Source organism: Eulemur rufifrons, chromosome 29 (assembly GCF_041146395.1).
Source record: "Eulemur rufifrons isolate Redbay chromosome 29, OSU_ERuf_1, whole genome shotgun sequence".
NCBI lineage: Eukaryota > Metazoa > Chordata > Mammalia > Primates > Lemuridae > Eulemur > Eulemur rufifrons.
Genome location: NC_091011.1, coordinates 56,806,096 through 56,950,274, shown reverse-complemented (window position 1 = coordinate 56,950,274; position 144,179 = coordinate 56,806,096). Strand labels below are relative to the sequence as shown.

Below are 144,179 nucleotides of genomic sequence, written 5' to 3'. Positions count from 1 at the left end.
TGGGTAGAGAATATTTATCTAGGGGTGGGGGCTTTTCCAACTACCTATGTCCCCTCCCCACTTGGAAAGTCTGATCCATTGCATATCAAATGACACATCATCCCATACAAGTAAATGAAAATCATTGTAACAGAAAGCAACTGCCATTGAAAGAGGACATGTTGCATCCTTCAAATAAGAACTACTGTTAGAAAGCTTCAAATAAAGCAACCAAAATTCAGTTACCTCTCTCACCTCTCCACTCCTATAGACTCTTACATATACCTCTCTCATGTCATAGGAAGAATAAAATTGTATTTTAAAATACTATCTCTCTCCCTGGACTGTGAGTTCCTTGAGCGTATCTTAGCTTGTGGCCCAGTGACTGGTACGTGGCAGGTACATTAAAATCAACTTCAAAAGTGAAAATTGACTTCAATAGACATATCTACTAAAAGTTTTGTCAAAACTAATTGAAATTATAATAAATCCTGGTATAATAAATTCTAAAAGATATTTCTGAATTTTCACTAAATCATCATTTCATTTTAGTGCACATTCCTACAATCATAATCAAGATCTCCAGGGAATAGAAATAAAGAGAGCTGCTCCTCACATTTCTAGACTTTTGCAGATAAAAATAACAACTGCATGAAACAGACAAAAAGGAGAGCTTGTTAAATTCGTGACACAAATAAGTTCTTGTTTCCCTTGTAAAAACTGTGTTTATCCTGTGGGCCTCCTTCAAGAAGAAGCCTGTGCAGTTGAAGGAAGATCATTCCTCTGCAGTTTACCATTGACCAACAAACTGCATTTGTCACAGGTCAAAGGATGCCCTGTGCTCAGGGTGGCACTGCTTCACTGCCAGGCAGGAGGCTTCCAATGGCAGGGGTCAAGAGTAAGACCCTCCTCTGCAGAAATTGTGCCTCCATTCCCAGAAGGAAAGTCGAAGCCCAGAACTAGTCATGCCCTCATGAGATCTCCTGCGCTCACAGCCTGGTTACCGACCTCTGCCTTGCAAACATTAGGATTAAATTCATAAATCCTCTTATACCAGTTAATGCAATCACCAGAAGAAACCCAAGATTCCTAGAATATCTGGGTCATAGTGCTGCCTAGTGCCTCTTCCGACCCTTATCTCACTCTTCCCATCCCCTCTCACTGTGACCACTGAAACTCATGGTAGGTCATCACAAAATTCTTCTATAGCCTCAGCCTCTTCTATGAACCTTTGCTGTACCTTGTCGCTTTGAAGAAAACCTGGGTTTCGCCTGAGGACCTTCCTTATTTATAGTCTTTTAAAATGATGGCTGATTTCTTTTCCACTTTCTTCTTGTTTTTCCAGTTTAGTGCATACAGCTTTTATTTCTCTAGTTTAGAAGTAACATATGTCTTCAGAGTCCTTAAGTCCGTGACCAAAAATTCTGTATCCCAACATTCCACTTTCTTCTTGCAAGTGGGCCAAAGAAGCACTAGGTATCCTTCCTCTTCTTTGCTATTTCCAGCCCATTCTCCTTTCATCTTTCCTAGAAGTCTCCAGCTTTCAAATTTGTGTCATCAGTTTATATCTCCTATTGTCCCCCCTGGCTGCAGTCATCTATAACTCCCAAAGTCAGGTCCTCCACCCTACCCCTTGAATAAGGATTACTGGGTCTTTGGATCATTATCATGCTCTCCAACATTACTCCCATCAAATATTTTGCTGACTGCAATATCCATCTACATGATCCTCTCAGTTCCATTGGTTTTTAATTACTGAACTTCCTCTCTGCCAAGGGTCTCCTCTTGCACCCTCCACAGCCACTCACTAACATGACCCTGTCCATGCCAATAACTACAACTTCTTTATAGTTTTTATCATTTTCTCTAATACCACCGCCAATTTTTCCTTTTCTTTATACCTAAAAATTATTTGCTCCCACCAGTATCTATAATGCATTGAGCATGCCAAGCTCTCAACTCTCTCTCTTCTATCACGCCCATGTCTTTTCTTCTCTTTTTACGTCCGTCCCTTAAATCTTAGGATCAAATCATTGTAATTACTTCTTTGTCTATAGCCTCAATTCCCTATCCATTTACCATTTGTCTTACTTGCTTGGTTAATCCATAACCCTCATTAAAACCAGTTATCTGCCTACTCCTTGCATGTACTTCCACGGCTGAGCATAGCTAGAGAAAAAACATATAGCCATACTCACTTGTCTCAGTCACTTCAAGTTCGTGATCACTAACCCAAGTCATCTTTGATGCTGCTGATTACTGTATTATAAATCCACACTCTATTGACTCTTTTACTCACCTAGACATTATTTCTTCCTTCATGATCTATTCTCAACCTTTCAACAATTGTTTTCCCATCCTTACTCTTAGCCAATGATTTGACTTCCTATTTTATTTTTTAAAAAAAATGAAGCAATCAGAAAAGTTTGGGCATGGACTCACAACACTAAAGTACACATCTATCTGAATCTTTGTATTCTTTCCTGTTACTATGGGTGAACTGTCCATTATGCTATTAAGGGCCAGTTTTCAATTGTTCACTAGATGCCGTCTCCTCTCACATCCTCAAGTTTATTTCTCCAGCAGTTCCATCTCCTCCTCTCTCTTGAATCAGCCATTTTTTTCTTTCTCTTCTGGATCACTCCGTTTAACATACAACATTATTATTCTTTTGGAAAACATCTTTGAAAAAAACTCTCCAATAATCTCATTGCTTCTTCCTGCTTATATCTCATTTCTTTCTTTTCCTCTATGCCAAAGTTCCTTGAATGAGTTGTCCATACACCCACTTTTTCTTCTCCTGTACTTTCTTGAACCTTCTAATCAACTTTTTACCCCCTCTACTCCACAAAATATGCTCCTATTAAATTCACCTTTATACTTCACACTGTATTATACAGTCTGCATTTTCAGTATTCTCAGCCCCCATTTTCTTTCTTTCTTCTTTTATTTTTTTAACTGACCTGTCAACATCACAGAACCCATTAGCTAACTTTCTCTCCCTTGAAACATTCTTTTTTCTCTTTATATCCAAAACATCACACTCTCTGGGTTTTTGCCCTACCTCTCTGGACACTTTCTCCACCTCTTTGCTGTTCCATCTTAATTTCCTGGTCTCTAAAGTGGAGATCTTTTAGGGCTTCATCCTTTGGGACCTTCTCCCTATGTCAACATTCAGTCCTTAGAGAATCTCATCCAATCTCATGGCAGGATATCCCATCTATATGCTGAGGGTCCCCACATTTTTATCTCTATGCTGAACTTCTCTTCCAAAATCCAGACTCGTATAACCAACTGCCTTCTTTATATCTCTACTTGGAGTTACCTCAAGTTTAAATGTCTGGAACTGAACTCCTAATATCTCTCTACCACCACCACCAAAACAAAACTGTTCTTCACAGTCTTCCTATTTCAAAAAATGGCAACTCTAGAAGGTATATTAGAAGAAAGTAGAGGCTGCAATGTAGATGTAGTTATATATTAAAACTATTGCTATTCCATTTCACTATTAAGGATTTTATATTTTTATAGATTCCATTAGTGGTATATAATTTTTCTCAGAGAATCCCTGTCTTAATTTGGGTTCTTTAAGGAGAAAAAAAACCCTATATGTTAACATGCTAATTAATTGGAAGTACAATCCCAGGTCACCAAGAATGACAGAAAAAGAAAGTCAGGTAATGAAGATGGAAAGGAAATGCCAGGTGATGTGTTACTATGCTGACTATTACTATTTGGTAAGTAGCATGTTCAAAACTTATGTAATGGGGCAGCTCATTGGGAGGAAGAATAGAGAGGAAATTTATCTACTGTCTCTTATCAACCATTGGTCAAACTTTATCTCAGGAGAAGAATTTTCCATGTATTTTTGTGTTGTATCACCTGGTCCCTATGGCAGCCTCTGGGGCAACCAGATCCCACATTCTTCAGTGGTAGTCTGTCGTGGGGAAAACAGCACGAGATCTGAAAGCTAGGTAAGGCTGGGAAGCTTTGAGGAGACACGTGAACACTGTTTTGACAAGCCCCCAAACAACTATATTAGGAGATTTGAGGTTAATGTTTTCTAAATACCAATGGAATTTGTGTCTTCTCTCAGAGAGAAGTGCCATCCATGTATATTTTATTTTAGAGTATTTTTTAATTAGAAGAAGAAAATAGTCATTTAGAAGTATTTTCTGTTAGTTTTTATTTTAAAAATGAATATCAACTTAGTATGTGGCTGACAATTGTGGAATAGCCTGAAAATACCTAGGCATTCCAGACTGTCAGCTCATCATTTTATGAATATTTACAGCTAGAGTTTCTGAATCATTTCCTAAATTATTTCCCAAATTAGAAACTGCATGATGCTATATTTTATCCTCATTGTACTTTTCAATTTGTTTTATGTTTAGCATGTTGATGACTAAAGTGAACTACATGACTTTTAATATCTAATCATAAAGCGATGTTTTTCAGTTTGACCTCCGGCAATAAGGATTCTTTTCTATTTCTGTTTCTACTGTTTTTGGAGCCAACTGAATAGAATGATATTTTTGATGTGACTTAGTTGTGAGATCTACAAAGGTTTACAAATAAAATGCCACTATTAGAAAATTTACTTCAGCATTAAATTTTATGCAGGCTACTAGTGAGTGGTAATGTTATTTGTCCTAAAGTTACCTCAAGAATAAATAAAGCTGAGCACGGTGGCACGTGCCTGTAATCCCAGCTATTTGGGAGGCTGAGGCAGGAAGATTGTGTGAGACCAAGAGTTTAAGACTATCCTGAGCAACATAGCAAGACTTCATCTCAAAATAAAAATCAAAATAAATAAATGAGTCTACCTAAGATATTTAAAATCCCAAACTTTGGTTACAATCTGGCATTAACTAAATGAGTATAATTCTAAATTCTGGGACAGAGACATGTTAAAGGTCTACAATTTATTTTACATACAAATAATTGAGTTCTTCTCTATAAGGAAAATAAAAAATAAATGTTAATATCTACTGAAATTATAGTGATAGGGAAAATTTGATATTAATTTTTAAAAGGGAATGTAATAATTATTTCAATAATAAGTAACATCCATTAGGCCTGAGGTTTCAAATAGTGGTTACAATATCAAGAATTTCCCCCCCAAATTTTCTTTTCCTCTTTTTTTGGTTTTTTGAGATAGAGTCTCGCTGTGTTCCCCAGGCTAGAGTGCCATGGCATTAGCCTAGCTCACAGCAACCTCAAACTCCTGGGCTCAAGCAATCCTCCTGCCTCAGCCCCCTGAGTAGCTGGGACTACAGGTGCATGCCACCATGCCCACCTAATTTTTGCAATTTTTAGTGGAGACAGGGTCTCACTCTTGCTCAGGCTGGTCTTGAACTCCTGACCTCAAGCAATCCTCCTGCCTTGGCCTCCCAGAGTGCTAGGATTACAAGTGTGAGCCACCACACCTGATCTCAAAAGTTTCAATGTAAATTTGTTTAATGTAAATTGTATTTACATATAATAAATATGTTATGCATAATATACATATAAAAATTATAGTATAACCAGTCTCCATATCAAGAAAGAGAATATTGTAGAATCTCTCATTGTTGTAGAGTATGCAGTAAATGTAGAACTAAGGATGAACATGGATTTGCTTAAATTAATAATTGCCATCCAACACACTTCTGAGTTCATTTCCATCAGAATTATTTAAAATAATATTTACAGGACAGTGATGATAGTGAGATCTGAGTTTCACATGTAATGTTCGTGAGTGAACAGAATGTTCTCAAACACAAATTAAATCCCTGTATTTGAAAGCAATCTCACATTGTCTAATATTGGCTAGATCATGTAGATAAATCTTTATAAAAATATCACTTTGATTAATATATATTCAATTATTACTAATTTATTTATCTATAAAAGACAATACCTTATTTGCTTTTCCTAAACCAAACTGTTCACACCATACTTGGTCATAATAAATAAAAAAAAAAGATAATGTTAACATCTTTCTTCTAATGTGTGGTATTTTAAAAAGTTCAAAACATGAATATATTATGGTCAAGTTTACAGACTATTAGGCAATAAGCTTAAAGAATGTTCATATACTATTAATACCAAGTGGAGATAAAATAGCTGTTATGCTATAGAAACAAAAAGGCAAATTTTATTACTTCAAAATGTGACTCCCTTTTTACAGCCCTTTGTTCTAAGATAGTCTTTTGTTTGATGTCTCAAAAGTAATTTGCCTATTTTAGTAGCAGTAACTCATTAGCACTATCTACATACAAAGATCTATATTGGAATATCTTTAAAATAGAAGGAGAATGGCACTGTGGACATTAGGCTAAGTACACAACTGAAAAATAAAAGATCAAATTAATACTGCAAAAATTTGAATCTGTGAAAATATCCTAGTAAACCTAACCAGCAGTTGAACTAGCTATAGGCAACTAATGCCAGATTCAAACTGAAGAACGAAGATAAATTAGAAACAGTTGGGAGGATGATTTTTATAGACCACTAGGTGCCACTGTTTTGTGAAAAACTCATTAAATGATATATTTGATCTCCATAATTTATATTTCTTTCTTTTCTTAAATTTACATGTTGAATTGGGATGTTGCCATATTATAATTCTAAAGTGAGTATATTTCTTTGCCTGAGATTAGTTAAACCCACACCAAAATGAAAGTAATGCAATATTTGAAAGAAGTGATAAAGCCCCAAATTTATCATTCTCTCATGTAAATTTTTGACTTTTAAAGCTGAGCCATCATTGATCAATAATCAAGGCATTTATGAACTGAGAACTTAAGTAGTTTGACTATATGTAATAAGATGGCTGCATATGCATGTTTAAACTGTAGCATATTGCTTGAGTCCAAAATATTATCTTTTCCTACATGATTGCTCACAGAAAGTTAGGAATGAGACCACATATAAGGTAGTGTAAGAAAATTTCTTGAAAGCAACTCTCACTAATCTGTCAGTTGGCATTAACCTCAAATTGGATATAAATGGGTCTACACCAAAACTACAGAGAATGAGATTATCTTCAGAAGTAACCGATCCATTGACATCCAAATATGAAAGACCCTTTTTAAATAAATATACTGAGTTTTAAGAGCTAATTCTATTTTTTGCCCTAAATGAACCTAAACAAAATCATAAAACAATCCTGTAATGTCAGGCAAAGTTGATGCCCTTTGCTCTAGAATATAATGTTTTTTTCATTGCCTATGGAAGTTTGGTAGAAAGTTTTCAGCAGATGAGTTTTTATACTTTCAAATAACACTAATGTCTAAATATTTATAAAGTATTCCTTTGAATAGACTAATGACTTTCTAAATCTAACCAAGATAATTCAAACAACTATGGTTGATTGATAAGTCTCATCTTCTTATTAGACAAATGGTACCCAATAAGCTGTCATCTGGTTAATTTGTTAAATGTTAATACTCAAAGTAATGTACTGTCACAGCACAAGGTACTCTATTGGTTACCTATTACTACATAACATATAATCTCAAAATTTAGCAGCATAAAAATTAAAAATATTTATAATTATCTCACAGTTTCTGAGAGTCAGGAATCCAGGAGTGGCTTAGCTGGATGGTTCTGGCTCAGATTTTTTTCCACACTATACCAAGTATCCCCCTCCTCAAGCTGTGACTTGGATTGAAAGAGATGATATTTCCAGAAAGTGCCAATTAATACTTTCATATTTTATTTTATTAGTCTCTAGCGATTCATATGAAATAATTTCCTAAAATCCTAATAATCTTTGAGTAACTTGAAAAAATTATGACTGTGGCATATAAAATTGATTCACAATAATTCTGTGGAATGACTGAACATGCAAACCTGAGGAGCAATTTGGCCACACATACTGTTCCCTATCCTTTCTTTTAAAGGTCCTTTAATGTCCTTTCAAAACCATCCTCTGTGCTTTTTCTTTGTTTGATAATTACTCTAGTTTTAGAGCATATCTTACTGTAAGTATTTGGATATCCCAACAGCCTCGCAGCACAGAGTATGAATATGGTGGAGCTTCTGTGGCCTCCTGGGGAAGGGTATGGGCTGGAAGGGCTGCAGTTTGACCCTGTTGGATGTCATAGGTATTGCCTGGTAGTTATAGAATAAACGTTACAGAAACTAAACTGGGCAAGAGCAAGGACAGATCAGCACTGCTCCTCTGGAACAAGCCTCCCTTGTCTAAACTAGTTATGACAAGTTTGTACCCAAAGTTAGCAAAGTCTAGCCAGGTTCAGACTAGAGTTAGGATGGCAGAATCAGACTAGTGAGGTAAAACACCAGGGAGGAGAGAGGATTTTCAAAAGCAGGGGAAAAAAGAAAAGAAAAAAGAGGGAAAATGTGAATGGAACTGTGGTAATTATACAAGCGAAAAAAACCACCACATAAGGAGGGCTGCCATTGTTTTGAGAAGAAGGCAGAACCTTTGGGTCCTTTCATAGCCACTTCAAGATCTGACAGATGTTCATGCTCCTTCCCTGGCTATCCTGAAATTGCCTCCCCTTCTAGGAAACACCTAGAAAAAGATAGGGCAGAATTCACTGTAGATAAAGACTCTGAAAAGCAAAATTATTTTACTTTGACTGGATCCAAGATGGTAAACTAACAACATTAGCTTAAAAAAAAAAAAAAAAAAAAGTGGGGGGGGGAGAGAAGAAGCCACTGACAAACCTGATATAATTATTTTTTGAAATTAGAAAAAAATCAGTTATCAGTATCAAGGATCAAGGTGATCCTTGATAACACACACCCCCAACATACACATGCACAATTTTTGTTTTGTTTTGTTTTGTTTTGTTTCATAATCTGAACTCAGGGAATACACATGCACAATTTTTAATTATGACTTTGCTAACTGTAGGAATATAAACAAGTTATGTAACCAATTTTAAAGCTTCTGTTTCTTCCTCTACAAAGAAAGAACACCTACTTCACAAAGTTAGCCTACACATTGTATGAAAGAATTTTTTTGTATTTCAGTGGAAAACTACACATCTTCTAGAGTATACCCTTCTGAGTTACCAGATTCTAGCCCTGTTCCTTTTCTTCGAGTTATTTTGCAACTCTTTGTAAGTTATAGGTAACTGATAGATGAGGAAATTCTGCCCTGTCTGGTAGTGATTTAATTGACTTCCTCCCCTCTGTGGAAAACTAGTTTTATCTCCATTTGCAATTCATGTCAACATTTCTTTATTCCATAATAACTTGTGCTGTTTTCACTCTTCCTTTGAACCAGTTATAACATCTACCTGGTAACTTCATATCATATAAGGAAAATAAATTCTTTAACTTGCATTCACTTTATATCTGTATGAGTCATGATTTTATCTTTTTCTGAAATTTATCTTTTAACAAATGGGTGATAATGCTGGGCACAGTGGCACATATTAGAAGTTCTAGAATGTAAATTCTATTTCTGTTCTTTACTGTTTTTTATTTTTATGTACTCTTATTATATTTTGAATTGTTAAAATTCAATTTATTCCTCCTAAAAATAATTTATGGATATATTTAAAAAAAATAGTGCCAAGGTTCACAATGTACATCAGTGGTGAACTGCAATGTTCTATCCATCTCTCAGGCCTTGACCTCACAAATCATGAACCACAACATTTATATCTATTTTCTTTGGTATTTATCTCTACATACATAAATAATATACTTACACAGCTATTTAATAACCTAACAATCTTAGAAACTTCCTATTGATTTCACACCATTTCTTTCATACCACGAACCTCCATTTCTCCTATCAACATGATTAACATAGATATATCATAAATTTTACTTAAATTGAGTGTCAGTGTTTATTCACATAATATGCTATATGAATGGTGCCCCAGAGGCTTGACAAAGTAGGGATAGAGATTAAATAATTATGTTCATGTAAATAGTGCACTTCGATTTTTCTTTCTTTCTAATGCTATTGTATTTATTATCTATTGCTGCTTAACAAATGACCCCAAAACTTAGCTACTTAGAACAACAATAAACACTTATTATCTTATAGTTTCTTTGCTTCATGAATTCAGTGGCAGCTTAGCTTGGTGGTTCTGGCTTGGAATCTTTCATGAGGTGCTAGTCAAGATGTTGGCTATGGTTGCAGGCATCTGAAAGCTTGACAGGGGCTAGAGGATAGTTTCCCAAATTGCCTCATTCATGTGGGGCTGGTTGTTGGCTGGTGACCTTAATTCTGACCCACACGGGCTCCATGGTCTACTTGAGCATGTTCATATTATGGCGGCTGGCTTCCCTGAAAGCAAGTGATCCGAGAGAGAGCAAGACAGAAGCAAGGTATCTTTTATGATGTAGGCTCAGAAATCACATACCTTCATTTCTTTCTGCCAAAAAAAAAAAAAAAAAAAAAAGATTTCTTGAGATATACTTCACATACTGTACAATTTATCCATTTAAAATGGAAATGTACAGTTTATTGGTATTTAATATATTCACTGATATGTCTAACCATCACCATAGTCAATTTTAAAGCATTTTGTCATCTCTGAAAGAAACCCCATATCCTTTATCTATTACCACTATAAACCCCAATAATTTGGCACCTCAACCTTAAGCAACCACTGTGCTACTTTCTGTCTCCATTGATTTCCCTATCGTGGACTTTCACATAAATAGAATATGTTTATATGTGGACTTTTGTGACCAGTTTCTTTCACTTACTTAGCATGTTTTCAAGGTTAATCCAAGTTGTGGAATGTCATACTTCATTACTTTTTATGGCCAAATAATATTTCATTTCAAGCTCTTCTCTTGGGTTGCAGTGAAAACACATGTCTAGAAGTGGAATTGCTGATAAGTTTAATTATTAGAGGAAATGCCAGACAGTTTTCCAAAGTGGACGTACGATTTTACATTCTTACCAGCAATTTATAAGTTACAATTTCCACACACCCTCACCGACATTTGTTATTATATGACTTCCATCCTATTGGGTATGATGTGATATCTCACTATGGTGTTGATTTACATTTCCTGATGACTAATAAGGTTAACCATCTTTTCATTGCTCATTGGCTGTTTGTATGTCTTCCTTGGAGAAATGTGTATTCAGACACTTTGCTGAGTTTTTTAAATTGGGTTATTTGTCTTTTATTATTGTTTTTAAAATATTCTAGATTCAAGTCCCTTATCACAAATATGATTTACAGATATTTTCTCCTATTCTGTTAGTTGATCTTTTTACTTTCTTGATAGTGTTCTTTGAAGAACAAAATTTATGAAGCTCAATTTATCTACTTTTTCTTTTGTTGCTCAAACTTTTGGTGTCATTTTTAAAAATCCTTTGCCAAATCCAAGGTCATGATATTTCCCTTTTGTTTTCTTCCAAGACTTTAACTCTTACATTTAAGTTTTTGATATGTTTTGAGTTAATTTTTACATGTGGTGTGAAGTAAGGGTTGAACATCATCCTTTTGCCTATGGCTATCCATTTGTACCAGCACCATTTGTTGAAAAGAATATTCTTTCCCTATTGGGTAGTCTTGGTTACTCTTGTCAAAAATTAATTGACTGTATATATATTGGTTTATTTCTAGAGTCTTGATTCTATTCCATTAATCTATATATGTCCATCCTTGTGCCAGTAGCACACAGTTTTAATTACTGTTGCTTTGTAGTGAGTTTTGAATTCTAAAGTGTGAATCCTCTTTCTTTGTTCTTCATTTTCTGAATTGTTTTGGCTATTCTGGGTCTCTTACAATTTCATATGAACTTTAAAATCAGCGTGTCAATTTCTGCAAAAAGTTAGTTGGTATTCTAGTAGGAATTGCATTGAATCTGTAGATCAGTTTGGAGACTATTGCTGTCTTAACAATGATAAATCTTCCAATCCATGAATTAAGGTCTACTTTAATTTCTTTCAACGTTTCATAGTTTTCAGAGTATAAGTTTAGTTACTTCTTTTGTTTATTTCTAAGAATTTTATTCTTTTTGATACTAAAGTAAGTGGAGTTATTTTCTTAATTTTTAGGTTGTTCATTGCTAGTATATAGAAATAAAATTAGTTTTTGTATATTGATCTTGTATTTGTGCTTAACTTGTTTATTAGCTTTTATAAACTTGTAATGGCTTTTAGTGGATTCTTTAGGATTTTATATATATACAAAATTATTCATATATATATATACTCAAACAAGATCATGTTATCTGCAAAGAAAAATAGTTTTACTTCTTTCTTTCTAATCTGGGTGCTATTTATTTATTTATTATTGTTCTTGTCTAATTGCTATGGCTAGAATCTCCAGGACAGTATTGAATAAAAGTAGAGAGAGCAGGCATCCTTTCTTGTTTCTGATCTTAAGGAAAGCATCCAGGCTTTCACCACTGTGCATGACGTTAGCTTTGTGTTTTTTGTAGATTCCTTTTATTAGGTTGAAGAAATTGCCTCTATCAAGAACCCTTGGGGCCAGGCGTAGTGGCTAATGCCTTAACTTTGGGAGGATGATATTCTGTCTCTTGTAGGTGACCTTTGTTATTTTCTCTGGAAGTGTTTTCTTCTTTATACCTATTATTTTGAAATGTCATATTTTGTGTGTTTTGTAAGATGTTCTTTCACTTTTTTCTATGGGCCACTTGTGTTGGACACCTTCAATTTGGAAATTTATATCTTTCAAGTCTAAAAATTGTTTTCTATATTTCTTGATAGTTTATTCTCTTTTCTCTCTACAATTTGTATTAAATAGTTGCAGAATCTCATTAATTTATCTTCTTTTTTTCTATATTTTGTATTTTCATATATTTGTACATGTGTATTGTAACTTTTGGTCCTTGGCTTTATTTTTCAATCCTTTTATAATGTTATTTATTTTTAGCATATTTTTGTTCTCTGTTTTTTTCCTTTTCATAGCATTGTATTCTTGTAATATCTATTTGAGGATATTACTTTTACATTTTAAAAAACATTTCCTGTACTGTCAGTTTCCAATGGGTATTTTTTTTTTATTTGCTATTGTATCTCTTTTTTATTACTTTATTCCTTTATTAGTATTTCTGCGAGTTTTGAAGAAGAAAAATGAAGTAATATATGATGAGTCATTTTTTCAAAAAAAAATCCCTTTTCCCTTTTAATGTTCCAAAATATTTGTTTTAGATTTTTTTCCATTTGTACTAGGTTAAATAGTGTCCCCCTGTAATGCATGTCTTCTCAGAATCTGTGAATGTGGCCTTATTAGGAAATAGGGTCTTTGCAGATGTAATCAATTTAAGATGATACCTGATTAGGATGGGCTGTAAATCTACTGTGACTAGTGACCTTATAAGAAGAGGAAAATTTGGACACAGAGGTAAACACACAAGGGAAAAGAGATGTGAAGACAGAGGCAGAGATTAAGGTAATATATCTGTAAACCAAGGGACACCAAGGATTGCCAGCAACCACCAGAAGCTAGAAGAGATAAGAAAAGATTCTTCCCTAGAGCCTCAGAGGGAGCATGGCCCTGCTGACACCTTGATTCCAGATGTCCATCCTCTAGAACTGCGATCCCCAAACCCTGGGCCATGGATATGTACCTGTCTGTGGCCTGTTAGTTCCGGGCCACACAGCAGGAGGGTGAGCAGCAGGCAAGACAGAGACGCTTCATTTGTTATTTACAGCTGTTCCCCATCCCTGGCATCACCACCTGAGCTCCACCTCCTGTCAGATCAACTGCGACATTGGATTCTCATAGGAGCACGAACCCTCCTGTAAACTGCGCATGCGAGGGATCTAGGTTGCACGCTCCTTCTGAGAATCTAATGTCTGATGATCTGAGGTGGAGCTGAGGCAGTGATGCAAGAGCTGGAGAAGCAGCTGCAAATACAGATTATCATTAGCAGGGAGACCATAATATCTGCACAGAGACCATAATAAATCAATTGCTTGCAGACATTTTTTGTGTACTTTATTTCTATTATTACATTGTAATATACAATGCACAATAAATGTAATTCCCTTGAATCATCCCCAAACCATCCCTCCCCCCACGACCCCACACCCTGTCCATGGAAAAATTGTCTTCCATGAAACCAGTCCCTGGTGCCAAAAAGGTTGGCTATAGAACCATGAGAGAATAAATTTCTATTGTTGCGAGTCACCTAGTTTTTGGTACTTTGTTAAGGCAGTCCTAGGAAACAAATATACTCTCTCTCATTAAGATGAATATAGTATTTAGCAGAAACAGAAAGATTAATTTGCTTTTGAAAAAGTTGTCTCAGGTTAGTACCTTTTTAAACCTTCCTTTTTTTGAGAAACAGAAAACTAAGACAGTTCAGCATCTAGCACTCCTTCCCTATCATCATACCAGTGTTGAAAACGTTAATCCCGCCCCTGCTGGCTCAGTGGTTTCTCCTGGCCCGGTCAGTTCAAGCAACGCTAGCAATATTTTCCACCCAGTGATATGTGGGCAGAACAAAACAGTTTTTCCTATGGTGATAACTGAAGATAAAATTATAGTTTTATATATTTAACTAATTAGAAGTAGAGATAATGACTGCTTTTCATATATAATTTTGGGGTCTGGGCAGTTTAATGCCTTTTTCTCTACAATCAGATTGGTATTCATTTTCTTTTATTACTAACAATTTGTTCAGCTCTGTTTATAATTTTACTTAAATATTTTTGTTTCAAGACTATTGAAATAAATGTATCATAGAAAACAAAAAAAAAAAGGCAAGCCGAGGGAGTGACGAGTTCAAGGAAGGAAATACTCCACTTTATCAAATGCCACAAACTCCAAATACAGTCTGGAAGCTGTTTTATGTGGAGGCAATTAATGATGTCTTTGGTGTCTTAAGGAGTGTTATGAGAGACCAAACTGCAGTAGGCTCATGATTGCAGTAGAGGAGAAGAAATAGCTATATAGGTATGGAGTGTTCTACTCTTTGAAGAAGTTTGGTTTTGAAAGGAAGAAAAGAGAGGGGCAGTTATATTATATTATTTTTAGAACAAAAGAGACTAGCAGTGTTTACATTCAGAAGAGTCTGAGGCCAAGTGGGTGCAGTGGCTCATGCTTCTAATCCCTGCACTTTGGGAGTCCAAGGCGGAAGGGTCATTTGAGGTCAGGAGTTCAAGATCAGCCTGGACATAGCAAGACCCTGTCTGTATAAAAATGTTAAAAAAAGAAAAGAGTCTGCAAGGAAAGTGCTAGTGAAGCTGAAGAAGTTGAAAATATAGGAGACAGGGAAAGATAGAGATGAGATAGGAATGAAGAGATAGTGATAGAGGTAGAGAGAGAGAGAGATGATAGAAAGAGAGGAGAGAGCAAAAGAGAAAGGTAGAGAGATTTTCTTGAGCAGGAGGGTGTACCAATATCCAGACAAGAACATATATTAGCATTAGCTCTGGACACAAGCATAGTCCCTGAGACTAGAAATAAAAATAACTGATTTGGCTGCAACTTTAAGAGAGTTAAGTGAAGAGAGACAGGAAATTGACAACTCTTGACTTTCTGTGAAATTACAAGGCAAAATCATGTGCTGAGTGCATTTATGGAAAGAAACTAAATTTAATAAGCTAAAATTATTATATTATTTTACCTCAAAGCCAAATAGGAATAAAATGACAAAATAAGCAGGTGCTTTAAGAGCTCTCTTTAAAACAACATGGAGAGAGAATCATTGAGTAACTTCAAGTGTCCTAAACACATGGCTTCTTAGTAAGCCATTAACAGAACTTATGGATTTCACACAGACCATCAATCTTTTATTTTTAGTTCATTTACAAAACAATAAATGACAGGTACAGACTGTGGTTTCGGATGCTAAGAGACTGGTTGGTAGGTTCTGCTATTTTATCTCTGAAGGCTCTAAGTATCCTGTTTTGGTTGAAAAAAAAAAATAGTGCTTCCTCTAAAAGACATCCATTGAGGATGTGGCTTTATGAGGTACACTTTTACTGTATTTGCTTAAGTGCTTGCTCTTCAGAGTGTAAGTAAAAGCTGCATGGAAATTATATTTGACTTCATCTAGTAATACTGTCTTATTTCAGAAAAACACTGGTTAAGGAAGTATGTAGCTCCTGCAGATAACGTGAAAGTTCCTGACATAAATTTCAAAAATCAGTAAAATATAGATAAGTTATTTACTGAAGTATTTTATGTCAAACTGCTTATTTAGAAAAGAAAGTGCTTTCATCAGCTAAGCATATAATTTATTCAACCCTCTCAATTATATGAACACTTTCATAATTGAACATGGCACAAACGTTTGCTAGAATGCCAAGAGACACACAGAATAAAACTCTTCTTTACAAAAAAAAAAATTGTATAAAGATATTTGTAAAACACAAAAATTCAAGAAAGAATTTTAAAAGTATTTTAGAAAGTATTGCAGTTTACATTTGTGACTCTTCTTGCTTTTACTGTCTAAAAGAGTACTCTCGACAAAAGGGAGAGGAACTGCACCAGTACAATTTTTGTATTCAGCTTAGGCACGTAGATACTTGTAGCTAGTTTCATTTCCAAGTCAAATAACACAGTAATTGGTGTAAGCCAATCCAAACTTGGATGAAAACTATGTCTATTTCTAGCAAATTAATCAATCCTACCATTATGATGAACTACTTTGTAATGCTTTTCTTCCTGTCCATTGGGTTAATGATGAAAGAGCAAAGTTGCATTAAATGTGATGTCTGTCTTCTTGGATTTTACTTTTTCTACCAAAGATTATTTCTGAATGGATTTTAGTCTTGCAAATTATAGCACAATGTCAGGTTCAAGAATACTAAGGAAAGATCAAAAATATAGAATTATGGAAATGATCCTAGCCACACTTAAAAACATTTATTGTAGTTATGCAAATGAGACTGCTTTAACTAAAAAATCAGATAGAATTTGAGGGTTCTGATTACCATAGAAATAGAAGAACTGAGTTTTTAAAGTGCCTGTTTTCTTAACATAGTAGAGTAATGTCCAGGCATTTCAAGGTTTATTCAGAAGTAGAAGCAGCAGTATGTGGGCTGAAAGATCATGTATATTTCATTTAACATATAATTAATTGGTAATAAAACATTGTATTCATGATATTTTATATTTTGCACTTTTATAGAGGATTTGTTATTTTTCTTTAAAAAGAGAAAATATAACAGTTTTTAAAAAAACATTTATGTTACAAATTAGAAATTTTCTTTTAAATATATAATAATTAAACTAAGGGGAAAGTAACAAATATTTAGAGTAATACATTAGTTTATAACAGACCAAAAACACATACAAATAGGACATCAATAATGCTATTATTCTTGAATTCTTGACTGCTTTCCATGTTTAAAAATATTTTCACAGGCCAACTAAAATATATATAGAAAAAAATAGCCGGGCATGGTGGTGCATGCCTGTAGTCCCAGCTACTCGGGAGGCTGAGGCGGTAGGATCGCTTAAGCCCAGGAGTTTGAGGTTGCTGTGAGCTAGGCTGACGCCAAGGCACTCACTCTAGCCTGAGCAACAAAGCGAGACGCTGTCTCAAAAAAAAATAAATAAATAAAATAAAAATAAAAATATTTTCACAAACAGTATGTAGACCGACTTTTGTGTTTGCAGTGAAAGAAACCTACATAAGCTATAAATTGATCATTTATCCTGATTATCACAGTTGTACCTACCTAAATGTCTGATACTACTACTATATATAAAATGATTAACTTCCTAGTTTGTAGTAATTTTGGTAAATTCTCAGTTTTTAAAATAGAAAGCTCATTTTTATCGCTCTGCAGCCTTAGACAATGTTGGGCCTACTACTTAGCCCCTAAAAACTCATCAACATATGTTAATGTTACCAAGACTATTTATGGAAATTAGTATATGTTTTTATTTTTCAGAGTTCCCTTTATAAAGAATTCCAAATTATTAGTATTTTGGTTTGTCTAGGGCCTTGTCACTCAAATGGGGCTCCTGGATCAGCAGAATCCACATCTCCTGGGAGATTGTCAGAAATGCAGACTCTCAGGCCCCACCTGGGACCTGCTGAGTTGTAATTTACCTTTTAACAAGATCTCCAGGTGATTTGTGTGCACATTAGAGTTTAAGCAGAGATATTCATGGGATTATAAACTCTCAGGTGGTGTGAAAGAAATTCCAAAGAAATGTAGCCCAAATCATATTTAACTTTACTTTTTCTCATCTTGGATTCTCTTTAGAATCTATATATTGCAAGTAGGTCACTGAGTGAGTCAGTTAAACAAATAGGCCTAGTTCAGAATTTTATAGAAATAAGAGATTTTATTATCTAGGACTGTAGATTGGAAAATTATTTTTAAGATAGAAAAATATCAAGTGATTATTAGTGATAGTTTTTCTGGTTAATTTCTTCATTATTTTAAATCATAATTTTAATAATATCCAATATGTCACTGAATCAAATGCAAAAATCCTTAAACAATGAAGTGACTGACCATGCCATTCACTTTCTTTGCATGACTTGAGTAGATTTCTAAATCTGAAGAAACTCTTAATAGAATGGAAAGTACACAGGACTTGGTCCTATTTCCACAATGCATTGAATGTATGTGCCAGAAGTTTTCCTGCCGTCACATACTGAGTCCTCTATAAACATTTATTGAATGAATGAATTAGTGAGAAATCAGAGACAAAGACTATTCTTTCTAGAATATATTATAACAGAAAAAGATACAGGACAATATTCAAAAGAAGCTACATTCAAAATGTTTTTGTTTGACTGTTTATAAAACCAGAAAGCCAATTTATTATTTTCAAATAAGAATTACATTGTCAAGAAGAAAGGATACTCATGTTTGCTGATCTGTACATTCTCTTCCTGGAGAAAATATGTATCAGAAGCAATGTTATAATCAGAAAGTTACTGTGAGCCAAAGACATTAGATGGATGATTATAATGGCTAGTGCCAACAAGCCTGAAAAACTGATAGATCTGATACATAGCTTTTTACCATAAGAATATATTGTGGGTTCAGGGTACTTCATCTGATCATTGATAGGGTTTATAGAGTATTTTATTACTATTTGCCCTTCTGATTCTTTTTTTTTTTTTTTCCTCCTTTTGAAAAAATGCTTAGAATGGAAACAAGAATGGACTGAAGGAGGCGAGTTAGGAGCCAGTTGCTCTAGTGTGTGTGTATTTGTGAATCTGTGTGCCCATGTGACCTCAAGTACCAATTTGCCTGAAGTAGGCCTCATTTAGACCTATTTAGTATTTTCCAGGATTTTTCATTTTAATCAAAATATTAGTACTAATGTTTGCATTAAAATAATCAGGGGTGAGTTTGTTAGATCTATTATTTGTATTTCCAGCTTCTGTCATAGTCTGTCAGGCACATGGTTATATGTCAAAAAAACAACCTTCCATAACTATCTACCTTTTCTAGAGCCTTTCCAAATTTAGTATAACTAACTTCTCCCTTTCAAGGACAACATACAGTATGCTGACTGATAAAACCAAGTACACTTAGAAGTGAGTGGCTAGGGACAGGCAACTCTGCAGCTTCGGGTGGTAATGGGAGAAGTTTTGAAGCTGCAGCCTCTGCCAGACACTTGGTAAACTAGCCACTCTGTTGTGGCATATAAGATGCATGAAGCTACCAGGAGGGTCAACAGGAAATGTGGTAAATGAAAGGTTAGATATACATGATCCTTCTGCTGTAAGATGTATAGAGTACTTTAAAATCCCTTGCAAGAATAGTTTTGTCACTCATTGAATCATGTAGATCTACAAATAGTTATTTTATTATTTGGTAAAGCTTTTTTAGTTTTCAATAGACTCTTTTGGCAGCAATGAATTCAAAATATAAAAAGCATGTTTAATGAAAATTTTGGTATTGAATATCCTTTTTTAAAAAGTAAATAATATAAACTTGCATAAAAATGTTTATCAATGCTTATTCTCCATAGGAGCTATAGTAAAGTTAATATTAATAGTCACTAGAAGGCCAGAAAACACAAATCTCTGAAAAAACATCAACATCTACTTCAAAAGTTAATAACTATTTTAAGAGGAATATTTCCACACAACAATTTAATACCTGCAGCTGCTACATTCCATTCTGAAAATCATGAGTTTTCATTTAGATCAAATGAGTATTATTCTAAATAATTTATTTTCAATCCCAATTTTTTCTTGTGCATATATGAAAAGTGAAGCAAATAGCACTTATGTCAGTTTTATGTAAGTGCCACTAGATGCTTCAAATAAGAAATCATATAAGTTGATTCCAATAATACTTAAGATTTTTTCCCACCAAATTCATGGAATCAAAGTGAAACCAAAGTAAAAATTTTGGAGAAGGTGAATATCTGTCATTTACAACATGATATAAAATCAGTTTAAAAGTTCAACATTTAAGATACAATTATTTATTTTTAGAGTAATAATATGAATACAAATTTTGGTGGAGCAAGGACTGTGGTAAAAACAATGTTGCAGGCCGGTCACAGTGGGTCACACATGTAATCCTAGCATTTTGAAATAGAAAAATTAGCCAGGTGTGGTGGTGTGTGCCTCTAGTCCCAGCTACTTGGGAGGCTGAGGCAGGAGGATCTCTTAAGCCCAGGAGTTTGACATTGCAATGAGCTGTGATGACACCACTGCACTCTAGTTGGGGCAATGGTGAGAGACCCTGTCTCAAAATGAAAACAAACAGACAAAAATGTTGCAGCTAATTTAAGAAATCTAGGCCGGGCGTGGTGGCTCACGCCTGTAATCCTAGCACTCTGGGAGGCCGAGGCGGGTGGATCGCTCGAGCTCAGGAGTTCAAGACCAGCCTGAGCAAGAGTGAGACCCCGTCTCTACTAAAAATAGAAAGAAATTATATGGACAACTAAAAATATATATATACAAAAAATTAGCCAGGCATGGTGGCGCATGCCTGTAGTCCCAGCTACTCGGGAGGCTGAGGCAGTAGGATCGCTTAAGCCCAGGAGTTTGAGGTTGCTGTGAGCTAGACTGACGCCACGGCACTCACTCTAGCCCGGGCAACAGAGTGAGACTCTGTCTCAAAAAAAAAAAAAAAGAAAAGAAATCTATTGTATCAATTGGCCATGCCACATTAATGCTCCATTATAAATCACCCAACAAATTCAGTGATTTAAAACATTTATTTTCACGGGTATGTGGTTAGCTGTCAACTGTAAGACCAGCTAATAGATGAATGCAATAACCAAGAGTGAGACGATGGTGGCTCAGATGAGGATAGGCATGAGGGCTTGGATGGTAGTGAGAAGTGACTTAATTTAAACATATGGGTTGGCTTTGCTTCAGACTGTGGCAGCGCACAGTCAACTGACCTGAGCTACATTCAGCTGACACCTTATTCCATGTGTTTATCATCCTTTTCATAAGACTTGTAGGATAGACAAGGACCTGTTCTTACGGTGATGGCAAAGGCTCAGGAGAGCAAGCAGAATTGACAAAGACCTCTTAAAGCCAAGGCTCAGAACTAGCACACTGTCAAATCCATCCATACGCCACTGGCCAAAATAAACCAAGGGATGGGGAAGAACATTCTGCTCAGGATGACGAGGGCATGGATACAAAGAAGGATACAAAGACTTAGGCCAATTGTTCAATCTACAAACACTTCTGGTAGCAATGAGCTCAAAAACAGACATATATTGTACTTGGAAGTGTCTATGGTGCACATATAATTAATTGCATTCTGAAAAGTACAGTGTTTTTTAAACAAAATAGAGGAGGATATATACGTCAAAATCGACACATTTTATATATTCACAGAGTAGGTGAACTACAAAATTTTTGTGATACAGAGTATGTTAAATAAACTAAAACATACTTCAGCCTGGGGGTACATGCTTTCTGTCTTTGCTGCTCATCATGAGTAGGATTTTAAGAAATATTTGAGACTTGGAAAAATTTTTGTAAAACAACCTAAAAGGCCAACAGTGGAACTAAAATTGTTTTTATTAAAAAAAAAAAAAAAAAAACTTCTCAATTTTGTTCAAAATTAAATTTGAAAATCTTTACTCAAAATATTCTGCAAATGGAGCAATAAGACAATGCGGCTGTTCAGGCTTTTGGAAAAGTAAAATTATTGAAAACAATCCTTAAACCAGGAAGACATTAAAAATATATCTATATTAACAAGGTAGGAACTGAATATATTAAAGGATGAGAGCTCAAATGGTGTACATGATTTAATTTTGGAATCCTATAATTGTCCTTTGGAATATTTAAATTTGTGAGATGAACCTTTTGATAGAGGTCTTCTTTTTAAGGGATAAATGTATAACTTCTACTAAAATTGAATAAAAGACGTATTATTTTAAATATGGTAAAACATCCAAACATATAAAAAGGGATAATTTATTTGGCAAGGTTTTTTTTAAATAAAATATACATCAAAGAAAGTCTTTCAATGGAGATGACAAAATAAAGCCTGTCAAAATATTTAGGTTGAAATGTTTGCACATTTGAATGCAAAAAAAAAATTGACAATATCCTCTAATTAACAGAATTTGCTCAGCTCTTACCAGACATCTTAGCATCTGTAAAGATAATATTTGTTTCACTAAAAATATAATGGCCCACAGAGAAAAATCAATCTAAATTGTCAACCATTTCAAATTTATTAGCCATAAGATGTGACTTTGAAGAAAGTTGCAGGTAATTTTACAAAAACTGAAAATAATTCAGACAATATTAAAAAAAATATATGCTTAACAAAAATATCAGTGGCATTATATATAGAAATATCTAACTAATTAAAGAGCATGGACAGTATTCAAGAATAATTATTCTGTTTATATTTTTAATATTAATACAAACAAAATCAATGTTAAAATATTTGCTTTATGAACATGGATATATATTTTTTATTTTCAGAAATTACAGTTTCAGCATTATAATAAATTTTTTAGTAAAGGGAGAAAGATTAAAAAAATACGTAATTTAAGGAGGGACCCTCTTTCCTTCTCAAAAGTATCCCCTATTGAGATTTAAATTAAATGGTTGAACCTGTATTTCAGTAGCCTAGGCATGATGTGATTGTAGCCACAACTAGGTAGATGATAATTGTCATAGGGAAAGGTGGATAGAATTTAATTATATTTAAGAAGTAAAATCAATAGGATATGAAACAGACATTCTAGGTTTTATATGATGATTTCTGGAACTAGTTAGTTAGTGGAACTAGTTGTTCAGTAGAGGGTGTTGGCCCTCATGGGATTTAAAAAACAGGTAGAAAGAGGTACAGTTTGGCAGAAAACCAATTTTCAAGGGGGGAAGTTCAAGAGACATTGACATACAAGTCTGAAGGTAGGAGAAGTAGTCTTGGCTATTGATATAAATTGAAGGGACAGCTTCTTTCCTAAATAACCATATAGTAACCATATCAAATACATTTCTCTTACCAAATATACAATGTTTGATTCATTTGAAATTTCTGAATGTAGTTATTTTAGGTGTTTTGAAAGAATATTAGGAAAAGGATAACATTTTCTGTATTTATTTTAGAATGAAAGACTAGTAACAGGTCAGAAAAGAAGAAGGAAAAAATACTCATTACATATTAATTTTCTGTAATACCTAGGGAAATCAATGAAGAGTCCAGTAAGATAATATAGAGAAAGGTAATTTTATAATTCCATTTACCCAGCTAACATAATGTACAATTCAACTATACGATAAATCTACTGGAATTTATTGCACTGAGGAAATTAAAAATTAATATATTTGCATTCTATATTGATTTATTACTCATGAAAAAACATTTTTTGTCATCTACAAACATACACATATTACATATACTGAAATCACAGCCAGTATAATACCGCAGTATTGAAAAGGTACAGATACAACATATAAACTAGGGCAATATGGCATTTTTTAAGAGTTTAAAAAATAAACTATTTCATATTTTAACCTGGTTATTTTTTAGTCATCTGATATATTTAGTAAAACAGTAGATATGGCTTTAGTAAAAATTACGTTCTTCATTTGTATAATCTTATGATTACTAAAATCCATGTTTTTTTGTTTTTCACTTTTTAAGATCTTAAATTATTTTACAGGCTAACTTATCTTATTAATTTATTTGGATATCTTGAAAAGATACTTTTGCCTGTGTGCCTATGTGTATATTTTGAAAAATCTTTGTGGAAAATATGATGTAGAATCCTGCAGTAATATAACATATGAATTTATAGGCCAAGAATTGGTAGGTCTGAGACTTCTCTTTATATCTGAGAAACTCTAAATGCCGCTCTTTATTGAAGGCATTTAGGTATTTAGCCTGGATAGGGGTCAGTAAGTGTAGATAATCAAGTGCTTCACAGATAACTACAAACGGAATAGAAAATAAATGAGCTAAATGGAAACAGAATCAACTGGATTTTTACAATTATTAAAAAGCTAATTCTAAAGCTAATTCTAAAGCTAATTCTACCTAATTCTAAAGTTAACATGAGGCCTTATTTTCCTGAACCTTTAAAAATATGTCAGTCATATTTCTTGATACATTCATCTTTCATGCCTTGAAAAGAAACTCATTCATTATGACATTAGAATATAACAGAAATATCCCTTCCCTGCTCCTGGTGAGAATATGCCTTCCCCACCCCAACCCCAGTTAACTGTTACCCAGGTTTTTCTCTTACCTTATACTTGTCTCCCCTTCTCCCCAGCCTTTAACTCTTAGCTGATACATACTCCACCTCATTGTTCACTGAGAAAAGTTACTACGGGGAACTCCCCCACATTCCCAGCAGCAAATTTGTTCATTTCCTCTGCCACCCCTACTAGTACAAAGGAACTAATTGTCCCATCAAATTTATTTTCATCAGCATACAGATATTCTTTACTGTCTCCATTTTTAAAATCCCTCCCCTAAACCCATATTTTTTTCCAGTTACTCCCTTGCTTTTTCACTCCTCTTCTCCACAGAAATTCTCTGTTTAGTTGCCTTACTTACTCTCTGTAACTTCATTTCTCCAGTTCATCATCAAACTACACATATTTGACTTTAAACTCCCTTCCACTGACTTTATTCTTTCCAAGGGCACTAACTACCTCAGAGTTGCCAATTTCAGTTGGAATTTCGGTATGTTTAACCTACTTGGCAATGCTGCTCTTCCAGAAACCTTCCCTCCTGGATTCCTCAACCTAACAGTTCTGGGCCTTTCCTCCTGCCTCACTATCTCCTCAAACTCAGTCTCTGATGTATGTCCTCCTGCTACTTCTGATCTCAAGATTTAGTCTTCCCCCTTTATCTTTGTTACCTACATCTTCTTCCTAGATTATTCCTTTCTTTCCTGTAGCTTTAGATAACATTCCTACACTCCCATGTCCCAAATCTTTCTGAGGTCAGACCTATCCTCTCAGTATGAATTAAAGACCCATGTGTTCAATTGCTTATCTGACATCTTCACTTATATACCCATTTGGGTTGAAATGTTCAAAAGTTAGCTGGTGGTTCTCTCCACTAACCCCGTCCTCTCCCTGTTTTTCCATTTTACAAAATGGCCTTGCCAGGTACACCATCAAAAAAAAAAAAAAAAAAAGTAAAAATCATGCTTCATTCCTTTGCTCCACACCATCATACCTGAAACCCAATTGATCATCAGGTGTTGCTGTCTAACTCTGCACTGCCATTGCCATATCTGAAGTTATCATCTTATCTTTCCTAATAGACTGCAAGAACTTCTTAATTACAACCTCTTTCATTACCAATTCATCTATTCTCCAAATTGTGGCAAGAATGATCTTTCAAAATGAGTCAGATCGTATCTCTTTTCTATTTATTCTCCTTTAATTGTTCCCATTGAATTTTTCTATGATCAAGTTCCTATTTACCTCTGCAAACACAGGGCCTCCACATCAAATCTTGCTCACACTCCATGCTTCAGCCCCCTGGCTTCCATTCTCTTCCTCCAGTACCTGCCTTACCTTTTTCTGCTTGAAGTGCTCTTCCTCCCACCCCTACCTAGCTTATTCTTACCTTCAGATTTTAGCTCAAACATCTCCTTCTGGGAGAGTTCTCCCCTTCCCAATACCATTAAAAGTGGCCGCTGCCTACTACTTATAAAAAAAAGTAGGCCTTACCCTGTTTATTTACCACCTGAAAACATCTTACTTGTTTTCTTGTTTAGTATCTATCCATATGAATGTCCATCTGGAAGGAAACTCTAGAAGAACAGGGACATTGTCTCTTTGGATCAGTTTTGTATTTTCCTAGACATGGACCAGTGCTAGCTCTGGATAGCACTTGATAGGCAATTATTTAATAGGTATACAGCTAAATGAAGAGATTATTTATACAGTATATTTGTTATACAAAAGAGGTCAAGGATTGTGAAACTGGATTATTTCACAATCTAATGCAAACTAATTGGTCCAACACTTTCAATAGTCTAGAAAATTCAGAAAATATAAATAATCCAAAGAAACATGGAGCAACAGCACAACTGAAGAAAATAAAAAATAAGTATTTTAAGTTTGGAGGGACAGATTTTTTCCTTTTCTGAGAAGTTATATAGAAATGTATATATATCTACAGACATCTTAGAATATATATATGTAAGGAAGAATAAACTAAGAGCATGTGAAATCCCCTCATCTGGTTAGAAACTTTCTATGGTTTGATATGGTTTGTGTAGCCCTACCAAGTCTCACACTGAACTCTGATCCCCAGTGTTGCAGGTGGGGCCTGAAGGGAGGTGTTCAGATTGTGGGGGTTGGATCCTTCATGAATGGCTTGGCGCTATTCTCACAGGAGTGTATGAGTTTTCACTCTTAGTGCCCAAGGGGAATGATTGTTGAAAAAAGCCTGGCACTTTCTTTCTCACTTCTTCTCTTACCATGTGAGCTCTACACACCAGCTCCCCTTCACCATAAGAGAAAGCAGTCTGAGGCCCTCACCAGAAGCAAATGCTGGCACCATGCTTCTTGTACAGCCTGCAGAACCATGAGCCAAATAAATTCCTTTTCATTATAAATTACCCAACCTAACCTAAGGTATTTCTTTATTGCAACACAAAAAAATTAAGACAAACCTCAATTAATATTTTATTATATAATTTTCAGATTTTTTTCCCTGGGGAACCTATATATAGTAACTGATCACTTGAAATGTGGATTACACTGTGTAAATGAGGAACTGAATTTTTATTTTATTTAGTTTTTAAAAAACTAAAAACTGAAGCAATCTAAAATATTTTTTCTAATAAACACCAGTTTATTGTTTAGTATGACTACATTTCATTTTAGTTATTGCAAATATAATGTCTGAATTGAAATATGCTATAAATGTAATATGCCAGATTTTAAAGACATAATATAAAAAAGAATACAAAGTTTTTAATTATAATTTTTTATGGATAACATGTTAAAATGATAATATTAATATTTTAGATATAATGAATTAAATAAAATATATTTTAAAAATAAATTTAACCTATTTATTTTTATTTTTTCTAATGTGGCTACCAGAAAATTTAAATTATGTTCTATGGCAGACATTGTATTTTTGTGAATAGCATTTTTATACATATACATATACATGTACATAGACATATATGTTTTTTATAAAACATTTTTATAAACTACCTCCTTGACTTAGTAATATAATAAAATCATCCTTTGTAGTCAATAAATACAGAACTATATTTAGCCTCATTGAATGATTGTTTAAAATTTCACTATGTGGAATGTTAGAGATATTCTTTATTAATGAGCATTTAGATGGGTTCTAAATTTTCTCTTGTACATACAATTTTAGGAGAAACACATTAAAGGAAACTTTTATTGGGGAGTAATGGTTATAAAGGCCAAGTACCTCCTATGTTAAATTTTAAAAGAATTGGAGAAGGCCTTGGGAAAGTTTTAGAAAATGATTTTTATAAAGTATATAAACTTATATACTATATATTTTGCATACAGTTGTCCCTCGGTATCCTCGGGGATTGATTCCAGGAAACCCCTAAGGAAACCAAAATCTAAGGATGCTCAGGTCCCTGATAGAAAATGGTATAGTATTTGCATCTAACCTACATATATCCTCCTGTACACTTTAAATCATCTATAGATTACTTATAATACTTAATACTAACACAATGACTATACATCACTTTATTTGTGTGGATATAACATACTACTCAGTGCCTGAAAAATCAAAGTTGTGCTTTTTTGAACTATGTGGGAATTTTTTCTTCTAAATATTTTTGATTCTCAGTTGGTTGAATCCTTGGATGTGGAACCCATGGATACAGAGGGGATGACTGTAGTTTATAAAGTATATAAATCATTATACAAAGCACATAACATATAATGTAAAGATTTCTATCAACAAAAATTAAATTTTTTAAATGCTAAGACATTTCTAATTTTCTGAAAAAATACATATTAATATGATGATGATTTCACCCCTCTGAGAACACTTTACAATTTTTTTTTTTTTTTTTTTTGAGACAGAGTCTCACTCTGTTGCCCAGGCTAGAGTGAGTGCCGTGGCGTCAGCCTAGCTCACAGCAACCTCAAACTCCTGAGCTCAAGCGATCCTCCTGTCTCAGCCTCCCGAGTAGCTGGGACTACAGGCATGTGCCACCATGCCCGGCTAATTTTTTCTATATATATTTTTAGCTGTCCATATAATTTCTTTCTATTTTTAGTAGAGGTGGGGTCTCGCTCTTGCTCAGGCTGGTCTCGAACTCCTGAGCTCAAACGATCCGCCCACCTCGGCCTCCCAGAGTGCTAGGATTACAGGCGTGAGCCACCGCGCCCGGCCTACAATTTTTGATAAATGAAATACTGCTGTTTTAAAAAATAGAATATAACCCCTTGGGACTGAAAGCTCTAGCCTGTTAGTCATTTTTGCCTGTCTCTGAGACGATGCCTTGAATATAACCTCAGAAGGCAAGGAGCTTATATACAGGTACCCTGGAGCAGCCCTGCTCAGAAAATGCATGTTGTTTCTATGCTGTTGTCACCCATCTAGGCTCTGTGAAGGGTTTGCAAAGAAGTGGAATGGAATTGTTTTTAGGCCAATGTAGAGAGGCCCTTACCCCCTGAGAGCCAACCTGTTAGACCTACTCCATGTGGCCAGAATCTATAACAATGTTATCTCCAGAGAATCATAATACACTTCACATTAGAGGAAATAAACAGAGTAGGACTGTCTTGATTTTCCAAATGTTTTGAGTACTTGACCTGAGTATTGACCTTACGCTTAATATTTCAGTATTGTATGAATTACACATTCCCAGTGTTCCCCAGCCACTATTAGGTTCCTAGACAGTAAAAAATTCAAGTTTAATATAGAAAAAATTACAGATACAGAAAAGGAAATATTTTATAGTATTTTATCAAAATAAAAAATAAATACCATATTGAGGAATGCTAGAAAAAGTCTTTTAGAACTTGAACCAGTTATGCTACTTACCTGAACAATGAAATCATATGACTTTCTTGTATGAGCGGTACACTTCAGTCTTTTTCATTTCTTTGTCTGTTGGTTTCATCTTTAAGGGTTTTGCCTTCTATGTACTGCATTGGAATTTTACTACAATTTCACTCAATTTAAATGGATAATAAGTGGTATCCAAACATTGCTCAGTTTCTAAGTTATGCCTTTTATACAATTAAGTTGGAAATTCAGTTAGAAGACATTCCTTCCTACATCATTGTTATAGTGTCACAGGAGCACTCAGAAGCTCTGTCCTCTTTTTCTAGCTTTGCCAGTTACTGATTATATAACAAAGGGCATGTCAGCTAATCTCTCTGAAAGTCAATTTCCTCATCCATAATATGAGGACAATAAATCCTATGCTACCTACTTCACATGATTGTCATGAGAATCAAATGAGGTAAAATATATACATATATTTTGGAAAAAAGAGAGAGAGAGAGGTATCATTCCTGGAAGCCTAGAACAATTTCAGTAGTAATAACAATAACAAGCCCTCATTTTACAACTATTTAGTATATGAGGAATCTTTTGATTGCAATCAGTAGAAATCAACTCCAACTATATTAAGGGGCACAAAAGGTGGAGAGAGGATTGTACTGTAAGGATACAAAAGCATCTTCTGGTAGCTGAAACCAGAAGTACATCAAGGTCTAAGGAAAGAACTGGAACCAGTTAATTCTTCTCCCTTCTCTTCTATTTGTACTTTCTTTGTCTGAAGCATTATTTTTAATATCTCAAGATAGATTTCTTCTGCTTATCCTTGAATCAAAATGTCACTGCCTGCAGACCCAGGTATATTTTACAGATCCAGCCACCTAAAGATACCAGTCTCTGTTTAATTTTCAACTACAAATTCAGAGGGAATCTGGTTATGCTTGGATTATGTACTCACCTATACTCCTATAAATTGTGATGAATTAGCAAGAATAAGATAAATAAAATGGCTGTTAGGTGAACACTGCTATTCTCCAATATACTGGAAAGAGACCATTTTTTTCCTCCAGAAAAGGGGTTGTTGAATATAAAATTCCTTAGGTATCCACTCTTCTCTTTAACATTCCAAAGCACTTTCACATGTGAATAAAATGAGAAAATGTATTAGCTTAACAGATAGAAACAGAATTTCTCTGAGGGATGGAACTATTTTTGTTAAGAGGGAAAAAAAAGACACTTTGGTAAGCCATTTGAAAGAAAAGTGAGATCTTGAGGGCACTGAGGCCAGCTGAGTCCCAAGAACAAAAGAGTGCTTAGGGTGCTTCACTTTAGAAAATGAAAGGCATTGAATTTTGTTCCTAAGAGGACCGGGGAGGAAAAAGACAGGAAGGAGGAGACTAGGAGGCAAAGAGTGCAAGAAATGCTGTGCATCAAAGCTGCATGGAGCAAAGAGCTTGTAAAAATCTCCCTGTGGTACAGTGCCCCACCTCTCCCACACCTTCACCTTCTCCCACAAAAACGCTTAAGAAGAAAAATATCCAATATGTGATTTTTGGTTGTTTTTTGTATAATTTGAATTATATGCCCACTCTGTGGACATCACCTGAATGATGTGAGTGTGTGTGTCCAACTTAAGTATGTCTGGACTGCATCAGTATGGACCGGAGGGAATGCGTGTTACGGCAGAGGCAGAGCATACACCACCCAGGATGTCAGGGGCAGGGAGGCACCGTGGACTCTGGGTTACAAATGCATTATTTCCTATGATCCACCCAACAGCTTGTCAAGTAATTAAAACAGATATCATTACCGTTTGGCAGAAACTGAGCAATCATTTTACCCAATGTCTTAAAGCAAATTAGTCTCAGAGCAGAACTAAGGTCTGTATGTCTCTTCACTCCTGGACTCGTGTTACTGCATTGAACTTTCTTCCTTCAAGTGTTATGACAGTGGCAGAACAGTGGCAGCACACCTTAGTGACAAGAATCAAAAAGACATGTCTTTAAATGAAATGCTTTTAATGGAGCTACTACACTTACCTGTTATTCATTCTTCCATTCATTTAATATATTTGTTGAATTTCTGCTCTGTAACCAGCACTATAATAGGTGACAGCCTTTTGCTTATAAGTAAGAAGCAATTGACAAAAACGATTCTTAAAATTATGAAAGAAAAAAAAAACTAGGTCGAACATTCAATTCACAGCATCCTTCTTGTCGGTTGCTTTTTGTACTTTTTGAAATTTCAGTGACACACAAAGTCTGATCTGGTTTCAGTAGCAGAAGTGACTGAGAATTCAAAACTAACCACATCAAGCCTCATACACTGATGGTGAGAATGGAATAGTGCACCCACTTTGGAAAACAGGTTGGCAGTTTTTCAAAAAGTTAAACATAGAGTTGCCGTAGAATCCAGGATAATTAATTTAAATTTTCCTCTCTAGGATCAAGAAATGCTTAGTGCACTGCCAGTCTAAATGCTCTTCCTCATCCAGGAGTTCCCAAGGAGCATACTATGGTCTGAATGTTTGTATCTCCCCAAAATTCATACATTGAAACTTAATCCCCAATTCAATGGTACTAAGAGGTGAAGCCCTCATGAATGGGATTAGTTTCTTATGGGAGGAAGGTTGTTTGCCTCTTCTGCCATGTTAGGACACGTAGGAGGTACCATCCATGAGGAACAGGTCCTCACCAGGCACCGACTGGTTGGTACCTTGATCTTAGACTTTCCAGCCTCCAAAACTGTAAGCAACAAATTTCTGTTGTTTATAAATTACCCAATCGAAGTTATTTTGTTATAGCAGCCTGTGTGGGCTAAGACAGAGCTGTTTAGAAAAGGGACAGGAGCACTTTGTGAATCAAAGCACCACTCTGTCAATAGCTGTGCAACCCAGGTATCCTAAGTAGACCCCTGGTAAAAGGATGAGGTTGAATCTGTGGCTGAAGCTTGAGGGCTAGGCATTACCTCCTAGTCAAAACAAATTAAAAATGTGTGGGCCAATGGACTCAGGCTTGCTTGTGAAAAACAGTGTAACAGAACCCACTGGACTACCAGGTGCACCAAATGGAAGACAGAGGCTCCTACAGAGGAGCTTAGAAACAGGACACGCGAGCACATCATGGAGTCTGGAAGCCTGCTTTTAAGAGGAAGTCAATGTTCTGGGACCCATTCCATGTCCAGGGCTTTGGCCTACTGAATTATCTAATGTATTAATATCTTCCTGGGTGTTAGGTGTTAGTGAGCTGGGAATAAAGGAGGCAGGGATAGGTCAGGCCCAGGAGAGGCTAACAAAGATTTTCTTTCAATACATATATTTTGCACAAGTCACTTTTCTCACAGGAGATTTAGGATCTGATTTTCAGCATTTGCACGCAGATGTGGTTGAGTATATAGAAGATCTGGATAATTTCAGGTCTTAAAGCCTCACACACGATTTTCCTCCCATTCAATGACCCTGAACTCTTACAAAGAGATTATTTCTTAAAAATTTAAAACACATTGTCCCTTTTAGCCCCCTAATCCGTGCACAGCCTAATAAGGTATTGATATTCAATAAATGTTTGTTAAATTCCTTAATACTGTTATTTGGAATAATATTGCCACTGACAATAATTAGGACAGAAAAGCTCTCAGTGCTTCCCTGAATCCCTTTGGCCCAGCTCCTACTCCCAGCCTTCTATCAACCCTTCTGTCACAGTTCCTGCTGAGCTGAACAAGAGACACACATGTCAGCTTCACAGCTTAAACAAAGAGCTACAGTGAAAGAAAAACAGCTGAGCCAGCAGGAAGCATAAACAGAGGGGGAGGTGTCAAGATAGCTAATTTTTTAATCCAATGTAGTAAATAAACACACAAGCTTTAATAAAGCCAGGTAGCTCTATCCTTGAGAAGCTAGTCTATGCTTCTAGCTTGGCCAGAGGTTTGCTTGATCCCTTATTAGAACAGTATTTTTGAAATTTTGGTCAAGACAATCAAACACTGGGGCAAAGAAGACATGACCTCATTCTTAGGCTTATTCTCAAAAAGAAAAGTAGAAAGTGTGAGAACTAGGAAAACACAAGGCAGATAAAAATCACAAAAAAATTGTACAGAATTTTATTGCCCATAAAGACACAAATTGATATTGGATCATGACTTTGACTATAAAGTAATCTCTCCTCTTTGGATCTGACCCACACCTCTTATCTTAATCCTCAGAGCCCTCAACTGTCCCCACCACCTTAATCTCTTTCTCTCTACTTTGCTCTTACACTTGGATTTTATTTTCCTTTATATTATTATTATTTTTTTTTTGAGACAGTATGTTGCCCATGAAGGCTGGAACTTGAGATCCTCCTGCCTCAACCTTCTGAGTACCTGGGACTACAGGTACATGCACCAACCCCTGCTGTGAAGCAGAAAGAAAAATGTACTATAATGATAAGCACATGATTCACCAGGAACTGTGTCATGCATTATGTTACTTAATCCTCACAACAATTCTGATACCTACAGTTTTGAAGAAGAAACTGAAGCTTATAAATTTCAATTTTAAATGAACTTAGAATAAATTCCCAACACCTTAGAATGGCCTGCACAGCTTCTACAGGATATCTGGCCCCTGCCTACCTTGCAGCCCTCACCTCTCTGATCTCCCACCTCTCTCATCTCCACTAGCACACTTCAGTCTGATCAGCCTTTGGGTTCCTCAATCAGGCCAACCTCTGTTCTACCCTAGGGGCTTTGCACTTGCCCTTGCCAATGAGAGAGACTGAAATTCTCTTCCCCCAACTATGGTGCCTTCTTGTCACCTGGTTCTCAGCTCAAAAGTGTCACCTCATTAAGGTAATCGCCCAGAACACTCAGTTGAAAGTACCTAATTCCTCCCTCAGAATAACTCCCTGTTGTGGCCACAGGGATGCATCATTCAGGGGACCTTTTAAGGGAGCGTAGTTGGTGGACAGCCTCCAGCTGCCCATCTTCAGATCCAGTGCAGTGTTCACACCCAGGCCTGAGGCCTCATTCTTCCGAGGCTGCCCCAGCCCATGACTTAGCAATGTAGGGGCACCACACCCAGGCCATTGTGCCATTACTGCCAAAAGTGGGACTGCTAGAATGAGTAATATTTACTTGGGATGGGGCTGGGGGCAGAGGTCTTGCCACCATGCCAAGACTTTCTTAGAGCTGCACCATAGGCTGAGGCTCTTCCTACCCCAAACTCCTTCCTTCCTTCTCTCTTCCCCCAAGTGTGAGAGCTGCATCCCGTTTAGAGGCTCTCCCCAACAACTCTTGCTCCTTTGCTCCTTTAGCATTCACAGGCACTTCCTCCAATAAACCTCTTGCATGTTTAATTCTGTCTTGACATCTGCTACTCAGAAAATCTGAAGTGGTGTAATCTGAAGTGGTGTACTCTCCTGTAAAACAATCTGTTTTGTATCTTCATAGCACTTACTACTATTTTTATTATATGCCATTGAATTGGTCTACTTACATATTTATTTAGTGTCTCTCTTGTACCACTGCTGCCATCTCCACATCAGTGTGATCTGTCTTATTCACTACCTTACTCCCCCTCCAGTGCTAAGAACAGTATACCTGGCTCATAATAGGTTTTCAGTTAATATTATTGAATGAATTGATTAATAGATTTAGAAGACTAGATTTATACTCTAAGTCATTTTATTCATTTACTATGGATGCTATTCTTCTAGGTATTGGGCACAAAACAGTAAACAAAAGAGACAAAAGTCTCTTCTCTTTTGAACTTATAATCAAAAGACGACAGGTAATATACAAATAATCACAAAAAATATATATGCTACATGGTAAGAGTTGCAAAGAAATTATAGTGCATAGTAAGGGAATAAAGGGTGATTGTTGGGTGCTTAGGGAATGTATCTCTCTGATAAGGTGACATTTGAACAGAGATTTGAAGGAAATAAGGGAGTGAGTCAAGCAGATATCTGGCTTGAGAGTGTTCCAGGCAGGGGAAACATAAATGCAGAGGCTCAATGACAGAGTGTGTTTGGCAAGGTCAAGGAACAGCCTGAAGGTCAGTAAGGCTGAATCATAGGGAGCAAGGAGAATGGCAGAAAACACCATGGGGAGTGAAGAATGGACCTGATAAATCAGGTAAGTCCTTGTATGTCATCACAAGAACTTTCGATGGGATTTTTCTCTAAGTGAGGTAGAAAGTGAATAGATAGTTCTGACTGACATTTTAAAAGGATGACACTGGCTACTAGGTAGAAAATTGTACGGGATAAAGTGGAAACAGGTGGACCAAAAAGAACGCAACTTAATATCTTAGATATCTCAAACTAGTGTATATCAGTAGAGATGGTGATATTTGGCCAAATTCTAGATATATTTGAAGGCAGAGTTAACAGGATTTCCTAACAGATTGAATACATGAGGTTTGAGGGAAAGGAAGGAATCCAGGATGACTCAAAGTTTTTGGCCCGAGCAAATGGAAAGGTAGAGTTGTTCATCACTGTGTTTTCCTCTGGTCAAGCCCAGCTGTACAGATACAGACACAGATAGGCAAAGAGTAGATTAAACCAGATTTGAGTTTATTCTTCTTGAATACAATGGTGACGTATATTCAAAGGAATAATTAGCCTGATGAAAGATGGGACATAAGTTGCATAAAGAGAGAAATTAGCACATGACAGGGCAAGAGGGAGAGGGAGAAGATATGTGGTCAATAGACAGAAGGTCTCTGTGGGAGTGAAGAATTGATGGTAATGCGGAAACAGAGAAAGTGAGATGTAAAAATCACAGGGGGAGGTCAGAAAGTGGGGTAACCTGGGTTTTTCCTTTGTACTGTAACAGTCTCCTTTTCTCCCCCTGAATAATACTTGAGAAGAAGAGTCACATGTAAAATAAAACAAGTTCCAAACCCACCCCTCCATCTACCGTCCATGTGTCTACTAATCTCTACGATTAAAATTCTTGAGTCTCTTCATTCAGCTTCTGCATTCTCAGAGTTCACTTACTCCTTAATTTCATATCGTAAGGCTTCCACTCTTGACAGCACATCAAAGTGCTTTGGTATATTTGCCAATCATTTCTTCCTGTTGAAATGATAGACTCAGGGAAATTCAAAATAATTAGGACTTTGTAGATAATCTAATTCAACACGTTCATTTTTATAGACAGGGATACTGGAATTTAAAGAGGTCAGGGGACTTTCAAAGACAGATATGCAGTTGCAGTCAGAATTTTTTATTGCTCTAAGGTTATCTGATTACTGGCCTAGAGCTTCTTCCACCATATCACTATTGCCAATCCTCTTCTTCTTTATATTTGACCCTGACCATTGTTTTTGGATGCGTTTGGAATTATACAGTGCCCTTTTTTCTTAAACATCTCCTTCTTTACTTGTTAGTCTTCAATGCTCCCTGGGCTCATCAATATGACTTCCATCTTTAGCAGAAAGTTAAGTCCCCTAAAAGTGTTCCCCAAATATTTCTGAAAGTCCACAATGGTGGCATCATATTTACATGCATTCCCAAACCAGTCTGTTGGTTCAATTCACTGCCTAATATCTTCCATGTTTTCCCTCTTCTTTTTCAGTTCTCTTTTGTCACGGTGACTGTCTATGCAGCTACTCAAGGGAGACTAAATATTGCTAATGGTGAAGTGCTCATCAAGAGATGACAATGTCCAAACCCAAAGTGCTGCCTTTAGACATTTTTAGTCTATTAGTGCCCTGGTGCCCTAGTGGAGGTATATTCCATGCAGAGACAATGGCCACTGCATTATCTCTGTGCCACAATGTTGTAACCTGCATACTCAAAGAATGCTGCTTGTCTCCTAATTTTCTCAGTAACAATTCAATGGGCTTTTGGTTTTTTAACCTTTGCCCAGAATCTCACAAAATGTCTAATGAAAACAGTCTTGGTTTGGGTCCTTTTTATCTCTAACTATGGAAGAGCACAGATGCCATGCTAACCCCTCTATCTTCTTCAATATTCCTAGCCTCTACCCAAACTCACTCTTTCCATCTTATTTAGAAAGCAAAAATAATGCAAACAATGGAGAGGCGTCCACCTGCCATATCTGTTCCCAACTTAGCCAGCCAATGATATACATATTACCCTTCCAATATCTCTCTTCTCTCTCTCTTCTGTCTCTCTTTCTCTCTCTTTACACACACACACATACATGTAAGGTTGTCCTTACTCTGTCTTCTATGGTTCCTCCTTTACACTAATCCATCAACACACCAAAACAACATATCTCAGAAAAATTCTCCCACTTTTTCTTGTTTGTCTGATGACAGGATGGGTAGGGAAAGTGCTGGAGGCAAGAAGGAGATCCAAGTTTTAATCTTAGTTCTGATACTAATCCCATTTGACTTCTGAAAAATGTAGTTTCTCAAAGTGTCTTAGTCTGTTTTGTGGTGTTACACCAGAATACCTCAGACTGGGTAATTTATAAAGAACATAGGTGTATTTCTTATAGTTCTAAAGGCTGGGAAGTCCAGGGTCCAGGGGTTGGCATCCGGAGAGGGCCTTCCTGCTGCATCATCCAAGGTAGAAGGTGGAAGGCAGGAGGAGGGTGGGGGAAGGGAGCTGAACTCATCCCTTTATCAGTAACTTATTCCCCACCCAAGATAAGGGCATTATTCTATTCATGAGAGCAAAGCCCTCATAATCAGCTCATAAGTCTCCTACCTCTCAATTCTGTTACTTTGAGGATTAAGTTTCCAACACATAAACTTGAGGGACACATTCAAACCATAGAAGAAGGGCTCCTAAAAGTTCATCTAGCTCTAGATTGTGCCCAATATGAGATCATCCAGTCTATATTTTTACATCTTAGACATGAATGAGTTTCTGAGGTTGCCTGTTTCCTTTTGTGGGAATTGTGCACCATTCTTTTTCAAATTAAGGTAAAATTTTGTTTGCTATGTCTTGCTTTCAGTAGCACCTTGAAGCCAAACAGAAAAGGTCTATTCCCTTTGATTTATGATATCTCTTTACTCCTTTGGAAAAAGCTATCGTGTCATTTTGTATTTTCTCATTCCTACATTAAATATCCCCAGTTTCTTCAATTATTCCTTATGACATAGTTTGGAGCTACTTTAAAACCTGACATTCTCAGCTGAATGTGTTCTAATTTATCTCTTAACATATGTTTCTAACTCTCTTAACATATAATGCTCAGTATGATTCAGCAATAAGAAGAAGTACTGGTACATGCTACAATATGGATGAATCTTGAAAACTTTATGTTAAGTGAAAGAAGCTAGTCACAAAAGACTACATACTATATGGCTACTTCTATATGAAATGTCTAGAATAGGCAAATCTAAAGATACAGAAATTACATTAGTGGTTGTCTAGGACCTAGGAGGGGAGATGAAGGATTGGGAAGGATGGCTAAGGAATGCAGGGTTTCTTTCTGGGGAAATGCAAATGTTCTACAGTTGATTGTGGTCATGGTTTCACAACTTGGTGAATACACTATATACTTTAAGTAGGTAAATTTGATAGTATGTGATTTTATCTCAATAAAGTTGTTAAAACAAACCAAAAAACAAACGTATGATGTTGAGAAAAGAAAACAGTACTCTGAAATAGAGTGCTTTAACAAACTGTAATTTCAATTTCACTCTCTATAAAACAGATGAGTTAATAATATCTGCTCCACCTCCTTGACAAGGTTGTTGAATCATATTTTGCAACATCATAATTATGTAAGTTATTAGTTTGTGTGACTCTTACCACCTCATATCAGGATTACTAACACAATCCACTTACTGGTAACTCAATTGTTTTACATATGGTGGTAAGAGATTTTTTTTTTAACATCTATTACCCAACTCAGGAGAATGAAAAGGAAACTTTGTACCCATTGTATCAAGTCCAACTCTTCACCTTAACCTTTAAAGCTTTAAAGCTGAAGATTTAAGTTTTCCAACTTTGTCCCACACAGCCTATCATTCATCACAGCCAAACTACATTTCAATTATAAAATAATTGCTTTCTATACACCCTATATATAAAATATATATATATATAAAAAATACATATTATGGCCTGAACGTTTGTGTGTCCCCAAAATCCATATGTTGAAGCCCTAACCCCTAATATGATAATATTTGGAGGTACAGCTTTTGGGAGGTAATTAGGTTTAGATGAGGTTTTGAGAGTAGTACCTTATGATGGGATTAGTGACCTAGTAAGGAGAGGAAAAAAGACCAGAGTGCTTTCTCTCTCTCTCTCTCTCCCTCTCTCTCTCTCTGCCACATAAGGACACAACAAAAAGGTGGCCATCAGTAAAGCCAGGGAGGGAGCCCTCACTGGGGAACTGAATCAGTTGGCACCTTATTCTTAGACTTAACAGCCTCCAGAACTGTGAGAAATATATTCCTGCTGTTTAAGCCACTCAGTTTGTGGTATTTTGTTATGGCAGCCTGACCTAACTTAACACATACTCCTTGAAACTCTCCACCAATATCATGTCATCACTTCCTTCAAACATTTTGTCAAAACTTTCTTCTGTTAGAATTTCCCCCATATTGATCACTTCATTACTCTGCATCCCCTTAGAAGTTTTGCCTCATGCAAAGCTAATTTGTAGGTCTTATTTTTTGTATGTATTACATTTTAACTCTTCATCTACTTGACAAACCTTTCAAATCAGAGAGGTAATGTGTATAATTCCGTTACACCTTCACTTTGCCAAAACACAAGTTTTGTAGTCATTTCCAGCAGTACTCAGCTATGATCGCTTCCTTTTTTGCTCAAGCTGTGGGTCCCACACTCTATCTGGTCTGAACTTAATAGGAAATACTCACAAGAACAGATAATCCAAAATGGCTAAGACACAAACACTGTGTTGAAATTTGATTTTGTTAATTCCAGAGTTCCTGATATGCATTAACATTTAGAGGGCCAAGAATTACAAAGAGGGTAGAAGGTGATTAAGTGCATTAAGATCGTTTCTTTTTGTTGTCGTAGTACAAAAGGTTATAGGAAAAGTTGAGTCGGGTCTTGAAATTGCATCTCTTGAGTCCTGCAAGTTTGACTCTTGTAGAACAGGAAAGGGCGTGTTACATAAGGAGGAAATTGCCAATCTCTGCTAGCTCACAGGCCTGGTCTAAGTAACCTACTCTAAAGCATTTCTGCCTGTATCATCAGCTAGCATCACCTTAAAAAACTCAAACTCAGTTAAATAAGACTTCCAGATGGAAACTAAAGAGCAACCCTGAACTATAATCATCAAGGAAGATGTTTTCTGTGGTACTAGCCCCATCCCATCTTCTAATCAGTCAACATTTCCTGCGGTGTCTGTAGGGGAAAGGTGTAGTGCAACTGACATGGAGACACCAGAGTCTTCACATAACAAATCCCTTTATTAAAAGGATCTGCTGTGTAAAATTTGGATCCAATCAAAAGGCTGCACTCAAGGCTGCAGGTTCCCCAACCCTGGACCAGATCTTAAGCCCTTGCTCATTCATTCGGTGAGGGGTGAAATGCCTCTGCAGGCCCTGGGAATTCATTTCCCTCAGACCAGTTAGAGCTGGAAGGATAGAGCCATAGCTCCATTGATCAACTCATCTTTATGAACAAAGCAGATAAGGCCTGCAAAAAGGAATGACATGCTCAGTGGCACAGAAGTTACTAACATGATCATAAATATTGGCTCAAAACTTGGCATGAAAGCTAACATGCAGAGGAGATCTGTTATAGTGTGGAGATTTGTTTGTGTGGGTGTGTTTTATTGCTCTTGTCATTTTAAAATATACCCCTTGATTCTCTGTCTTACGTATTTTTTCAGGTTATTAGGAAATCCTTCAAAATGTGTTCTGCTTGTGAAAAGAAGCGTGAAAATGGATGCGAAGGAGGGAAGGCTTGATAGTAAGGAAAGGGAAAGAGAAGGAAGGAAGAAAATTGACCTTGGTATCCCCTCCTAGCCCCCTCTCCTGACTTTTCCGTTCTCCACTGTCCCGGTCTCTGGTTTCACCAGTTCCATTCCCTTCCCAGCTCCCTCTGTTTCCCAGGGCCCTGAACGCCAGCCTACAGGGGTTTACATTTTGAAAACCCTTGCGTGGCTGCCGGCGCGCTGGGCATGCTCAAACGCCCAGGACCGGCTTTTTTCGGCTTCCAACTTTGGCAGCTCTCCCACCCCCACCCGAAGGGGCAGGTACGCACAGATCCCTGGGTGTGAGTAAACGGAAAGAAATTACCCCGCTCCCTCGCAGGGAGCTGGGTACGGGAGCGCCAGGGGCGGGTGGCCACATCCCCGCAGGGCAGTTCCGCGCTCCGGGGGCGCTGCCAGGGGGCGCGCCGGGCCCTCGGTGATTGCGCGGCGCCGGGGTCGGGGTAGCCGCGGGCGCGCGCGCCCCTCCGAGGGGGCGCTGTCCGAGGGCACGTGCGCGGGCGCGCGCTCTGGGAGTGGTCGCGGGGTGGCGGGAGGGGCGGGCAGGGGCGGGGCCGCGGCGGCGCGCGGAGGCCGAGCTGGGCTTCGCGAGGCTGCGGCGCGGCCACGGGCTGGAGGGTGGTAGCCGCGGTACCCGGAGCTTCCAAGCCCCAAACCCGAGAGTCGGGGGCGCTGAGCGGCGCCCGGTTGTGGGGAACAGCCGCGCGGTGCTGCTCGCTCCTTTGCAGACCGCGTTCCTCTCACTCCGTTTAGGAAGTGGTGGGGGTGGTGTGGCCGACGGCGGGAGGTAGTCGAGCGCCCGCCTGGAGAAAGCAGCAGTTCACCTGTGCTTCGAGACAGCACTCCGGCGCGCAGGGAGCGGCGGCGAGCTCTCGCTCTAGGCACCATGGGCTGCACGCTGAGCGCCGAGGACAAGGCGGCGGTGGAGCGGAGTAAGATGATCGACCGGAACCTCCGCGAGGATGGCGAGAAGGCGGCGCGCGAGGTCAAGCTGCTGCTGCTCGGTAAGGGCGGCCGGCCGGACGCCGGGCGGGCGGGGGTCGGGGTGGGGGACTGGGCGCGGCGCTCCGCCGTGGCGGCTGCGCGGCCCTCGGCCTTTTGAAAGCCGGAGGGAACGTGTGGACGCGGCGAGAGCTTGGCTTGTGCGGTGCAGAGCCGAGGCGGGTCCTCCTCTGCCGGGTCCCCTTCCTCCCTCCGCCCTGGCGGGTGAGAGCTCCCTGCTGTGGGGCAGCGCTTCACTTCACTCTCACGCCTTAGTGTGACCCTGCGAGGAGCCGGGGAGCAATTTTAAGGTGGCGGATCGCGTGTAAACCCTTTTCTGTGAAGTTTAGTTCAGCCTTATAAGGATGTAGGGGGCATTCGCAACAAGAAAATACCCCCGTCCCCTCCTCCCCCGGAAAACCCGTCCTACCAGGTGGTGTATTTCGGATGGGCCACGTTTGGTGAAACCAGTGCACCTTTTTTGGGCCTGTGTGGGGTTGAAGTGTTTTTCCTGTTAACTTCCTATGGCGACTCACGAAGTGTTAAAAGCAGCACTAATTATATTTACCTTGCACAAGGAAATGGGCTGCTCCGGATGCTTGAATTTTATTATTGTGGGGGCATGTAAATCACCCAAGTTGGGTGGAAAGGTTTGCTCCAGTAGTAGGTAAGGCAGATACTCGAGTGGTGAAAACCGCTGTGAAAGGAGCGAAAGGGTCATGCCAAACAACAGGATTCTCTCTCTCCTGCCACGGTTTCTGATGAATGAGATTTGCTAGGTACACGCTAGGCTTTTATTTGTTCTTAGTACTGTTCTCGTGAAACGCTGTGGTGGAGGTCTTTTCCAGTTGTTTGCAGGGGAAGGAAATAAAAAGAGTAAACCAGGATTTTGACTGAGGGAAACATTAGGAAAACATTCACAGTTTAGGGTTTTTAGATCCCTGAGTTAGGGCTTTCTTTTGTTTGTATGTTTTTTCTCCCACAGTCTATAGGTATTTAGGTAGATGAAAGATTTCTCAGAATCTTCATTGGTATTTGCAGCGATCGCTTTTATTTTTATAGCAGTTATAATAAAAGAGATATATTGCACAAACCTGTTTTCAGTAAGCTTCTGTTTCATTGGCTTAATGACTGCAGAAAAAATGGTGGGTTTTTTTTTCTCCATTACTAGTAGGCTTAGAAGCAGCAAACTTTGCATGACTAAAAGTAATAATGATCTGAGTCATTTTGCAAGTAAACTGTGAAATAACTTTGCATTTTAAAGACCTGGGTGGCTTTCTTCACCCTTCTGTCCCCAACATAAATCTTTCTCAGTTAATACTGTTTGCCTTAGTTTTTACATTAATAAGAAATACTGTATTTTGAGAAGCTCAGTGTATTTTTAGCATATCACGCATAGAAGAAACACACAACTTGATGTCAAACCATGTAGACACCACTCCTTTTGTGAATTGAATGTGCCTGAGATGAGTATGAGATAAAAGGAGGATTAAAAACTTCTTTTCCTGCAGTTTTTGCACTCCTGTTCTGATACGTTTTTTCCATGTGTTTCTGCCTGACTCTTAGTTTGAGCCAGCCATCCACCATGTTTAAAGCAACTGAAAAATGAATCTTCTTGTGGTGGTGTTTTATCCTTTAATTAGATAGCTATTAGAGAGAGATGGAATGGGGTAAAAGGTCCCCAGAACAGGCTTTTGTTTATATCTAGAAGAGATCAGTGTTTCTTAACCTTAGCACAGTTGGCATTTTGGGCTGGATAATTCTTTGTTATGCAGCCTGTCTTGTACATGGTAGTAGGTCCAGCAGTGCCTTTGGCCTCCACCCATTAGATACTAGTTACAGCCCCCCAACCTGTGACCCTCAAAAATGTCTCTAGATATTGCCCAATGTCCTCTGGGTGCAAAATTTAACCTTGGTTGAGAACCACTGTTCTAGATTAACAATTAAATATAGTCAAATGGGTAATATAGAACCAAAAGTTGAATCTCTACAGCCATCTATAGTAAGTTATAAGAAAGGTATAACAGAGTCCTGATTTTCAGAAGAAATTATGGAATTCTTAGAAAGATTTCAAAATGATTTTTAAAAATCTTTAGGTAACTAAATTCCTTGAGCTGTCTTTTCTAGCTGTGGTCTTTGGCTTATCCCTACTTCTTTTCCCTTTGTGGGAATACTGTCCCATCTCTGTCTTGTTGGCCCAGCACACTTCATTTGTCTTCCTCCCCATGTTACCCTTTTGCCCAGACTTCCATAGGACCCTAGCTCCTATAAACAGAATGCTGGCTTATTTCATAAATCTTAATTCTTGGAATGTTTGAAAACATTTTTTTCCCCTAATGTGACTTTAGCAGTGAATTGTGACCTTTGGTTCCTTTTTTGGATGTTTAAAACATATGTGTAAACAGCTCAATGAAGTGATTCCATCTAAAACATGGCAACTGAATCAACTAGAAATGCAAGATGGTTTCTAGGTAACCTATAATGAGTGTCATGGCCATTTACATCAGGTCTTCTTCCTCATTAACTATTTTGTTTTTCTCATCTAATGATTTTTTTCCATTTAAGACATAAAGTCTCTAAAGTACATTTAGGACAGTCTATTAAATAGTTTTAATTGTATTGCATTTGTTTTTTCTTATGACATATATTTTTAGACATCTGGGCTGAGAGATTCAGGTATAACACTTGCACATTATTAGTAAAGGTTTTGGTACTGAGTGTCTACATGATTTAAATCAGAGGTATTTCAGTATCCTTATTAGGAGTAGTGAATTAGGCCTTAAAAGGGCCTAGTCTAATCATTGACCAGAAGAAAATTAGATGAGGGTTTGGGTGTTTTAAGTCTTTTAGGTTTAGTTTTCAGGCTTTAATATTAGAATAATAATCCTATATGGTGCCGGACATGGTGTCTCACACCTGTAATTCTAGCACTCTGGGAGGCTGAGGTGGGAGGATTGCTTGAGCTCAAGAGTTCGAGACCAGCCTGAGCAAGAGCGAGACCCCATCTCTACTTTAAAAATGGAAAGAAATTAGCTGGACAACTAAAAATATATATAGAAAAAATTAGCTATGCGTGGTAGCGCATGCCTGTAGTGCGAGCTACTCTGGAGGCTGAGGCAGGAGGATTGCTTGAGCCCAGGAGTTTGAGGTTGCTGTGAGCTAGGCTGATGCCACGGCACTCTAGCCCGGGCAACAGAGTGAGACTCTTTCAAAAAAAAAAAAATAATAATAATGATCCTAAATGGAGAAATTTATTTTAATGAAATAAGTATTAATGAAAGTTCTCTTTCTATTATATATGTTTAATTGTTGCAGGGGGAAATATCTCTTATTGTTTTATCTTTGAGAATATTTTAATTTATCACCCTTTTAAGGGCAGTATCATTAGGCCTAGGTTATATTTTAGTAAGACTATAGTGTACTACTTGTATTTGCTCAATATTATTTTATTATGTATTTTGAAGATATAAGGGGTTAGATTATATAAAAGTGAAGTTTTCATGAAATGTTCCTAAATTATTTCACTCCAAAGCTTTGAGTTTTATTCTCCTTTACTCCACCACACTATTCTTCCTTCCATTCCACGCATCCCCACAAACAAAAGTCCACACCTTAATCTCCTTTTTTTAGCTTGGTTTAAATATTACAGATTTGGGTAAAAATGAAGTGAGAGATTGAATCTCTTCTGTTTGGTGGATATTTTTCTATTGCTGCCACCAACCAGCCAGCTATTTGGGATGTTACTTATTAATCTTCTTTATTCCATTTGAACTTGCCCAGTGACTTCCCTAGTTGAGAAATTTTGGAACTGCAGGACTTTTGATTTTAAATTGCTTTAGCTATTTCCATAGAATTGGCTCAGGATCTTAGAAGTCAAAAAGCTCATTTCCTTGGATAAATGGCCCTAATATTTCAACATGGATTATGGTGCTTCTCCCTTGCTCGTCTACCTTGTATTAGCAGTTACCTTAATAGAAGCCACAGGTGGTATAAAAGTATGCTTTGAATAGTTCAAGTCCTTCTCTGCGTCTGGCAGTTTAGTTCCAGTAGCCTTTCCTCCTCTTCCCCTGTAGTCTATACTTTCTACCATAGGTATTATGCTGTCTCCTTGCTCAAAAACCTTTGTTGACTTTTCCATTTCCTACAGAATAAAATGTTTCTTTTAGACCTGGCTTCCCTCTAACCTTATATACTCTTTTCTTAGGACACCCTTCTCTTCCAAACAGAAACAGCATATGTTAAAGCATATGTGTACTTGGTTTCTATTGTTGTTAAGACTTATGTCCTGCCTGTTTTCCTATTGCTGTGAGCACTTTAGGGGCAGAATCTTTGTAAGTTATCTTTGTATTCCTAACAGCCCTTCTGCTTTGTCATGTGTAAAATTACTGTCTTGGGAGAATATAAACCTTACACTCTGCCATTGTCAGTGTCAAAGGGAGTAAATAACATCCAAACAGAGTAAACAACAATAACAAAAATAATAGTAAAAGTGTGTGATGACCAAAATAGATACATGGCATCTAAAATCAAATTGTTTGGTTTAAGAAATTTTTTCATATTTATAAGAGCTTTTCATAGTCCTTATATTATTTGGTAAGTTAGAGTTGAGAAAATGACAATGGATAATTGTTGGATGAGAGTTTGCTGTGTTATAGTTATGGTATTATTTCTTAAAAACATTTTTTTGTAAAGGTAGATCTCATTTTCCTATCTTTATTTCTGGCCTCTTTTTATCATAAATAAAGAGTATGAGTGTTGTTAAATTTATCAATGATAGGAAATATAATGCCTGTCTTATAGAATTTAGCAGATGTTATTTATACCTGAAAAAGATTGCTATAATTAAACAAAAATTAAGTATCCAGCCACAATCTTATTTTTTGTTTTGTTATGCATTTCTCACTGCCTTGGAAAATTTTAGATACAGCACATTTATGTGGGAAGACCTGAGTGTATTGGTTACATTTCTAGGTCACATATTTCTTGGTTACATGTTCTGGTATGCGGTTACCCAATGTGTGACTACTCAGAGTATGAGAGTGGTGAAGTTCACATCCCAGATGGCATTTGAGCATTATGAACTAAGGTCAGCTTATGGTGCTTAGGCTGCTTTCTGTCATAACTTGTTAAATGCTAATTAAAAATCTTAACATAAATAGGGCAAAAATAATTTTAAAATGAATGCTTATTACCATAAACTTAGTGGCTTAAAATAGTGCATAATTTATTGTCATATAGTTCTGGAGGTCAGAAGTCCATAAAAGGTTTCCACTGGGCTAAAGTCAGGGAAGGTTCTCAAGGAGAATCCATTCCTTTGCCTTTTTCACCTTTGTGTGGAGGCCACCTGCTTTCATTGGTTCATGCTACCTTGTCCATCTTCAAAGCCAGCAATGGCTGATGGTGTCATTTTCCTGCCTCCCTTTTTAACTTACAAGGACTCTCTGATTACATTGGGCCCACTCACATAATCCACATAACAGCCCCATCTCAAGATTCTTAACTTAATTACATTTGCAAAGCTCCTTTTTGCCATGTAAGGTTATATATTTGCAGGTTCCAGGGGTTGGGACATATATGTTAGGGAGGGGCTTTTATTTTGCCTATAACAGTGTGCCTTTTGGCTCCCAAAGATTCATGTCTGTCCTGCATGCACAAGGCATTCACCCCTTCTTAAAATCTCCAAAAGTCTCAACCCATTACAGCAACAACTCAAATTCCAAAATCTCATCCAAATCTGACTCAGGAGTTTGTAATATTCTGAGTATAATCTATACCGGGACAAAATTCCTCTCTATTTGTGGACCTGTGAGACTACAAAACAAATTATCTGCTCCCAGAATATAATGGCCAGACAGGCATAGGTTATCATTAAATGGGAAGGAATAAAGGAGTCATTAGTCTCCAGCACTTTCGAAACTCCATTAAGTTTCAAGGCCTGGGAATAGTCCTCTGTGACTCCTTGCTCTACCTTTTGGGCACTAGCCTCCACCCTTGGAGTCATCCTTCTTTTCTAATGAAAGGTAGCACACATTTGCAACTGTGTGGTTTCATCAGCCTGTTTCTTGCCTGTAGAATTACAGTGATCTGAAAGCATTATTTCATTTTGTATTCTCTTAACATACCTTTTTCCTCTCCCATTTTACTGTAACCAGCAAGAAAGAAACAGACCACCTTTAACACTTTGCTTGAAAATTTTCTCATCTAAATATTCAAGTTCATAGCTTAGAAGGTCTACTTTCCACCTCACTGCTGGACATAATTCAGCTAGAAGCTTTCTGCTTCTATACAAGGATCCCCCTGCCTCTAGTTTCTATTAACATGTTCCGCCTTTGCATCCAAGTCCTCACCAGCAGCACATTTAAAGTCCATGTGTCTATCAGTAGTCTGTTCATGATAATTTAGGTGTTTTCTAAGCTGCTACATGTTTTCTCTGCCATGCTCCTTACTTCCTTCTTAGCCCTCACTAGCAGAGATGTTAACATATTTCTTCTAACAGTGTGTCAAGGCAATCTAAGCCTTTTCTATCATGCTCTTCAGAATTCTTTCAGTCTGTGCCTATTGCCCAATGCCAAAGCCATTTCTACATTTTTAGGCATTTGTTACAACAGCACCCCACTTCTAGGTGCCTTCATTGATATTTCATGTATGATTTTAGGGAATGCATAATGATTGTAATTTTATATTCTCCAGTCCTTCATGATCTATGTAACTACCATGGTAACAATAAAATCACCAGTTTCTGGCCCTTCGTATTGAATCCATGGTATTTTATTGGTCATAATGTGAAAGAATAAGACTTTCCTTTGTCTCCTCTTCATTGATGATTTTCCTGATCATCCAGTCTAAATTTAGTCTTCCTTCCTCTCCCTTCTTAATTACACCATATTGAAATCATCTTGTGTATTTACCTTTTTATTGTCTGTTGCCTCTCTATGGGGTTGGCTGTGTCTGAGCATGAATCTTGTCTGACTTGTTTCTCACTTGATGGGGTGGCACGTGCATGGGTAGCCCTTTCACAGACGGTGATTAAATGAATGGATAAATTATTGAACATTTGACTAGTACTCCTTTAATGGGAAAAATTGATACCTTTTCCTTGTTTCTTGGGTAATTTGAGTGAATTCTTGCTCAATTTTTCCCCATTTACCTTTTTTTATATCTTACTGGTTAGAGTAACTAAAACCTACTATATTATTTCTAACATAATTTTAAAAGTTAAATTAATTTGGGGGACCAAATTCTTGTATGATCAGAAAAATATTGTGACTTTTGGTAAATTAAGTGGTAGAGTGAAATGTGATTTTTATATTTGTATATTCTGGGTGCCTTGTTTTTAACAGCATTGTTGTATTGCTACTGCACATGTTATTTTACTGCTTTCTTAAAATGCAACTAGGCCTTTAATATATTTGCACAACTATATATTGTCACACAGGATGATGTGATTTTATGGGTAACCTTGGCTTTTAGGAGCCAGCAGAGTGCCCAGAAGCTCTTCAGCAGTCTGTTCTTTATTGTCTTGCCTGTCCTTATGTGGTGAGGGTTATCACTGGTGAAGTTTGTGAAGTGAGTTCTGTGCTTTTGGTGTCAAGTTATGCTTTAGCCTTACCAAATTGTTAAGATAATTTACAATCTTCTTAGGGAAATAAAATATATACATAAAAATAATCCCTTATAATGGCAAATGGGGAAGAAAAAGAATAATAATAGATACTAGATAGGGGAGGTGAGCATCAATATTGGGGACTTCAGTGTTGATCTTGTGGGGGTGGAGGTGGAGGTATCATGCCTCTCAGAAATTACTGTGGCTATAAGTCTTTCATTTCCTTCATATATTTCTGAGCTTACTGTTTAATCCTGATTGGCTATAAGCTCTGTGTTGTTTAGAAACATAATTTAGAAGAGATTTTGCTATATGTGCAAAGTCTTCTTACATTCATTTTCTCACATTTTCCATGTATAAGGAATTTTATCTCTTCAAGATTTGTTTAGCTTTGTGGGAGCACTCTCCAGATAGGAAAAGGCAGTTGACCTAGAACTCTGGAGGTAAAATATTTCCCATGAGACCTTGGACAAGTTGTCCAAATTCTATAACCTTTAGTTTTCTTTTTTATAAATGCCATATAATTATCTATTTTACAGGGATAGGGACAAAGTAAGTTAAGGCATCTGAAGTACTTAGAATAGTACATGGTACGTAGGTTCTTAATAAATATAAGCTATTGTAAATACTTTAGAGACTCTCTGGGATCAGCCTTCCTTGCAGTTTTATCCATTTATGGTCATAGACATTAAATCCTTTCGTTGATTTTTCTTAGCAAGGGTGTATATGTAGCGAAGACTTCAAGAAGTATAAAATCAATTTTAATTACTAGTTTCTGATCCCACCATAATTTCCTTATGGGACTTGGATTTCTGTTAACAGTCTTTTCAGTGGGATTAGACGAGGTAAAGATCTGTGCTGTTTTAAGAATTCTATAGAGAATGACTTTTAAGTAATTGGAAGATTTGTAAATCTTTATTAATCTCATCATTTTATTATGCATTTTTAGAATAAATGGAATGTTTCTTGCAAACTTTCTTTTTATTTTTCTTGAAAATAAAACAAAGCTGTTAGTGTACATTATGAAACATTATTTGAGTTGATACGAAAGACTGTTGTCCATTTCTCAGGGGAGTTTATGGTTACTTCCAACAAAATTTAAAATCTTTGTAAAACTTTCTGTTCTGTTGACTCCAAGAGATTTCTGATACAATGCCAGGATTACCATGAATTTACTTTTAGGAGAAACATCTCTTGAAAAGTGGTAGTAACCTTGATATAGAAACAGTGAAGCATTGAAAATGTTTGTGCCTTTTAATAAATGGTGAAAGGAATTCCTTAAGACTTAGCCTTGAATTGTCTGGAACTACTCCTGTTTACCTTGCCTTTCTAAGGTACAGTCCAGAATTTTTTCCTAATAATTTATCTAGTCTATAATACGTATGTTTCCTATTTGGGCATATGCCTCTTATTTGACAGCCTTTTCTTAAAGCTTACTGATTTTGTTCTTCAGGATATTTAAGATGTATGGAACTTGTAAGTAAACCTGCAATTAAGACCAATATAACATAGTGGGAGTTAGAAGAAAACTGCCTTCTTATATGAGTCGATATGGTTCTAAAGTTAATCTGCTTTCAAGAATTACGTTTATTTCTGTACAGTTTAAAATTGGTCCATGGTATGGTAGCTAACTGAGTTTTCACAAACTGAGCACATCAGTCAGCAATCAGATCAAGAAATGTATGCAAGGGGTGTGTTGTGATTGTAAAAAGTTGTAATCCTAGTCAGTAAAGTTGCTGGAACTGATGTGATGAGGTGGTGCTTCCCTAATTTGGGGCTAGTATTCTGCACCTGTTCCCACTCATTTATTCTCTCTTGCCTCCAGCACTTTTTTCCATCCACCTGATTCTCTCTAGCATTTTCACACTGGTTTATAGACTCTTGTGTCCTGGTCTCCAAACATTCTTAATTCATGCCTAGCATTAGAAGTAATAAAATCCAAGCAAAACTGTCTGTACACCCCTTAAATAATTTTTAATTTTATTTCTACATATTTGAATTTTTCAGGATATTAGGCAGCATTCCTATTTTTACTTTTTCACTTTCCAGTCACTCTTTAAATTGTTTTTACATTAAATTATGGACTTTTTCATTGATAGAGAAGTATTTTAAATTGTGGAGCTTTTCATTGATATAGAAGTACTTTAAATTCTGGACTTTTCCATTGATATACAAGTATTGAGAAATACAACAGACAATCATGTAACCACACCTGTCTGTTTTTTTTTTTTTAAAGAGGTAATGTCTTGTGTCTTTCCTTTCCTTTCCTTTTGGAGTTCCTTTTTTTATGTGTAGGTTGGGCTTCTCATTCTAACTTCTATTTAACCTCTTTCTGGTTTTTAATCTCTTTATCTTGTATACACTTACGTATCTTCTAAGTTCATTTTATCTAGTGAGTAATAACCTCTGCCCTTTAATATATTGAATTTTTAATTTTAATGGTAACATTTTTATTTCTGAGAAATATTTCTAATCTTTCTTTTAAAAATTGTTTATTATTCAATTCCTTTATTTTCTAGCTTTTTAAAAGTCACTTTTGTTGTATCATACCTATTTCAGTCTGGAAAATTCATTATTTGAAGTTCCTAGGGTTGAGGTATAGATTGTATCCTCTTGTAATTTTTCATTTTGAGCATATGTTAAGCAGTATATTATCTGTGTGAGTCCTATGCACCCTGAGTTGTCTGTAGTTTTCCTTTCCATCTCTCTCAGGGATGCTGGGGCCTCCCACTCTGTTTTTCCCAGGCATCCCTTTGCTGTAGAGCCAGTGCGTGGTAGCTAGGCTCTTAGCTATCTTGAGTGCTCTGCCTTTTCTGGTCATCTCAAGCATGAGGAAAATTATATGTTGTATCCATTCCACAGAGGTGCCACTGTGCTGGGGAGAGGCAGCTCAGGCGTTCCCTCTGCTTAGCCACACTTCTTTACCAGGCTGCTTGAATGCATTGCTGCCTAGGAGACTTTCTTATCCCAAATAAGCCCCTCTGCTTTTAGCAATCTCATCATCTCAGACATAAAATTCACCTGGAACTTTGGCCCAGAGGTGAGCTCAAGATAAAGGTCTGATTCTCTACCTCCCTTAGACCCATCTGCCTTCTGCAGTTGCTACTCACTGATTGCTCTATGCCACCCCAGCTTGCAGGCTCTGCCTGGGATACCTGGGAAAGTAAGTCACTGTGGTCTTTCACTTCTGGCTGGATGACACCAATGTCTGCCCCTTCTCCCATTCATGTAAATGCAAAATAGAAAAAAGCACATTAATAATTTTAAAAATATTTCTCATATTACATTCTCTGTTGTCTTGCTCTGAAATTAGGGTTTTTTCCCTCCCCACAATCCTTTCTCTTGTATGTCCTTGTTGTACCACATGTGCTGACCTTATTTTTCTGAAGATGGTATTCTTAAACTGGAACTTTAATATGCATTGAAGTTATTTGGGATCTTTAAAATGCAGATTCTCATTCACTGGGTCTGGGGTGGGGCCTGAGATTCTGCATTTTTCACAAGCTCCCAGCGAGAAGCCTGTGCTGCTGATCCACATTCCAGTCCATACTTTGAGAAGCAAAGCCCTAGAAGAGGGGATCTTCCTGGCTCTTTTCCATTTATCCATTTCATAAGCATTTTTCAAGTCTTATCCTGTCTTTGCCACATTCATGAAACCTCCCATTGCTTTATCAGTACCTTGCAGAGTAAGCACACATTATGTTTTATACATTCACATATATTTACACATATATAATGCCTATCATATTTACTATTATTGTTGTTCTATAATCAATTTTCTAATGTTAGCTTGGAACCCTGTTTTAGTAATGGTTTTGAGAAAAATCATTTGGTATTATCTCTCATGGAAATACGCACTTCCTGAGGAGTGACCAAAAACTATAATTAGTGATAATGAATCTTCTATGTGTTTGGCAAGAGTTTTTAAAGTAGAGTTCTTTTGATGATATGATTATTCAGGTCATGTTGCAAGTGAACCCATAATAATGTTTTTCTGACTGTTTCCATCTGGAAGTGTTTATGATGAAATTCATTTGTCAGAAGTAAATCAAGGATAGTTGCTGCTGTGGACTAAGTGTTTGTGTTTCCCCAAAATTCGTACGTTGAAACCGTAATCCCCAATGTGATAGTATTCAGAGATGGAGCTTCTTGGAGGTAATTAGGGTTAGATTAGGTCATGAGGGTTGGGCCTTCATGACAGGATTAGAGTCCATATTTAAAAAAACAAAAAAAAGGAGGTATGGGAGCTCTTTGTGTGTGTGCACCAAGGAATGGCCATGTGGGGACATAACTTGATAAGGGCCCTCACCAAGAACCAGACCAGACTGGCACGCTGATCTTTGATTTCTAGCCTCCAGAACTGTGAGAAATAAATGTTTGTTGTTGAAGCTACTCAGTTTGTAGTATTCTGTTATAACCGAGACAGTTGCAAACTCTGATAAAGTTTATAGTCATTGGACTTGAAATAATTGATCATGCTATTTTTATATAACTTCAGCTCTCGTAACTATAGGTGCATCCAACATGATTTCCATTGCTTTTAAAAGGAAATTCTTATCTTAGAAAACTATCCTTCACATTAGTATTTAGTGATATATAATTAGAAAATATGAAATAATTTGTGATTAAACAGTGTGTGTGAGTGTTTTATAACTTCTCCTTTCATTATGGTGTCATTTGCTGGTTGAGCTTAGTTGAAGTTAGATATGACATCTGGTTCTTATGAAGCATGCACGTGCATATTCATTCAACAGATATAATATTTATAGAATGACAACTCTATGGCCTGCATTTTCTGGATATCTAGGAATGGAACAATTTTGGGGAAGCTGGTATTAAAGTAGAGAAAACACTCTTTAAACATTTTACCATTAGGTAAAATAAAATAATAGGTTATTTTTGTTTGTATAGCTGTAAGTTTAAGTACAAAAAATGGGTTGTGGATTCGTTTCTACATTTGTCTTAGTATACTTTTGTAGTAGATCATCTTAACTTTGTTTTGGATGATTGTGCTTTATAGGACAGGTTAAACTATTCCAAAACTTTCAGAGCTAAGACTAAGGACTGAACTCCATGGTAATTTACACTGTGCACATGGTGATGCTTAAAATTTTAGAACTAATTTCCTGAAAAGTTATCAAATGACAGATGTAGTCTATTGTAGACTTAGCAGTCACATCTGAAATAACTTAAGCTCTAATTTAAAAAGTAACTAGTATACAAAGAGTGATTCTGAAAAATATAAAACTCTTAATAAGATCTTATTAGTGGCTCCCTTTGGAAAATCAGCAGGACTTAGGCTTTACAATTCATAGACTTGTGTAGATTTTCAGTTGTATTTGGGTGTATATGGATGTTTGTGTCCATCAGTGAGCAAATGTTATTTTAAAATTAAAAAACAAACAAAAAGAACATAGGAAATTTGAGCATCTGAACAAGTCTATAAGATAAGGAACTTAATTTTTTCTGAATAGAAGTAAAAAAAAAAAACCTTGAGGAATTTTTAGAATGGGGAAATAAGTTGAGAACTTAGTTTTAATATTTTAGAATTGTAGAGATGTATTCCAGAAATGGTTTACTATAAAGATTTATCTGTATTTCTGAAAGTAGGATTAGGTATTTAGATGTATGATAGTTTTAATAATTAAATATTATGTGAATAGGTTTACAACCAATATAGCCAGCTTATTTGATAGAACCTTTGAAGTAAAAATATGGAGGCACAACTTTCTTATATTTCTCATATGCATAGTCTGTGACTGGATAAGGGTTGGTTTTTGATAATGTATATACTTTCTACATTTGTGGCATCTTCAAGGTTTAGTTTAAGTTTCGGAAACTTGATATGTGAATGCCTTCAATTGAAACATTCAGAAAGAGCACTTTTGTTATTGTAGTTATCTTCTGAGTACATTTCTTCTACTAGTAATGAAGTATATAATATAGATCCAAGATTGATTCGTACTTTAATACAACCACTGTTAGAATTTCAGATTAGAAACTTTATAAAAGAGATATTCTGCAACTTTCTTGGGCATGAAGTATTTACGAAGTGTTTTTCTTCCTTTTCTAGCTATCTCTGTTTCACTAATTTTATGTTTAATGTTTATATGTCATTCTCTTATAAGAATTAAATTGGCATCTATGCTGGTAGATATGGCAGATACTTGGCACGATGTGAGAAGAACACTTCTGATTTTAGGTTGGGCTCTTTATGCACTAGGTAGAGATACTCCTCAAGCAAGTTCTAGCAAGGGGGCATAATTACACAGAAGACTCAGAGGAAATCCAAGGCTGAAACTCTCTCAAGCTGGTTGGTCAGGCACCAGCACTGTTGCCAGTGGCTCTGGAGCTGCATGGCATTGCCAAGGTCATTTCCATCCAGCCTTCAGATTTCCTCACCTTATGATCTCTAAGCTCAGTTCACCGCACTGACTGCCTCAAACTTTTAATTAGTTTCCCCCAAATAGAGAAGTCTGATTTGACTGTCTCTGCTTTTGTCCCAGGCTGTGGAGTCCTAATTAAGATTGGGCAGCCTTCTGGTGAAGTGTTCATCTCAGGTCCAGACAGTTGTAGGTTGGGGGCTACAGTACTGTGCCATGGTGCCCACTTCTCAGCAAAGCCAAGGAAAGAAAGGGCTGTCAGACTGATAAAGAAAAAGTTACGGTACTGCTTCCAAATCCTGTACATCTCCAGGTTCAGAAAATCATTTATTTATTTATTGTCTTTTAAACAACAGAGAAATAGCTTTTTATTAAGCTCTTCTACCTATGATGACATATATGTTAATTGTCTCTCATGTTTTGGGGTGTTTAGTCTTGAGATTGATAAGACATAATACTAACTAATATCTCAATGTAATTTGAATATCTTGAGTTAGATGTAGCACCAGTATATTATTGTAGGAAGAAAATATGGGCATTATTCTCTTTTGTTCTAGTATGTAATTATTTTCAAATGCTCTTTCTCTAATTATATGTAAATTATTATGTGTATACTGTGGATATGTAGGAAAATATTAATAAACATTTGAGTAAGTTTCTTTTATCTATTTTTGAATGGCTCATGTTGTACTGTATATGTGATTGCACTTTTTTTGGCTTAAATTTTTACCCATCATTAAACATTTTCTGTAAATCTCAAGTTTAGTGGCTATGCAGCAATCTATTTTATAGATCTGCCATAATTTATTGAATCACACTAACATTGAACATTGAGGTCTTCTAATTTTACATTAATGTTTTATGCTGTGATGACCCTATTTTATGCATCTATCATTGTCTGTTTTCCTGATTATGCCCTTAAATTTCTGGATTAAGAGTTTTGTACTGTTTTAAGGCTCATGATATGTAGAGGTAGATTACTTTCCCCAGATGTTCCAGTTTCTATCCCTCCAGGAGGTATATGAGACTGCTGTGTTGCACCTCACCCTCATCAGCATCCAGTGTTCTTGTAATTATCTGCACTAAGCTGATTTCTAAAAATGGCTTCACATTGTTACTTTAATCTGAAATTTTGGATTTGCTGAGGAGTAATAGAAAGGACTTTCTCTTCTAAAGAAATTAATGCGGTCCATCTTGAGATTCACTGGAACCTGTCCTATAATACTTTGCATATATTTGTGTCTTTCCTCACTTGTGTACTTCTTGATTTTGTTACTTTTGGATGTAGATAGCTTATTTTACTTCATGTTAAATGAGAAGATTTAGAATTGTTTAAGTTGTTGGCCTATATAACTATGCCTTGAGTAGTTTTAACAAGGCATTTTTAAATTCACTCAGTTTTATATACCTTCTGAAGTTTTTTTATCAGAAGTAGAGAAGAATTTCTTAAACACAAAGGAAAAAATGTAAAGTATAGTAGACAAGATTGATTAGTTAATTCATGTTAACGTTGAAGACATATGTACCATAAACAAAATGTGGCAAAGAGCATACCATATACCACCTATTATGAAAGTACAAATTGACACACTATAAAATGCTATTTTACACCTATCAGAATCAGACAATACCAAATGTTGACTTGGACAACTTTAAAATACAGTTGGTTGGAACATCAGTTGGTAAAACCGTTTTGGGTAAAGCTTTGTCAGCACTTAGTTAAGGCATACATACTTTTGGACCCAGTAGTCTCATTCCTAGATACGGACTTCAGAGAAAGTGTTACATATGTACCAAGAGAAATGTTTACTGCAACATTGCTAGTAATAGCAACATTTGAAAATAACTAAATTATTTATCATCAGGAGTGAATAAATTTGTGAGCTAGAATGAGTAAAGAAATGAGAGTATGTGTTGAAAATGAAATATTATGCTAGAAGTGTACAAATGAAATACTAGGCAGAGAAGGTGAATATATGATAAATCTCAACAATGTTAAGTTGAATGTACAGTTTATAAAATGATATACTCATATAAAGTTAAAAAATCCTCAGAACTGTACCGTATGTTTATAGGTACAACATATATAGGAAAAGTATAAAGAAATTCAGGGAGAGGATAAACATCAAATTCAGAATATTGGTTACTGGTTACGTCGGAGAAGGAAGAGAGGGAGGAGGCATCCAGGGTGCTGCAGTGTTGTAATTCTTAAGCTGGTTGCTGGACACACAGATGTTCATTGTCTTATTTTCTAGATATTTTTGTATGACTGAAATATTTCATAAATAAACAGAAATTTGTTATTGTAGACTAATTCATGTCAATTTTGGCATGTTTTTCCCTGTGCTTTCACATCCGGTTATTTCCCAAGGCTTGTTTACTCTTCATTTGCATTGCCTTGTCCATCATCATCTTTATTCACATAAGTTAGTCTGTTTTAGTATCCTCCTACCTGATCTTCCTAGCTGCACACTTTCCACCTTCAGTGTATATCGGCCCTCCAAAATAATAGCTTTGATCTTATCAGTAACTGTTCAGAAATCTTCAGTAGTTCCAATTATTTACAGAATATCCCCCTGTTTATTAGCATGATATGTAAGAGCCTCTGTGGTTTGGCTTCTACCCTGCATTTCCGTGTTTCCCGTGACTGTCCCTTTTGTCTCTGAGCACTTCCCATGCTCTCCCATCTTAATGTCTTTGTTTATGCTGTTTCTCTTTCCAGGAATGCCCTTCCACCCTTATCTGTGTCCAGTCCTGCCCAAGTGTGTTCATGACCAGAGTTTGGGATGATTTTTCTCAAAATTGAACAATATCTGGATCCCTAATAAAATAATTCTTATGTATTCTTCATACTGATTTAAATATATTTCAATATCACTTAAATATACACAATTATGGAAACATATAATTAGGTATAAAAATCATGTTTCTCACTCCTAGGTAACCACAAAGCCAAGAAAATTACAGATAAAACTGCAAACTAATATAATTCTCATTACTTACTCTGTGTTGGTTGTGATGACAGTGAGATTTAGACTGCTTTCGAATTTGTCATGCCTCCTACCAAATGCCACAAGATGTCTTAACTCTTTCCTCTCCTTTTTCTAGATGCATAGTCATCATTCCTGGGGTGCTCCCACTTCCAATGGGATAAATGCCTGAATGAGGCATCATCTGTGATAGCGTAAATTATAAGGTTCAATTGTGTTCCCACAAGTGCCTGCTTTCATACATGAAAAAAGTAAATCTGGATTAAAAAATGTATTTTATATATATGTACACACACACACATATATATCTGGATCTAACTTCAAACCACGTAAGTACAAATAATCATTCAATAAATGTTAAATTAACTACTGTCTGCTGTGGGCTGTGTCAAGGGTTGTGTGAATCCAAACATATCACACATAGATCCTACCCTCAAGTTTAGATGAAAAAGAAACAAAACGAAACATCATGGGAAGGATAAATGTGAGGGAGTCAGATTTGAACTTGTACAGGGAGGCACCTGAATTTCAAGTTCAGAACTGTTAACTACATAGCCCTTTAGTTACTGAAGTAAACATGCAAGAATATGAAGTTTGTATGTTTATTTTGAGTTGATTTTTCTATGTTAATATTTATGTTAGCCAATTTACATTAGCCAGGTGCGCCGGTCATCCCAGCTACTACAGAGGCTGAGGTAGGAGGATTGATGAGCTCCAGAGCTGGGGACCAGTCTGGGCAACATAGCAAGACAGCATATCAAAAAAAAAAAAAAAATTATGTTCCCTCCTTACATTGCCTCTTCTCATTTCTTTTTCATGGACCCTATGTCCTTCAGTTTTCTAGAACTAAGGTAGATAATATTAATCTCACATTACAAAGCAGAATATTGAGGCTTGTCTAGGTAAGCCATCTGCCCAAGGACATACTATAACCAAGTGGCCAGGCTGGGTGTTGTCTTTCTTTTTGTTTGATTTCCAGGTCTTAACCTTCCTAGCATACTGCCTCTCAGTTCTTTTTTGTGCTTCTATTTGTATGTTATTTCATGTGGACATTTGCAGTTGTGAAATTAAAGAGCATTTTTCCCATATTGGGGGGTAGGGCCTGGTCAAGAGTAGACAATAAGTAAATACTTGTTGAATACATTAAGTAACGGTTATATCTTATGTTGAAAGAATTAGTAAGTATAACTTAAAAAAACCAATATTAACTGATATACCTAATCAGGTATCTTAACCAGATTTTTTAAGAGGGGAGAGTAAATCATATACATTAAATAGTATCAGTGTTTTGTTTTTAAAACAATGAGTTAGAGAAATAAACTTAAGGATATAATTTGGGGCTAAGATAGATTCAGTCTCATCTCTTACATCTTCAGTATTTTAGGGCTGAAATATGTCAAATGAAAAGTTAGATTTATTTTTTTAAAAAACCTGAGGCAATTAAATATCCTGAATCTTTGAAGAGAAAGTTAATTATACTTAATACATTATATTTACCGAAGAATGCAGACTGTTATATTTTAGAAAGATTTTTTTTTTTTTTAGCGTTAATGACTTTCCCATTAAGCAAGTTAACTAAAATATTAAATTTGTGACACTATACCAAACAGAAAAATTGACAGGCTGGCCCCTGCATGATAGTGATGGAGATTCCAAGAGGGCAGATTTTTCAAGCTTGTCATGCCTAAGATAGTCTTCAAGAAGGATCAAAGTATTCATTTAACTTCGTATTCTTTTTCTCCTTTGGCATAGCCTTAATATAGTTTTAGATCGCTAGTTTAAAGTTTTGGTTATAAAATGTGTTATCTTAAAAATTAGTAAGCTCTATTAATGTTTGTAATTTTCTAATAATTTTTAAAGTATGTTTGAACACTGATTTGTCTAATTATCAAGTCAAAATTAAAACCACTTTTAGTAGTACAAACTAGGAGTAATGTTGGGGGTATTTTTTCTTTGATACGGTAGGAGAAAAAGAGTGAGATGATTAATAAACAAGACAGAAGTGGCTTGGATAGGATACTTGTTCCATCCAAAATGTTGAAATATTGTAAATATACAAGGGAGTATTTTGGGCAGTTTATTTTGAGGGGTCATATTAGTTAATGGCCTTAACATTCTGAAATGTGACCCTAAAATATTTTTCTCCAGAAGCCATGAAGAAGCAATTTATCCTTTGTGCCATGGTGAAGAATGAGAGGCAAAAATTCTTAAGGGAACAGAAAGTAATATTTTTTTTCTTGTATTTAGAAGATTTACTAGTTTCCTAATCTTAATCTTCTGTGACTTCTATTTTGTTTCCTTTAGTATAACTCCTAGAAGTATTTCAGGCAGCCAATTTACATAAGTTTCTATGGAAATCAGGTTTATATAGTCACTGAACTGATTTTTAAGGAAAGACATAGAAGGGTACACCTTTATCTCAGTCATTATGTTTATGGTTATAATATCTTGTGTTTAATTGAGTTCTAGGTTGTGTACATTTTATTAAGGGTGTATTTTTAAGCCTGTGTGAAAGTGGTGAATTTTGTACTTGATGAATTTGTGGGAAACTAGAATTGAACTTAGTGCACAGGGACTTTAGAAATAAAGCCCTAACCTTCTCTAAGTTCTTGGGAGTTTGCCCTGGAAAGAATGGCAGGAATGGTATGACAACATGATTCTGCAAACTCTATAGAGTTAATTTCCAGAATGAAGTTATGTGGGACTTCCAGTTTTTATTTGAGTGCTTCTTTCATAAACAAGCCTCTAGCATAATTTATATGCATTGCTAGAGTAATTTTGATTTAGGTTCATGGTTGACAAATAACACACTTCAATTATTACATCATTTTTTAGGGTTTATTTTCTTTATATTAAAGGAAATGATGCATACGTTTTATATTTAAGAGAAAACCGTGTCCCTTGAAAATGGTATTTTCCCCGAGTTCCAAGAACTCAGTTTCGATTATTGTAAATGGAGCTTTAGGCCCAACAGTAGCTTTCTGGGCTGTGTTCCAGGATTACACAAGGGGTATAATTGTGAAAGACTTGGATTTACAATTTACTAGGTTATAGATATATTTTTAAAAGTGGGTTATTTTTCCATAAAATATAGTTTCATCTTTAATGAAATACGTTATTAAATGCTTCATGAAAGATCCCTATTACATATTACAGAAAAAGTGAAATAAAACATTTTTTTTCCATTTTAGCCTGCTTTTGAAATGTATTGTTTATGTTATAAATGTTTTATTTCTAACTGAAGTGGAGAGATTTTTCAAAAATACTGACTCAGTATGTGGGATTATGCAACTTTTGAAATACTGAGCTCTTCTTGGTAAAATAAAGTTTAATGCTTATTGTAATGTCCTCTTGCGGGAAGGACAAAATATTTTGAGTTGATAGTGATCAAACACAGGAATTATTTTGTTTTTTAGATATTTTAATCATCATTGAGTTGTTTTTTTCTTACATAAAAAGTAAACAAAATTTTCCTTATTATATTATCAGTTTCAGATAATTTCTAATTCTCTATTTCTATCAGATAATACATGTATAATGCATAAATGATTTTATGTGGGGTATGCAAGGTCTAAAAGATTTTAGTGATTTCAGAGTGGTTGTTAGAAGTTTTGTTTTTATTTATTCTGAAATCAAATGATTTCATGAAAATTAAACAAAAACTCCTATGTGCTTACCTCCTTTAAATATACTTTATGTAGTCTAGTTTTCAAGACTTTGCACTCTTAGTCATTAAGGTGTCAAAGTCAATGAGTAGGCTGGTGTCTTTATTATTAAAGATCAGTGATTATAATTGAGGTTTTGAAATTTTAAGTAGCAGCAGCATTCCAGGAGGCATGATAGCAGAGTTATGCAGGTAGATGTTTAAGAAAAAAAATTCAGTGTGTTACTGAGCAGACTATTAGGAAGTTAATGTACATATCAGCAAGCAAGTCCGCCTCTCTTCCCGGTGACATTGAAAATGAAGAGCTGAAGCAGGCATTAGTTGTCTGAGGATACTATATTCATTTGCATAATCTTCCCACTTTTCCCTGTCTTAAAAAAATGTTGTATTCATTAAGCATTTATTGTGTGCTTATCATGTGCCATGTGTCCTGTTAAAAGAAGTGAAAGAAAATGAAAAAAGAGAAGATTCTTACACCCTGGCTATAGCAGTGAGTGAAAGATTTAAGATTTTCTTCTGTAAATTAAAACAAACACCCCCAGTGTATGTTATATGTATACTTGTTATAAAAGAAGGCTTTTGTGTACTGAAATAAAATCATTGCTTTTCAAGTCCATAACTTTCTTTAATAGACTATTTTTTAGAGCAGTTGTAGGTTCGCAGCAATATTGAGCAGCATGTACAGAGATTTCCATCTTCCCCCGTCTTCTAGCATGTATAGCTTCCCCTATTATCAACATCCCCCACCAGAGTGGTACATTTGTTATAATCAATGAACCTACAGTGACATATGATTACCATTCAAAGTCCATACCTTATGTTACAGTTCACCCTTGGTGTGGTGTACATTCTGTGGGTTTGGATAAGTACATAATGACATTTAGCCACCATTGTAGAATCACGTATTAAAGTAGTTTCACTGCCCTAAAAATCCTCTGTGTTCATCCTGTTTATTCCTCCCTCCTACCTAACTCCTAGCAACCACTAATCTTTTTACTTTCTCTGTAGTTTTGCCTTTTCCAGAATGTCATATAGTTGGAATCATGTAGTATGTAGCCTTTTCAGATTGGCTTCGTTCACTTAGTAATATGCATTTAGGATACCTTTATGTCTTTTCATGGCTTGATATAGATGATTCCTTTTTAGTGTTGAATGTACATTTATTACCTGGATGTACCACAGTTAATCTGTTCACCTATTGAAGGACATTTTAGTTGCTTCCAAGTTTTGGCAATTATGAATAAAGCTGCTATAAGCATCCATGTGTAGGTTTTTGTGTGTGCATAAAATATTAACTCCATTGGGTAATTAGTTGAGCATGATTGCTGGATCTTATGGCAAAAGTAAGTTTAGTTTTGTAAGAAGCTGCCTGTCTTCCAAAGAGGCTGTACCAATTTGCATTCCTACGAGCAAGGAGTCAGAGTTCCTGTTACTTCACACTCTCACCAGTATTTGGTGTTTGTTGGTGTTCTGGATTTTGGCCATTCTGATAGGTGTATAGTGGTATATTGGTGTTTTAATATGCATTTTCCTGATGACTACAATATGAAGCATCATTTTATATGCTTATTTTGCCATCTGTATATCTTTTTTGGTGAGGTGTCTGTTAAGTCTTTAGCCCATTTTTTAAATTAGGTTGTAGTGTTTTAAGAGTTCTTTGTATATTTTGTGTTTTAAAAAATATATATTTTTTTAATTTGACCAAATAAAAAAAATTGTGTATTTTGGATAACAGTCCTTTATCTGTATGTCTTTTCCACATATTTTCTCCCAGTCTGGTCTTTTCATTCTCTTGACAGTATCTTTCACAGAGCAGAAGTTTTAAATTTTAATGAAGTCCAGCTTATCAGTTCTTTCATGGATCCTGCCTTTGGTGTTGTATCTAAAAAGTGATTGCCAAACCCAAGGTCATCTCGATTGTCTCCTTTGTTATCTTCTAGGAGTTTTATAGTTCTGCATTTTATATTTAGGTCCATGACCCATCTTGAAGTAAAGTTTGTAAAGGTCTGTGTCCAGATCTGTTTATTTGCCTGTGGATGTCCATTTATTCCAGCACCATTTGTTGAAAAAACTGTCCTTTCTCCATTTCATTGCCTTTGCCCTTTTGTCAAAGGTCAGTTGACTGTATTTACTTGGGTTTATTTCTGGGTTCTCTGTTCTGATCCATTAATCAGTCTATTTCACCACTACCACATTGTCTAGATTACTATAGCTTCATAGTAAGTCTTGAGGACAGATAGTGTCAGTCCTCCTCCAACCTTCTCCTTCTCTTTCAATATTGGCAACTCTGGATCCTTTTCTTCTCCATATAAACTTTAGAATCAGTTTGTTGATATCCACAAAATAACACTTGGTAGCTAACTTCATTACTCTTAATGAGGTGTTTGCTTAATCAGTACGATAATATTTAGCAGTGTTTCTAGATATTTATTAAATTCTTCTTTTCCAAAGGGTGACCTTTAAGTAAAAAGTCACAGTGCAAATGGTGAAATACTGTTTTCTCAATTTGCACCAAGCTATTCTTGCCAGCTTCAGGAAATCCATCCCTTTCAAATGCCTCCTGGTTCATCCTGGAATTTGTCAGGGAGGACTTCTCAGCTGTAATCTTTGACCTAGGGCTCTTGGCTTCCACATGGGCATTATCATTTTCCTTCTCTCTTGCTGTGGCTCACAGTGGAGATGTTTTCAATAGCTGTTGAGGTTTGAGGGGGCAGAGCTTCTACTACTGCCCACAGCAGACATGCTGAGACAGCTGATGCCCAGGCTTGAGTTTGCTGTGTCTGTCTCATGACCACATGCAGTCCCTTGTGATATGTTCCTCATGTCAAGCTGAGTGTACCATCCAGGGCCACATAATAAATAAATCTTGTGCTGCTGGCATAAGTTCTAGTGCTTTGCACTCTCACAGTCCCACAGAGACTTTTGTGAAACAGTTCTTTTGGGTTTTACTTGCTCGTTTATTTTCCATGTTCTTGTGCCCTATTCCAGTCCAAGTCCAGATGGGCTGTCTGAACGACAGAACCATGGCTATGAGGCTGGTGGTACTTTGTTTTTAAGCCAGGCTATGTGAATTGATATCCCTACCTCCACCTTGACATGTGTCTGGAAGAGCCTAATTTCTAGGTGAGCACAGCTCAAGTTCAAGCAATGCTCTTCTTGGCCCACAGCAGACACCTTAGATAGATATTTCTATTTACTGTCATCTTTTTACAAAAAAATTTATGACTGACACATGAGAATGGTACATAATTATGGGGTACAACGTGATGTTTTAATACGTGTATATATTGTAGAATGGTCAAATCAGGGTGATTAGCATACCATCATTCTAAACGTTTATCATTTCTTTGTGCTGAGAACATTAGGCAAAATGTTGACATTTTAAAATATTCCTTGTTTTCTCTTTGGGTGGTAGAGAATCTTTAATTATGGTTATCTCCAGGTAGATTTTCTTCATTTCGCTTTTCTGTGCTGTAAGAGTCTGGTGTTCAAGCAGGCAGAATTCACTGTGAATCTCAACTTCCTCACTGGTGGGGCGATGGTGGTATGTTTCTAAATTTTTTTTTTTTTTTTGAGACAAAGTCTCACTCTGTTGCCCAGGCTAGAGTGAGTGCCGTGGCATCAGCCTAGCTCACAGCAACCTCAAACTCCTGAGCTCAAGGGATCCTCCTGTCTCAGCCTCCCGAGTAGCTGGGACTACAGGCATGTGCCACCATGCCCGGCTAATTTTTTCTATATATATTTTTAGCTGTCTATATAATTTCTTTCTATTTTTAGTAGAGATGGGGGTCTCGCTCTTGCTCAGGCTGGTCTCGAACTCCTGAGCTCAAACGATCCGCCCACCTCGGCCTCCCAGAGTGCTAGGATTACAGGCGTGAGCCACCGCACCCAGCCTGTTTCTAAATTTCTGGGAAACTCAATGTCCTCATCTGAAACTGGGAGAAAGCACCTGTCTCATAGGGATGGTGTGAGGATTAGAGATGTGTGTCAAGTGCTGGACACGTGCTTGATACTCATTATGTAGTACTAATGTTGACCTCTCTGAGGTAGTCAGATCACTTATTAACCATTAGTAAATAAATGAATCCCTCCTGTTACTTTGTTTCATAGATCCGTGCTTAGAGGCAGCTCTAATGCAAATCAGTTCCCTTGAGCCCTTCTGGTAAGATGACTGCTCTTTTTTAAATAATCACACCAGTACCTCGCAAGTGACTTTTGCATACTATAGGTAGCCTCCCTTTTTAGTTAGGTCATTGCAGACAGTTTTCCCTTAAAAATTAAAAGGGAAGCAAAACTGTTCTCATATGATGTGAGCATGCAACAATCAACAGAGTGTAGATTTAAAAAAAATTTTTTTTAAATCCAGCATCCCACAGAGTCCAATTTCTCTGTAAGTTCTCCAGACCTGTGTTTGGTTACTAGGAAAAATGGGAGTAATGAGCCAGGTGATCTTTTAAGAAAATTTCTGTGTTGCAAGTCCATTATTCTCTAAGAAAAGATCTGTGCTCAACTTTGTATTTTAGACAGGTGGCTTCGATATAACCAGGATGTATGCTGGTATTTCCATCACGGATTATGTAGGCATCCAGGAGAAATTCAGTGTAAGTCAGAGTTTGGGAATTGACCAGGCAGCTTCCAGCCACTTTTAGTTGTGACCTTCAGAGATTTTTATTACATTTTAAAAATGAATACTTGTGATATCCATTTGTAAATCAAAGTTTTCATTTTATTTGCCAGCGTATTATCTGTAGCGATTTTATCAGTTATAACTTTGAAGAAAAATATTACCTTGAATTGTTATAGGACATTATGTTCTTAAGAGCATCATGCAGTTTCTTTTATGGAGAATATTTTGGTAAGATTTGAGTATTTCCTAAGGAAGACAGGAAATATATTCTTATGTACTTTCCATTTAGTAATAATTCTGATTTTTAGAAAAAACAATATTCTGATAACAAATGTAATAGTTGATATTGTGCAGTATGCTATCTTGTAAACAAACTTTTCCAGAACAAATTTCCACAAATCAAATAACGTGGCTCCCTGGTTTATCTAAGAAGTGCTGAATTAAAGTTAACAGATTTTTAAAATGTGGTACTCTTTTGACTCTTTAATATGCTAATGTGAATTGTGAATCTTCAGAAAAAGTATAGTACACACCTTATTAGACTGTGTAGGTTGGTGCCCACAGAACACCTGTTGGCATTCTTTATAATGTTAGGGTTCCAAGGATACAATTTGTAAGAAGCTCATTATGTAGTATTTTGTAGTTTATAAAGTACTGTTGCATTATTGCCTCATTTGATTCTCACAACCCTGTTAAGTGTTTTACTGGTCAGGTACGTGAGCATCTGAGAAACTGTTGCTACATTATGAAGGCACGTACTTATTTACTTGGAGATTAGTTTGTGTTGAGAATGAAATTAGATCTTAAGTCAGCAACAACATGTTGTTTTGAGAAGTATTTGAGAAGCTAATTGAGTACAGTTTTGGTGATTACAGAGAAATCCATTCGAAGATGTTGATATAGAGAATGAGAGTTTAAAAATGTCAGCTATTTACCACTGGGCATGCTAGTGAAATTTTCCATTCCTTAGTTATGTTTTTGTCAACAACAAAGAATTTCTTTAAATGTCATATATTTTTAGAAGTGCCTTATGGCTCTACAGTATAAACTTTCTGGGTTTCTATTACATTAAATTTAAATATATGTTAGTCTATAATGTTATTTTTTAATGCTATGTTTGTTCAATTGTTTTATTAACAGATACTTACACAGTGCTTCCTCTTTGCTGGACAGTGTCCTAAGTGATCTATAAATACCAGATTATTTAATTAATAGTTATTGAGTGTGCTATGGACTGAATGTTTGTGTCCACCCAAATTCTGTTGAAGCCCTAACCCAGAATATGCTGGTATTTGGAGATGAGGCCTTTGGGAGGTAATTGGAATTGGATGAGGTCATGGAATAGAACCCCAGTCATGGGATTGGTAACCTTTTAAGAGGATGAAGCGACCAGAGCTCTGTCATGTGAGAGTATAGCAAGAAAGTGGCTGGCTGTAAACCAGGGAGAGGGCTCTCACTAAGAACCTGACCAGGCTGGCACTCTAATCTCAGACTTCCAGCCTCTAGAACATGAGAAATAAGTGCTTGTTTAAGCCACCCAGTCTGTGATTTTCTGTTAGAGCATCCCAAACTGACTGAGGCAGTGTACTCATGTGCCAGGTAGTTTGCCTGGTTCTAATGTCTTTAAGACATTTTATTAAGTCCTACAGCAAATCACTGAGGAAGTTTATATTATGCTCATTTTATGTATCAAGAAACAAATATTAAACTAAAGGTACACAGCTATGTGCCAAGGTTAATACAAGCGGCAGGAAAATAACTGTCCTACATCTTCAAGTTTTGACTTTGTCAATATACAGGCAAAATCAGCTGAATTCTTTTCCATTTCATGTTTCCAAAGATAAAGTTTTGTTCTTGGAGCTACCACTTCAGTAGCAATGGAAAATCTCTCCACCTAAAAAAAACCCTTCTTGGCTTGAATGAATACTTTGAAAAGCTCCTGAAGGTTGGGGGAGAGATGGTTAAGATACTACTTGGGAGATGTAATAAATGGTCTTTATTCAACAACACACTAGGATTTGGTGTGGCTGAGCATGTTGGGTGGATTCTGAGACACCCTGTGAAAAGAGATTTGAGAGAGTTGAGGTGGTGTTCAGTGAAGAGAAACAGAAAGGAAGAATAGATGTGTGTGGGTAATATTGATTTCTGTTCTGCATTGTGTGATGTAAATCTTATTCCTTGTCTTCCCACAAAATCTTTACTAAATGTTTATTTTTAAAAATAATTTGTAAGATTGGATTTGTTTCAGGGAATGTGGCCTAGTATGGACTACAGCTAAGGGAGACTTAGAGGACTTGCGGAGGCCACCCAGGCAAGGGAGGCTGACACATCTAAGTTTCATTCGCCTTTCTGACAGTATGTCTATCAGTTTTATATAGCATCTGAAGGTTTTAGATGTCTAAAGTACAGAATGATCCTTACCCCTGAACCCCTCAAAATTTTATTTAAGCTAAATAATTTTAGTTTTCTAACCATCTTTATCATATTGCCCCCAGACACTGCAGCATCCTGCTAGCCCTTCTGTGGGTGAGCCCATACCTATTTGCAAAACATGGATGTATCCTGAACAATAGTGAGATTTTACACCTTGCTTAATCTCTAAATGTCTTTTTAATCAGACGGGCTGTTTATAGTAAATTCTCCATTACTGTGTGTTTAGCAAACTCATTGGCATGTTAATTGTATTATACTGAAATTCATTTATGTAATGACTTAGCTTAAACCAGTAACATATATTTGAGAAGTTGGACATTTTGAGTCTAAGTTCCGTGTTTTAAATTAATTTTAACATATGCAAAGATAGTTTGTTTTAGCCCATTATTACTGAATTGTGACATATTTAGAGATACTAGTTTTCTTATCTTTCTGCCCACCTCTTAGTCAAAGTATGAATTTTGTAGCACATTATCCACATGTTGATACTAATACATTAACCAATATTCACTAAATAGAGTTGTCCCACCAGATAAAAACTCACCTAAATGAATTAGAGTTTAGCATTGTATTCTTGTATTGAACACAGTTTCATGGGACATATTGTTAAAGCCTTGCTGAAATTAGGCTACTTTAGATATAGTCATGCCTTTTTCCTGTAATAATCCTACACAAACAGAACTGACCTTTTTTAGTGAACCTGTACTTATTTCCTCATACCATTGGTTTCTTTTTTGAGTACTAACAATTTACCTTTTAATGAGTAGTCTTCAAAATTTTCAGAACTTGACTCTAGGCTTTACCTAATTTTCCCACTCCCCCTTATAATGTGGGGCATTTGTTCATCTCTAGTTTTCTCTAACATTCTTTGTGATTTCTCAGATTACCTTTGATGAGTTTACAAAGATAATAATAATTGGAGAAGGAAAAATGATGACTTAATAATATCTGGTTGACATTTCAGAACATTGGAGTACTACCTACTTCTTTACTTGGCCTCTTAACAGTAATAGAGAGGTGTCAGAGAAAAGTACGTATAAAAAGTTAGAAAGTAAGGCCTATGAGCTAAAGATGGCATTATTTGTCTCCCCAAAAGAGAGCTAAGACTTTATATGTGAGGATGTATTGTAATGAGCAGCTATTTTGTACATCCCACAAAGACCAAACAGAAGGAAATGAATTTAAGATGTATTATTCAAGGATTTATATTGAGTATAAATAGGAATTTTTTGATTCTGAATATTGTTTATCTCTGGAGTAACTTTTTGGTAGAAATTTTTTCTCCCATCTAAAGTCTCTAAAAATAACATCAATTTTCATCTCTCAGTAACATAGTAGTCTTATAGTACTCCCAAAGGCTAGCAGAGACACTAGATGACCTTTACAAGTCCTTTCTTGCTCAGTGATTTTCTCTTTTCACAAATCTCACCTCACATCTAAAGATGTGTTGCATTAGACTCACTTTTATTCCTTCTCTTTCGTTTAAAGTGCTATTAACATTCCATCATGAATCTCCTAATGGAAAAGTAGCGATGCAGCTTAGTGTGCTACTCTCAGTGTAAAAATAAAACCGTACTTTATATATTTATATAACATATAAGTACTTTATGCAATATTTCAGTAATTTAAAGCAACATGAGATAATTATTTTTTAATACAGTCTTAAGTTTTACCTTCAGAGTTTTGGCAGAGCATTTTTTTTTCCTATTGTGAAATTGAGCATGCCATGCATTTATTTTTTCCTTCAAACATTTCATTGCTATTTAGTACGTTTAGCTAAAATATTCTGTAACTGGAGGTATTTTCCCCATAATACTTTTTAAAAACTAGATTACTACTAAGTAAGTCATATTGTATATTCCAAATGAACATATGCAATTTGGGGCTATCATCCCTGAAAGTTTCTGATTGGGAAATAAAATCATAGATAGAAACAGAGTATTAAAGTAAACGTGTAAAATATTTCCACAACAGTTATTGCACCATTTGGACAGCATCATCACATTCGACCTTTGTTACTTTGTACTTCATTGAGAATTAAAGACAGAAGGTAAATTAATATAAAATCTTTGAATCCTGGATCTCTGCTTACAAATGGTGACTTGCGCAATTTGCTTAACCTTTGTTAAGCCTCAGTTTTACCATTTATCATATAGCATAGTAATGACACAGTGCTTGTTCAGGTTGATGAAAAATAAGTGCATGATCCTTAGCATAGTGCTTGTTACATAGTAAGCTATAAACATAATTATTTTTATGCATTAACAAAAACAGTTTGCTCACTGCTCTTCACTAGGCATTATGTTAGGCACTGAGCATGTAAGAGTGAAAATATTAAATTCTTGCTTTGAGAGAACTCTCATGCTTATATGGGAAGTGTAGGTAGAAACAGGTAATGTGATATGAGTCATCATAGAAATACAATCTTTTTTAAAGGGGGGTCGGACAATATCTTAACTTGATCATTGGAGAAAACAGAACTTCCAGATTGTTTTTAAAAAATGGGGAGGGGATATTATTTCTTTAGATTGTTGTCCTTTGTGCAAAATATATTGATACATTGTTCTTATAAATAATCATAAGATTAGTAGTAGAAATACTACAGTTTCATTTTTATTTTCTTGATTATAATTGTGTGTAGAGGAGGATTAGAGGAAGTGGACAGTCTCAGTTGTGTTGTGAATATTTACATATCAATATTTAATATTCTTGGTTGCCTTTAGGATTATTCATATTGAATTTTTATTCTAATTTTGTTTCTTTCACTCTACATATTATAATTTAATTTTAGTCCCTTCAAACTACATAGGAGTTTTGACAGTAATATCTGTATTTATAAAGTTATTTTCAGTTTTATTTTCTCCCCACTAATCCTACTGTTGCAGGTTGGGGATAAAATGGTACAAATGAATATTCTACACATAATGCTTTATAAAATGTATGTATTAGTATATACCTGTGGTTCTTAAAAGTTATTAATATTTGCTTCAGTTCCCCAAGCATGTTCTTTTCAGTCTTCAGATTTATAAGTTGATATGGTCTGCAAAATATTTTTGTCATGACATGTTTGTTTGTCATGATTAGAGTATATTAACTGGGAAGTCATGTTGCTTGTGAGAGCTGGTTGAGGTGGATGACATCATTATAAATAATAACCTGAGATAGTGAATAGGTTAATGGATTGTTGTTTCCCAGTAGTGTTTTAAACCCTGAACCATTGGTGGTTTCATAGACTTCTTAGAGTTTGAAAGAAACTTGCAGTTCTAACCCTCCAGCCTCAAAGCTAATGTAAGAATGACCTTTGCCATTCTACGTCTCTGACTAATGAACATCCAGACCTGGAACACTGCACATGGATGGAGGAAGGAGAAGAAAGTTTTTTCTTGAAATGGTTGGCATTCTGTGTAAAACAGACATTTATAATGCCTGTAATGTATAGCAGAAGTCATATGGAGTTACTTCACTTTTCTATACTTAAGATGGTGATCAGTCTCACTAAAGTGAAGATGGAGTCAGATGTCTGGCAAAGGAAAAGATGTCCTTATTTTACTTGCAAAATGCAGTCGCTTCCATCCTATAGGACCCAGTGCCCACTTTTGGAACATAATTGTAATGCCCCTTATAATATACCAACGCAAAATTTGTGGTTAATAATAACTTATCTTTATATATTTACTAATAAACAACCAGTATAACATGCCCAACTCTAATGTATTAGAGAAATAAAAGAAAGTAATTTATAATAATGTTTTTCAATATGTAAGTGCTCAGCTGCAATTATTAGTTGTTACTAGAGTTAGGTACTTGTTTCTATATGTAGAGTCATTTACAGTTTTTTACACATGCAAACTGTAGCATGTGTGCCATTGAGAATATGATAATGTAGAAATGGTGCTCAACTTTGCTAAAATTTCCAAATGATAAGAATCCAGTCTTCTGTCTATTTATACAGTAATTGTATTCCTGGAAAAATCTGATACATATTAAAGCCATATGAAATAGTCTGTGTGTTTATGTGGAAAATGGAGTTAGGTTGTAGACTCATATTTCGAACTTTTTTTTAACCACCAGGGTATCCAGAGGGTCATTAAGGAATTGTGCAGGGCATGGGAAAGTACTTCATTGATGGGATTGTTCTGTGTATCACAGTGTAGTACACCCAACAACTCCAGTGACCAAAATGCTCCCACAAATTTCCATTACACTGCCCACAGGAAGGCACCGTCCTTTTTGAGAATCACTACTTCGTACTGACTCCACTAGAACTTCGACCTGTGACTTGAAGTCCTAGGAGCTACTTGAGACCAGAGAACTGACAAGAACCTGGCTAGAAACCCTCTTTTCACTAATTTACTAGATTTTTAAAAAGATTACTGTGAAATTTATTAGAAACAATCCTCCCCCCATGAATATAGTGACCACAATTAAAATATCAGATTGACTTTTTTTTTCATTTTCGCAAAATGTGTATTACATAAAATTCACCATTTTAATTAAGTGTGTAATTCAGTGGCATTAAGTATAGTCACATTGTTGTTCAACCAGCACTGCTATCCATCTCCACAACTTTTACAGCATCCCAAACTGAAACTTGTACCCATTAAATAGTAACTACCAGTTGCCTCTTCCTCCCAGCTGTGGGCAACCACTATTCTACTCTCTGTTTCTATGAACTTGACCATTCTATATACCTCATGTGAGTGGAATCTTACAAAAATATCTGTACTTTTGTGTCTGGCTTATTTCACTTAGCATACTGTCTTCAGGGTTCATACAAGTTGTTGCATGTATCAGAATTTCCTTTCTTTTTAAGAATGAATAATAACTGGATTGATTTATATATATATATAGTCACTAAATATGAAATGTCTAATTTCGAATCAAAAGTGTAGTTTATTATATCTCCACTAAGAAGCAGTACAATTAAAGTATGAGCCTAAACTTTTGACACAGTTTTCCCATCTTAATGGTAGCTCGTTTATGCCGGCAGCAAAAAAGTCTAGAGAGCCAGTAGCAGTGAAATCACAAAAGCTGTTTTCCACAGCTTGTTGAGAATTGAATATTTTTCCTTGCAAGAAGCGGTCCAAAGCCTGGAAGAAGTGGTAGTCAGTTGGTGCAAGGTCTGGTAAATACAGTAGATGACAAAGAGTTTCCAAGTCCAGCTTCTGTAGTTTGAGCAGTGTTGTTTTTGTGACACGTAGTTGAGTATTGTCTTGCAAGAGGTTTGGCCTGTCTCTATTGACCAGTCGTGGCTGCTTAATCGCAAGCACCCTCATCATCTCATCCAGTTGGTTGCTGTAGACATCTGCTCTAATCAGTTGACCAGGTTTCATGGAGCTATAGTGGTTAATACCAGCTCTGGACCACCAAACAGACATGATCAGTGTTTTTGCATGAATATTCATTCAGTTTTGGACTGCATTTTGGCACTTCATCTTTACCCAGCCGTTGTGCCGAATGGTTGCAATTGTCAAACAGAATTCATTTTTTATCACACATAACAATATGGTGTAGAAATGGTTCGCCTTTTTGTCTTGACAGCAAAGAAAGGCAAACTCCGAGATGATTTGTCTTCTGACACACATGTAATTCATGAGGAACCCATTTATCCGGCTCCTTTACATTTCCCATTTGTTTCAAATGGTCCAATAGTGTTGAAATAGTAAAATAAAATCTTGCTGCTAATTCACACACAGGTTGAGATGGATTCACTTCCACTACAGGTTTCAACTCATCATTGTGCATCTTGGTCTCAGGTCGCCCACATGGCTCATTTTCAAGTTTAAAATCACCAGAATGGAATTTCTCAAGACATCAATGTACTGTGCATTCATTAGCCACATCCTTCCCGAACACTTCATTGATATTTCAACCTGTCTGCACTGCATTGGTTCCATGACAGAACTCATATTCGAAAATAATACAAATTTTTGACTTATCCGTGGTTTCACAAAAAAATTGCTCTAAAAAATATTTGAAGGTAATCACAAGCCGTGAAATGTCAGAGATATCAACTGTCAAACTTAGTACTTAAGGAAATTGGACATTTCATACTTAATAACCTAAAAGAGAGAGATATATATTATATATACATATATATGTATAATCTCCACACCACATTTGTTTATCCATTTATCTATCAGTGGCCATTTGGGTTGTTTCTACCCTTTGTTTGGCTGCTGGGAATAGCGCTGCAATGAACATGAGTGTACAAAATATCTGTGAGACCCTGCTTTTAATTCTTTTGAGTAGATACTCAGAAGTAGAATTACTGGATCATATGGTAATTCTATTTTTTTTTTTTTTTTAGAATAAAACATTATATTTTTTAATTTTAAACTGCTATACTGTTTTCCATAGTGACTATACCATTTCACATTTACACCACTAGGGCACAAGATTTCCATTTTATCCACATCCTTGCCAGCATCTGTTGTTTTTGTTTTGTTTTTTGATGGCAGCCATCCTAATAGGTGTAAGGTAGTATCTCATTGTGATTTTGATTTGCATTTTCCTAATGATTAATGATGTTGAGTATCTCATATATAGTCTTTGGAGAAATGTCTATTCAAGACCTTTGTCCATTTCTAAACTGGGTTGTCTTTGTTGTTGAGCTATGGGAGTTCTATATATATATATTCTGTATATTAATCCCTTACCAGGTATATGATATACCCATTCTGTAGGTTGCCTTTTCACTTTCTTCTTAGTGTCTCTTGACGCACAGGTTTTTAATTTGAAGTTCAATTTAGCTATTTTTTTTTTGTTGCCTATGCCTTGGGTATCATATGTAAGAAATCATTGCCAAATTCAATGTCATAAAGCTTTTCCTTTGTGTTTTCTTCAAAGAGTTTTGTAAGTTTTATCTCTTATGATTAGGTCTTCTGTCCATTTTGAGTTAATTTTTGTATATGGTATAGGTAAGGGTCCAACTTCCTTCAGAATATGGCTATCTAACTTACTGGATTTTTAAGTTTTGATTTTGAAAATTGTCATTTGTGGGCTTACCTGTCTTTCCATTTTAATGTCTTTTTTTTTGTTCATTTTAATCTCTTAATAGTCACATGTAACTATTTTCTACTTATTTTTTTTTAAATCATCCCACATATTTTCTAATTTATGATATGCATTCATTTGTATTCTCTGATATGTGAACATTTTATTTTCGTGAATTTCTTCAATTATTTTAGCTTTGTCCTCCTCTTCAGTCTTTATTTTTAACCATCATATGTCTTATCTCTTAAATTTTTTCACTTGCCTACTACATACAATGTTGACTTTGAATGATATTTTTCCATTGTAAGCTAACTTTTTATTTGTTATAAAGTGATATATGATTAATATGAAAAGGATTTACCAAGAAAAGATGTGTAAGTTGGAAAATGAAAAACAATCATAAGCCCACCCTCAGGGGATAGTAACAGTTAGATGTATAGTCTTTCAGATACTGCTGGATTAATTGTGTATGTGCATATCCATACATACCAATTTAGTCATATGCTTTCATAGCCTCTTTTTCCACATGATGTATCCTGTATGGTTTTCTATGTTGACTCATGTAGAGCCATCACATTTTTAATATTTATTTAAAGATAGATTGCATATAACTATATCATAATTTAACAAGCCTCCTATTCCTGGACATTTAGGTTATGTATACTTTTTTCATATTGTTAAAATGCATAAAAGTGTTTAGGCCATGCCACTAAAAAGAATGATAGTGTTTGGATTTAGGATATTTAAGGCTTTGAAATATATTGTCAGTTGCTGTCTGAAAGGTTGTTAACAGTCCTACTCCCAGAAACAGATTATGAGTGTACTCCCCATACCACACCATTTCCAAAAATTTACCATAAGGGTTTGACTAAAAATATTTTACTACAGTTTTTATTTTTAATGAGTGAGTGTGGAGATTGACTTTTTACATTTATAGTGTCTGTATATTTCCTCTGTTACCAATTCTTTGTTTCCTATTTCTTTATTGTTGCTTGTTCTATCCTTTAAATGTAAATAATATTTTTCTCATTACCCTCTTTCTGTACTTCTGTCCCTGATTCTTTTGATTTTATTTTGCCAAAATCAAAAGCATTTTCATGACTTTTCCATTTTAAAGTGTTCTTGGATTTAAAACAGGGAGCAAGAACCATAACTTGAAAGACAATTGTAGATTTCACATTCTACACAAGGCATTTGGAATAGTGTTCCATCTTCTTACCCCTGCAGTATCCCTTGTGTCTCTCTGTAATAAAGTTCTATCATGACTGTTAAATGGCCTAAAACCTTTTAACTTTTGCAAGTTGGAGACTTACAGGCTAAAATTTCCTCCTGAGGGAATATTTTAATAGTACTAATATCATACTAAAGTAGTAGAAATACATCATTCTCTCATATTATGTATAAAATCTTTGGACTTATACTTCATGTAAAATCACTAGTCTTTCAGCAAACTGTAGTTTGCTGGACAATAGAAGCAGAGGAAGAATGGAGGTTTCATTTAGGAAAGATTTGGTCTTACATGAGCAAGGAGCCAAGTGTTAGTGAATGTTTCAGGATGATGTCATCAGAGGGACATCAGTGAAATGTCTATAATTAGGTTTTTAAATATCATTCCTAAATTATCTTGCTAATTATTATCAAATTTTTATTAACTTTTAAAAACAGCTTTATTAAGATATAATTGACCAAATATTGACTTACTTAAAGTGTATAATTCAGTGGTTTTTCGGTATATTCTCAATGTTGTTCAACCATTACCATAATCAATTTTAGAATGTTTACATTACCCTTACAAGAAACCCTATACCCTTTAGGAGTCCCCTCCCATTTCTCCAAAACCCTACCTCCAATCTAAACAACCACGAATCTGCTTTCTGTCTCTATAGATTTGACATTTCTGGACACTTCATATAAATGGAATCATATAATATATGATCTTTGTATTTGGCTTCTTTCACTTAGGATAATGTTCAGAAAGTTCATCCATGTACTTCATTCCTTTTTATGGCCAGATAAATTCATTGTACAGATAGGCCACATTTGTTTTCCTATTCATCAATTGATGGACATTTGGATTGTTTCCACCTTTTGGCTATTATGAATAATGCTGCTGTGAATATTCATGAACAACTTTTTGCATGGGCTTATGTTTCATTTCTCTTGGGTTTATATGTAGGATTGGAAATACTGGATCAAATACAACTCTGTGTTTAATTTTTTGAAGAACTGCCAGAGTGTTTTACGAAGTGGCTGCACCATTTTACATCTCCACCAGCATGAGGGTTCCAGTTCCTCCACATCCTCACCCACACTTGTTATTGTCCAACTTTTTGATTCTAGCCATCCTAGTGGGTGTGAAGTGTAGTACCTTTACTGTGGTTTTAATTTGCATTTCCCTGATAACTAAGTTGTTGAGCATCTTTTCATGTTTATTAACTTTTATTACCTCTTAAAACTTTAGCATACTAAATCCTTAATGGAAAGCTCTAACCTGGCATTTATATCCATTAGTGAGATTGGATCAAGGGTATATATCATATTTCATTAATTCTAAGAAATACATTTTTCACATTTAACATCACTGCAGTCAGTGCCTTTTACGGTGAACGTCTTGTGACTTTAGTAAAGACAGTTTGAAAAAAGAAAATTCAGTGGACAATTCAAAGGTTTATTTCTTCTGGTTCTGTAGTCCTAGGGCAGCTAGTTCAACTAGAAACTAAAATGTTCTCGAATTAAGACCAAATAATTCCTTCTCTTACATATCACCAGATTAAAATTTTAAATCACTGAGTTACCTATATAACCTTACCTACCTTACCTCTTTACCTACATAAATCTTTTCTGATTAGTTTACCAACACTTGCCAACCTAGTATATCATAGCCCAATCATAAGGGATTTGATGCATTATTTATCCTCATTTAAAAAAAAGAATAAGGATTTTCATATTAAAAAACCTTATGAATTTAGTTGGTATTTACTCAAGAATTTTTGCTATATTCTTTATAACTCTTGTCTCTTGTCAGTGTGCATGAAGGGAGTGCAGGGATTTAGTTAAAGCTGCACCATCATTTATCACTGTTAGAGTCTGGACTGGTGGAGAAAACTGTTGAAGGAAAGCAGTGATGGCTTGTCTTTTATTGATCTCCATTGGACTTTGACCCTGAGCAGAAACTAGTTAATGGTCAAAATGTATGCACTCACTGTCGTCTTTTATTATTGACGTTTATATGAAACCTACATTTATTAATAATACAACTACATGAATCAAGATTGTACAGAGATCTTTAATGATTTCCATTAATGTAATCCAGTAGTGTTTTGCCTCATTTCTTTTTAATTTACATCTTGATATAAAATGGCATCCAGTGAAACTATATATAAAAACTGCTTCCCGCAATAGAGAACTAGGGTGGAGTTGAGGGCCACAGTTCTATGGATAATGATGTAGTTTTATAGATTCTGGCAGAAGATTATTAATAGATTATTTCTTTTCTGGAGCCAAACTTGCTTCTGTACAACTTCTATTATTGATCTTAATTTTAATCTCTTCAGTGTTAAACAGTGTAATTTCTCTTTCCATGTAAAGGCTCTCTAGCTGTTTATGAGACATCTTATTTTCCCTTAGTCTTTTTCTTCCCTAAACATTCCTCCCTCCCTCAGCTTTTCTTCAAATTAAATAGTTTATAGTTTTCTCTACCACCACTTTGGGCATAATCCTATTTATCAATGTACTTCCTAGAAAAATGATTTTAAAAATGGTATTTGAAATGTTAGTGGAATAGCAAAAACTATGATAGGGTTGTCGTGGTTTTTTTTTTTTTTTTTTTGGTGACAGAGTCTCACTCTGTTACCTGGGCTAGAGTGCCATGGCGTCACCTAGCTCACAGCAACCTCAAACTCCTGGGCTCAAGCAATCCTTCTGCCTCAGCCTCCAAAGCTGGGACTACAGGCATGTGCCACCATGCCCGGCTAATTTTTTTTATATATATATTTTTAGCTATCCATGTAATTTCTTTCTATTTTTAGTAGAGACAGGTCTCACTCTTGCTCAGGCTGGTCTCGAACTCCTGAGCTCAAACAATTCGCCCGCCTCAGCCTCCCAGAGTGCTAGGATTACAGGCGTGAGCCACCGCGCCCAGCCAGGCTGTGGTTCTTGTACAGGTTTTGTCTCAACTTTTGTGTAATCTTTTACTGTCATTTCTTCGTTTTCATCAATCAAGTTCTTACAGTGAGTTACTAGATAAATTAATTTGTTGTTAAGATATGTTAATAGCAGGTGTTGGTATATTTAGTAAACTGTCCACATGTATTAATAACTTGCTTTCCTTATCACACCATCTGAAGTGTTTCCTGCCACCTGTTCCTCCCCATCATGTGAGCAAGGCCTGCAAATATTATTCCCACTGACTCTGTCCTCAGTGTCCAGCATTATGCCTGCCATATAGTGGGTACTTAATACATACATTTTGAATGGAAAAATAGGCATTGTGATTATTCATTTGCATGACTGTCTCCTTGTAGTCCAGATTGAACTCTAGAATCAATCCACATCTTACTCAATTTTGACTTGATTGTCTAACATAGTTCTGGCTGTATGAATTAGGTAGATTATTTTGAAGATATATATGGCTAGAGAATGGTTGGAGGTATAAAAGTGAGGCTGAAAGGCCTTTGGATCTAATCCTGGAATGCTTGGAATGCCATGCTAAGAAGTTTGCATTAAAGACTTGATACAGATTTAAGCATTTGAAAAAATAGTTCTAAGAGGAGTATAAAAATTGGGAGAATGGAGGTAATTAAGTTTTGAATATGTTGGTATACAGGGTGAAGTTTTTCCTCTGTCCTGATGGGATCAGAATTCATCTCTTAAAAACAGCTTAAGGGGACCTTCTAAAAATAAAATAATTGGAAATATACCTTAAATATTTTATTTTAGTCAAAAACGTAAGTATATTTTTATTTAGCAATTTTTTGATGTGGGGTCGTGACCTTTTTTTGAGGTATTATTCACTGGTTATATTTCATAGTTATCTTTTTTTGTATATCCAGAATGGACCCCTTATTTCCAGTTTCTGTTCCTTTCAAGAGAGAATTTAAAAATACTTGCAAAATGTCTAAATGAGTTCTTCGAGATTTTAAACTTTTTTTTTTCCCTATTTAACAATTGTCTCACCCTTACCTAATTCAATAGTCTCTGTTAGCAGCTTGCCGTATTTCTTGTCTTTCTAAGGCATTCAACTTAGTTTTTCAGGAGGAAAACAAAAACAAATTTTAAAAAACCTCCACCCTTTCATTTTGCATATGTTGATTTGCATAGTATTTAAATTAAAAAAAAATTACCTTAGGGCAAAGGAAAGAAAAGAATAGGCTTATGGAGTGTGGCAGAGACTTCTGGTTCTCCCCCAGAATCCAGTGTCCTTCAGTATCTGTTTTCTTGGGCACATGGACACACAGCTAATGACTCTGTTTCCCAGCCATATTTGTAACCACTTGAGACCAGAAGACTAGGTTCTGGTCATGGGGATGTGAGTGGAAGTGATCGGTACAACTTTTGGGCTGTACCCTTGTGGGGAAAGGGCATTCCCTCCATTTCCCCTACTTGTTCTCTTCGTCCCACTGACTGCAAGGTCCATGTACCAGTAGGATCATGAACAGATATCTTACATCGATGGAAGCCATGTCATGCAGGTGACAGAGTATGCTTTGTAAATATGCTTAGAAACCTGTTAATTATGTGTTAATAGTGAGGATTACAAGAATTAATTCACACTATAGCTTAGATACCAAGTAAAAAATTATTTGAATTATCCTAAAATCAGCCTACCTCCTGTAAGCCCCTGCCTGATGATTAGTAGGGGAAAACTACAAAATGTTCAAAAATTGCAAAATGCTTGAGCTTTAGTCTTGTCTGATAATTTAAACAATCTGTTTATGTAGTATTCAGATAAAATGTTTCATCACTTGCTGAGTTCCCCTCCTGCTGTTCTCCTTAATTGGTGTGAGGGACCCTGTGTAGGTAGGAGGGAGGGAGGGAAGAGTGGCTTGCTTGAACTATTGTAGCAGGGAAAGTCTGGTCACATAGAGGTGATGTGCTCTGCCTCCTCTGGTCTCGGAGGTGATGGCTATCACCCAGGGACTCCTGGCATCACAATTGAAGTCTCTGGTACTATAGTGCATGGCTTGCTTAGAGCCTGCCTGCTTGGACTCCCACTGCAGGCCTGAGTCTCTGTAGGGCTACAGTCTTGGTGGTCGTTCCTCCTCCTGCCATACTGGGCCATGTAACAGCCCAGCGGCTGTCAACTCAGTTGCCACACTTTCTGAAAACGGGAAGTTTCTTAGGGTTGGGAAACTCAACCCCAGAGGCTCCCCTGCCTAAGCATGGTGTGGTCCTTTTTAGGGCCCATGTTGATAAGAGGGAGAAAGTGTCAGGGAGGAATGGAGACAGGGATGATCCTGAAACTTTACAGAGTAAAAGTCATTTGCTGTGACTAGAATGTGAGATTTATGTGCATGAGTTATGACATGGGAATGTGGGTAGATGCAAATGAGATTAAAGAAGATGATTTTATTCAACTTTAATCATAAAAAGATGCACATTTTTCTAAATAAATTGCATAATTTTGATTCAGTATAAAAATGTGAATTTAAAGAAATGTTTGAGAAGAAAAATCATGTTACTCAGATACAAACACTTATGTTTTCAATGTATTTCTTTTCATGTACTTTTCTTGTTATATGAATGTATGTCTGTTTATATGTAGCTTTAAAATACTATATATACTGTTTTTTACTATATGAATTGTTTTTCAGCTTTTTGCTGTTCTTTTAGAATACTGGTATTTTTCTTGTCAATGTTCATTATGTATTAAAGAAATCTATAGTTTGATACTCATTAGTTATGAATATTTTTTCTTATTCTGTAGTTTGCCTATCCATTTTATTGTGATTAAAAAAATAGGTTTGGGGGCTTTTTAGTTTGTTTATTTTATTTATTATGTTTACATATTTGTATATTTGTTATATATTTAAATGTAGCCAACTTCTAAAAAATTTGTCAGTATGAAGGCCAAGCTGTTGTATCAGAGAAACCTAACTTGTCCATGGCTTACAGAAGATAAATGTTCAGTTCTCCCATGTCACCAATCTAAGGTTAAGTAGTACTGGGGTGCTCTGCCTCACATGGGCATTTGGGGATCCAAGTACTACTAGTCATTTTTCACTACCGTGCACATGAGATAAAAGAAAAAACTAAAGAAGTACAAATTATTATTTTCATTATTCTTTGAACTATAAATACCCACCTCTTTAATATTGCCTGTGACCAAATAGGAAATACACCTAAAGTCCTTCTGCTATATATCAAAGTGTGAAGGTTGGTTATCTTGGGGACAAGCAGTTGACTGAGTTGTGAACTGAGCTAGTTATTCTTTTCTTGGAAAACCATTTTTAATTGATAGACAAACTATGGTTTGTCCAACTGGAGGATTTGGAAGAGTTAACTTTTCACTTCAGGGAAAACAGCTAACAGTTATTTGTTGCCAGTTAAAAAAAAATTGAGCTTTCAAGCAAAAATAAACAAACAAACAAACAGACTAACTTGTCCCTGTTATTGGGATCTTCTTTACTACTTCCCAAGACTTAAAGCCTTTTCTGATGAGATGGGTAATATTAAAAAAGGAGTTTTAAAAATATATATGTATATATGTGTGTATATGTATATATGTATAAAAATAATTAAATATGTCAATATGTAGTTCTGCATAACTCAGTGAACCAACTTTCAGATCAAACATGAGTAAAAGACTCATTCCAAATACAAGATAGACTGATGGATTTACTGTACAGGCATGTCTCATTTTACTGCTCTTTACTTTATTGCATCTCATAGATATTGTGGGGTTTTCTTTAAACAAATTGAAGGTTTGTGGCAATCTTGCTTCAAGCAAGTCTGTGGGTACCATTTTTCCAACATCGTGGGCTCACTTCATTGTCTTTTGTCACATTTTGCTAATTCTCACAATATTTCAAATTTTTTCATTATTATATCTACTATGGTGATCTGGGATTGAGATCTTTGATGTTACCATAGTAATTGTTTTGAGGTGCTACGAACCATGTCCATATGCTTAATAAGACAGCAAATTAATAAACGTGTGTGTTCTGATTGCTCCACTGCCTGGCTGTTCCCCATCTCTCTCCCTCTCCTTGGCCTCCCTATTCCCCAAGACACAACAATATTGAAATTAGGCCAATTAATAATCCTACAGTGGCCTCTAAGTATTCAAGGGGAAGACAGAGTTACATGTCTCTCATTTTAAATCAAAGGCTAGAAATAATTAGTTTAGTGAGGAAGGCATGTTGAAAGCCAAGATAGGCCAAAAGCTAGGCCTCTTGTGACAAACAGCCAAGCTGTGAATGCAAAGAAGTTCTTGAAGAAAATTAAAAGGGATACTCCAGTGAACACACAAATGATAAGAAAGTAAAACAGGCTGATTGCTGATAGAGAGGAAGTTTTAGTGGTCTGGATAGAAGTTCAAACCAGCCACAACTTTCCCTTAAGCCACAGCCTGATCCAGAGCAAGTCCCTAACTGTCTCCAATTCTGTGAAAGCTGAGAGAGGTGAGGAAGCTACAGAAGAAAAGTTTGAAGGTAGCAGAGGTTGGTTCATGAGGGTTAGAGAGAGAAGCCATCTCCATAACATAAAAGTGCAAGGTAAAGAAGGAGCAAGTGCTGATGTAGAAGCTGCAGCACGTTTTCCAGAAGATCTAGCTGAGATCATTGATTAAGGTGACTACAGTAAATAACAGATTTTCAATGCAGAAAAAATAGGCTTATATTCGAAGAAGATACCTGCCAGTAGCCTTCTGTTGTAAGAAGATGCCATCTAGGACTCTCATAGATAGATGGGAGAAGTCAGTGCTTTGGCTTCGAAGCTTCAAAGGATAGGCTTACTCTCTTTTTAGGGGCTAATGTAGGTAGGGACTTTTAAGTTGAAGCCGGTGTTCATTTACCCTTCTGAAAATCCTCGGGCCCTTAAGAATGATGCTTAGTCTATGCTGCCTGTGCTTTACAAATGGAACAACAGAGCCTGGATAACAGGACATCTGTTTACAGCTTGGTTTACTGAATATTTTAAGCCCAGTGTTGAAACCTGCTCGGAAGAAAAGATTTCTTTTAAAATATAACTGATTAGTGACAACGTACCTGATCATGCAAGAGCTCTGTTGTTGATGTGCAAAGAGATTAATGTTGCTTTCATGCCTTCTAACACAACATCCTTTTTGCAGCCCATGAATTGTGGAGTAATTTCAACTTTCAAGTCTTACTATTTAAGAAACACATTTTGTGAGAATATAGCTGCCATAGATAGTGATTACTCTCATAGATCTGGGCAAAGTAAATTGAAAACCTTCTGGAAAGGATTCACCATTCTACATGCCATTAAGAACATTCACAATTCATGGGAGGAGGTCAAAATATCAACATTATAACAGGAGTTTAAAAGAAGTTAATTCTAACCCTCATGGGTGACTTTGAGGAATTCAAGATTTCAGTGGAGGAAGTAACTGCAGATGTGGTGGAAATAGCAAGAGAACTAGAATTAGAAGTGGAGCCTGAAGATGTGACTGAATTTCTACAATCTCATGATAAAACTTTTAACAAGGAAGGAGTTGCTTCTTATGGATGAACAAAGAAAGTGGTTTCTTGAGATGGAATCTACTCCTGGTACAGATGCTGTGAACATTGTTGATATAACAACAAGGGATTTACAATATTACATACATTTAGTTGATAAAGCAGTTTCAAAGTTTAAGAGGATTGGCTCCAATTTTGAAAGAAGTTGTACTGTGGGTAAAATGCTATCAAATACAACAGAAAAATGTTTTCTGAAAGAGTCAATTGATGCAGCAAACTTCATTGTTTTAAGAAATTGCCACAGTCACCTTAACCTTCAGCAGCCACCACCCTGATCAGTCAACAGCCATCAACGTAGAGGCAGGACCCTCTCCCAGTGAAAAGATTATGACTCGCTGAAGGCTCAGATAGATGGTTGTTAGTATCTTTTAGCAATTTAAGATATGTATATTGGTTTTTTTAGATATAATGCTATTGTACACTTAATAGACTACAGTAGAGTGTAAATATGACTTTTATATTTACTGGGAAACCAAAAAATTTGTGTGAGTTGCCTTATTGCCGTATTCGCTTTATTGCAGTGGTCTGGAACTGAATCCATGTTTCTGAGGTACGCCTGTGCCAAGGTATAAAAAGTTCATAGAAATGACTTCAGATTGCACATTGTAATCAAACTTTCAGAAGTTACCCCTTTTCAAATTTTGGTATAGAATAAGAGAAGACTATCCACAAATATCTATAAATGCTCTTCTCTTTTTGAACTACATAATTACTTGAAAATGGGTTTTCTTCGTATATTTCAACCGAAGTATATTGCAGTACATTAAATGCTAAAGTAGATATGAGAATCGAACTGCCTTTTATTATGCTGTTTGCAGAAATGTAAAAGTGCTACTTGTCTTGCTATTTTGGGGGGAGGGAAAATGCAATTTCATAAGACAGTGTATTTGTTTTTAATAGCTAGGTTAGCAACTTAATAACTACATTATGATCATTAATCAAGAAAAAAAGAGTGGACCTTTTTCTTCGTCAGAGATGCATGGTTCTCAATCTTTACATGCATCAGAATCACTTGGAGGGATCGTTAACACACAGATTGCTTGACCCAATTTTTAGAGTTTCTAATTCAGTAAGCTCTGGGTGGGAGAATATCCTTTGTAACAAATTCCCAGGCGATGCAGATACTGCTATTATATTAATACTTTGATAAAATGACAGTTCTGTTTCTTTAGATTTACTGGGCAAACTTGTTTTAGCTGCCATTTGGGATGGAAAAAGATTAGAATTTTTAAAAGATAAGTAATTCAGGAATCAAGACAATGACTAGAAGTGTCCTTAGTTACCAGAAGTGTGAAAATTACTTAAAATTAAGCATAATAGTTTGTCAAGAACTGTTCAGGATCTGAGGTTTTCCCCTGCTTACAAGCTAACAAATTAGCCTACCGCCGTTTCATGGTTGCTGACAAAAGACATGAGATTCCTGGTTCAGAGACAAAAAAGGACTGTATTAGCGCAATTATGCTAGAGAATCAGCATTTGTGGTGATTTTCTAAGCCACAATCTGTAAGGGGAACATGAACAGTTCCAGGTGATGGCTACATAAGCAGTGGGTTATGTTATAGTACGGGAACCTTAGGGATCCCAATTTTTTTTTTTAAATAATGCACAGTAAGGCTGCCTTGCTGTTGTCCCAGAGGATACATTATCTTTATTATGCTGGATAGTAAACAAACCTTCCTTTTGCTGTAGAGGGAGACATTATCTGTGTCTTCCAAGGTTGTTTTCTGTACAGACATCCTTGAAAAGGTACTTAGGAGCAAAGGTAGTTGGTACCTCTGCTCACAGATGTTTGCAAATGTGAATAGGCCATGGAGAATTGTAGCTTGGCATAGGAAAAGTTGAAAAAAATTGTATATGTTATCATTTACTGGTCCTTAATAGTAACAGCTTAGCAAAAACATGAGAACAATTAGACGTGAGCTTTAGACAAAGCAATGTATGATTTCCTGATGAAGAAATAACATTCTCCCTTGTGCAGTTCTAAATTATTTTCATAAATATATGTAATTGTCATAGGAAGTATAATTATGTATGTTTATACATCTTACATGAATATAAAGGAAAACATTCTTATAAATTATATATATATATAAATTTTAAATGTAAAATTAGCATTGATTTAATATGACAAGTAATGATATGTTAGCCACAATAAATTGCACTTGCAATATGATTCTTTTGATTTAAACTCTTCTACAGTGGGCCCTACAATGAGTTAATTTTCCCATATCTTTTTCTACCTAAACTTCTCTCAATTTCTTTTGGACAGCACTTGGTGCAAATGCATCATTAACCTCCTTTGTTTTTCCCTCATTAGTTCAAGATAATTAAAGTAATACTACTTGGCATAGGGTTAGTCCTGACTCTGGGTCCACCCAACAGACAACAAACTCATAACTGGCTCTCACAGCTTGGAAATCAAGGTGGACTTGTCTTCAGTTATGACTAGAGTGACATATTTCCTGCTTTGCCAGGTCAGTCCTGGTTTACCTGTGCTTGCTTTAACTCTCAAAAGGGTCCCAATTTGGAGGGAAAATTATATGTTCTCTCTGACTATGGGTTCATTTAAAGGTTCAAGGAGTGCTGTCTCCTGTCCTGGTCTTCACTCAGTCTCAGTGCTGTTTCCCTCTGTTTTGGCCCCGTCCTTTAATGGCATCCTCCATTTTGTGATCATGGAAAATAACTTTTTGGGGCAGGTTTCACATCCTTTCAGTGTTGTGATCTTTCTTTATAGCTGGTACATAAAAGGCCAGGAAAGGAATCTGGTGTCTAGGTCTCACTCCTTTGTGGGGAGAAAAATCACTTTATCTGAAGTGCTGCTTTTGTAAGTTTTTATATATATTTTATATTATATATAAATATATTTGTAAAATGTTTTATTCAATGAGGAATTTTATTGCCGATGACACAATTCTGATGGGCCAGCTGGAAACACTTGACACCTTCTTTAGTGGTAAGGGAGCAGGTGATGGACAGCCTAACCAGATGGAGTGATGGATGGAGAGGTCCCCAAGATACTACATTTGACACTTGCCTAAGTATCTCAGGTAGTTTTAAAAACACACTCAAACATAGACCTTGAAATTGGATGACTCTGTTCAGATGTACGGTGGCATGCAAGTGACTCAGAATTTCTTAAGTTATTTTTAATCACTATACAAATAGTCCATCAAGAATATGCTGTGGCCTTTGGACCTTCACCTCGTGGGTCTGTGTATTTGAATTTTAGGAACGTAGTCTGTCAGTTCAGTTAGCTGAATGATCTATTTGAATGGGCTGGCAGGAAAGAGCTTCAGGTGCCCCACACAATTCTTTCTTTTGTCCCACCTTTCTAGAGTAGCCTTGCATGTGCATTCATTCTTTTTTTTTTTTTTAATCATTATTATTACATAAATGCATTCTTTCACAGTTCTGCAGGCTAGATGTCCAAAATCAAGGTGTCTGCAGGGTTGATTCCTTCTTTTTCTTTTTTTTTTGACAAATAAAAATTATTTACAGTGTAAATATGTTTTAGTACCTGGATACATATATGATTAAATCAATCTAATTAACATATTGATTACCTTACATACTTATTTCTTTGTGGTGAGAACATTTTAAGATCTGTATACTCTTAGCAATTTTCAGGTATACGTGCTGTACGATAGATTTCCAGAACTTATTCATCCTAACTGAAACTTTGTACCCTTTGACCAACATCACCCCAACACCTCTGCCCCAAGCCCCTGGTAATCACAGTTCTGCTCTGAGTTTGACCTTTTTAGACTCTACATACTGTATAAGTACAATTATGTGGTATTTGTCTTTCTGTGCCTGGCTTCTTACTTAGCATAATGTCCTACAGGTTCATTTATATTGTCACAAATGGCAGGATTTGCTTCTTTTTAAGACTGAATAGTATTCCATTGTGTGTGTGTGTTGGTGTGTATCACACACATTTCCTGTATCCGTTCATCTGTTGACAGACGTTTAGGTTGATTCCGTATCTTGGCTATTGTGAATAATGCTGCAGTGAACACGGGAGTGCAGATATCTCTTCAGCATACTGATTTCATTTCCTTTGTGTGCATTCATTCTTGCTCAATGTAATAGTGTGATACCTGCAGCAGAAATGAATGGCTCGGGGAGTAGTTTTGTGAGGAATTAAGATTGGGGGAAATGGGGTTATTTTGAGGCTTTCGATTTTGGATTTGTTGTTTACAGCCATTATCAAATTATTCTTCCATCCCAGAATGTCAGATATATCCCATATGTATATAAATATTTATTTAAATATAAGTTCAGAGCTTCTTATAGCGAAATAGGAAAGATTTTAGATTATTACTCCTGTTGGGGAATGAAAATTAGAAACAAAATCTTCTCCCAACCCAGAAATCCTCTCCACAAAACTAGTAGTGAAATAAAACATTTTTATTGTTAAATAAGCATTAAACCAGAGTCTGACATGCATCACAGGCAGTCTGCTAAGAGATTGTGTAAACAAATCTCACCCCCTCATATAGCCAAGCCAATACAACCCATTACTTATGTGTTTACAAGATAAACAATGACTGTGTCCTCAAGAGGACTTGATGGCACCTTTTGTCACACATAGTTCATCCTAACTTTACTGTGGCAATTGGGATGACCATCTGTGTTAGCTAATTGGCCTTGAGGAGAAACAATCTTTTGTCTTTATGATTGGAGGTAGTTTTGCATCTAGGAGCAAGGTGCCATGGAAGTATTAATATCTCCCTTTATGTTTACATTTCAAAGAGAAGCTGACAAAGGCCTATTTAGTTTTCAAAAGGATATATTATATACATTTCAAAGAGTGGGGAAAATATTTCCAGTTATAATTTTTCTAAAGTAAGTGCTATTAGGCAGTGGTCCCCAACCTTTTTGGCACCAAGGACCAGTTTCATGGAAGATGATTTTTCCATGGGGCATGTCGAGGGGATGGTTTTAAGATGATTTATGTGCAACCTAGATCCATCGCATGTGCAGTTTACAATAGGGTTTGCACTCCTATGATAATCTAATACCACCGCTGATCTCACAGGAGGCAGAGCTCAGGCCATGATGCGGGCAGTGGGGAGTGGCTGTAAATGCAGATGAAGTTTCTGCTGTCTCGCCCACTGTTCACCTCCCGCTGTGCGGCCCAGTTCCTAACAGGCAGAAGGGGTACCAGTCCGAAACCTGGGGTTTGGGGACCGCAGCTGGAAGGAAAAGGAGGGGAGGGAAATTTTTACCCTTACTTTCAATAGGGAGAACTAAACCTCTTATTTTTTATTTATATTTGCCCTTATGCCCCCTTTGTTTGCTTCTGCATTAAATATAAGGGTCTGGATCTTATTAATCTTATAATAGCACTATGATAGACAAAAGTGATTTTAAACGAGCTTTTAATTTAGTTTTATTTCATTTAAAACTGAATTGCAGTTTAGTCTTATTCAGTGTTAACATTTTAAATTATTAAATTCTACATAAAAATTGGGATTTCTTAAAAGCAGAGTGGTGGTATCAGGAATTTAGCATAAGATAACATGACTAAATCACTGTGTTATACCTGAACAGCCTTTGATGTTGGGCAGCTTAGAACCCCAAAGCCAAGAAATAAATGATATAAATGTGACCCTAAGCAGAAAGTTGAACAAAGAATTTTCTTCAAAAAAAGTATTTCTTTTCTGAGGTCAGAGATGTTTTTGTTTGGTTTTGTTTTGCTTTTATTTTTAAGAAAAAAAAAACTTTGCCAGCAGTGAAAACTTTAAAATTTTCTGTACTATCCCTCAACAAAATCAGAGGCAGATGCTGTTTGACTATCATTTTTATACTAGTAAATTACATAATTCTATTCAAGGAATTAGAGTCTAGCAGGAGTTACTTTACTTAGGTCCTGATTGGTTTGCAGTTTTTCCTCTTCCTCTCCCTTCCTTTCCTTATCCTGGCTCAGCTCGATTCGTTTCCTTTCATGGATCCTATGAGTAGGCTGCCGTGTGTTTGAGACCCCAAACTGCAGATGAGTTCCCTCTCTGCGTTACTGTGGTAGTGCTCCTTTGCCCGTACAGCATCTGTATGGTGCAGTCTTCTCATTTGCCAAGCTTCACTTCACATACCTGCTGGGCTCAATATTTTCTGCCAACCACTTCCTTCTTGCAGGAGACCCTAGGGAGGGCTCCTTCTCAGTGTGCCACTTTTGCTTCATAGTCACGGGCCGCCCATAACCATAGTGCACACACTCCCTTCCCGCCCCTCTACAGTCTCACTGCACAGTGACCAGCTTGTTGACAGTTCCTTGGCAGGCCACTCAGTCACCTTGACCAGCCATGCCTTGTGCCTGTAAGTAGTGTACACTCTGATCTTTCCTGATTGACAGATGTTATATATTCCTTATTTTTCTTGAAGTTGCTTTTGGTAGGACGGGAGCACCGTTTATCCCACTCTGGATTTAAGTGAAAAGTAGGAGCAGGCTGGCTGACTACTGCTGGGAAAATGTACCTTTTCCCCCAGCCCATGCCCTTCCGCTCCCCCTGTGTTGGTTGTTTTTTTTTTTTCCCCCCAATATTTCTTCCTGTTAGCCTCTCAAAAGTGATTGTGCTGACTGAGATTTTTAGAGAACAACCATTAACTCCTTCCTGTATATATTGTATGGAGAGAATGCCAGTATTTAGAATTTTGAAACCGTAACCATGTAGTATTTGTAATTTTCCTGCTAGGAGTCTCACTGCTTGGAAGTGAGAATTGAAAACTAATCATGTAAATTGCTAAGCTTTGAAAGATTTTTGTGGGATTTCTGCCTAGGAGATCTCTACTCCACAAAGAGTGCTTTGTGACTAGAGAAAGTAGAAATCCAGTTAGTATGACTGCCATCTCCACTCTCTAATGTTAAATAGATTTCAGAACTTTTTTGAACCACTAGCCATTGACTACATGCTCATTGCAAAGTAAGCTAATTGTCTCACATTACCGATTATTTTAAGAGCTATAAAATGATTAGAACTTAAAGATAATGTCAGGAAATCAGGAAAATTTTTGTTTTTTTCTTGTTAAGATTTAAAAGTTCTCAACTGTACATATGTAGTTCAACTGGAAACTGTCTTATTCTTTACTGTTTCTGATTTTCTTCCTTGTGTGGCTCACCCACCCCACTAGGTTATATTGCTTGAGCCTTTCTCTGGGCCTTTGAATTTTTTCACTAACAAAATGGACCATGGGCGGCTGTTCATCAAAGCTCATTATGCCTGTGGAATGAGCACCCTTGTGTATGGATATTGGGAACTAGAATATCCGATCATCACAGCATGGCAGCTGCTGACTCAGCTTCCAGCACTCTGGAAACCCAGAGCTGTCTCTTGAAGACAGTCATGCTAGAAACTGTGTCGGTTGTGTTACTTGGGTGGACTGCCCCTGGATTAGAGAAATGCGTGAGCCATAATGCCTGCAATTGTGCTTTTCACAGAGCTTTTCACATACACTGTTGTTGATTAATAAATAAAGGGTTGTTTATCTTGGAATTGTTTTTATTGGCAGATACCCTGAAAGATTCAAAGGCTGTCTGTAAATGAAGAATGCCCTTGTTGTTTATTCAGTGCCTTGCTTTTCTATTGTGTGAGGATATTTTGGGAAAATTTCCTGAATATCAAACCACAAGTAAAATTTAGGCAGTTTTATCCCCAGATTTTCAAATAGACCATTTCACTACAACCTGTTTTCAGATGCCTCTGATTGAATGTGTGTGTGTCTGTCTGTCTGTATGGCTGGAGGGCAAAAAGGGCAAAAGGAGAGATGCAGCCCAGAAGTTACAGTCTGGGCTGTAGTCACCATCTAATTGTATCAGTCACAAATAGCTTTCATAAATCCAAGGACATTTCTGGTTGGTTGACTGCATGTCTAGCACAAGCTAGCTGCTGAGAATTCAAATATAAACATGTGCAAAGTGAGAGGCGGCAGCAGTCACACGCAGAGTGGGTCAGGAGAGGTTGACAAAGGAGGTAAGTTTGGTGGTTGGTAGAAGATCACCAAGGTGGCAAGAGCAGAGCAAACTGCATTTTGACAGTGGAAACAGTGTGTTTGAAGATGTGTGGCGTGATCAGCAGTGGGTGTTCTTGGAACTATAAGTTGTTCAGTAATGCTGAACATAAAGTGCTGTAGGAATGGCCCTGGGAAAATGGGAATATGGGCTTCGGTACGGAAAATCCTGGGCCCTGTCTCTCAAACAATAATAAATTCCTCTAGGACATGTGAGGCCAAAGGATAGTTTTGTCATATCTTCCGTAGCTTGTGTCCTGTGCTCAGATGTTCTCAATATCCAGCAATCAAGAGGAGCCTGACAAATCATTGATCTAATTTGATATCAGGATAGCGGCTGTTGTTAAGTGGGAAGGCTACTTAAGAGGTCCCTAATTTTATAAGTGGCCATTTCACTAGTAGTATTTTCATGTTGGGATAACATAATGGCAGGGACTCAATCATGAGGAGACCCTGTGTATGGAGAGAGTGAGGGAGAGTTTTGAGAATGGCTTCTGGCTTTATGACTTGCATGACAAGAAAAATGAAAAAACAACTCAGGAGGAAACATTAATGTCCAGCACACCAGTGCATCCCCAGTGCCAGCAAATCATGTTGGCCATGTATTCGGTGTTTAATGATGGTGATTTAACACACACTGCGTGAGACATAGCTATTCGAACATCTGATATTTTAAAATTATTTTTCATGGGGCCTCTTGGCACCACTGCTGTACTTCACAAGAACCAAAGGTTAAAATTAAGATAATTGGTCAAGCAGTTAAAACACCTTCCGATGGGGAGCAAAATCTCAGATAAAGCTAATTTATAGTGAGTCAATTTAAGTTGTAGAAGATGGAACTTTTTTAATGCTTTAGAGAATATACACAAAGAACAATGAAAGCGTTTTTTCAGTTGAGTTTTTTGAATTTATTATGAAGTAATAGGCAGATGGGACTTACGAACCAAAACAGCTCATTTTATTTATTTAATTTTTAAATCAATTTTGTATGTTTAAGGTATAAAACATGTTATAAGATGGATACATCAATTTATAGTAAAATGGTTACAACAGTGAAACAAATGAACATATGCAATGTCTCATAGTTGCCCATTTTCCCCCCTGTGGCAAGAACAGCTATAATCTAATTTAGCAAAAGTCCTGAATACAATACACTATTATTAACTGTAGTCCTTATGTTGTACATTTGACCTTTAGACTTGTTCATTCTAATATTTGCTGCTTTGTCTCTCATTTTAATATAAAATAAAATGGCCCTGAGAGAGAGAGAGCGCACGCACACACGCGTGTGCTCGCACAGCAGGATGGGTAAAGGGAGAGAGAGAGAGTGTGTGTGTGTGTGTGTGTGTTGGAGATTGTATATAATTAAGTGATGATGATGAAGTTAAAAATCTTTCTATTTTTTAGGTGCTGGTGAATCTGGGAAAAGTACGATTGTGAAGCAGATGAAGTAAGTAGATTTAAACATTAAATTTGTTTTCTATGTTTACCTTTCCATCAAAGGAAATTAAGGTTCCTTTTTTCCTTTTGTCTTGTTTAGAATTATCCATGAAGCTGGTTATTCAGAAGAGGAGTGTAAACAGTACAAAGCAGTAGTCTATAGTAACACCATCCAGTCAATTATTGCCATCATTCGGGCCATGGGGAGGTTGAAGATAGACTTTGGTGACTCAGCTCGGGCGGTAAGTTATTAAGTTTGTTGGAACAGGCCTGATTGATGAGTAAACAGAATAACTTGCATGTTAATATCATACTATGTAAAATAGGCATGTCAGCTAGCAGGATTGTTCTATAAAAGGAGTGGAAAGGATAGAAGTGAGTAAAGTGAGTTGAGTGCATTAGAAATGTGAGTGAAGTAAGAATATATAGGATTGTATACTCTTTCGTTTATAGCTATGCTTTCGTTAACCAGATGATCAACTGAATAATCACTTTAATACTTTCTTTATAGCATGTTACATTAGGTACGCCTGTATCCCCATAACAATTTTTAGTAGATAGTACTGGGTAAACTGCTTATACTGGCCCTCTTCAAAATCTGTTTCTATAATTTGGAATGCTGAAATGATGTAATTATTTATATTCATGCCAGACTAAAAAGCAGTCTAATCTTGAAAAATGAAAACAGTATAAAAGTTTGCTTACTTTGGAATAGGAAAATATTGGCTATGAAAAAATAAGTACAGAATTTTAGAGCTAAAGGAGACCATCGGAAACAATCTAGTTCCATCCCTTTATTTTGCCGAGAAAGAAACTAGAATATTTGATAGAAAGATTGCCATACAGCTAGTGGTAACCAAGGCACTATGCTTGTGCTTCCTTATTTGGACCAATAAGTTGTTTCAGTTGGTTTGAAACAGCCCTGAACCAACCCAGAGGATACCTTCTTTTTTTTCCTTTTCCCTCAGCTTCTGTTTGATTGCTTAATCTGTTTATTTCAAGTTCGTTATTTGTGTATAGCTCATGCTTTACTATGATTCTTTTTTTAATGAATAGCATAAAACTTGACCAAAAACCTTTAGCCAAATCCCTAGCTTAATTTTTTAATATTTTTTATACAAAGTAGATGTATTACTATGTTATTATTACTATGTATTCTTATAGTTCCTTTGTATTTTTATGCATTCAATATATGTATGTGCTATCTGCCTACTAATACTATGAAGATTTTAGTATAGCGACTATAACTTTTTCTTTTTGTCTTAGTGTCAGCTAGATTTTTTACTTATACAAGCCCAATTCATACTTAATATGAATGAAAAATGAATGAAAGGATCATTAGGGAATATGCGTCAGAGAAATCGGTAAAATAAACCTTATTTTTTAATAAGTTACTTTAAATTTTTCTTATAAGTTACTGGGCCATATTTATTTGCTAAGGTTTTTATTTTAAACAAAGATTTAAAAGCTCAGTGTGATTCATTAAAATTTTTCAGGTAGACTTCAAGATCATTTTTAATAATTTAGGCATATATCATTTATTCATTCAACAAGTGCTTTTTGAACTCAAAAGCATTTGCTGAATGAATAAATGATAAATGCCTAAATTACAGATTGAATGGGTAGTAGATAAGGCAAAAAATGTTCTAGATATAATCAAATCTTGTTTCACAAAAGACAATTTAGAAGAATGTTATGAATAATTATTAAAAACGATCTTGAAATCTATTTGGAAACATTAATCACACTAAGCTTTTTAATCTTGGCTTAAAAGAAATATACAGAAGGGAAACACTCTTAGATTAAGGAGAAAGAATTAATATAAATTGCACTTTATAGCAGTTCCAATTACGGTAATTTAAACCTTTTATCAAATTCTCATATACAGTATTCTGCATTCAGATTTTATATATGATTATAAGAGAGAAAATTTTGGTAGCCTCCATTTTAGGAGATAATGAAGGGTCAGTGCAAGCAGCTTTTATGAGTTCTTTTTCCTTTTCAAATTTTTCTCTCAAGAAATACTGTTTTTTCCTCCTTTCTTAAAAATTTTTTTTAACCTAACTTGGGCTTCGTTTCAGAACTGGAAATAACTACTTTCTCACCATAAGCTTTTTTTTTTTTTTTTTTTAAACTGGTTTTCTGATGCTTAGGAATCTATATGTGGGACTGTTTTGCTCATCTTTAGTCCCACTCTTTTTAGACTCTTTCTGGCTATTCCCCAGTAACTATTTTCTTCCTACCTTCAGACTATTACTTCTGTTTGCTTTAGCCATCATTAACTCATTCACACAAACATCTTCATGTTCTCATGTTGCTTCTGAGCAGTCCACTCCATGTTCTGTGTTGCCTCGCCTGTGTATACGCTTTTAAAATACTACTCAGCTTTTGGACTTGTGCTAAGGAAGACCAAGATGAATTCATCATGGCCTGGACATGAGGAAGGGACATTTGAACCTAGTATTGAAACGTGAATAAGAGTTTTCTAGACAAAAATAGGGAAAAAGCATTCTATGAATGTGAATAAGAAACAATATATTCAAAGGCAGTCAGTATGTTTCTATTTCTAAAACATCAGTTACTGAAAGTATTAACACTGAGTTGAAGGTTAACCAGATATTTAATTTTGATAGATACCACAGATTTACTTTCTAAAGAAAAGCAATGTGAATCATCTTTTCTAACAACCATGCATCAATGTCTATTTTCCCAGAGTCTAGCCAACTCAGATATTAATGTTACCAACATTTTAATTTTAAACATCTGATGAATGAGAAATATTGTCTTTCTTTTTTCTTCATTTTTCTATTGTTGGTTTTTAGTGAAGTTGAGAATTGCTTTAAAACATTTTGTCTATTTGTATAATATTTCTCCTGTGAACTCCTCTTAGTAATCTTTACTTGGTTCTATTCGGTTATCCTTTTCACAGTGATTCGTTTTGGCTATTAGGGATATTAACCCTTCATTATATATTGCAGATATTTTTGGCCAGCATATTTCTTTTACTTTTTTGAAACAGTACTTTTCTTGTTGCGGAACTATTAAGGTTTTCATAATCAATTTTGACTTCTCTGTGTTTTGTTTCTTGTTAGAAAGGCAGTTCTTCAACTTGCAATTATTTTTAAAATTTTCCTTACTGTTCTAGAGTGCTTATAGTTTATTTTTTATATTTATCTCTTCATGTACCTGTTAATGTTATTTCTATTTGTTGCTAGATTGGATCTAAATAAATTCTATAATTTGATCATCTCTTGCAGTGCAGCCACTTATTAAATAATCAGTCCATTCCTCAGTGACTTGAAAATGCTACCCTTAGCATTAAATTGGGTGTGTTTCTGGGAACCATTTTTTTAATTGATGTATTAGTTTTTTTCCCACATCAGTCACTTATTAAATTACTTAACCTCTAAGCTTGTTTCATCATAATAAAATGGAAATAATGATGACATCTACCTTGTAGGGTTATGAGGAATAATGACATAATGAATATTAAGCACTACCACATGCCTTGGTCATAACAGATGCTCAGTATATGTTGTTGCTGTAATTATTGTTGTTATATTTTATAGTTGTGCTATATTATTGTCAGAATCACATTATTTTAATTTCTGTCACTTCATAGAATTAATTGATATTTGGTAGAGTGAGATACCCCCATCCCATCCTATCATCCTTTTACCAGAAATCTAGAGTTATCAAGCATTTCTCTTCCAGATGAACTTGAGAGTCAGTTTAATTCCCCCAATCCATAATTCCCCCCAAATTGAAATAAATCCCAGTTCCCCCCAGGATTTGTTTTAATCCTGTTGAAATAAAACAAACAACAAAAGCCTGTTGGTATTTCGATTGGTATTACATCTTATTATGTAGGTTGATTTGGTTGAGACTGAGTAAAAAGATGTAAAATTTTAAGAAATGGTGACTGATTTTCTGTGGTTTGCTTTATATTTGGCAGTTACTGGATTTGCAAAAGAGTTACACAATAGTTATTCAAAATGAAAAGAAACAAAATTGTTTTCAAGGCAGGCATTGAGCAATCAAATTTTATGCCTAATGTCCTTTCAAGACTTTCTCAAAATGAGGGTTGTCTATCTGTGGATGATAATATATTGATAAATCAGATTATTATGTTTCTAATAATGTGAAGTTTGAGAATGTAAGGGCCTATTAGCATGTCTCAGGCACTAGGTATGTCAAACAGTGGTGCTCAAAATGTGGTCCATGGATCACAAGAATAAGCACAAAATCAGTATTAGAAATTAAGGGTAAATGTTTAGATGGTTTCTATCAACTGACAGTAATTTCTATGTTAACTCTGATAGTTTTAAAAATACGGATTTATATTTTGTATGTTATTTGATTTTATTTTTCTGTTCTGACATAGATTGGAAACAAATAAAAATAAAACAAAACACTGGTTCTTCATCACAGATAGTTTGAGAAGCACTTAGTTGGAATACATTAGGCCAAGAGGGAACAGGAAACCTTGGTTTGAGTTGACCTAACCCGTCTTTTCCCCCGAAGCTTCAGTATGCTCCTGTATAATGGCCACTTTTCTGTTCCAGTAATTTTGTTGCTAATTTTCATTAGTTTATGTGTGTCTGCCACATGGTCAGATTGCTTTTGAGAAAGGTGGTATCAATTTGCCTTCCTGCCAACAGTTATGAGTGCCTGTTCTTAGCACTCCGGCAGCCAAAATTCAGGAGCCTTCGATTTAAAAAAAATCTTTGCTAACTTGTTATAATATTAGTAAATTATATGTTAATTTACTCTGCATTTTTAATTTCTAGTGTGATTGTACAGTTTTCCATATCTTTATTATTTTTATTTCTCTGTGTGTGTGTCTTGTTCCTTTATTCATTTACCCGTGGGAATCTTGGTGTATTTGATTATCTGTTTTCTTTGTTATATATACATGTGTATTATCCTTTTGTCCACTAATACAAATGTTCTCTCACATTTTGTTTATTGCCTTTAATGTTATGGTAACACTGTATTTTTTTTTATTTATTAAATCTATTATTTCTTCTTCCGTTATGTTTAAATATAGAACATTCTCTCTCAACTGAAGATTTACCAAGTATTTATGCTGTTTTTAAAGTTTTTTAGGGGAGTGAATTTTAACATTTGTTTCTGTTTGCTCTTTAATCCCTCTGAAACTTGTTTTGTTGTATGCATGGAGTAAAGATCTACATTATTTTGTTTCTCTTCAGGTGGCTATCTAATTATCCATCAGTGTTTTTTAAATTATTGTATCCTTCCCTACTGATTAATCTTGCCCACATTTATCATTGTGTGTTCAGATTTGGGATTTTTTTTCTCCTATTGATCTACATTAATACCAAACTGTTTTACATCATCAGTCAGTCCCCAACTTTTTTGGCACCAGGGACCAGTTTCATGGAAGACAATTTTTCCACAGACTGGGGGAGAGGGGATGGTTTGGGGATGATTCAAGCACATTACATTTATTGTGCAGTTAAACCTCTCTGCTGATGATAATCTGTATTTGCAGCCGCTCCCCACAGCTAACATCACTGTCTCAGCTCCACCTCAGATCATGAGGCATTAGATTCTCATAAAGAGTGCACAACCTATATTTCTCACATGTGCAGTTTACAGTAGAGTAGGGTTCATGCTCCTATGAGAATCTAATGCTGCCCACCCATCTGACAGGAGATGGAGCTTATGCGGTGATTCAAGTGGTGGGGAGCAGCTGTAAATACAGTTGAAGCTTTGCTTGCCAGCCCGCCACTCACCTCCTGCTATGTGCAGCCTGGTTCCTGATAGACCACAGACCAGTACCTGTCTGCGGCCCGGGGATTGGGTACTGCAGTTCTACGTATTGTAGGCTTTTAATACCTGATAATATCAGCCCTCTTTCCCCAGTCTTTTTCAAAATGTTGCTAGTTATTTTTGCTTGTTTCTTCCAGATGAATGTTTGAATCATTTACAGTAGTATTCTGGTTTATGTTTGAAAACTAAGATGAAGAAACTTACAGTTTTTTATTATTTTGATTCTGAGAGATATTGACGTAGTGTGTGGCAAAACAATGTTAACTATCATTTCCAAACTAATGTGTGCCTCTAGCACAGTTTATTTCTACTTCCCTCAATTCACTTATCACATATTTCCATATCTTTTGACAGCAAGTTCTGGTGTTGATACAAAGAACACTTAAACATCAATAATACTCCATTTTATTAATTTAAAAAAGTATGTCTGTACATTTAAAATAGATTTATATATTTATAAGATTTATAAATATATGCATAAATATGTAACAAATTCATAAGTAATTTCCCTTCTTGACATAACGCATGCTTCTTGCTAAATTCACTAAAATTTAGTCCAAAATTTTGCTCTCTGCAATTTAGATAAAATTAAATTATTTTATTTTTAAGCTTTTTCCTCCTTTTGAACAATTTTATGGGAAAAAATTAAAATGATTTATTATTTCCTTGCCTCAAGTCATTTATAATTTGATTACATTTGTGTTTTTAGAGAAAATGTGTTTTATATTTATGTATTTTTTAAAAGCAACTCTTAAATATCCAATATTGACACCATAAGCCATGGGCTGATGAATTCATTAAAGTTCTTAGGAATTTCCTTAAGGGTACACTTACTTGTATAAGAATAGTATAGGCTGTCTTAGACTTATAGGAGTGATAATAAATGCTGTAAAAATGTGGTAGGTTAAACATGTAAATTGCTAATGTTGTTAATGAAATGATTAAACTACACTACATTGAAACAGAATTTCCAATATATCAGTCATGTTATCAACGTATTATCCTGATGGCCAAAGTTGCAAATCTATCATTATTTTTTAACACTCCTTTATTATATTATTTAGCTTATATTTTAGAAGGGCTTGCTGATATTTTCTATTTAAAGTCTTACTCTGATCCATAAATTCTGTCTTCTATATGACAATAGTCATCTAGCCTTTGCTTAAAAACCTCTATCTGCTTCCCTTTTTTGTTTTTTAGATGGCTTTGATTGTTAAAAAGTGTTCCTCTTATTGAGTTGAAATCTGATATATTTTGCTCCAAGAATGTTCCTTTTTCTGTTCTGTAGCTAAACAGGAACTCTACTCTTTCTTACCTTTTATGATTATTAATATGTCAGATGACAGCCATTATGGTCCCTCGAAGTCTTCTCTTCCCCATCCTGGGAAGACTATTCTGAATTCTTATAATGTTGGTGACAGCTTCAAAGAAAATGTACAGTCACTAAATAAGTACAGTATGCCAAATGTTCCCTGACCATCACTGGGAAGGGGGACCTATTAATTTGTCTCTTGACAAAATGGCATTTCATAGCTCCTTTTTGAGTCTCAAAGTACTCACTTACGTGAACTGGAATTTACATTCTGTAAATCATCTTATATTCTTTTAGTTATTAGTAATTTGAAAACATTTACCTTAGCTACATCCAAGGACTTTTCCTTGCTATTCTCAAATAGATTACCTGGCAAGTAACATTTCTTTCTTTTTAACACCACAAAAGAATTCCTTTAAACTGCTTTACTAACTTGTAGCCCTCTTGACCAGACTCCAGTCTTCTCTTCAGTAATCCCCATCCTTTTTCTTCCCCATGTCACACTGTTTTGATGCACTCGTGTTTATGTTTGTAAATGTTCTTAAGTAATTTTATTTCACATAAATCTTGCAAAGACCTCGTTCCATGGCAAGATAAGATCATTTTCATCGTTCTGCAGTTTTTAAATTAATCCTGTTTTAGACAATGACTAATTAATTGTTGACTTACTAATTTATATGATTAGGTGATTAATTAGCCATGGGACTTTAAATAAGTTGCTTAAGTTCTCTGTGCTTTGGGATCTTTTAATACTAAACAAAAGATTAGGTAGAATAATTTCTACAGTGCCTTCCTGCTCAAATTTATTATCTGACAGCTCATCTGCAGACATCTGAATGTTCTGCTAATGACATGGAGGTGACTACTCCAATTTTTCAAGGAGAATAGGCTCTTTTATTAATTCATTTTGTGAAGGAGAGACTTTTAAAGAGTTATTTGAGGTTTACAACTTGATGTTATGAGATACATATAGATAGTAAAATGGTTACTATTGTGAAGCATATGAACATATCCATCATCTCACATACTTTTTTTGTGTGCCAAGAGCAGCTAAAATCTACTTATTTAACAAAAATACCTAATACAATTTTATTGACTATAGCCCTCATGTTGTACATTAGTTCTCTAGATTTGTTCATCCTACGTATCTGCTACTTTCTATCCTTTGAACTACACCTCCCCATTTTCTTTTCCTCCCACCTGCTTGTGGTAACCACTGTTTTGTTCTGTTTTTGGATATTTGACTTCCCCCCTTCTTTTTTTTAAACCTGAAGGACATTATGATAAGTGAAATAAGCCAGACACAGAAAGAAAAATATTGTATGATCTCACTTATATGTGGAATTTAAAAAAAGAAGAGACATTTTTGAATGCCACAGAGAGAGTGAAATTTATAAATATAACTTCCAGAGTTTATGTCTTTTCGTCAGGCCTTTTCCTGAAAGGTTGAAGAGAATGTGATTTTATGAACCATACCGTAGGGCATTAGTTGTTTCTGTCAAAAACTTTATTGAAATTGAATGAAGATATTATAATGAAAGCTCATTTAAAAACGTAGGTGGTACTTTTCTAAAATAGGGAAATTATGTTTGATGAAGTTTAATAAATAAAAATGGTCAAATTCAGAAATTTCTCATGTGTAGGTAATTGTTTGGAAAATTGAATAATTGTTTACTGGAATTAGGTTAATGGTGCTAAGAATGACTTGAAAGCATGTTATGTGGGGTTTATTCAGGATATTATGCACGTGTTGCTTGCTTGCATGCATTTCTCTTGTGATTTACTAAAAAGGGAAACATATGCTTGAATAATATGTTCCCATGCTGAGAGACTTAATTATTTTCCATGATGGGTTCCAGCTGAAAAGAAAATTTTTCACAAATTGGCAACGGGGTAAATTTATACTGTCAGCTAGTACACTCTGCTAGCCTATGTCACTAAATGCTGCTTCTCTTCTGTACACCTTATCATAATGTGTGCCATCACTTCATAAGCATCTGCTACATTTTGGAAGAATGCCTCTTGAGAGAAATTAGGCATCATCCACCCAGTTAACATAAAGCTACATTTCTCAGGCTACAGAGAATTCTCTGAAGCTAGCAACATCACATGTCTCTCTTTTTGTATTAACTGTTATTACCTGGAGACTAGAGTTATATTACCTGCTATGGTAGCTGCCACCCACATGTGGCTACTGAGTAGTTAAAACGTGTCTAGTCTGAATTGAGATGTGCTTTAGGTATAAAATATGTGCCAGGTTTCAAACACTTAATACATATAAAAAAAAGAATATGGACTATCTCATAATAATTTTATGTTGATTACATGTTGAAATATTTTTATATAGGTTAAGTATGTTGTTAAAATTAATTTCATTTGGCTTTTTTCCTTTACTTTTTTTAATGATTAGAAAATTTAGATTGCATTAGTGGCTCACATTATATTTCTCTTGGACAGCACTGATCCAGAGTGATTAATTACTTGTAGATCAGAATAGCTGTAAATATTAGTAGCCTCAAAATTTAACTTTGTATACAGTATTTCTTAATTTTATAAATTTTTGTGTGCTTTCTTCTGTTCCCTGTGAGTATTTCTACTTCAACTGTGTGCCTATGTTGTTTTCTATGCCTGGATCAACAAACACCTGCTCCCAACTCCTGCTCCACTGAGTTTAATGTGTGCATACTTTAAGGTCTCCTGAAAATCTCAGGCCATTCCATGATACTGTTCTTGCTTACTCCACATTGATTTCTCTCTTTTCTGAACTTATTTTGTGCATCTATAAAGTATATGAGAAAGCTAATACCTAATTATATTTAAAACTCATCTCTAAAGGTGTGATGTATTTCATAGATTAGAAGCATTTTGGGAAGGGAGTAGCAAGACATAGGTTCTTCTGTTTTCTCTAAAATGATCCTCTTCAGTACAACAAGCTGTAAGTGAATAGTTGGTTAATGTTCCCTTCATGAGTTACAACTTTAGTGGTTCTTCAGCTTCCTAATGCCTTGGGAGATATTACCAATACCAAAAAACATAGATTTATGGTTTATAATTATGCTCCTTTGGTTAAGCCAATTTTTAAGTGGTACTTTAGAGAAAGAGAAGTTATGACACTTCAATAAAAAAACATGAAGGAACTTTACTATAGCATTTTTAAACTTTATAATCTCCTTTGTACTTTTTATCTCTAATGTCTACCTTTTTACTTTAAAAATGTTCTTTGAATATTCAGGATGATGCTCGCCAACTCTTTGTGCTTGCTGGAGCTGCTGAAGAAGGCTTTATGACTGCAGAACTTGCTGGTGTTATAAAGAGATTGTGGAAAGATAGTGGTGTACAAGCCTGTTTCAACAGATCCCGAGAGTACCAGCTTAATGATTCTGCAGCATAGTAAGTAATCATAACTTCAGAACTAAACTATCATGAATAATTACTTGCAAGTCAAATATACCTCCAAGTCAATTTTATTGCAGAATTGGCTGACACATTCTTGTACAACTTAGGATATTCAGGATGACAATATTTGAAAACTTTCTGTCTTTTTTTGTGTTTGTAGATGGCAATGCTGTTATTTCTTATGTGTTCAGTGTTGTCTCAAGAGACTCATTCTTATGTAATTTTAATTGAAACATAAAGAATAGGACTGTTTCTAGTATAGTTCCAAGAAAGTAATTGGAATTTCCCAAAATTCACTCTGAATGTAGGTATATCTCTAGTTTACTTGGAGCTAGCCAAATGAGAGAATAACTGATTAGAGTTTTTTTCATTATACTAATAGTGCCTGAGAAAAGAGGTACTTGCTCAATGATAGACACCTTAAGTAGAGATTTTTTTGAAGGGATGTGTGGTAATCCTAAGATATTGTCTCACTAAGTAAAATAGCTCTGCACTTGCAAATTCTCAATCATGTGTGCCCTGTTGCATTAGACACTGTTTACAGATATTTAAGTAAAGTGTTTTGAAGAAAAATTTGCCTTGATTTCCAAGCAGTAGCCCCAGAAAGTTGGCAAAGCAAGTTATGATAAAACCTAATCAGGGAGTTTTCTGTCTGGTAATCTGCATAGAATTTTAAAAAATCAAGTGTTATTTCCATAATTTTGTGCACATACTCAAAAATGTCAGATAAGATATGTGTAGCATTATTTGATCTTTAAAATGTGCTGTGCGTTTCTTTTATTTTCCATCAATGTTACATTTTCTTGACAGAGCTGTTGGCTCTTAGGGACACAAGTAAGGATTAGACAGAAGATTACTGGTATTAGAAGGTCTAGGTAAATGCATCCACTTTGCCACAGTGAAAAAAACAAACAGTTACTGAGGACCTAATCTTAAGATACATTATTTATTGAATGTCAGAGTAGGCACTATCTATTGCGTGATTTAGTGTGAGTGAATAATAATGCACATCATTGTATCACCCACAGCAATCTTTATAAACATACATTTCTTACTCTACATTTTACACTTACATAAATCATGTATATTATTACATATATGGTTTATATATATGTAACCTATTCTTATTGAATATATAGCCCATCCCTCCAATTGATATTATCACTTCTACGAGGAAATATTGTTTTCCCCACTGAATACTCATAATGTGATGTACTTTTCCTTAAGATTTACATTTGTTTTGAGGTTATTTGATTCATATTTATGTTCTGACTCTTTGATTATTTTCTGTCTCTGCCACTACACTGTAAGTACAGTAAGGTGTGTTTTTGCCTAATGGTGTATCCCCATATAGTCATCCCTCAATGTGATATTGTTTAATAATGACTGAATTAAAAAACAAGACTTCACAGAGGTTAAAGGAGAAATTAGGAAAATTACTTAGAGGAAGAACACAACACTTTAAGACATAATATTTGCTTTGGCACCACTGTAGCATCTACCAGACATATTTAAATAAGAATCACTATTGTAGTGAGAGATTATTCTGAGCTGAGCCTGGCAAAAAGAGCTACTTCAATAATTAAGGGGTGCTACTTGGTCATGATAGGTTGAAGTCCTCTTCCTCACCACTTTGGGGGACTTCTAGACTCCCTCAGTCTCTTGACCAAGACCCTCTCTCCTGTGCACACTGCTTGGAAATACATTCAGAAAAATGTGTTGCTTTGGCTTCCCATTATTTCGTTTCTAGTAATTCTGACCTTAAGGTGGAATAATGCAACCATTTTTCTAAGAATGAAGGAAGTAATAGAAACCTTCTTCTCCATAGTGGTTAGAGAGCATCTTGATTTCTGAGTTCCTGAGATGGTGGAATGTTGTCAGGTTGCTCATTAGGACTGTGATCGTTTAAAATGACTGGATTTTTCACAGTACATTTTTTTTCCTTTTTTTATCTTGTTGAAATATAAATATGTATTATTTTTAGAGACTATTAGAACTACGGCGTTTTTAAGCAAAGGAATCTATCTGAGTAACCAGAGCACATTTTAAATAAGTTGCTTACTATTTTAAAGGGATAATCAGTAAAATCTTGTCATGACTTGTTTTATTTGTTTATTAAATCAGATTTTATTACAGTAAAATATTATGTATGTAGAATTAAAAGCACAGATAAAGTATAGGGAGATTATCACCAATGTGATGATAAAATTCTCTTAAATCCAGTAAATAATAGGTAACTCAAGCTATCATCTCTCTATGTATTTTAGTATCAACACCACTACGTATACTTGACTATCTGAAACATTTTTGTTACTAATTCAGTATTTGGATAGTTTTCCAACTCTGTTTCCAACAAATAAAATAAATCAAGCTCCTTTTGTTTGCAAGACCAGGTTCTAAATTGCCAAACAACAGTTTCAGAGGGTAATATCAATTTAAAGTTTCAATAGTTGGCACCCCTCTATTACCTACTTTTATGTTCTAAGTTATTGGTCATGTTACTACTCCAGTATTACAGAATGTGCAGTGATGCTTCCCACATCTAGCTAACCTTAGGACTGATTTCAAACTTCTCATTTAAGATTGTACGTAGCTTACTAGTGGCCTTACTCTCTAAGAAAGAAGATGTGACTATTTTTGTCTCTATACTGACAGCTTCTCCTAGTAGCAGTAACATTACCTTTTTTCTGCTCCATTATTCATGTTTCTATTTGTACCCCTCACTATCTGAATCCTCCTTTAATCATCTGGGTCCACATTAATCTCTCCATGCCTGGACTTTTTGTGAATTATTGACTCTACCATATAATTTAACACAAAATAGTTTACATTGAATGGTATGATACCATTATATTTTTATATCACAATGTATCTTTAGCATCATTGGCAGAAAGTATTAGATGAGTGACTAATATGGGTATTTATTTAGAGAGCAGTAAAATGCAGAGTAAAGTAGCATGTGCGATGTTTTTCCATATGAAACATAACACTGGTTGAAAAGAAACATCCTATTCAGCCTTTGGCCAGGAATTTCCTCACTACTTGCTCCAAAATTAAGACTTTTAAAATCTTCAACAAAAGACTGATGTCTGGAACACAGTGCTACGTAAAAAACTATAATAAAGAATTTTTAGAAACAAACATGTTGTGCATTAGTTTGGATGTCTTTTAAAAAAGTTACTCTCTTTCCTTTGAATTACTAAGTACTGTCCTTAAGAAACAATGGACACATTTTAAAAATACTGAAGAGCTTTGTGGCCGGAGGAGAGTAAAGATTTTAATTTCGGTGGGAGTTACATAAGATAAAAGCTTAAACTGGTTGTTTTATATCATTACACAGAAATTTAAAAACTTAGTGATTTTAGAGTATTGCATGCGTTGAAATGTGTTTTACTCTTTAAAAAGATCTTTATTGACTCTATTTACTGTTAACATACTGTTTTGCTTATATTTTTCAGCTATTTGAATGACTTGGACAGAATAGCACAACCAAATTATATCCCAACTCAACAAGATGTTCTCAGAACTAGAGTGAAAACTACAGGAATTGTTGAAACTCACTTTACTTTCAAAGATCTTCATTTTAAGTGAGTAACTTTGAAACATGATTTCTAAATTTAAAGTAAAACACATCACTTTAGAAATAAAAGGTATAATAACAGTTTCCAGCATTTTTACAGGTAGAAATTATAGTTGGAAGGAAGCTTTTCTTAGATGATTGGACAAAAGAATTTTGAAGTGAAAGAGGACAAAAAGAAGCATTTTTAGGAAGAATATTTTTATTTAAGAAAAAAATAGCCAAGCAAATTCCTTTGCTATAGTTTTTACAGTGATTTAAAAAAAAATAGTTTTTGGCTTCAATTTCTAAATAGAAAATACTCTCCAATATAGTGTTTTCAGAAAGTGTTGCCATCTATTTTTAGGTAAAAAGAGTTTTACTGATAGAACATATGCTTATTTATGGAAATGTTAAAAAAGGGTGTACCTTTTTAAAATTTTTCATGAAAAATTTTATTCATAGGGAGTGTGTGGTTGCACTTTTTCATGTTCATTTAATTGAAAGTGTACTGAATATTAACTTACTGAGGTCTGAGTAGACACACACTGAATTATAGCCGTTAGAAATGGAGGGGATCTTGGAGTCCCTTTTGTCCAGTCTCCTCATTTTATAATGAACCAGGCTCAGGGAAGTTCAGTGAAACATTACATTCCAATTTACAGAACCATGTTTTTCTTTTTCCAATAAATAACAGCTTTCAAGGTATGAGAAAAACTGGTAGACTTACAACCAAATGTAATGTTTTAATTTTCAGATTCTTGTTTTATCTATACAGCCTTCCTAGTCAGTTACTTAATCTGTTTTACCCTTCCTAGTCATCTGCTACCTGATTTTAGGTATCATGACTTCCTTCTTCAAAATGCCCACTTACTAATTTCACTGTTCACTCAATCAAAATTGCCGTTAAGTGTGCATTATTATTAATCATTTCTAATCACCTTGTTCTAGTTAAAATAATAAAATTATGGAAAAAGTGGTTGCATATAGTATTAAGATATATACATGAACAAGATAATTTATCATCACAGGATTTTCTACTAAAACAAAAACTTGTGTTTTCATAGAAATCTCAAAGGACTGTCGTGTTACTTGATCTTAAAAAATACTGATTAAAAATAATTTACATATATTTCTTTTTTCCTCCCTTAGTATTATTTGTTTTAGTATGTTGAAGCTAAACAAAGGGACTAGCAGAAGTTCCTTTTTAAAATCTGCTAGTTTGTCATAATTCAAATTCATTTAAATGTCACATTTCCTAAGTGCCAGTTAAGTGCTCAGCAGAAGGGACACCACGTGCAGAGCCCCTGAAGAGCTTGTGAGGGAGGCCCTTCTGAGTTGACAGTGCCTAATTTATATAACTGTGATGGAGTCACATTATTCATACTATAGTAAAACCCATGCATTCCCTACATTCCCTATACCATATAAATTTTCACTAATATTCTTGGAAGTAAAAATAATGAAAATACTAGAATTAAATGCGTTGTAGATATATAGGAGGTTTTTTGTTCTTATTATTTTTCTTAGTTTAACAGATAGGTTTTTTGTTTTGTTTTGTTTTTTTAACCCAATTAGGTTGAGATTGATTTAAAGGAAGATACGGCTGCAGTCATGGGCATCAGTTAGATGTTGTCTCTCTTCTGCAGAGCTTTATAGATATGTTGACTCAAACTGAGCACTCTCCAGTTGTCACTGCAGAAAATCAGATTAGTAAAGACATGTGTTTTATTTTGTATGAAAATTTTTGTCATTTTCGTGCTCCATATTTTTCTGAGTTTTAATATTTTTGATACTATGAGAGATTCGATAAATCATTTGTTATCTGCTTGTGATATATTTTTTTCTGATTCTGTTTAGTGGAGGTTTTTGGTTTCTTTGTAGAAATTCAAGCTTCACAAGCCTGTGTTACTATATCCGCTTAGCTTTTATCCTACTCCATTCCCACAATAACAAAAAAGTAGAATGAATAGAAGATAAAAAAGCAAAAACAATAAACTATTAAATCATTCTTAGTTTGTCAAAAAGTAATTTATCTGCATATGGTTTGCAAATGAAGTATCTCATATTAGTGAAATTATTTTTCCTCTTTTACTTTGATTAAAAATTATATGATTCATATAATCATTCTAAATAAACCTTTACTATGAATTATGGATTTTTGCTTCTAATGCTCTGAAACAGTAATGATAAAATACGGCAGAATTTCTAAAAGCATCTTGAAAAAAGTTTCCTAGTCAGAGGTAATTATCAGTTCACCTCATAAAGAAAGCTAACTGTTACAAATTGCGAGCATAGTTAAATGTATGCAACTATAGCTCTGATTGCTTCCCCAAGTATTTTAAGTATAGTGTATTTGTTACTAATTTATCAGTGGTTTATGTAATTGAATTTCTAGAGAACTAAAGTTTAATTTCAATTTTCTGTGACCACTTCCCCCCAAGACACAAACATTGCCCTGCTTTCATAAACAAAGATACAGATTATAATTTAGTTTATTTGGCAACATGAACATTATGCTTTAGTATATGTTACAGTTTTGCATATGCTTTTAATTTTTTTCTGTTTTCATTTTTTGGTAAGCTCTCAATGGACATTTTTTGCTAATGATATTATCTCTTGTTAAAATCACTTAACCTTCTTTTAGTCTGCTTACTACTGCATCTAGAATACTAAATAACATGTCTGATCTGAGGACGACTGTCATATTTATCTTAAAAGTGTGAAGTGATTTTAATCATAGATAAGTATACTGTTAGAATGAGACTTTAAACTTTTAAACCTAGTGCACTTTAGATTCTTTTTTTTTTTTTTTTACTTTGTTTTAATAGCCATGTTCTAAAGCAAACTTAAATTATGTTTAGTTAATGGTTTTATAGTAGTCCCACCTTATCTGTGGGAGGTACATTCCAAGATGTGGGTGGATTTCTGAAATCACTAATAGTAATGAACCCTATATACACACATAAACTATGTTTGTTCCTATACATACATACCTATGATAAAGTTTACTTTATAAATTAGGCACAGTAAGAGACTAACAGTAATTACTACTAATAAAATAGAACAGTTAAACCAATATACTGTAATAAAAGTTATGTGAATGTGGTCTCTGTCTCTCAAAATACTATAAATATTTTCAGGCCACGGTTGACTGCAGGTAACTGAAACTGCAGACAGTGAAACCACGCAAGAGGGGGTTGAGGGGGAGAGACTGTTGTATTTCTAACCAGTATAATCTGAGGAGAAAATTCATGGAGTTGGCGTTAGCAAGTAAGGGTTCTGGACCTAGTTTCCCCTTTTAATTAGCTGAGCAAACTTGGTTAAAATTCTTAACAGAGAGACTATTGCAATCTTGCCCTTTATCCCAGGCTTAAAGATAGAATGAGTTATTGTCTATAAAAAATGTTACAAAGGTGAGAACTCTATAAATGACAATAAATGGCAATGGAAAATGTTAAATCAATTATTTGGTACTTAAGGCAATCTGACTATATAAAATTCACTTTTAATCTTGGTTAAATACATTCTTAAACATTTATTTCCAGACCATGCTTACCACTTCCAGCCTAGGTTTTTCAAAATTGTCATTTCAACAGCATTCAGTAAACTGACTCTCATGATCCTTCCAGGAACTCCATTTGTCTTACTCCATTTAAACTCCTTGAGTGACATAGAATTTCAAAGGATATATTTAGTTACTATTTTCATTTGCTGACTTAAACACAGGTTTGTTAGGAACTTCAGATAAACTTTGTCATAGTTTGGATTTGAATTCTGTTAAATTACTACCATTGCTAACATATGGTTCAACCTTTGCTGTTTCTATGTTAAATAAATCTCAGATGAATGAGGGCAGAAATGATTATAGAAAAATTCTTCTGAGAACTCTTGAATGTGGTCATCATTTTGTAGTTCTGTGTTGTAATTGTTTGATTTTAACTGCTAGGTAAAATTTTAGTTTCACTTATTATCTTTTTGTATGATTGGCATTAAATTCAAAATGAGGCCACAGGGCATTTTAAGAATTCATATTATCACCTCTGTGACTGGGCACTTAATGGCCAATGTCTCTGTGGAGTATTTTGCTTTAATCAAAGAATCAACAGTTTTATTTTACTATAATATTTTTGTCAGATATAAAGCATCCCTTCTGCTATAAAATTATCATAAGACAAATTGTATTCCTTTTCTATAGTAGTATAAATGCGTAGTGGATTTGGGAATACAACATTGTATTTATGAGTTTGATATCCACGTATGGTCAAATAGCTTTATACTAGTCAGTTTTGGTCACAGTACTGTTAGATGATAGTCTAAAGATAAATCAGCACCTCTTGGGATGTCCAGCATCTCCTTCCACTCCACCCTGCAAAAATCTCTTAAGAAAACTCAAATTCAATTCCTATTTGATGTTAGTCAAAAGTCTCATCTTTTCACATAAAGGAGAACATACCGCATTTTTTATTCTGTTTTTCTTAAAAATAGAAGTTCAGAATTTAAAGATCAGCATATAAAATAATTAAGCTCTTTTCTTTTGTCTGTGTGGAGCAGTGAACAGTTAGTGTTTCTTCTAGATATTATCTTCATCTAGTTTCTTCTAAGTGCTAATAAAATGCTAAGCATAGTCTGATGATTTGTAATATCAGTTCTTCATCACTTTTGCTCCCCGGCTTATGGATTAATTCTCAAAAGAATTGATCCCTAGACAAATACCATCAGTATCTTTCACCTGGTGATTCTGAGTCTCACCAAAGTTTGAGAAGCAGTGGCTTAGACTCAAAGTTCTTTGTTTATGACCAATGTACAAAACTAAGGGTCACAGAAAATGTAGGATAGAGTGGGTTCGGTTGTTATTTTATATCTGTACTGGGTGGAGGGGATATATGTGACATTTAATCAGAGCAGTTATCTAAGATGGATTATATTTTGGGTAAATTTATTTTCAAATTGTATTCCTAGAGAGTTTAACAAATGATTTCCCAATTAAAATCATTTTATTTTCTTTTATTTTGTTGTTTAATCTTTATTGCCAGCTATCCTTTTTGTATCTTAACCATTTTGATTTGTTATGTGATAGAAGCATTTTGTTATATAGCATACTTAAATTTAATGAACAATTTACTAGCTAAACCAAAAGAATGAAGACCTCTTATGTGGTGATAAAAGTAACAATACTAGCTGATGTACTCAGATTTGGTTTATAGGCCAATACCGCTCTGTGGGGAGAATTCTTTTTGCCTGGGAATTAAATAGAGACTATTTTAATTAGTGTACCATCTAGATAAATGGAGCCTTTAAAAATGTACCAGTTCACATAGTGTTTTCATTATATAAGTGGTTATTTCTAGGTTGCATAATATAGTCAGTGCAAATTTAAGCTTTTGTTTAACTTTATAAACTCTTGTAAGAAAAAAAGAAGAAAAATCATTGTCTTTATATTCACTGATGTGTTACTACCTCATTCACTAACCTATAAAGGTTCATATCGTGTAAAAATCGAATTTTTTCACTCTAAATTTCAAGGCTGTTCACTTGGGCCACCCATGTATTTCATATTTCAGTTCTCCCATTGTTTTCTGTACCATGGTTTTATTTGTTAAAGTGAGCAAACCTGTTTTCCCCATCTGAATTTGATTTGCTGGCCCTGCATTTTCTTACCTGGAAAATAGAATGAGACTTTAAACTTTAAAACCTAGTGCACTTTAGATTCTGATTTTTTGTTTTTTGTTTACTTTGTTGTACATCATAGTCCTGTTTATTGCTCTGACAGAAAACAGTGTTTTGTAGTAGAAAAAGAGAGGCCACATCCTCTGCCTCTAATATTCTGTGACTGTGGTAGATTGAATATGTGCTCTTTGATCTCTGCACTCCCCAGTTGCTTTATGTGACTTCTCGGTGTTTACACATAGCGCAGTCTATTCGTTTGTATTTGCTTTAATATTCTAAGTATTCTCGTGTGTTAGTGAATGTCTTGTTTTTTGAGGGTATTTTTGTTTTTGCTTTGTTTTAGAAATACCCTCCCTCCCTTCAAAAATTAAAAAAAAAACCTAGCAGGCTTTTTTCCCCTTTGAGAAAGCCAATTTGTGACATTGTTTTTCTCCCATAAAGTCCTTCTCTCCTTTCTTCCCACCCTGTATTCCCCCAGCTATCTGGAGCTTTTCTGTTAGCATTACAGAACTCCTCAGAGCTTTTGAACATTTAATGTGATGGCAACTCATTATATTTCCTCCTGCAGAATGTTTGATGTGGGTGGTCAGAGATCTGAGCGGAAGAAGTGGATTCATTGCTTCGAAGGAGTGACCGCCATCATCTTCTGTGTGGCTCTGAGTGACTATGACCTGGTTCTGGCTGAAGATGAAGAAATGGCAAGTGGAACAACTTTTAAGGGTTGAGCATAAAATATGAAGAGCTGGCAATGTTGCCAATGCTTTTTCTAAGAAAAAGTCTTGAGAAATTCTTACTAATGCCTGAATTATTTGAAAGTTCACAGTCTTTCCTGTAACTTTTCTGTTGTTTGCATAAGAAAAGGGAAGTTTACTAAAGAAGCACAGATGGAGCTGGAGAAAAAGGAAAACATTGAAAGTCAATCTCACCTCAACCCTATAAGCTTAACTGCAGCAGCAGCATTTTCTATATCTGGTATCTACATACCGAATGAAAAGAAAGTTAGTTACATAGTTGCCTAAGGCTTATTTTACATCATTTGTTACTTCTGCCAGTTTAGTAATCTTTGATACATGTTACGTTTTGCTACTGTCATGTAATTTAAGATGTGTTTCAATGTACCATTAATCTGAGGGAAATATTTTTAAGTAGAAGTTTATTTTCTTTTTTTAATTTGTTTTTTAATTTCAGAATATTACAGGTGTACAAGCACTTTGGTTACATATATTGCTTTTGCACTGCCCAAGTCAGAGCTATAAATGTAGAAATTTAAAACTGTCATTTCAGATTAACTTTAGTATGAAGTGATAAAAAAAGAGGTAGAAATGCCAATTTTGTATTTTTAAAATCAAGTATGTGCAATCACAGTGTGGTAGACCACATGGTCATTTCTCTCATTTCAGCAGTGTAAAATGTATCAGTACTCTTTTTGAATGCAGATCCTGCAAGGGCAGGAAACAGGAATTGGAGGTCTCCTTCCCTAATATTTAGAGTTTGGGGCTAATTGGGTTTCAGCTTGTTCAATTTAATTTATTAATCTTTAAAAACCTCTACTTATCTTTTAATGGAAACTTAGATGAACTCTGTAACAATGACTTTTTTTTTCAGATGTTCACACCAATGTGCCTGAATTATAACATCCTGCAGCAGGATGTGCCCAGGCACAGCGCAGGACACAGCGGGCACTCAGCAAGTAATGGCTGAGTGCGAAAGTGATGAGTGATGATCAGTCACTTGTCTGGCCTACAGTCAAAGTGTGCTTGTTCTGAAATGGCAGAATTGTATTTTTGTGTTATCAGTGTTTCAACAAACTCTGCTTAATTATCATTCTTGTTATTTTTAAAAATCATTTCTCAAAATCTTTGCTGTTACTAACAAATTGGTCTCATTTTTTTTCTATTACAGAATCGAATGCATGAAAGCATGAAGTTGTTCGACAGCATATGTAACAACAAGTGGTTTACAGATACGTCTATTATACTTTTTCTAAACAAGAAGGATCTCTTCGAAGAAAAAATTAAAAAGAGCCCTCTCACTATATGCTATCCAGAATATGGAGGTATTTTACTTTCTTTAAATAACTTATTAAGTTATATATTTCTAAGAAACTTTCCCCAAGGCAAGATTTCAGTCATTGATTTGAATCTCTTGACTTAGTAATTCTTATGCCTTTAAGGGATATTATTTATCAAGCTGCATTTGAGCACAGTTCCTTTAGATGTGGATGAGATTACTGAAAATATTCATTTTATGAAAAAGCTGTTAGATAATTTTCAGTGACAACTCCAAATCTTTGTAAATTTGAACTATTGGTTTGCTCATCCAGTTAACAGATCCTATGTCAGGTATTCTGTGACGAAAATAAGACAGACATGTATCTGCTCAGTGTCTAATGCCAAAGACAGGCATACTAAAAAACAAAACCACAAGCAATAGCAGAACATACTGCCAAAAAGGAACATGAGCATTATTATCATAAGAGGAAAAATGAAGAAGAAATCAGTGAGGCAGCTAACTCTTCCAGAGTCAGGGAAGGTTTCACAGGAAATCTAAACTTTAGTAATGAGACTGTTAATGGTACTTTAATTTTACTACCATGGAAAATGCCCTGGAGTGAGAAAAGTAGACCTAAAGTACAGTCCTGGCTTTTTCAAAATAAGCTATTTGATCTTGAACAAGGCAGTTAATTTACCTAGGTCTCAGTACTCCATCTGTAAAATCAGGAGTTGGACTAAAACATTAGTTTTAGTTTAGTTCCTTGGTGTACCTCATGGGTTGCTGCAGAACAAGGTGGTGGAGGTAGGCATAGCTACTCCTCCCTCCCCACTCCCAATTCCTTTCTCATTAAAGCAGAGAAACTCAGCTTTCATCTGTTGTACATATCTAGCTAGTCTGCAGAGTTTAGTTACTTACTTGCCCTTACTCCATCCTTCCTGTTTAAAAAAAAAAAGGTCAGGAACTTGTTTCATTACAAACAAAACTTTAGTGTTGTATTGAGTAAATTGTATGATGACTGTGAGCATTTACTGCCATTTCACAAGCGATGTTAAGATAGCCCTGTGATGTCAGTGCTCGAATATCCCCACTCACGCAAAACACCTGTGAAAACACCGGGGCTTGATGAAGGCACAGAGCCCAGTTCCAGACCCAAATCCATTGCACATCTGCTCCCAGGCCACTAACAACTAGGCTACATTTAATTAAATTCTCACTGGAACCAAAAGGAGAGGGTCCTTTGATAAACACAATCATGTTACTTATTACAGCCATTTTTGTATACCGTGAAGTTATACTTGAGTTCAAAATGATTTCACACTTAAAAACTTTGGCTTTCTTTTTGAAAGTGGTAGTATCCTAAGTCACCTTATTCAGAAACATTTTTAGTGTTTATTGGGAATAAAATTATTTGTAACTGTAATTTGAACATTGAAATTATGCAGAATCAAGGTGACTTGGTTTTTCCCTTACTTGAACCTCCCTTTCAGTTTATTTTTATCATTTCCTATGATGATAGCCATTTTGTACTAATTCATATCAGCAGAGGTCCCAAATGAATCCATAAATATTGTATTCCCACAGGGACTTCAGAGCAGCCAATAATACACTCGTTAGCTCTTTCCTTGCCAGATAATAGAGTGTGTTCAAGAATTTTTGCTTATGTGTTACCAAGTTAATAAGAATGCCTGAGCTCAGAATCTTTGCACAAAAAGAATATTACATAATTCTTTCACATCTCCAGTGTTAAGATCATAATTTAAAATCTCTACTTCATGCCTTTAGTATTGATTCAATTGCTTCTTGCTTCAACCTTAACCCTCAATTCCTATGGCTGTTGCTCCCTATGGAAGAACACTGTGTAGCCCGCCCCTGCTACTCACTTGATTTATCTCCTGTCTCTGTCCTCCTGTCCCCTCCTCCTCCTCTTCTTTTTACAGTATATTACCATTTCACCAGATTCCAGATCACATTTCCTCTTCCCTGACCCCACTTCACTGTCCTTTTCTTAAGACTTAGAATCAGATTGAGGAATGTTCATTCATTCATGTATCTTGTAGCTTTTGGAGTACAGTGCTCTACTTAGCTACCCAGAGTATAGAGCAAATTGAGCTATTCACTCAGTGTAAACTATATCCTGAAAACATATATTTCATGGTTTCATTAGTATCTGTGGACCAACAAGATATTGTTTATTGCTTTAGAATTTTGGAGCAACAACTTACTATGAATGAATAAAATAGAATTTGATTTTTAAAAGTATGTGGTTGTTTGCTAGTGACATTAAAGCGTTAAAATGTAAACTTATTTAGAGACTATGGTTTTATTACCTTTTTATCTCTAATATAATGAGTTCCATAATTTATGCTTCATAGCACTTTAAACACAACTTCCCTATGGGTGTTTGTCACATTGTATTGTACAAAGATTATATGAGATATAAAAGGAATATGGGGGCTGTGGGATGTGATATTTATTCTTCTAGTTTAGAAGACTTAACGCTGAAAAAGAATTTAAAACTCTGTAAAGCAGTATAAGAAAAACTGAAATATAGAGTGTTTTTATAGTGTTGAAGAGGGGAAAACATTTTTAAGCAATGGAGAACCCATCTGGATTTGATTCATTAGGAAAAGTTATGTGGACTGCCAGTTTTGAGCAAGTGTGAAGGTAGTCAGAGACCTCAGCTGGTGAAGTACAGTGAAGTGGCCACCTGCAATACCACAGATGGCGGCTTGTGTTTGGGATCCTCATGACATGGAGTGAGGCCCACATGTGGACTAGAGGATCTCAGAATGACACTGTAGAGCAGGCTGGGTAGTAGAGGGCCTTGAAGGCCTAGCAGAATGGATTATTACTGCAAAAGAGGGATGTAAACATTTTTTTTTCAATGAATATTTTTTCAACTATTAATATGTACTATTACATTATATACATTAATATATATTATTCCAATATCTTGGAATAATATATACACACACACTTGCCTCAGCATAAGTGTGAAGCTCATTAAATTTTTAAAAGTGAACATACCAATATCCACTACTCAGGTCAAGAAATAGAACATTTCCAGAACCCTAGGAGCCCTGTCATACCTCCTCCCAGTCTTAACTAATCCCACACTGCCCCGCCTCCCCCGGCCACCAAGCAATCATTATCTTGACTTTTGTCCTTATCAATTCATTTTGATTATTTTTCAGGCATTAGTTGGATCATACAGTATATACTCTTTCTGTGTCTGGCTTCTTTTGTTCAACAGTATGTTCATGATAATTCATCCATGTTATTGTGTGTAGTGGTAATACTTTGATTCTCATTCTGTATTACTGTATGTCACCTCGTTGTATGAATATATTAGAATTTATTAGCCAGCTACAATTGGTAAACTTTTAGGTTGTTTTTTAAAAGTAAAAGTTAATGCTGCTATTAACAATCTTTATATGTCTTCTGGTGAACATATACATGTATATAGTTCTATCAGGTGTACACCTAGATACTGAATTGTGGGGTCAGAGTATGCATGTGATCATCTGTAGATACTGCCAAACAATTTCTGAAGCATTTGTACATAGAGGAAGTCTTTAGTCAATAACCTGAAAGCAGGAGTGTGTTGTTTACTTTTTTGTAACCTCATAGCTGTAAACTATGTTGTAGACCCTTGTAAAATTATGAATAAAGAAAAATGAGAGAGAAATGCCAGTTAATGTATATATAGGAAAGGGAATTAAAAATACTGATTAGCATTCAGTCAGCATTTCTTTATTCACCACTGGACAAGACCTGAAATAACATGCCACCGTCAGGCACCTAAAGTTCATTGTCGGTGTGTAGAGGACAGTGGATAAGAGAAAAAAGATGATCTGGCATTTGGAGACAGAGGCAGGAACAAAGATCATGGCAAACATGGAATACTATATAAAGGAGATTTTTTTTTCAATTTTAGGAATAACTTACAGTCATTAAAAGGTAATTAACATGGGGTGTTTTTCATTTAGAAGAAATAGTATTGCCCTTTCCGGAAGGGAAAATGCAGTTAAGGCATTCACATATTTTTATATGTATGAAACTGGCTTTCCTGCTTTAAAGTCTATTTTGCTTAGTAGTATACTTATTATTTTAACTTTTTGCATTGTATTTCTTTCCTTTTCCCATCTCAGGATCTAACACATATGAAGAGGCAGCCGCATATATTCAGTGTCAGTTTGAAGACCTCAATAAAAGAAAGGACACAAAGGAAATATACACCCACTTCACATGTGCCACAGATACCAAGAATGTGCAGTTTGTTTTTGATGCTGTAACAGATGTCATCATAAAAAATAATCTAAAAGATTGTGGTCTCTTCTAAGTTTTGCAGTTAATGGTAAAATGCATTTTCAAACCAAATGAGTACTTATATATGGATCTCTCTAGACTAGAGTCTTGCAGCAACACAGAATGTAGTATACAGCAAATGCATCTGGGATCTGACCAAAGTTGTTCTGTTTTGTTTTTTTAATTGAAAGTAACAGAAGGACCGTTCTTAAATGTGAAAAATGGTCCTGTAGTGTGAAACTGAAGGACAGTGTTAAAGCTGGGCTCTAGTATATTGATGATTTCTGTGTAAGTGTAAATATGCAAATGTATGTATACATGTATTTATGACTTTAGTTTCCCACATTACTTCTAGGTTTTAAGAGTGGCAACTTACAATTCTAGCGTGATGGCTTTGGAAATAACATAAATATTAAGTACCTTGTACTGAATGACAGACCATTACTATGTTTGCCAGTTTTAAACAGATTTATTTATGTTTGTGTCCTGTAAATTTTTAAGTACAATAATTAATATTAGAAAACATTGCAGCCCTTATCTTGATTATATGTATACTGTATTCATAAAAAATGTTATTTGTACAAACACATTGCACAGACTATTTTAATAACATGATTTGTTCTTTAAATTTAATGTGTTTTATTGAAAAGTTCTTAAAGAGGATGACTGTACCTGGCTTTGGATCAATTATTTAAATTGTGTGCATTTTGATTTTTCTTTTACGAAACTAACAATTTGATTTTACATTAGATTCCACATTAGATTTGGTTTGAAAAACTAAAATTCCAGATTTTTGAGGATATTCTCTCTAGACTTATAAACACTTAATTTTTATTCACTTTGTTTTCACTTTGAATTTTAATATTTGGCTAGTATTCATTCATTGCCTTAAAGGTGATATCAGCTTAATTTTTATACATTTTAAATAACTACATTTTTATTTATAACTAAGTTTAGGTGGATATTGAGAGGATTTTTGTGGGCAAAACAAATGTCAGCATAATGAATTTTGAGACATTCATTTGTGTATTTCCTTTGGGAAGTCCCTTGTACCTAGCATACATGATAGTTCCTTGTTTGGAAGATAACAAAAAAGATCTTTGAATATTCTTTTGCTGATGTAATGCAAGCTTTAAATTTGTATATGTAACTAATTTCAAATTTAATTATCACACAATGTTAGAATTACTTTTTTCCCAAGATATTCAAATTTCTTCCACTTGCTCAAGTTTCTATTATTTCTTTTTAAATTATGCTATTATTTCTGAGAATAAAATGGATAATTACACTTAGAAAATGAGTAATAGTATTTAATAAAGTCAGTGACTGTATGCTCGATAAGTGTTACATAACAGGTAGATATTGAATTTTGATAGAATAATTTTCTTTTGATTTTTCACAATGTGTCTCTGTGACCTTGTTTCAGCAAAATGAACAGCACTCCCCATCCTACCTCCCTTTTTTACTCATCTTGAAAATACTAGTCTTTCAGTAAGCATCGCGGTAAGTAGTTTCTGAGTTTAGTTTATGTGTCATCATTTTGTTAAAATATATTTGTTAAAGTATTGGTGTGTGTGGGGGTTACCATAAATTACATTCATGTCTGTTTCGTTTGGGGGATTTTCTTCTTTGTAATATAAAGGAATTCAGAGTTATCAAAGTTCCTTAAATGTGTTAGATTCTTTATGTGCCTTTCATGAAAGATATGTTTTCATTGATTTTACTGATGGAAGCCCTGTACTCTCCACATTGTGAAGTTATGTATGAAATTCAACTATAATATGAATAAATTTGAATCATGAGAAAAATGGTTTTAAAAGTCACAAAGAAGCACATATTGGTGACCATCATTGATGAACTTCTGAACTTTATTCTGTGTAATTGTGTTACTAATGAATCCTAATAAATTTACATTTTTAAAATTTTACAAACCTGTTGGCTAAACACATTTTGCATTAGAATTTAAGTATCAGTCTGTTGTATCTTCATTTCTTCTTTCTCTGTGTTCTTGTCTTCGTAATCTCATCTACTCCAGAAGTTTGAGTTTTCTGGGCTCTGCATATTGATGAATAAGCCAAATTCATCATCATTCCCTTTAAATCAGTTCTCACATAACTCTGCCATTTTAGCTACTAAGTACCATCATCATGTAATCCTTCAATGGGGAACTTTTTAGCCATTTGGAAGTCTTCTTATCCCTCATATCCATCTCTGTTTACTGACAGCTTGATTTTTCTGATGCCATTTGTTTTTGTTTTTGTTTTTGTTTTCCTTTCCATTGCTGCTACTACATCTTTGCTGAATTTCACTGGAAATAGCTTGTTAATTAAATTCCCCACCTCCCATTTCTACCTCCTCTAATCCACCTTAGTCATCCTAGTGTAGAAATGTGACTGTGTTGCCTTCTGTGCGTTGAACTCAGATCTCCTGGTTCCCACGCCGGCACCTTTCCACTGTTCCATGGTGCCAATCTCTCTTCTGTGCTTGACAAACTGCATTGGCTCTGACTTGTTAATAAAATTAAATACAACTTTAGCCTCCCATTCAAGGCTTTTCATCATCTGAGACCTCTTCACTAATATCCCACTCCTCTCCTACATCACATTCCAATAAGTACCCTGTGCATAGCCTGTACTTTACGCGAAGCATTTCACTACATACTACCTGTGGTATACTTAGAACAGTGCCTAGAACGTGGGAAATGTTCATTTGTGTCTGTTAATGTCATTATTTGTATTTATTAGCACTTATGTTGGTGATACCCTTTTCAGATTCCTCTGGCATCTGTTCTTCAGTCTGCCCTTTTGGGGACTTCATGATTCTGGTAGGACTGCTGGTCTAATTTCACTTCCCTGGCTATAGGCTCAGGCCTGACCAGTCTTAGCCTCCTTTCGTTGGACAAGTGACCCAAACTGTCAGAGTCCCAGTTCCAATTCCTAAAGCCCCCTAAAGCTCTTGTAGTTTCTAAAATTTCCTTCATTTATTTCAGTACCCTTTTGAAAAAGTACTTTGATGCCTGATCTAATTCAATCTTGTTCAATCTCTTACTGAAAAAGTCCTGACTAAAATACATTTGTTGTTACTGAATGCTGACAATAACTGTGAGGTGAATCCAAAAAGGCTCAAAGAGGTTAATTAACTTGAGCAAGACCAGGTCAAGGTTTTAAATGTAAGACTTCTGACTCTATGTCAGAGGACTCCAAAAAATGCTACCTTATTTTCAGAAAATTTATAAGTAGTCTTTCACTTATTCCCACTCTGCCCTTCTGAGTTTCTCTGAACAATAATTCTTTTTTAGATTAAAAAGCTGTGTGACACCTAGTATGTCTTGCATCAAAGCTATTTATGTTATCTTAACACTATTTAGATTTGAAGCTACTTAAGTGGAGGAATAGTTATGTGCATTTTTGTATCATTTGTTTGCAGAATGACCTGTGTTGCCTTTGGGTAAATGAATTTAGTTAATAATGTAAATCAGTATTACAGATGTTAGCATTGTCATTGTATATAGTGTGTTATTTTAGACAGAAGTAGAAAGTGATGGTGAAAACCCTAGGTTTTGGCACTCAATCTGACTTCAAATCCTGGCTCGGTCTCTTAATAACTCGGTAATCTTGCACAATTTACATAATCTTGCTCTCTCCCTCTTTTTAGTCATCTGAAAAAAAATAGGTATTAAATAATCAGACCATTAATTTTAATGGTTGTCAGTATGAAATAAGTTCACATAACATGTTAAGCACTTAGAAGGGAGCGTGGCATGTGATAAACCTTCAACAGATTTTCCTATTTGATTATAAAGAATATTTGATTTTAGGGTACCTTTAAAATAATCAGTGCTTAACAAACAGTTGTTGATATGAGCTCTGAATGAAATGCCTCAAAAACATAACAATCATAATTCTTTTTTTTTTTTTTTGTTGAGACAGAGTCTCACTCTGTTGCCCAGGCTAGAGTGAGTGCCGTGGCATCAGCCTAGCTCACAGCAACCTCAAACTCCTGAGCTCAAGGGATCCTCCTGTCTCAGCCTCCCGAGTAGCTGAGACTACAGGCATGCGCCACCATGCCCGGCTAATTTTTTCTATATATATTTTTAGCTGTCCATATAATTTCTTTCTATTTTTAGTAGAGATGGGGTCTCGCTCTTGCTCAGGCTGGTCTCGAACTCCTGAGCTCAAACGATCCGCCCACCTCGGCCTCCCAGAGTGCTAGGATTACAGGCGTGAGCCACTGCGCCGGCCAACAATCATAATTCTTTATAATTAAAACTGAGTGTCTCACATTGATATCAATACTGAAAAAAATGAATGAGACAAAAATCTCTTTATTCCACTTCAGGATACTTCTCTATTATTTTAATGTAACCAATAATACAGGAGATTTCTTTTAAAATTAGTTGGGGAAATTTTCTCTTTTAGTTGCTTTTCAAAACCCTATTTTAACAGTTAAAGTGCATTAAATCAAGAGTTTTCATTTCACAACCCCACTGGCCTATTTCCCAGGCATTTTTTCCTTAACCAATAACTGCTTGCTTTGGTGTCTGTTGTGATTTCTATTATTTATTTGGATTTTGTATTTACTTTAAAAGTTAGGAAGTTTCACATTTCATCAAGTCTAGAGACACCCAAATATGCACAGATAGGAATCAGCTACAGTTGTCCAGGCCAGAGCCGATGAGGCCTGAACCATAATAGTCCCACCATATAAAAAATCTTCCTGAGCAACATTTATAAGGTCAATTATTTTCTGCCTCTTTGATTTTCCTGCCCATCTTCCTGGGTCTCCATTCAAAGAACTATTTCTTCAAATTACAAATTAATTAATTAAAAATGAGAAAATACTGTTGAGGAAAACATGCATAAAGACCAAGCTAGGCAGGGGCTATTTTGTTAATAGCAGATGATAGAATGCTGCTTTTAGTAAATGAAAGTGATGTTTCTTCTTGAATGCCCTAGTGCATCACCTAAAAGAAAGTACAGGTGCTCCTTGATTTACCATGGGATTACGCCTTGATAAACCCATCCTAAGTTGAAAGAATCGTAAGTTGGAAATACATTTAATACACCGAACCTACAAAACATCATAGCTTAGCCTAGCCTACCTTGAACATGCTCAGAACACTTCCATTAGTCTACAGTTGGACACAATAACACAAAGCCTATTTTATAATAAAATGTTGACTATATCATGTAATTCATTGAATTCTGTACTGAAAATGAAAACCAGAATGGTTGTATGGGTACTTGAGGTATGGTTTCTACTGAATGTATATTGCTTTCACACCATGATAAATTCAAAAATTGTAAGTTGGACCATCATAAGTTGGGGACCATCTGTACATAGAGGAGGACCCTTGAGAGCCTAAGAGCCAAAGAAATTGCTCTTCCAACTGCATTTTCTGGAAGGAGTCTTAAAACTAATTTTATTTCTGTGCAAAACCACCATATATGTATTCTCTATTTTACCAGGACTTTCTGTTTTTGCTAAATTAGATCTACAATTTTGCAGTTATTTTTTACTGAATTGAAAAATGTTTGTACAATTTCAGCATATAAAGCTAGTCTTCAAAATAAATCACTATGAAGATTGGATATTACCTAGAATTTTCTATTATGCACTCTTGAAATTTAATTATTTTCTGTGGAAACTTCACAGAATTTCAGCTTTGATCCTATTCTCACTTTTGAAAATCAAAAAAAAGCAAAGTCAAAGCTACTTCCAAACAACTCTGTCTTTAATTTTTGTTCAATAGTAGTGAATCGTCCATTTTGTAGCTTGTGGAATGTGGACTGTTTGGCAGCCAATTCATTAATGTGATTTGCATAGGACTCACTTTGCAGTACTCCATTATATGTATAACACAAGTTTTACTATTCACAAATGTAACGAATTACCTTTTCATTATAAATGACCAATTCTCCTAGCAACCTACTTCACAAGGCAATTTACCTCTAATAAATAGAACTTTTTTGCAGACTTGGGTGTACATTTTATTCCATTCTTAAATCCCCTATTATGGTAGATTATTTTAACTGTGAGTCTTTTTCTTCAAAAGGAAGCTTATCTGAAGTCTAATAAAGAGTTTTTCTAGCTGAAGTGGGAGTAGAAAGCTTGGAGCCAGAATAAAGTGCCCTTTTTTCTTTCTGAGAGCCCTACCTCTAATCTACACTTAAGGTTTCTAGCTGCAGATTTGAAACAACAGTTCTAAATCAAATCCCTGGGAAAATGTACTAACATTGTAGGATTTATTCAAAACTTTAAACTCATACATGGCTTCAACCATGTTACATGTTATATGATACTCTTTGCCTTCTAATACCATAAATATATAGAGAAAATGTATATATAATACATTTTTTGAATGCCTACTGTGTGTCAGGCACTTTTCTGGGGGCTTTACTAATGTTCTCATTTAGTCATCAGAGCAGTCTTGCAATGATGGTAAAATTTCCATTTTCCAGATAAGGAGACATATTTAAGAGAGGTTAGCATTTTGTGCATTGTTGACTACCTAGTAAGTGGCAAAGCTAGTAGTAAAATCCAGGGCTATAAGCCACTTGTTATCCATATTTTCAAAATCCCAGTGGCATAAAGTTTTTCCTAAGGACACTGCATGGTATAGTACAGCCTGTCCAGTGATGTTGCCTGAGCAGATGTTAATAAGCATGTATTATGCACATTAGCATGTCCGTGGCTATGAAAAGACATTGCAGTAAAGAAGTAAATAACTGTGTTTTACAAACATTGGAGCTGTGCTAACAGCAGCCACTACCCAAACGTGGATGTAGAGCACTTTTTTGGGGGGGGGGGGGACTTAAAAATGTAGCTAATTCAAATTGAGATGTACTGTTAGTGTAAAATAAAAATATACATAAGAGTTCAAAGACTTAGGAAAAGAATGTTCATGTTGAGCTGATAATAGTTTTGATATAGTGGGTTAAATTATATATTATTTAAAATCCCACTCTTTAAAACACTTTAATGTGGCTACTGAAAAATTGTAACTACTCACATGTCTTTGCATTATCTGTGTATTTGGGAAGTGGCATGCATTTTTTTCACCTTCTACAACTCTATTTGCATTCCATGGAAAAGTTTTCAAGTTCTAGAGAAGCAGGTACAATGGATAGAAAGCTAAAATTTGCATGTGGAAGATCTGTTCTTGTTGTCTTGAATAAATTACTACTTCAGTGACTCCCGTGGAGAATGGTGAACCTCAGTGAAAGGCTGAACTACTCCAGTTCTGAATGCTATGGTTTGGTTTGATACAATACGGCCTTTCCTGTGGGAGACAAAAACCCATCTCGTTGTCACTTTAAATATGTCAGCTACAATAGAAGAGAGAATTACACATTTTAAAACCCATACTCTAAAAACTGAGTTTTGAAATTAATATCTTTATTTTTAGTTCCAATACATGGAGTAGGAGTCAACCCATCAGTGTACTGGAAAATTACTAAGCCCTGGTTTACAAACTCTTCTCTTGAGTGTTCTGTAGCCAAATCACAAGATTAGTTGTTTTTTAATGTTACTGTGTTGTGTTTTGTTTTTTAATATGTTTCAATTCCCCCAGACGAATTCCTTTCTTCCTCCACGCCTCCCACATGACTGGGCTGAGCACACTCATGCTTTAAAAGCTTCGGAACTAACTTTTGAAGGAGTAGCTCCCTGGAGCTGTGGAGGAGGACAGGAATTTGATATTCTGCAGGACTTAGGATAAGGTATCAAATACTCCAAGGTCTTAGATGCATATTTTGGTCTTTGATAAAGACAGAAAACTGCAAATGGTTTACTGCTTAAGGGTCAATAAAATCCTGTTTCCTAATCTGAATGATCAATGCTTACTAGATTTTCAGAGTTCCCTCAAGATGGGAGGTGATTTGTTTAACCATATCAGTCTGAGAAACATATGTAACTATAGAGTCCAACTTTATCTTGTATGCCTGTGATTTTTCTTGCCATAAGTGTGTGGATAATCAAAATCAGTGGTGGTTCTGTTTACTAAGTAGCAAAAGACTTCATGCACTTGGCTGGCAATCCCAGCCCAGGGCTGTTTTCAACATAACTTGCCTCAAATCTAGCAAAATAGTTCATTAAGAAGTCATATAAATGCGCCATCTTTTCTAATTAAATGTTACTCCTCTTTTCCAGAATCTCTGGCAAAAAATGCCTTTCTGTTTAGTTACTATCAAGGACAGTTGGGAAACACTTGACCTGTTAAGGAAAATACAGCTGCCAGCTCCACTTATAGACACTGTAGTTAAACTATAATCAAAAAGCAACTTAAAAAATGTATATGTTCCTTCCAATAACTTTTTTTGCCAAATCAATTCTAATAATTCTAATTTAGGTCTGCACAGACTAACATCAACATTTTGTGTGTATAGCTTTTTTAAAAGAAATTACCCCTGGTTTGGATAGAACACAAAATATTATTAACACATTGACATTGTTGTTTGTATCCCAAACCTTTTTTTCCGCTAATATTTAGGAATAGGAATGTAAGTGTTTGGACCTAAGTGTCATTTACTTTTCAAATGACTATTTAGCACCTTGTCTGGCCTATTTAGGGACACAAAACAGGAATAGTAATAAAGAAGCCCAACCACTGAAGCCTGGCCCTGCCACCTCCTGTGGTGTGACCTTGAGCAAGTTACCTAATCTTTTCTTGCCTTGATAATTTCTCTGTAAAATGATGATAACATTAATGCCATGCTCCTGTAGTTGTTGCAAGGATTAAATGAGTTAGTAATGTAAGGTGCATTATGTGCCCAAAACATAGTAAAATTTCCATCACATGACAATTTACCTCTCATAATTGGGATGGTGGTGGTGATGATGATGATATTATGAAGGCTAGAGAGGAAGAGGAAAGAGGTAAGAGAGGCAGACATGTAAGCAACTGTAGTTCAAGGCAAAACAAAATGGGTACTATAGTGGCAATATAAGTAGGGTGACCATCTCTCCCAGCACAGTTCCAGTTTATCCCTGTTGTCCTACCATAATTATTAATTTCATCCCTTGCCCTCTGAGAATGGACCTATGATCTTATACATAAAAGCAACCTATGATATAAGAGGCTAGGGGATGGACTTAAGGCCTCCTGGAGAGAAAGACTTCTGAACTGACCCATAAAAGGAACAGGGGTAGAGAGGAAAAACCATTTCTGTGTCCCTTGCCAAGCTCCTCCTGAAAGGGAACTGGAAGGGTAAAAGCTACGTTTTCCTTGAGTTTTCAGCAAAGCAGAAAATAGAAAAAATCCAAACAAGACTGTATTAGTTTCCTATTGCTGTTGAAACAAACTACCACAAAATTAGTGGCTTAAAGTATACAAATTTATTCTCTTAGATTCTGGAGGTCAGAAGTCTAAAATGAGTCCATAGGACTGCACATCATCTGGAAGTTCTGGGGGGAGAATCTGTTTCCTTGCCTTTTCTAGCTTCTAGAGGCTGTCTGCATTCCTTGGCTTGTGGCCCCTTCCACTGTTTTCAAAGCCCACAGCCTAACCTCTTCCCTCTGGCATCTGCTTCTGTCCTTAGCGTTTATTGTATGTGCTCTGACCCTCCTGCCCACCCCTTATGAGGATTCTTGTGATCACATTGGATCCACCTGGATAATCCAGGGTAGTCTCTGCATTTCAAGATCCTTAACTTAATCCCATCAGTAAAATCCCTTTTACCCTGTAAAGCAACATATCCACAGGTTGCAGGAGTTGGAATATGGACATCTTTGGAGGGCCACTATTCAACCCACCAAAGAGAGACTCATTGCTCTCATTGATCTGCTATCAAAAGTATAGTGTTCAGAGCCAAATGCCATCCTATTAAAGATGAAAGGTTTAATACTTTAACAATCTCAGGAATGAGATTTAACATGGTTAAATCAGCTAACTGTAATTTCCAAAACCAGAATCAGGAACTCATTGAGAAAACAGGGCTCAAAACTTCAGTGTGACTTTTTAGATATGTTTCAACTAGGAGAATATCAGTGCAGGAAGTCCTCATTATCTGAGAGTAATTGGTAATTAAAAATATCTTAAAATGAGTCCCTTTAAAATAGGGAGAAAAATCCATAGTAAAGAATGATGAACAAAGTTGACTGTTTTCTTGGCAATTGAAACTTAATATTGTAAAAATAAGTATACTGTGTTACGTTTAACAAAATTTAGATTACAATTTCAATAGTGCTCATTTGTTGAACAAAGAATAAAGCAAGTCGATTCTTTTGGTGTAGTGTTTTTCAAAAAATATGATATAGCATGACTGCCTTCATATTTGACTTTCATGGAATAATTACAAAGAGTTATTTCTGCACATATATTTGAGGGCTTACCATTTTTCTCAAGTATTTATCTTAATCACTTCTGAAGGACCTATTTTATCATTCTTATAAATATGTTTATTTTTTGACAATTCTAAGTCTACCAGATCTTCATTTTTTATGGGCTTTGATTATACTATTTCTCCATTATTTTCATCAATTGCATTAAATCCTATATTCACAATAGCATTTCTAATTTTACTTTATAGTTGATTTGAATCTATTTGCATAGAGCATCAGATCATACAGTGCAAATATTGCAATAATTAAAAGCTCTAAGGGCAAAGATGTTGCTGTCCTAGGTGGGGCTATGAACTCCTTTTCACAGGAGAGGAATGTTTGAGAAAGGACTAAGTGAATCAAAACTTCTAAATGAATTTTTCATTATATAGTGATTTTTTCTATGCAATTCTTTTCTATTATGGCTAGCTTGGTAATAAATACCCATATAACCAATCCAGCCTTTCACTTGAATAGAGTTGAAATAATTTGGAAAAAAAATGAGGTGCTAAAATTCCATTAAATTCATCTTAAAATTATGTTCCTTATTTTACTGTTATATTAGCTACATTTAATAGACAGGCAATTAATTTCTAATGATTCTTTTTCTTATCTATAAGTTCCACAAGGGCAGTAACTATGTCTGTAATTTTCATGATTGTGTCCCAAGCACTAAGACAGGTTCTGTTATTGAGTAGAAACTCATTCAGTTTTGAGGGAGGAAGCAGGATATAAAATGTTTTAAAAGATGATTATGTTGAGAGAGCATTCACTTATAACTAATATTTACCAGAGAATTTGTTACATCCTTATCAACGCAGAGTTCATTGTAGAAAGTGGGAAATTTCAATAAAAGTGGTTTATTAGTAATATTTAATGTAGAAAAAAAGTATCATCCCTTCTCCTTGTACTTTGTTCTTGGTGGTAATTCAAACTCAGCATTTCCCATATTTTTTCTACTGAAGACAGTATTATCTAAGTTAGGTATTTAGAGAACAGGGAAATTGTTTTATCAAACAAATTTGGAGATAAACAGGATACTCTATCCTCCTCTTAGAGTTCTAAAGACTATGGTAAGTCCTGATGCAAAAAAAATTTTCTTCATTTGCTATACTAATTTGACATGAAATCCTCCAATCCCTCCCCCAGGCCCCCTAAATGCCTACAAGGACACGAGTCCACTTAGAATAGTTTTAAAGAAGTATTTCCTTTTCTTTTTCCCTTCTTCCCACCCCATTTCTATTACTTTGAAATTTAAGAACTTAGCAAGTAGAGAATGAAGGAAAAAATGTAGGGCAGTAAGGGAAGAAAGGAAGAGAGAAGGAGAAAAAAAAGTTGGAAGAATAGAACTGTTCAACAAATGTAGAGTAAGTAGATGGGTGAACAAGAAGGTGTACTCTGGAGCCATGGTCGCCGGGAGAGAAGAGACTTGGTAAAACCCCTGGAAGAAGACGTGAGTGGCCATCATCCACAGGAAGGATTTTACAGAAGGAAGTTATCCAAGGTTTCATGATATGGTCCCAAATGTCTGGTTGTTTATAGAGAATAGGTAGGGAAGAGTTGGTATTTTGGTCCTTTCTCTCTCAGAAAGTCCCTGGGATTCTTGTGCAAGTAGAGTTTCACCTCCCTAAGAGTTTTGGGAGCCAGGGAACCAAGGGAGAGCCATGAAGGTTTATGGACTTGACTTGCACTTGTATAACTAAAGAGCACACTTAAGTGAGTCTTTATAAAAATTGCTTAATTATGAAATTATGTATATGTTTGTGAATCGGTGTGCACAACACAATGTATACGATACAGATATATGGCACATGTGTAATGAATATATATATGTGGCTTCAAGAAGAATAAAACAAACACTTGTGTTCTCTATGATATTTAGAGCCCCCTATGTGTCTGCCCCTCATCACAGCTCTCTTCATCCCCTGCAGAGCTAAGCAGGATTCTGATTTTTTATTATCACATATGTACATGTCCTTTATATATTTAGTTTTTCATATTTTTTGAACTTTAGGTATATAGCCTCCAACAGTAGGTGTTCTTCTATTATTTGTTTTTTGTTGTTGTTGTTCAACATTGTGAGATTTATCCGCGTTGCCATGCTCTTCATTTATGTTCATTGCTAAATTTTAATCCATTGTATGGCCATAACATAATTTATTTAGTAATTCTCTATTTCTGGACATTTTGATCATTTCTCTTTGTTCGGCCAGTGCTGCCATGAACATACTCACCTTGAGCATATACTTAGGGAGTGCAATTATTGGGTACAAATGCATTTACATCTTGAACTTTGCTAGATGTAAAATTATTTTTAAAGGTGGGCACAGCAATTTATACACCTACCAGCATTTTATAAAACTTGCAGTTTATTCTCATTCTCAAGAACACTTGGTATTGTTAAAGTTACAACCAATTTGCAGGAGGGTAGCAAAGTTCACTCCAGTGTCAGCTGCTAGGAGGCAGAGCCGGTGGAATTTTGAGTTTACCCTCTAAGAACACATCTGTGCTGCTTCCTTGTGAGTCAGCATGAGTTCAGACCCAGCCAGGCTGTGTGGTGTCCTGTTTTAGGAAATAATAATGTCTGAGAAAATAAGTATTTAGCTAAGATCTATCCTTGAAACTGGAAGACAGTCACTACTCCATCCTGCAGCGGTATCTGGACTAGCAAGGTCCCCCTACAAGAGGGCAGAGATGCCTGTCTTGACTGTGTGAAATGCATGTGAGCAAAATCAGTGGTGGATGTGGACTAATTTGACTTTATACGCTCTTCTCCTGTCTGGTGTTTGGAAGCAGAACTAATCTTTGTGTGATATTTATACTGCAAGCTGGTTAAACAGGTGATGCTAAGTCCATATTATTAGGTGATAGCAAAATCCTCCTTTTGCTTTCTATTTCATGCATGCTAAATCCAATTTAAACTTCTCTGGCAAGCTGCACCCTAACCCAAGACTCTTACAACCAGCCAGCGTTGTTTCTCACAACTCCCTCCAGAATTTCATCTTGTCTCGTCAGTTTGATCTTCTCAAAGCCTTGTGAATATGCCAAAGTTTATCGTCAATATTTTCCTTTCTCTGGAATATCTTCTCAAGTCTTCCTCTCATGTAAGTAGTCTGAGGTTAAACTTAACAACTGTAACTTAAAGTATAACAGCTGCAAGCCTACCCCAACCTTGCTTAACGGAATTCCAATAGATGTAAGGACTTCCCTTTGCTAGAAATATCCAACATTTGCTTGTGGTAAGTTATGAAATATTTCTCATTGGCCTTACGCTTCTTGACTCCGAGGGAGCAATACCTGAAATAAAGCTCCTAGAGGTCAACTCCATTTCCAGAACCCTTTCATCTGCAGTTGACCACAGTCCACGTGGTATTGTCAGCAGTCCTTCCCAGTGGTGCAGCTGGATGTAAAGTATCACTGGTAACTTTGCTGGAAGCCCTAGTAATCCTGCAGGGCTATGGCTCAACTGAACACCAGTCACTTCTTCCTGAATTCCTAGGACCACTGGTGTCCCACACACTCCCCAGGATCCTGATGAAAACTTGTCAGTGGCTCCATCCCTTTCTTGGCTCCTTGTGAAAGGAAGGATGGCCTACCCATCAAAACCCTCTTTGTAATAGAAACCAAATGCAAATTCAAGCCAGCTTAGATTAAGTAAGCAGGTAAGTAAATACTGACTCATAACTGGCACATCTACCTAAGTATGGAGTAGACTTTGACCACATTTTGATCTAGGGTTTCTAACAAAGCTGTCATAGTTTCTGTCTGTCTCTGGGCTCTGATTCTTCTGTGTGATGACTTCATTCTTATGCAAGCTTTTTTTCCACATGATAGGAAAGATGGCTCCTGTCAGCCTCAAGTCAATATTCTCTATAGCTCATTAACCAAAAGAAAGAGAACCTTTCTCTTTCCTAGTGTTTATCTAATTACATGAAGGGGAGGCCTCAGGTCCTGCTTGGGTCACTTATCTACGCCTCGGACTATTGTCCTCAGGTTATTGTGATGAGCTAGGCCAGGTCTGGGCCTCAGCCCTATGGCTAGAAGACGGTGGAACTGTGATTGGCAGCCTGCCTCAGAACCACATCAGATGGAAGAGGAACATTTCCCCCGCGGAAATGGTAGTGATGAAGCATGCACTCATGTATGCACACTCAGACAGACAGACAGACACATACATACCATACACACACTCCCCACTAGAGCCTTCTGGATGAAACTTGGAAGTTTAGGATCCTATGCTAAAGACTTCCATGGCCCCATGTATAAAAACTTTTTAATGGTGTAAGCTCTTTGTTACAGTAAAAACTTGTCAAACTGTCCTAAGTTTTCCCTCAGCTAAAATGGCTGCTTAGAAAGTTCTGGAATTAAGTGTGCAATGTGCCTGAAAAGTAACTTTCCTCAGATAACACACACCTTGGCACTAAGTGTGGTTCACTGGTCCAGCCTCCCCTTGTGGGGTGAATTCTTTTAAGCAAGTGAAGATTGAGAAACTGCCAGCTTCATTTGTTGGTTCCACTCTGGTCAATCAGATAAGCTTTTACCCATTTAAACCTCAGTGGTCAAAGTATCATTTTCTCAGAAAGAATTCACCTCAGAAAGGGAAGCTGGGCCAGTGAACCACGCTTAGTGCCAAGGTCTGAAATGAATGTTGTCTCATTCCCTTCTTCAACCTAATCAAGTTCCAAGACTCTGATATGTTCCCATATTATTTTCTCTCGGGGTCCATTTAGGTCCCTCCTGTATCCTTAACTTTTCCATGTTTATTTAAGCTGACATTGCTATATTCTTCCCCTGAACTGTTAACGCATTTATAGTATGTACCACAGTCATATGTTTGAAAAGAATGCATATAGAAAGATTCATACCTTATACATATATTGCATATTGTACATATTTAATACATACTTTTAAATAGTCTTGAAGGTATATAAATTGGTCACTAGTTTTATGTATAAATTTTTTTAAGCTCACAAAGTTAACATAATTCAGAAAACAATTCTTAGTTTCCTGAGAGAGAGAGGAAAGCTCTCTGTGACACCACCCACCCAGCCCCCTTTTCCCTCAACTCTCTGGGAGTGAGAAATTCAATGATTCATTTAAGCTAATGTTTCTCAGACTGTTTCACTGACAATTAATTCTGCAAGATGTCTCTCAAAAGAATTCCAAAGAAATGCTTTCCATTTCTCCCTTTGGAGATTTATAAGGCTTATTAGCATAATAAAGATTCTGAATATGTCTGCATTAAAGAAGGCTGCTTAACTTAATTTAACCCAGCATCTCCCAAATTTTGACCAGAGAAAGATACTACATGAAATGTCTATTAACATCTTGTACATCTAGTGCTTGAGGAACACAGTTTGGGAAATGCTCACAAATTCAGGGATGTGGCCTTTCCTTTAATGGCATTTATCAAATGTTTTGCCAGTAAACAGTGACTTCATGCAAAATGGAAAGAAAAGGATAAGTGTTTTCACTCCTCACTCTGTATTACCTTATTGATTTTTTCCTTTGGTTCATTTCTTGATTCCTTATAATTTTTTATTTGGTTGTATTGCATGTCTTTAGGTTGTTTTAAATTTATCCTTTCATTTACACAAGAAAAGTTTATTGGAAACATATTACATATAGGCTCTGTGCCAGTAGTGGGAATGAAAAATTAACAATAGATATATGAAAATGCCTTCTCTAATTTTCCAATTCACTGAGGATTTCAGACAAGTAAGCAAGCTATAAAGAAAAGTGTCATAATCCTAGCACTCTGGGAGGCCGAGGCGGGTGGATTGCTCAAGGTCAGGAGTTCGAGACCAGCCTGAGCGAGACCCCGTCTCTACTAAAAATAGAAAGACATTATATGGACAACTAAAAATCTATATAGAAAAAATTAGCCGGGCATAGTGGCGCATGCCTGTAGTCCCAGCTACTTGGGAGGCTGAGGCAGTAGGATCGCTTAAGCCCAGGAGTCTGAGGTTGCTGTGAGCTAAGCTGACGCCACGGCACTCACTCTAGCCTGGGCAACAAAGTGAGACTCTGTCTCAACAAAAAAAAAAAAAAAAAAAAAAAAAAAAAGAAAAGTGTCATAAGGGAGAGTGCAGGGTTTTTCAGAGGGTGTTATCTCTATGTTCTGGCTATCAGCTAAAAAAAAAAAGCGGGTGTTATCTCAAGCTGAAATGGTCAGGTAATTTTTTTTTTGGAAAAGATTATATCAAAGATTTGAAGGATGAAGGAGTAATGGCGAGGTGACCATCTGTCAGGGGCAGTGTTCCAAGTAAAAAGAACAACATGTGTTCTCCTGATGGGAGGAGAGAAAAAACATTCTGGGTTCAAGCAACCAAACATTTTACTATGGCTACATCATTGAAGGGATTTGGGAAGGGGAATCGTGGATAGATGAAGCAGGAGGATTACACAGAGCTTATGCAGAGCCTTGCAAGCCATTTTTAAGAGTTTGGACATGATCAGATTTGCATTTTAGAAAGATAACACTGACTACAATGTGAAGAATGGTTGAAAAGGGATAAAACTAAGCCAGGAGATCAGTAGTAAGGGTCTATTTAATCTGAGGGATAGTGGGCTGATTTTTAAAAGTTTCCAAAATGAGAGCAACTCGTGAAAGCTACTCTAGTAGCTAGATGTGGGAATGAAAAATTAACAACACATATATGAAAATACCTTCTTTAATTTTTCATGTTCTTTGGCTTTCTGTAGCTTCAGCTAATAGAATAATGAGAAACAGCTGGGAAGCTGGACCAACAAAAAGGAGCACCAGGTATAACCACACATTAGTATATGCTTAAGATGCAGCAGGTTGATCTATAGAACAAGCATGTGTAGCTCATACCAGTGTCTCTCTATCCTGCCTGCTCATTAGAACCAACAGAGAGAGCTTCTAAAAAGGTGGATGCTAGTGCAGAGATTCTTATTCAATTTATCTGGTTTGGAGTCTTGGAAACATCCCCAAATGTGATCTGAGGGCAGGAGTGAGATCCATGAGAACCAATGAGTCTACAGAAATTCAGATCTATCTATTGTAGCTTTGTTAATTTATGTTCCATGGCCAACGGTAGTTTTTCTCAAACTTTAGTAGGTATCAGAATTACCTGGGAGACTTGTTGAGCTCAGATTGATGGGCCCCACTCTGAGAGTTTTTGATTCAGTAGGTCCGGGTGGGACGTGAGAATATGCATTTTATTTATAACAAGTACTCAGGAGCTGCTGGTGCAGACACAAGCTTTCAGAACCCTTATTCTAAGGCAATCATTTTGGAAATGAGAACTTTAAAATACAATTTCTTTTTTTTGCTGGAGGAGCTAACATCTCATTTTATTCTTTTATTTAGGTATGTGGAGTCTTTTTAGTTTCACACTTGTGTACTGCAAAAACACCAAAATGGAAACAAAGATTGAGAAACTATGATATGCTTTTATTTTATTATAGACTTGAGAAGTAAATACAGGGCTTTGAAGAATTTTCTCAAAATACTCTCTATGCTGAAACTTCTTTTTAAAAAATGTTATTCTGATTCAAATAATGCTGGAAACCCATGTTTTTAGAATGATGCATATACAATGAAGGAATATAAAAAATAATCTGATGATTCATCACCGTTCATGATTTAGAGAAAGCTTGCCCACAATACTTATTAGAACGGTATGTCTGAAATTATGTGTCTTTCTGAAATGAGTCTGCAGCTTATGACAAAAACCCAGTACCTGGGACTGGCTGGTTGTCTCATAACTCAGAGGCAGAATCATTGCTGTCTGATCATGTTAATTCATTTTTTATGTAGCATTATTGTTCTTCTGATTTTCTAGGAAACGTGGTTAGTTTACACAAGACCGCCATTTTTTATACAGTAAAATATTACCAAGGAAAATTTGATTTTATAGTCAAAGCTGACATGTTTTTCAAACACACACAAATCATTTCAAAGTTTCTGTTAAACATAAAATCTACTTAAAAAAAAAAAAAAAACCTGTCCATGATTTAATCACATCAAATATAATTTAGAAACTATATACAGTCATGCTTTGCTTAACTATGGGGATAAGTTCTGAGAAATGCATTGGTAGGCAATTTCGTTGTTGTGCAAACATCATAGAGTGTACTTATACAAACCTAGATGGTATAGCCTACTACACACCTAGGCTATCGGGTTAGCCTGTTGCCCCTAGGCGACAAACCTGTACAGTGCGTTACTGTATTGAATACTGTAGGCAGTTGTAACGCAATGGTAAGTATTTGTGTATCTAAACATAGAAAAGGTACAGTAAAACTACGGTATAAAAGATGAAAAATGGTGCATCTGTATAGAGCATTTACTATGAATGGAGCTTGCAGAACTGGAAGTTGCTCTGGGTGAGTCAGTGAGTGGTGAGTGAATGTGAAGGCCTAGAACATTACTGTACACAGTTGTAGACTTTGTAAACATTGTACATTTAGGCTACACTAAATTCATAAAAATATTTCTTTCTTCAATAATAAGTTAACTTTAGCTTACAGTAAATTTTTACTTTATAAACTTTTTAATTTTCTTTAACTTTTTAACTTTTTGTAGTCACATTTAGCTTAAAACAGAAACACAAACACATTGTATAGCTATACAAAAATGTTTTCTTTCATATATTCTTATTCTATAAGCTTTTTTGTATTTTTAAAATTTTTTTATTTTTTACTTTTATATTTTTTTGTTAAAAATTAAGACACAAACACACACATTAGCCTAGGCCTACAGGGTCAGGATCATGAAGAGGTTACTAGGCAATAGGAGTTTTTCAGCTCCATTATAATTTTATGGGATCACCATTATATATGCAGCCCATTGTTGGTCAAACATCATTATGCAGTGCATGATTGTATTAAAATATATAGTATTAGGAATTTAATTATTTTTTTCATAAAATAACTTAAATTCTTTTAAAAATATAACTGCCACAGTGTCAAAGGTCTTAGCATTATTCTTTCTACTGAGAACATTAACATTTCTTGTGCCTATTGGTAAGTGAAGTCTTACTAGTAGCAAGGAATTTTTATACTGAAAAATTTATAAAAAATACATGTTTTAAAATGCTTGGCATGTTTTTTACATATCATACATTTTCTTTCACCAGTATTATTTTTAGTTGTAACAAAATCAAATCTAGTGAAGGCCCCCAAAACATAACAATCAGTATAGATTTTACTTCTAAAAATATACCAATATGAAACATTACAGGAACTATGAATATAAAAGCAAAACCATCAAAATGAAATGTACAATTTTGAAATTAAGGAACCAGTTGATTTCTCCTCAATTAGGAAAAAAATCTGGTTAAGCAGATGGATCCTGTACTGAGTCCTGAGGCCAACAGACTTGGCTTTATTCGACCATGACCATCAGCCATGGCTTTGCCCTTTTGTTCTCATTAACTCGTGATACTTTACAAACTGGAATACTCTAAAAATAAGGTAACCATTAAATTAGCTTTTGGAAGTATCTTAAAAACTGACAGAAAAAGCCAACAAACCAATACTTTTAATTTACTTATAATTCCAGATTAAGTCACCAAACAACATGAGAACTTTTAATCAATTTTGGATGTTTGCTGAATTTCATCTTCACTGAAATTTTTCCTGATACACCTTTCTTTCATAAGATGGTCTCTGTACCCACCTAAATTCCATTATGAAAGAAATAATATCATTTCTACAATCTCACAATTGTGAGAACATGTCCTAAGAACATGCCCTAAGAACTCATTAATCCAGAGCAATTTCAACATTTCAGGATAATGGGAAATTATTTTAGGAAACATTAAAATAGTAGAGAAAAAAACTCCTGAAGCCTCTGTAAGCTCCTAGAAAGATTTACTGTTGATTACTTAAATCATGTGAAATGTGTTTTCTTAAAGCATTATTTGTATCAGAATTTGTGGAGTACTTGATCATCAGTCAAGAAACAGTACTAAGTACCAGTGCAAGACATTGTGCTAGATGCTTTTCAACATAGATTTAGCTTCACTCTACATATATATATCATTTATCATTATTTATTCATAAGTTAAGAAGACATGTTTTAACTCAAAACAATAATAGCCTGAATGGTTAATCATATAATCAAGTTAGCCATTAATAGAATGAATATAAGATATTAACATATATTGCATTTTTACAATACAGAATAAAGAATATTTATGACTAAAGTGAGATATTGAGGCCGGGCACGGTGGCTCATGCCTGTAATCCTAGCACTCTGGGAGGCTGAGGTGGGTGGATCATTTGAGCTCAGGAGTTCAAGACCAGCCTGAGCAAGAGCGAGACCCCCGTCTCTACTAAAAATAGAAAGAAATTAGCTGAACAACTAAAAATATATAGAAAAAATTATCTGGGCGTGATGGTGTATGCCTGTAGTCCCAGCTGCTCTGGAGGCTGAGGCAGAAGGATTACTTGAGCCCAGGAGTTTGAGGTTGCTGTGAGCTAGGCTGATGCCATGGCACTTTAGCCTGGGCAACAGAGCGAGACTCTGTCTCCAAAAAAAAAAAAAAGTGAGACATTAAGATAAAATAGGATATTACTGGATATTATTGACTTCTTGATATTCTAAGTGTTTGTGCCAAGAAGGGTGAGAAATTTGAAGTATTTTTGCCTTTAGCCAATACAATAAATGACATGGTCAAGCTGGAGCCCCAAGGAAAACCATATAAGATAATTTATGGTTCTTGGAAGTGGCTATGTGTATAGGTTGATAAATAAACAATTTAATCACAGCACTTCAGAACAGGAAGACAAATTAGAAATAATCTATTTCCACACTCTCATTGTACTCATGAAGAAGCTGAAGCCCAGGGCTAAAGCAGTACTGTTTGTAGGTATACCTTTATCATATTTACTCTTAAAGTACAGAAAGCACATCTGATGACACATTCTGGGATGGTATAGGATAAACTAGGAGAAAGTATATTGTGTAAAGTATAAGTTTTTGTGTGCTGGTGTGTTCCTTAATGCCCAGAGATCCCATCCAACAAGTCTGAATGGACTCAGGTGTCTGCAATTTCAACAGGCACACATGGTGGTTGTGATGCAGGTCATCTTGCTTAGTACTAGGAAACATACAGAACTACAGAATGCAAAAGTTCTGAAAAGGGATTTCATGCCAAGTGAGCATTTTCTCAAACTCATAGTTTTTCCATTCAAATGTCATTGCTGTTATCTTCCTTTACAACTCCAAAAAAGGCGGGGGGTTGTTGTTTAAACAAGAAGCTGGGAAGATCACAGAGCAATACACTTGACTAACTGGCCACACTTGACTAATAATCAGAATCACTTGAGGATACTTATAAATAAAAAGATTCATAGACAGTTTTCTTGGAGTTATATTTATAGGAAGGTATGTGGTGGGATCTGGGAATCTTTAGTTTTCAGAATCACTCCTGGTGATTCTGTTAACCCAGTTTGAAAGCTTGGCTGTGAGCTGTTGTATTAAAATATGTTTCAGTAATTTTCAACTTTGGTATACAGAATTATCCAGGGGGCTCTGTAAAACCCAAAGCGATAGGCCCCACCTCCAGAGCTTCTGTGTGTGGGGGTCTGGGGCCAAGAATTTGCATTCCTAGCAGGTTCCCAGGTGCTGCTGCTGCTGCTGTTTCAGGGGTGACAGTTTGAGAACCACTGGGCTAGATGATACTGGGCTGAGGCAGATGATTCATAGGAAAGTGCCTACAGCTGCTGCAATATTTCTGCCAAAACCCACAATCTGCCTACTGTTGTCGTAAGAACAATAATATGTCCTCTACTTCTTTTTTCTTCTAGATCTCAAGCAGATGCTTCTGATTAGTAGAACCTAAACTGGAACC

The 144,179-nt window shown here is 35.6% G+C and overlaps 1 protein-coding gene across 1 annotated transcript; it reads left to right on the top strand.

Moving 5' to 3' along the window:
- Positions 1–41,742: 41,742 nt before the first annotated feature.
- GNAI1 (G protein subunit alpha i1) lies at positions 41,743–123,631 on the top strand. The gene is made up of 8 exons (XM_069462615.1): positions 41,743–42,180; positions 95,966–96,008; positions 96,099–96,240; positions 106,339–106,496; positions 109,961–110,089; positions 116,297–116,426; positions 117,631–117,784; positions 121,875–123,631. The coding sequence occupies exons 1-8, from the start codon at positions 42,063–42,065 to the stop codon at positions 122,063–122,065; spliced, it is 1,065 nt and encodes a 354-aa protein (XP_069318716.1). The 5' UTR covers positions 41,743–42,062; the 3' UTR covers positions 122,066–123,631.
- The last annotated feature ends 20,548 nt before the right edge of the window (positions 123,632–144,179 follow it).

What these genes read in the sequence shown, in the direction of transcription:
- GNAI1 (XM_069462615.1), top strand. Translation starts at nt 42,063, where the DNA reads ATGGGCTGCACGCTGAGCGCCGAGGACAAGGCGGCGGTGGAGCGGAGT. An exon ending in ACGATTGTGAAGCAGATGAA is followed by an intron (nt 96,009 to 96,098) that starts GTAAGTAGATTT and finishes TGTCTTGTTTAG; the next exon opens with AATTATCCATGAAGCTGGTT. An exon ending in TGGCTGAAGATGAAGAAATG is followed by an intron (nt 116,427 to 117,630) that starts GCAAGTGGAACA and finishes TTTCTATTACAG; the next exon opens with AATCGAATGCATGAAAGCAT.